We start from the raw sequence: 121,896 nt of genomic DNA on the forward strand, positions 1-121,896 counted from the left end.
TTGAATTCTAACTAGATGCCTAAAGCATAGGGTTCATTCAGCCTCAGCCCCAAAAGCAAGAGGACATATAACCATCTACAGATTAGTTTTTAAGTGTCCTAAATCCCTTAAAAAGAGTGCCATTTAAACTTCCAACCAGGACTTGAGCTATGATCTCCACCAGCCACATTACCAGTGGAGATCTCTTATCTCAAAACAAGCAGATGTGTTTATCAGGAGATCTCTCCCACTCCTCAATCAGTTGCTTCTTCAATCCCACCAGAGGAAGAAGGTAAGATGTGGAAGAACATCCAGCAAGCTCAGTCTTCCCTGTCCAAGAAGAGGGAGTCAGCCTGTCAAACTTTTTGCCCTGCAAACCCCATGTGAACAGGTCTTGGGAAGAGGCTTTTGCAGCTCACAATGCTGCCCCACCTTGCCCAAAAGACAGTGGTGGTCCCAAGCATCATCTTCCAGGCTGCTGAGAACATCTAGGGTGTTTTTTTCATATATTGATTATAGTATGTTTATGTAAGCAGTGTCAACACCTTGGCTGAGCAATGCATTAATTATTGATTGCTGGAATACTAACGCCTTTTTGTAGTCAATAAAGCCATGCACAGAGGCATGATGTACTTGTTGTGCTTTCAATGACTTGCTGAACAACCTGGATATGATCCATTGTGCTGTAGACACTTCTGAACCCTGCTTGCTCCTTTGGCTGTGCATCATTTAATGTTCTCAATATTGGTTTTTGCTATTATCTTGATGAAAACCTAGGTGACTGAAAGAAGGCTTATTGGACTTTAAATCATCTTGGGCCCCTTGTGTGTAAGTATCACTTCAGATTTTTCCATGCATCGGGTATTTTTCCTTCTCTGAGGCATCTTGAGTATAGTTTTGCTACTATCTTGTGTAAACTGTGGCCACCAGTTTACAGCATTTCAACCGTAACCCAGTCATTTCCTAAAGCTTCGCCATTTTGAATTTATTTTATGGCACTTGATATTTCCTCCACTAGAATATCTGGCATTTCCTCTTTCGTGGATGTTGTTACTTTTGAATGATCTTGATCTTTGTATAGCTCTGAATAGAATTTTCCAATTATTTCTAAAATTTCCTATCTTGTTCTACACACAGATCCATCTTCACGTTTTAATGCAAAAACCTTTCTTGCTCTATTAATCCCTTTGTTTTCTTCAATTGCCTTTTTCACAAGTTTCATGTTAAACTGAGTTAAACTGAGTTTCATGTTAAACTCTTCTTCTTGAAGTCGCCAATCTAGTCAGGAGAGGTTTCCTCCCCACTCCCATCCAGACTTGAGGCATGTCCTCCCATGTTGAAAAACTTTCCTTACTTTGAGGTAGAAGAGCTGATTCCATTGTGAAAGTAAGAGAGAAAGGGAAGGGAACCTTTTGCCACTATGTGCACACTGAAGAACCAAGGCAGGAAGGAAGGTGTTCAGATCAGCAGCTCTGTAAACCCCTTTCCATATTGGTCCTTTTTATCTAGTTCTTGGTTAATTTTAATTTTATAATTATTAACGTTGACTCTTTTATAGTCCATATTATCCAAGTATGTTTGATTGGGCCATTTGATCTTCTCTCTACTTGTGACCTCAAGCTAACCTGATTCTTTGTTGTGAGAGGACAAAAAAAGCTTCCCGGCTCCCGAGAGCATGTTGATAACTTCCTTTTCTTTCTCAGTGCCCTAATTTCGACTTCTCTCCTACTGGCATTCATTAGCTAGTTTTATAATTAAAATAAAACTGAGAATTTTTGTCTTGCTGATGTTTTTTAAGTGACAATATAGGAATGCAAAATACAAAAAAGAGAGTAAATAAGCATTTGCTACTCTTGGTTGTATTTTAAATTATTTCATTATGTTAACTCTATAGCTTTATTTTAAACATTTTTATTTTTTAATTTAAAATATATTTTCAAAACAGTGAAGTATTGTGCGGTCATTAAGCAAATCTGGCTTCCCCCATTGACTTTGCTTGTTGGAAACTGACTGGGAGGTTTACAAATGGTGATCATATGACCCTGGGACAGTGCAACTGTCATAAATACATGCCAGTGGTCAAGCTCCCTAATTTTTATCACTTGACCATGGGGATGCTGCAATGGTTATAAGTGTGAAAACCAACCATCGTTTTTTCAGTGCCATTGCAATTTTGAACGGTCACTAAATGAATGGTTGTAAGTTGAGGACTATCTGTAATACATTTGCCATAATATGTTTCTTATTACAAGAGAGAAGCATTTTTCTAAATGCTAGAATATTTAGTTATCAGTCACATCGTGATTGGAAAAATTGTTCTAAGTGTAAAGGGAAGCCTTTTTGCAGAGATGGAATTTCCTAAGTCTGTGGAGAAAAATCTGAAGGAAAACAACTTATTTTTTCTATTTAGTCTCTGCTGTCACCCAGTGGATTTTTCCTGTAACATCTATTTCTTTCCCTATGGACTGAGAAATATGTATCCATCCAGACATTGAATAAACTCTATAATTCTAACAATGTGATCCCAATCTTGGTTTCAGTAGAAACAACCAAATTATCACAAAACAGTTCATAACTTCAAATTTTGGCCCTTTTTTTAAAGTTGGCCATTGAAAATTTTGGTGGGAAAATTTTGGCTGTTGGATTGAATTTTGTTCCTGTCTGCATCTAAGCATTGCTTATATTAGAAGTCCAATGTAACATAGCAAAATATCTTAGGCTCTAGTCAAAACAGAAAAAAAATCTAGATACTATTCTGTAGTCATTTATTCAGTTTGAAACTGTCATAATTAGGTAAACCAGGTTAGATTTAACTGAGCCTTTGGGAGTCTTTCATATATATCTTCTTTGAAAATTTTAAAGAACAAATATCTATGGAGATCTCAGTCATCCAGGTCATGGATGTCCCAAAAGTGCTTTTTCAAAAAACAATTGGACTTTATTTTTCCTTGAAGACATTTTGCTTCTCACTCAATGAGCTTCTCCAGTTCTGAATGAATGGTGGAGGATGGAAGGATTTATATTCCTTGCAATCATCTAATCATTAGCACTCTTTCTGAGAATCATTGAGGCCACTTGAAGGTTTATATGTGCCCTCAGGGTCACCTGAACAGTGCAAATTGGTGTGGAACCTTCTTGAAACTGCTGAAAGGACTGTGTTGTAAACAGGATATAGATGGTATTATATCCCTCCCTCTCTGTTGAGAGAGGATGTTCAATCTTAATGTAGATGACTTCTTTGACCTTCTTTCAAACAAGTGGTCCTCTCTGTCCAGAATGTGGACTTTTCTGTCTTCAAAAGAGTGACCTTTGTCTTTCAAATGCAGATGGACTGCTGTTCTATTGTTCTTTTGAAGGAACAAAGAACAATATATATATTGTTCATATAAACAATTTTTTCTTTTATCGCCTGTTTTCAATTCCAAAGAGATTCTGAGTTAAGTCTGGTAAATTCAATATTTTGTTACAAATGAAGATAAATCCAGGCAATCAATTAACCGCACAAACAATATGAGCTGGCTTCTCTTATGAATGCTTTTTGTAGCTGTATCAGCAATCATGAAGAACTTCATCAATTATTTGCAAATCAATGGTACGAGCATAGTTTTTAGTGTCTAGAGTCTAGACAATCTTCATTATCGCTAAATTCATAATGAAATTATAGAGTTGGAAGAGACCATTTAAGCCAATAGGTCCAACCTTCTGCTCTATGCAAGGATCTAAATAAAAGTATCCCAACAACATATTTGCTTGACCTTTACTTGATCATGTTCCATTTCCTCTACTTCTTCCTTTAAGTCTTTAATAAAAAAATCTAATACTTATTGAATTCGTTAATGACATGTAGTTGGCTAATAGATAATATTCTAGAAGACAGAAATAAAATTCAAAACAAACCTGATAGGCTGGATCAACAAAAATATGCTTTCTAGATCAGTGGAAGTAATTGTTCCACATTATTCTGCTTTGGTCATTTTGAATAGCCTGTCCAACTCTGAGCACCATATTTTAAGAATGGTTCACAGAAATTAAAACTGGCCCAAGAAAAAAGGAATGAAGATCATTAAGAGACCAAAGTCCTATGAAAGGAAGAGTGAAAACACTTAAGGGATTTCAGGGACTAGAAATTAAGTTATATGAAAGAAGTTTTAAAAATTGGATATGTTTAAATCAGAGAAAATGGTACTGAAGGAGTAGATGACAGTACTCTTTGTGCTTTATGCCTAAAATGGGACTATAATTCCTGGATTCCCGGTTTCTAGCCTGGTCCACTATACCAAGCTGGCTCTCAGATGGTATACCATATTTGAAAGAATGTAGTTGTCGGGCTTCAAGCTAGACATAGCAGTAAATCTTGATTCTCCAGACACCTAGTCCTATATTCAGGAACTGTTTTTTCAGCAGAAGTTTCACAGACATAGCACCACAAGTTTAATTTCTTGATTTCAAACAAAAATGAAGGCATATATACACAGAAGACCTGCTTACTGAAGCACACACCACTCAGATCCTCTGTATAGGTTTGTACTCCAATATTTATGGCATTTTTTCCCCTGCCATTCTAAGTTACAGATATTGAGTTTTTTGTCTTCATGGCCTTGAGACTGGAAGGCAGATGATCAGAACTGACATAAAGTTCTATCTGTTGGAATGAATAAACTGATGCAATAATATGAATTAAATTGATATTCTCAAGACTGTTGTCACTTCTACTTCATTTCAGATTCTTCTTGATATCTAAGGATGCACCATGCCAACACTATCAGAATAAGTAACTAGACTTTCTATCACCTTGTTACTTCCTCAATTTTTTTTTTGTTTTCTTTCATGCAAGCATCATCTACCAGAATTCTTACTACAAACACTATACTTCTAACTTTATTGTCTCTTGCTGTGTACTTTTATTCCATTGTGTGACACTACCTATGCCAGTATTTTTCAGGTCTGAATATTTGAGGCTTGGTGCAACAAATGAATTAATAAGTAATCGCTCAGGCTCAATAGCTTTATTTATTTATTTTATTTAGCATATGGCAAGGTCTAACAGTTGGTGCTATTGGAGACACCCCAAAACTTATCTTTATCTTCAAACACATAATTTCATCTCCAAAAAATTGTTTCCAGTTGGTGAAAATTAATGATGCAGTTTCTGACCGTACTAAAGCAGAAATACATGAAAAGTGCAATGTAAGCTAACCTTGTTTTTAAATGACAGGGAGCAATTTTAGGAATTGCTGAAAGAGGGAGGCAAGGGAAGGGGAAGGAGGATCTGGAAAACTAGCTATAAATCAGCCAGTTGGATATCAATACCTAGAAAATTCTAGAGCAGATCCTAAAAAGATTCCACACTGAATATAACTCACGACTATGATGTGGCTGCATACAGCATATAGTTGCATACAGCATACAGTTTTGACAGCATTGACAGAAGCAGAGTTTCCAAATCCCATGAAACAATTACCCCACTTTGATCAGACTTCCTCCTCCTCCTCCTCAAAAACAATCTCCCATACTTAGTCAGGAAAAAAAATGAGAAAAACTGGGAAATTCAAAGAAGAGCCATATGGTTGATTAGGAAACTGGAAACCAAGACTCGTGAATGCAGCTGTGTTACATCAGTCTTGAGATAATAAGCACTTAGACTTATATACCACTTCATGATGCTTTACCACCCTCTCTAAGCGGTTTACAGAGTCAGCCTATTGCCCCCAACAATCTGGGTCCTCATTTTACCGATCTCAGAAGAATGGAAGGCTGAGTTAACCTTGAGCCTGGTGAGATTCGATCTGCCAAACTTCTGGCAGCTGGTGATCAGCAGAAGTAGCCTGCAGTACTGCATTATAGCCATTGCGCCACCTAGGCTCATTTGAGATGAGAAGCTTGAGGAAAGATGTGAAAGCACACCACCCAGGAAAGGATCAGGATCACCATATGACTGCACCCAATGTTATGTCTTTTTTTTTTTTTTTTTTTTGAGTGGTAATCCATTGTACTTAATGGCCATTTTTTGCTAGAAACCAAAAGTAAATGCTAGTTTCCAGCAAAAAAATAAATAAATCTTAAATTGTGGTCACATGACTGTGGGATGCTGCAAATGACCTTAAAAGCCCAAAATGTAATCATGTGACCATGGGGACAGGGTGAGATGGGCAGCCATCAGAATTTCCAAAGCAGGTCATGAGTAACTCTGAGGAAGCCTGTGGTAACTTCAAATAGTTTTTAAGCAACCAGTCATAAGTCGAAGACTACCTGTAGAACGGTACCAAGTTTGAAAAAAAGGGCCATACGTAAAGACATGAAATGAGAATAATGTCCTCTGATCTTTATTCAGAGACCACATTAGTATTTCAATATTTTCCATATTATTGGATATGATGACTAATTGTTAAATAGAAGGAAATATCCACAGGGATATGTTTCTCCAGAGGTTAGTGTTTGTATTAATGAACAGTGCAATTTCTCATCTCAGAAGCCACATTCTGAAGAAAAAAGAAGCCATTGTAATAATATTACAGATTATAGAAGTTTATTTTAATACATTTCATTACCCAAATGCATTAATCAAAGAAATGAAGATACAAATTATGCACAGGAGCAATATTTGTAAGGCTGTGATGCAAGGACACCATTTTACTGAATTTAATCTGAAAATGCCCAGAATTGCTCTGCAAACTACTACATTTTGGACGGTAAAACTATTACTTTCTATACATTTATTAAGTTACCTCTGTATCCATTATGTGAAGAAAAATCTTTCTTAGAAATTATTTTGTTTGGGGTGGGGGGAAATCCATTGCTCAGTTTATCATAAATCTTTTGTTCATTAAGTGTGCAGAGATTAATAAAAGCAAAAAAGCAAAGGGTGAAAATAACCTCTAATACTCGAGTATTATATAATTCAAGAGACAATTAGTAGTTCTCTGATTCTAAGCATTTTGTATGAAAGTTCTTTGAACTATATTAATTCTTCTGAATCAATACAATACGTCAGAAACTGCATAACTCATCTTGCTTGTCTGAAAGATCATAATGCAGAATGAGGAAAAAGAGCATTACATTCATTGAATTCCTGAAAAGCAATATCTTGAATTATGATTATGATGATGGGATACCGTGTGTATAAGAAGATACAGTGAGTATAAGAAGATATAATGCCTATGCTTATTGTATCTGGCAATTGTGTGTTTTATAAGACAGTTCAGTGATTATGATCAAAGGCAAATGTTGCTGATTATTTAGAACTTAAATAATATCCCCTCATTTACTAGGTCAGGTCTATTCAGATCATTTATATTAAAAATTTGTTCCAAAAAGATGACGTGAAGAGGAGGAAATATCTAGTATTTATTATGATGAAAAGATCTATAAAACTGTCCCCAATTTCAGTCTAAAAGACAAAAGAGAAGAGGAAAGAATAGAGAAGAAAAAAATAGACAAATCTGATGTACTTAACTCTTCAGGTTAAGGTAGGTAGGTAGTTTTAAAACAGGAAGGAAGACTTCAGGAATGATCCCAATGGGATCTTGTTCCTCTAGCCATGGCATTTGTGAGTGACAAAATGATTAAGGTCCAGATTTGCAATAATGGACAGTGTTCTCTACACTAGTTTCTCACAGTAGAGTCATCTGTGAGAGGAGAACAAGAGCAAAGGAAAATGGAATAGAGTTTCTTTATAAATAATTAACATCACTTATTTGTCCTTTTCAGTGAGTTACCTTGTAGTCCAATCTGGTTAGAATCATTTTTTTGCACTTCTGAATAGATAAAAATCACAAACTTAGTCCAAGTTATCTATTATATTTTAAAAATAAGTTGGTACATATTCCAAAAAAACAGCAAAGCAGCAGCAGATCATGAGAAGGTGGTTTCTAGTCCCGCTTTAGGCATGAAAGCCGTTTGGGTCCCCATGGGCCAGTCAGTCTCTCTCAGTCCAGTTCACCTCACAGGGTTATTGGTGTGGGGAAAATAGGAGAAAGAAGGAGTTATTAGACATGTTCACTGCCTTGAGTTATTTAAAAAATACAGATACAGTAAATAAAAGAAACAACCATTACCACAATTGATCCCGAAATTTCTGTTGCTAAGCAAGACAATTAGTTTTGCCTCATTTTAGGACCTTTCTTGCCACCGTTATTAAATAAATCACTGCAGTTGTTAAGTTAGTAACATGGTTGTTAAGTGAATCTGACTTCCCCATTGACTTTGCTTGTCAGAGAGTCACAAAAGATGAACACATGATCAAGGACACTGTAACTGTTATAAATACATGACAGTTGCCAAGCGTCCAAATTTTGATTATTTGACCAATGGGGATGCTGCAATGGTCGTAAGTGTGAAAATCGGCCATAGTTCACTTTTTTCAGTGTTGTTGTAACTTCTAAAAGTCACTAAACAAATGGTTGTAAGTCAAGACTACCTGTAATAAAGGTAAGGTATAAATAAAGAATAAATAAATATTTGATATACAAAAAAACAGCTGACTTTTATTTTTGCATTACTAAACCTCCAGATGATATGAAAATTCACTTAATTCTTTGACATTTCTAATATACAATAAATATGAAATGTTGTAGGTATAGACGTTTTTGTTGGTTGAGTTTCATCCATGGTCTGTATGTTCTATGTTCCATGCCATATTTCATTTCGCAAATATTTCCTTGAATAATATAGTTCACCCCAACTCTTTCTTTTTAGCATGTAGTTCTGAAAGACAATAGTGAGAGTGATGTTCTTTTCTTCCAGTTAATTGTGATTGTGATTGAATTTCTATCCTCTTGCAAACTCACTTTTTTCCATTTCTCCAGATGAAGCCCAGGATGGATGCAGTGACAAACAATAATAACCAGAGCCTTGGACAACTTGTGACGGAGTTCATTCTGTTAGGGTTTCCTCAGGTCCAGGTTTTAGAAATTTTCCTTTTTGCAATCATCTCTATTATTTTTACTCTCACTCTCTTGGGCAATCTGATTATCATCAGTGTTGTAATAATTGATGCTCATCTTCATACACCCATGTACTTTTTTCTGGGAAATCTTTCCCTTCTGGAAATATTCTTCACCTCAGCCATTGTGCCCAAGATGTTGACTAACTTGCTGGCTAAGAAGAAGACCATCTCATTTTCAGCTTGCATTGCTCAGTGTCACTTCTATTTCTTCCTGGGGTCCACTGAGTTGCTTCTTCTGAGTGTGATGTCCATTGACCGCTATGTCGCTATCTGTAACCCACTGCGTTATCCCATCATAATGAACAGTCATGTCTGCATCTCTCTGGTGGTTAGTTGTTGGGTGGGTGGCTTTTTGCATATCCTGTGGCCAACAGTAGTGATATCCCAGCTCCCTTTCTGTGGCCCAAATGTAATCAATCACTTCTTTTGTGACAGCACCCCACTCTTGAAGCTTTCCTGTTCTGACACACAGCTCATTGAACTTGTTGATGTGCTTCTTGCTTCCTTTATGCTTGTGGGCACTCTATTGCTCATCACAGTATCTTACATCTACATTATCTCCACTGTGCTTAGGATCCCATCAGCCACTGGGAGGCGCAAGGCTTTTTCTACCTGTGCCTCACATATCACGGTGGTGACAATCTATTATGGCAGTTCCATTTTTATGTATGCTCAGCCAGCCCAGAGCTCCTCTCTGGAGTTCAACAAAGTGGTGGCCATTCTGACAGCTGTGGTGACACCACTTCTAAATCCCCTTATTTACAGCCTGAGAAATGAAAAAGTGTTGGATGCCCTGAAAGGAATGATGAAGAGGAAGCATTCTTCCCAGAGAAGCAGATAATTTTTGATATGATTTCTTATCTTCCATGCAAATCTACCTTAATCAATACAAGGTTTGTCAGGGATCCTACGAATTAGCTGCTGTATGTGGAAGAGGCATGAACTCCATGATGAACCAGACACTGTGTTAATGCTTGGACTTTGTTTTAATCTCCTTTCTTTCTGATGAGATGAGATTCATTGATGAATCCAATGAATATCAAAGCTGAATTACTGTAATACTTGAAGCCTAAACTGAAAGTTCAAGAGAACTATTTTTGTTGAATCATAACAACAAACCTGTATTAAATATTAAAATAAATTCAGTTGCTGGAAAACAAACAGACAAACAGTTAAATTTAAATTAAACAATTAGCCTGCCCTTCTGATTTTTTTTTCATTTTTAACTTGTAAATTTTAATCTTGTTTGAATTTTGTTTTTACATGTGCTTTTAGATATGTTTTAAATGGTTTTATTATGTTGTTTGTAAACCTCCCAGAGTCACTTAGGTGAGTTGGGCAGTGTTGAAATGTAATAAATAAATAAATAAATAAAATCTTTTTATTTTTTAAAAAGTGGAGAAATTAAAAAATAAAGAAAAAGAAGAAGTTTGCTTTTCCCCCTTCTGTTGTAGGCTATTGTGTGGAAAGTAGTCTTTGCACCTTCCTTTCTTATAGATTTGCTTTTCATTTATTTGCATTGTTGATAAGTTTTAATAAAAGTCTAAATTGTTTTTAAAAACAATTTGAACAGCATCTGAGTAATTTGTATGGAGCAAAGCTCCATTTGGGAAGAATACTTATTTTGCACAACATATGGTAAATCTATACAAACAGATCAATGAAATTGGCTTCAAAACAAATTCTCTTCAGTATAAGTCAGAATGATGACTCTTTTTTCATTGCAAACACTAGTCCTGTCACGGCTCTAGTAAAGCCAGAGAAGGACCCTGAGGAAGTTTTCTTAACTTCCTCAGAGAAAGGTAGAAACCACATAAAATAAAGTTGGACTGGAAGACCTCTAAGTTCCCTTCCAACCAGAGGTGGGTTTCAACAGGTTCTGTCCAGTTCTGGAGAACCGGTAGCGGAAATTTTGAGTAGTTCGGAGAACCGGTAGTAAAAATTCTGCCTGGCCCTGCCCCCATCTATTCTCTGCCTCCTGAGTCCCAGCTGATCGGGAGGAAATGGGGATTTTGCAGTAACCTTCCCCTGGATTGAGGAGGGAATGGAGATTTTACAGTATCCTTCCCCTAGAGTGGGGTGGGAATGGAGATTTTACAGTATCCTTCCTCTGCCACGCCTACCAAGCCACGCCCACCAAGCCATGCTACGCCCACCAAACCACGGCCACAGAACCAGTAGTAAAAAATTTTGAAACCCACCATTGCTTTCAACCCTATTACTCTATGTTCTGTGTTCTAGATATGGTCCTATGTTTGTTTACTGCTTGGGTTCTATCTGACATATAACCTGGTAAAATGTATGAATTGAAGAGTGGAGAAAAGAACCATAACTTTTTCCAAAAGCCTTACCATTCTGGGGTGCCTAACATTTAGATCCAAACCATTTACAGTTTTTAAGCTTAAAATCAACATCTGGAATCATACTTAGAAAGCAGCTGATAATCAATACAGATCTTCAACACTGACCCAATCCTTTTTTTTAATCAAGAGAAACTGATAGAGTTCCATAAAGAGTACTTTTGATATTATCAAGTAACAACCAGGTGTCATGGACAGAGGGATGATGGGAATCTGAGCCATTTATGGGAAGGTTAGTCAGTATTTGGCAGGAAACACAGGCAGATAAGCTAGTTCTACTTTATTGTAAAACTATATTAATCTTGTAAATTATCCTGCCATCACTTTTGCAGCTGATAAGTTAGGGAAGATCTCTCTTTAGCCTCTTGCTTCATCCATTATGAAGCTGTGTGCTATCCTCCCTCTTATCTGATTATTCCTTACGCTGCATCTCTTCACCCAGTCTTCCAAAATCATTCCCACGTACCTTACACGGGATCACTGGATCCTTAATGCTCCAGTTTTCCTTAATTTCTCAGTGACTTTTGGTCAGTGGAGGAATTCAAAAATTTTCCCTACCGGTTCTGTGGGTGTGGCTTGGTGGGCGTGGCTTGGTGGTCATGTGACTGGGTGGGCGTGGCTGCACAACTGACTCACACACAATGTAAAAGCAGATGGACTTCACACAAAATGGCCCCTGCAACAAGCAGGAACCTCACAGAGTCACAGAGATCTCAAAAACCAACTATCACACTTTATACAAAAATAATACAAAAGCTACACAACTGACACACACAATGCAAAAGCAGCTGGACTTCACACAAAATGGCCCAGGAGTGAAATGTAAAATTTGTTACTACCAGTTCTGTGGGTGTGGCTTGGTGGGGGGGTTAATGTGACGGGTGGGCATGGCCAACTTTTTTTAAAAAAAAACTTTTCAAAGCATTTTTTCTAATGCTTTTGTTGTGGTTCCGTCCTCCGAGCCTATCTTATCGGAGGAAGAAGGCTCCAAACATGAAGGAGAGGAGCCGGCCAGGCCTCCCTCTCCAGGCCCCTCCTCTCTGGCAATGCCTCAGGTGTCTGCTGAGGGAGAGGAGATTGACCAGGAGCCAGGTGTCTCCGATGACAGCGATGGGGATGATAAGTCATTCCTGGATCCACGCCAATGAAGGTGAGATAAACGTTTGCAGCAGATGAGGAGGCGTGCCAAGGATTAAGCTGAGTCACTGGACCACACCCCACAGGCTATATAAGAGAGTGTGGTGGCCATTTAGACTCTGTGACGGACAAAGCTAACTTCTGGCTAGTCACTTTGTACAACGCCAAATCTGCTGAAGGTTTCATGTTTGAGTGGACTGTTTTGAAAACTGTGTGTATACGTTGGTGTTATCTGGTGGAGGAACACTCCCTCTTCTTGTAGTAAAGCACTTGGCAGACGGTTATCGTATTGCTGCCAAGTTCCTGATAACAAACCTTGTGTGAGTACTTCTTTAACCCCTGGCTGGCTGTTTGTGTGTGTGTGGGGACGGGGACAGAACAGCTTTGAAAAACCTCTGCTGATCAATACGTCTATTTTGTTTCTCTTTTTTAAGTCTTTATGTTAGCCATCTTCTTAATTTATTAGCTGATTCTAAGTGTTTTTGCTTTGCTACTTTTATCTTATCTCTCAGTTTATCCAGCTCTAGAATATTAAGCCGGTGGTTTAGCAATATTGTCTGTTCTTTCGCTTCCATAGATAGTGGATTATCTTGTAGCTGTTTCTCAGCTTTCGTTAATTTATTTAATATCTCATTCCTTTCTTGCTCTTCTTTTTTATGTTTGATGGCCATATGTTTTATAATAAGACCTCTTATGAAAGCCTTAGCAGTATCCCAAATTATTTGTAATGGCATTCCTGGTGTCTTATTTTCTTGAAAGAAGAGGGTTATTTCTATCTTCATTTTTTGTGTAAATTCACTTTCATTTAATATCTCTGTTCTCATCATCCATCTCGTTCTATTTTTCCCCTCTTCCTTTAGTACTGCCAAAACTGGATTATGATCCGCCCAGTCATTCGGCAAAATTCTAATTTCTACTATCTGGGAGTTAAGTTCCTGTGACATCCAGATCATGTCTAATCTGGACCACGATTTATGTCTAGAAGAGTAATAAGTAAATTGCTCCACATTTGAATTATGATCACGCCAAGTGTCTTTCAATCCTAATTTGTCTCTCATTTCCTTACAGATGGCTGGTAAAATCCTCTTGTCTTGTCCTTTATTTCCTTTTTTGGTGTTGTCTCCTGTTTTATGATCTTGTGTCCTGTTAATAATTGCATTAAAGTCACCCATGAGACATACTTGCTCGTATTCCATTTCTCTGATTTCTCTTCGTATTCTTTGGAAGAATAAGCTTTGTTTAGTATTGGGGGCATAGATTCCAATCAATAGTACCTTATTTTGTAATAGTTCCACTAACATTAGTATTCTTCCCTCTTCATCAGCAAATAGTTGTTTCGGCGAGAGATGTGCTTTTACAAATATAGCTACTCCTCTTTTCCTCTCCTCTGAGGCCGCTACAAACAGTTTCCCTGCCTTGGGACATTTCAATAAATTTGTTTGTGACAATTTGATATGGGTCTCTTGTAAACATGTTATATCCATTTTGGCTTTAACTATTTTGGATAAAATGCGTTTTCTTTTTGTCGCGGCATTAAGACCATTAACGTTTACTGTCAGTAATCTCACTCCTTGATTCATTTCTATCTATTTGCCCCTTTAATCTTGGCTGCTAAGCGAGTCTCTACTCCATATTCTTCCACACCCCCTTCTTCCCCCCTCCTCCCATTTCTTTTCCCCTTTCCGCAATCTGCTTGTGCTCCTCTCTCCTTTCTCCACTCCTCTTTCTGATCTCTCTGACTCTCTTTGACTACTTCTTTGTCTCTTTCACTTTCGCCATGTCCAAAATAAGTCTCACAAAAATCTTGTGCATCATATATACTCTCAATTTTAATTTTAATTTTAATTTTCCGCTCTTGCCATGTCACTAAGAGTCCTTCAGGCAGTAACCATCGATACGGAGCATTATGTTTTCTCAATTGTGAGGTTATAAATTGGTAATTATGCCTCTGCTCTCTCACTCTTCTAGGGATCTGTTTTAGAATTGTGATCTGCCGTCCTTTATATGTAACACTCTGATCCCTGGCCTTGTGGAGAGTTTCGTCTCTTAAAGTCTTTTTGGTTAGCCTCACATGTACTTCTCTAGGCAAGTTGTGACGTCTCGCATAGTTGGTATATACACGGTATGCTTCGTCTATATCGCCACGTACTTCTTCCTTTCTCCTCCCCACTACTTCTGCAATTACTTCTCCCACAATTTCACCCAGTTGTTCTTCTTTATCCTCAACCACGTATTGATCAGTTAGAAGATAAGGAGGGAAATTTAATAAGAGATAAAGGAGGAAAGGAAAAAATTACAGTGGACTTTTATAAAGAATTATATAAAAAAGAAGGGACTTTTGCAGGTGCGATAAAAAACTATATAGAGAAGTCGGATTTACCCAAAATACCTAATTTAACAAAAGAAATATTAGAAGAGGAAATTACTTTAACGGAGATTGAGAGAGCAGTGAAGAAACAAGGGAATTTAAAAACACCTGGCACAGATGGTCTCCCGGCGGAGTTATATAAAACAATGTTTGAGGTAATGGGAGAACATATGAAAGATCTATTCAATGACGTTTTGGAAAAAGCAGAAATTCCCCATTCATGGAGAGAGGCCAATATTAGCTTAATTTCAAAAGAAGACCCCCCCATCGACAGACATAAAAAACTACAGACCAATATCTCTTTTGAATTCCGATTATAAAATTTTCACAACAATTTTGGCAAATAGACTAAAAGGCTTCCTGAATGAATTTATACACACCGACCAAAATGGGTTCTTACCATCACGCCAAATACGAGATAACTTGAGAATTATGTTAAACATTTTGGAATATTATGAACAGCATCCAGGCAAACAAGCTGCACTAGTGTTTATAGATGCCCAGAAGGTTTTGACAGGGTCAACTGGGAGTTTATATTAGCGCAGCTAGAATATATGGGTTTTGGACAGAGATTTACAAATGCAATTAAAGCTATTTATTCTAAGCAAAAGGCCAGACTACTGATAAATGGGAACCTAACAGAAGAATTTTCTATTAATAAAGGCACAAGACAGGGTTGCCCCCTCTCCCCCTTACTTTTTATTTTAACATTAGAGACTTTACTATGAAAAATAAGGAACAAGGGGAAAATAAAATGACTTAGAATAGGGCAACAAGTATATAAGACCCAGGCCTTTGCCGATGATATGGTCTTCATCCTGGAAGAGCCGATAAAATCCTGCATACACCTATTAGAGATGATTGAGGAATTCGGGGCAGTAGCAGGATTATTGATCAACAAAAAGAAAACAAATTTATTAATAAAGAATATCTTAGAGGGAGATAAAAAAGAATTACAGGAAGTGACCGGGTTGAAAATAGTTAATAAAATTAAATACTTGGGAATTTGGTTATCCGGTAGATGTTCGAGTATACAAGAAGAGAACTACAATAAAGGAAAGACTTAGACAAATGGGGTAAAATACAACTCTCACGCCTAGGACGAGTAACAACAGTTAAGTCGTACATTTTACCAAAATTTAACTTTCTATTTCAAACTGCCCCAGCGAATCTATCCAAAAAAATTTTTAGGGAACTAAACCAAATAATAACTAAATTTATCTGGCAGGGGAAAAAACCAAGGATTAAGAAAAAGTTGATGCAGGAGACAAGAGAAAGAGGAGGCCTAGGACTACCATGCTGGGAGAATTATTATTCAGCAGCATTATTAACGTGGGTAAAAGAATGGATTACCTTGGGTAATAATAGTCTTCTTAAACTAGAAGGTTACGACCTACAACAGGGATGGCATATGGCACTCTGGTGAAATGGCTCTCCACAAAGTAAATGGTTTACTAGACATTACATAAGAAACATTCTAATTCGAAATTGGGAAAAGATCAGTAAAAATATTATATTAAAACACCATGTTGGATATCTCCTGTGGAAGCATTGACATATCCTAAACTTTATAACCCAACAAAGAAATTAACATACAAAGATTTATTGAATGTACAGGGAAAACTAAAATCTAAACAGGAATTGAACTCATTAGGAATACAAATAGATTGGTGGACCTACTTGCAGATCCAATCCAAATTTAAAAAAGACAGAGATGGAAAAGGCATACACATGGATTTACAAAAATTAGATAAAATCTTGATGGGCCAAGAAAAAGGCATGATTTCAAAAAGTTATAAATTATTAATGGAATTAGAGATAGGTGATGAGATAATCAAAGACACAATGATTGCCTGGGGGGAAAATTTTGGGTACCCAATTCACTTAGACAAATGGCAAGGGATATGGTGGGAAAAGAGCCTTGATAGTACAGTGGTTTAGTGCACCCTGTCATTAACACAGCTGCCTGCAATTTCTGCTGGTTCGAATCTCTCCAAGGCTCAAGGTTGACTCAGCCTTCCATCCTTTCTAACGTAGGTGAAATGAGGACCCAGTTTGTGGGGGCAATAAGCTGACTTTGTATAAAATATACAAAAGAATGAAGGCTATTGCTTAACGCATTGTAAGCCGCCCTGAGTCTCCGGAGAAGGGCGGCATATAAATCAAATTTTAAAAAAAAATGAAATCAGTAGTCTCCATGACCTATAAGGAAAACATTTATAAGATGATATATAGGTGGCATCTCTCCCCTGATAGACTGGCTAAAATGTTTGCTGGACAATCGGCGGTTTGTTGGAAATGCGGGCAAGAAAGAGGCACTTGCTATCATCAATGGTGGTTATGCCAGGAAGCAAAAAATTTTTTTGGGAAAATTAAAAAATGGCTGAATGAGATTTTAGAACAAAAAATTGAATGGTCACCAGAGACATGCTTGCTCGGCTCCAAACCGGATAAGATCAAGAAGGATTCATGGTATTTAGCTCTTCACATTATTACAGTGGCGAGATTGATATACACTCAATTTTGGAAAAACCAGAATATCCCATCAGAGGAAGCAATCATAAAAAAGATTCTGGATTGTGCAGAAGCTGATAAATTAACCAAAAAATTAAAAGATAAAGACCAAACACAAACATGTTTATCCTGGGAGAAACTATATATTTGGCTAGAGAAGAGAATATCATAACCCAAAGTAAATGTGGAAGGATTGTTAAGGAAGAAACTATATTAAGTGAGGTCGGTTAGACCTAATTGATATATTAAGAGAGATGAGTTGCTCTATCTCCCCTGGAATGTAATATTATATTGAATACTCAGATATGAAGGTACCATCTGTCTCTACCACTTGTGTGTTATTTGTAATGTTCTTTGTGTTGTACGTTATTTATATGGTGTATTGTTATTTTTTTTGTTTGTTTTTAATGGAAAATGTAAATAAAGACTATTTTTAAAAAAAAAGAAAAAGAAAAACCTCTGCTGATCAGGCAACTCAGCTGGGATCGTCAGAGAGGCTTTTAAAAAAATACCTCTCTGCCGATCAGGCAACTCAGCTGGGATCGTCAGAGACTTTTCAAAGCATTTTGTTTACCACCTCTTTGGCCAAGAGGTTGCAGGAAAAAATACTTTGAAAAGCCTCTGACAATCCCAGCTGAGCCACGCAATCATCAGAGGGTTTTTTTAAATTATTTTTAAAAGCATTTTTTCGTTGGAAGAGGTTGTAGAAAAAATGCTTTTAAAAGTTTTTTTAAAAAAAGCCTCTGATGATCAGGCAGCTCAGCTGGGCATGGTGGGGGGAGCGCAGGGATTTTTGCTACCGGTTCTCCGAACCACCTGCCGCCATCGCTATTGGATTGGCCGGTCCAGTCCGAACCGGGAGCATTTCACCCCTGAAATGGTCCCTGCAAGAAGCAGGAATCTGTTGTTGCCCGCCAGTGGCCTACGCAGATCATGGCTGATCCTGACGATGAGGAAGCTGGTGTGGTGTTGCGCCAGCAGCCTGCGCAGCCGGCACTCGCGTCGGACAGTGAGGAGGCTGAAGAGGATGTGGTGCCAGAGGCAGAGACTCAATCAGGACCTTCAGAACCTCCAGAGGCTCCTTCAAGTGGAGATAGCGAAGTGGAGGAGCCTCTCCTCAATGCTCGAGCATGCAGGGCTGCCAAAAGGCAGGAGTGGCTACTCAGGAGGAGGAGGTCTCCTCAAGAGTAAGGCTTGAGGATAATTGGCCACTCCCTTAGCCTATTTAAGTCACATGCCGTTAGTAAGTTTCTTGCTAAAAACAACTTGTAATTATCATCAGAGCATTTTTGGAAAAGTCTTATCTTGCTTTCTGGGCTGGTTGCCAACCTTTGCTGGACTTTATTCTTGCTACTTAATAAATTTGATAAGGACCATTGGTGTGTGTCTATATCCTCGGGAATCCAGAGCTGGGGCAGAACAGAACCACACAGACAATCAACCACAACTGATTGTCTCACAGCTGATCAGTAGTAAAAAAAATGCTAAAAAAAAGTTTTAAAAAAATTCCGATTGCCCGGCACAGCTGATTGTTGCACAGCTGATGGTCGGAACTTTTTAAAAACTTTTTTAAAGCATTTTTTTTTACTACCGGTTGGAATAGGTAGTAAAAAATGCTTTAAAAAAGTTTTTTAAAAGTTCCAATGATCACACAGCACAGCTGATTGTTGCACAGCTGATCATCGGACCTTTTTTTTTACTTTTTAAAGCATTTTTTTATTAAACGGTGGCGTTTTTTACTAATGGTTCAGGTGAACTGGCTCGAACTGGTAGCATTTCACCCCTGCTTTTCGTACCCTTAATCATAATACCTTTTGGAACCAGTGGTGGGATTAAGCCAGTTCGGGCGAACCAGTAGTTAAATTGCTGGCTGGCCCCTCCCCGCCCCTCCCCGCCTCTTCCAGGAGTCCTCCCATGGCCCATTTTTGCTCCTAGGGGGCATGCAGGAGGCCAAGTGTTGCCTGTCACATCCCCTGGCCATGTCCACCCAGCCTGTCATTAGGGCGGAGAACCGGTTGTTAAATTATTTGAATCCCACCACTGTTCTGAGCCAACTGCTATATAGAAATTGGGAGCCACAGTGGGAGCCATAGTGTTGCAGTGGTTCTCTTGCTGGTGATAGAGAAGAAGCTTTATTACAAATTCTTGCCTCCTGTTTAACATTTACATGAAGATGTGGATGAAGTCATCTGTTGACATGGAGTCAAATATCATCAATATGTGGGTCATACTCAGTGGTCCTTTACAACCCCTGGTAGACCAAATGATACTGTCAAGATCTATTCAGAGCCTGAAAGCTAGCAGGGTTTGGATGGAGAAGAGCAAGCTTAAACTATCAGTAATTTCAGACAAAACTGAGTGACTTCATGGTCCTTCCAGTGTTGAAGATTTTCCATTTTTAGTTCTGAATGAGGTTAACTTCCCCACATAGAATTTGTGCACAGTTTGGAGGTCTTCCTGAGTCACAGCTTCTATTTAAAAATAGATGGCAGCTGTGGCCAGGAAACCTTTGCACAGATTCATCTGGTGTGCTAATCTGACTCTTTTCTGAATGGATCTGTGATTCCCTTCTCATGGCCACCCATATCTTAGTCGCCTCACACGTGGTTGATTGCAGTGTGCTCTCCATGGCGATGGCCTTGAAGACCATTTGAAAGCCACAGCTGGTCCAGAATGCAGTGCTGCAAGCAGTTGTAGGAATGGTTTGGAACACCCATGAAACACTTCTGCTACACAAGCTGCACTGATTGTCAAAGGGCTATCCAAATTGTTGGTTGTGACCTATAACAATCCAGTCCCCAGCTTCACGGCAGCCATAATGGCTGCCTCTCCTTTTCGTCGTTGGAGGGAATCCCTGGGTCCAGTGGTGGGATTCAAATAATTTAACAACCACTCCTCTGCCCTACTGATTTCTTCCAACAACCAGTTCACCAAACTGCTCAGAAAGTTAACAACCGGTTCTCCCAAAGTGGTGCAAACTGGCTGAATCCCACCACTGCCTAGGTCCATCTGGAGAGCCGTCACTCTCCGCGACCTGCAGGGTTCCCCCCCTTTCTTCGTCACCTCTACAGGGTGACTTTAGCCCCTTGGAGGGCCCTCCAACGAGGAGGATTTGGCGTGAGTTAGCAAAGCCCCACTCCTCAAATCCAATCTCGCCGCAATGTCAAATCAGAACCCAGACATGGACTCTCAAATGTGCTACTATCTATTATTAAATAGCAGCAGAATAGTATTGCCCTGCCTACAGCATTATATTGATATATATGTACCATTGCCCATGCTGAGATGGAATATTCACAGTCACTTCCTAGAAGCCAGGTTTAACTTGCTAAGTAAGTCTACATTGCTATAATTCTGCTATAATGAATAAACATTGCTATAATTCATTGGAGAGCACAGATGGAATTATTGGTTAAATATAACTCTTGTGTAGTTCAACATTAATTACTTTAAACAAGACCCTAGAGTTTTTCATTCTGGAAAAAGTTTAGTTCAGTTGTTAGAAATTCAAAGAGGACTACAGGGCTCAACACTGGGCTAGATCAAGTACTTAATCTGCAATTACAATTTTACTTTAATAGAAAAACTTTTTAATTAGGCCCAAAGGATTTTTATGGTACTTTCTTAATTGGCCTCTAATGTCCCATTTTAAAATAATTTTAGATGACACAACTAAGAGGATTAACTTTTGAAATATTGGCCAATAGAGAGGGTTGTCACCATTTTGATTCATAATTTAGATGTCACAAATCTAGACTTTAATTTGGCTTGTCCTACTATTAGATTATTGATATTTTACATGATTTGACTCAAAGCATGTGCAAATTTGACACCGTGGTCAAACCAAGAGGTCAAAAATACTGTTTACAGCAAACAGTTTCCTTTTGCAGCCAAAATAGATACCCTCATGTACTAGAAGGAATCTGCCAGGGGTATCTTGTTGTAAAAAGGACCCCAGTTTGAAGAAAAGTGGGGTACCTTCAATATTTCGTTTAATTATTCCATGTGTATAGCAATGCTGCGAGCTATAGGTAGTAAAAATTATAATTAAAATGACCCATGGATGATCTTTCCAAGCTAAGATTACCAGATATAGGTATACAATAAAACCATGGTAGAGGTGATAGTGTCTTAGTCATGTACTCTGTTAATCACAGGAATGGAATTAGTGAATCAGTGATTCATTTATTTCCTGAATGTTTTTTTCCTAACCAATAGTTATCTGGAAGTAGTTTTGATCATCTTCTGGTGTCAAGATTGAACCACTTTGCTTCTTTGAAACCTAATTCTTTTCAATTTGCCAATGAACCTGGGGGAGAGGAATGTAATGTGGAGAATGTATGCAGAGATTGTGAGAGCATGGACCCAGCAAGGTCACTGCTGCAGGTGCTTCAGAAAAAATGGACCATTCTCATAACAAAAGACCATCTCATAATTGGACAATGTGATCAACCCGGGATGGGTAAAGGAGAAACGGCAAGCATTAGCGTGGGAAACCAGAACTGGTTTTGTTTCTTCGGTACCAACATTACTTTTGGGAATTCAATTCTCCCAAGATTGTTTCCTTGTTTTGGGTTTGCTAATTGGACAGTTGACATCTGGCTTGATTGTTTATTCCCCAGTTTTTTTCCAAAATGGGATTATCTGGACTAATAATACATTTGCTCAGGGCAGAAACTTCCATAGAATAACTTCACCTTTTGAAGCTACTTTGAACTGATTTGAGTTTGAGCTTGCTCTGCTTTTGTTTTCATCTCTACTCATGGCTGAAATTGCTCAGAAGAAATGCAGAAGGGGACAGGATATCCTGAGCTCTCCCACTCATTTGCCAGCCTTTTGGTTCATGCCAGGCAGAAACCTTATTAAGCTTTCAGATGCTGACACCTTCATCACTTAACCAGCATGACTCTCAAAAGATCAGTGTAGTCCATTGAGCTGGATTTACAGTGCAACCAAAAAATAACCAACAGCTGGACCAAAGCACTCCAATACATAGCTCTCCTAGACTTTAGAAGTATTATCTGTTGGGTATCTGAAGCAGTTGAGTGGGCTTGATCCCAGATTCATCTTTCAGTTGCATCCAGAATCAAACAAAGGACAGGCAAAATTCATCTTTTTAACTAGTGGGAGTCCCAAGCTCCATGGTTTCAAAAATACACTGAACAGGGCAATTAAAGAATATGGGCAAAGACATTATTGAAAGAGACTTATTAGTTTCCTTCCTTTCCATTTAGAGTACAATCTCTGGTCACAAAGCCTTCTGACCACGACCAAATTGGATTCTGACCAAAAAATTCACTTTTTTTTTTCTTTGCGGCCAATTTCCCCTTCCACACCATTTTTTTTGTAAGCACCAAATTTCCAAAATTAAGTTTGGGTCACGACCAAATCGGTTTGCGACCAAAGTTATAGAACGAATTATGGTTGTAACCAGAGGTTCTACTATATTGGAGTGTACTTCAGAGACCAGAACTTTCTTTACAGGTTGCAAAGGAGAGATGATTATTTCCATCCTGTCCTCTGCCCCACTTTGATCCTGAAGCATTTTCTCTATTTCTCCATTCTCAAGTGAAGTGGTACCTATGCAAAAGTGCCTCTCCTTAACACAGAGATGTGAATGTCATATCTTGTAAATTTCTCCCACTTTTACTATACTATAATAAGAAGCCTCAAAACTGTTGGCCTTTGTTGCAGTAAGAGTCTTGATATTTCTCTTTTTATTTACTCCTTTTGCTGAACACAGAATGAAGTTAAGCATTTCTTAATGCTTGATATTCATTTCTCCTGATGTTCTTGGAATTCCATGCCTCTATTTCTTTTTGAATTCAGTGTTGAACTGAATTGAATTGAATTCTGTGAACAGCTTGCCTTTCTCTTATTGAATTGAATGATATGCTAAATTCTCATGGGTTAATACTGCTTCATATTTGATTTATTTGTTTTAAGCTTTAAGTATAATTTGCATTATTTTCCCTCCCAATAGACAGCTATTATTATTTTATTGCCTTATATCATTATTTTCAAGCATTACTTAAAGTTATTTATTATGGCTTAAATTTTGGACTTCTGGACTGCAAAGATCACAACATACAAGCTCAAGCATAAATTGGCACAGACAGGAAACAAGCTATTTAATTGTTCAGATACGAAAACATGCATTAAACTAACTATGATTGTCAACCAGCCACTAATTCAGGAGGAATTCAGAATTGTATTGTGTTATATAATTATATAAGTTACAACTAAAAGTGTATTGCATTAAAGCACCAACACCAGATTAAATTAATAATAGAGCCAATTACAAAATATTTTATGTTGATTCTATCACTGAACATTGAAACTGGCATTTTTTCCCTTTATCTATAAATTTACAGTATGTAATGATAATTAGTTACAATAATATGTAATTATTCTCAATGTAATATAATATAAAATGCTGGTAGAAGAGAAGTTGAGTAAATCAGAAATGACAAGAACTCATAGATAAGGTGACTGACAGACTATCCTTGTAAAATATGTCCATTGGATCATAATGAATTGGAACTGACTGAACAACTCAACATAATCAATAGCAATCAGATATATTATTATTATTGTTGTCCTATTCCTATATGTCTGCTAGAATTCAGGAACTATTGATCATTATTCCCTGTCCTCATGGAGTATTTTGGCATGTATCTTTGAGTACTTTTAGGGCAGGGGTGTCAAACTTGTGGCCTGCAGGCCGAATATGCCACACGCTGGCCACGCCCACCCCCATTTTAGTAAAGGGGGGGAAAGTTGCAATACGTCATGTGATGAGAATGTGACACCACAAGTTTGACACTCCTGTTTTAGGGGACTCCTACAGGTTGGAGGGATTTTTCTGTAAACTTCAAAGTCCTGTCAACAAACATTTTAGTGAGTACAGTGTGGTGCATACTATTTTGATTAAGTAAATATCAACTCTCAATTAGTTTGGTTCACTATTGATGAGCTAATGTTTGTGTTCAAATACTTACATTTTATTCAACAGTTTGAAATTTTTAAGATATCGTTCCTTTTGATGTCATGCTAATCAATCCAAGTCCACAGAGATCATAAGAATAAACTGTAGATGAAAGAAAGATTGCTAGTAACCTAACAATCTTACAATAATGTCTTCATCTGTAACAGAAACTTAGTTTACCATCTCTAACCAAATAATACAGTCACCTTTTTAACTACTCATTAATTTTCAAGCTTTAAGTGTCAATTTATCAAGCCCCATCACATAGTTTCGTAGCGAAGCATGGGTATCTAGCTAGTAATATAATATTATAATAAAATAGTATTTATCTAATATTGTATGTTGAGTAAGTAAACAGAAAAAAAATCAGCTATCCTTCACATCTTTAAATTTTGTCATTCCTTTCTATTGTACAAATTCAAGCATTGTGTGTAAAGTGAAAAGCACCCAAATTTAATGAAAAAGAAAGCAAAGAGTGTGAATTGCTTGAAAAAAATTATAATTGGCCAAAAAAAATATTAAACCTCTCTATATTTTTACAAATAAAATCAAAAAGCTTTTTAAATGCACTTTAAAAAATTTTCAACCCAAAGTACAACAGGGCGAATGGAATGTAAGATTCCCCCCAAATGTCAAACATTTATACTGTCTGATTTTTTTAAAAAAATTAATCCTTTGCCAAAATCTTCCTTGAAATTCCTCAAAAGTTTAACAGGTCTTCCAGTTTTCTAACTTGGTTTCAGGAAGTTTGAGAATTTCTTCTGGATTTCACTTGGTGCAGTTTAAGCTCATTCTATTGCTTGAGGAAGTGAAAAAAGGATCTCCAGGGATTGTTTGGTTTCACAGATAAATGAGAGGCATTTCCTCATGATGTCATCACTTGGGACTTAATGATTGAAGCATAGAAAGTCAGGTAGGTTGCAACTGATTGAAGAGCTTATTGTGCAGTGACAGTATACACACACACACACACACACACACACACACACACTCATCTCAAAACTAATAAAATCATTCCCCATCAATGGGAAAACAAATTCTCAAGAAGGGACAGGTAGGTAGTAAAACATAATGCGATAAATTTTTTATGCATGGCACTATTCCGAATTATTGGTAGCTATTATGCATTTGATATCTGAGAGTTGGGAAGCATACCAGTACCTTAAGATTTAAAAAGTCAAATGGAATGGAAATTTCTGGTTTTATAGTTGATTGACGAAGAAATCTGGAGCAAAGCTGTTATGTTATTGATTGTGGGCATTAAATGCTGCTTTACATGCTAGCAGTGTCAACCTGCCTGCCTTTCTGCTTAACTTGCAACAAATTGAAGGGTTTTTTTTTATATTCTATAGATTACCAGCCTTAATCCAAATGGCCATTCATTCTTTATTCTTCAGCCTGACCCAATGTGTCTCTTCTGGTGTGGTTTTATTCATTTATTATTCTTCATCAGAACACCTATCTCCTTTTATTACTACTTTACAAAATAACATTTATTTATTCATTTAAAAATATTTCTAAGAAGCACTACATACTATAAAATATTAACTAGCCATCTTTATCCTATAGTCTAATCCAGTAAAAGAAAGCAAAGTTCAGAGCGTTTAGATGACAATGCAACCATCTGTCTCTTGTCTAAGAAGTTTGGGTTGTCAATCACTTTTGATTCTTGTCCTTTGTTAGCTGAGAAAATGCTGTAAGGTCTTTTTCTTTGAAAGGGTCAAAGATGCTTAACGTTTCAGCATGTGGACTCTCAAGGGAAGGCTCCATAGGTAATGGAAACGAAGAAGGACACAGGATATAAGATAGTAAAAGAAAGAAGGAAAGAAGGACGCAGTTGGACACTGTGGAAAGACAATTTCCACAATTCCACAATTTTTAAAAAAGTAAGAAGAGGATGGATCCATGGTTTCTGGCAAGTGCTCTTGCTACAACTGGATATTAAACAGATTAAGGATATATCTTTCATTCTTCTGTTATGAAACAAGAAAAAGCTAAGTTTACAAAATAGACATCCAGAACCACGCTGGGGAGGCTTGCAGCAAGAAAGCAATACCAAATTGTTTTTCACAGGTGACCCAGAAAGCCTGAAAGGATTTATGGAGGGGAAGGAACCATAGCTAGGCCTAGGAGTTCCATGACACTGTAGTGTAGATGTGTTTAAATTAGCTTTGGGGGGAAGTAATGGGAAAAGGGCAGTGGTGGGATTCAGCCAGTTCGCACCACTTAGGGAGAACCGGTTGTTAACTTTCTGAGCAGTTTGGTGAACTGGTTGTTGGAAGAACCAGTAGGGCAGAAAACCGGTTGTTAAATTATTTGAATCCCATTACCGAAAAGGGGGATTATTTCATCTTTTCTGGACCAGCCCATTTTCTGATCTAGGCAATGTCTCTTTCCCCCATGAATTCCAAGGTGCAAACCTGCATCTTGCAATAGAAGAAACAATGAGCAGGGAGTTGAACTAGAAGTTTTCCAAGGGGTCCCTTCCACCTGTTATTCTGTTATTTTGTCATTAGCTACTTTTTAGGATATCAGTGTTGCAATGATTATTTGGCTTTTTCATTCAAAGGTAAGTAGGAAGAGATGAAGAAAGATCATATATCAAGGTATTTGTTGTGTGATAAAGGTTTCAGTCTGAAGCTAAATTACTTTATACTGAAATCTCCATTGTATTATTACTTGGTGTACATGTGGTGTGTGGGTGTGTTTATATATGTTAAAGAAGAAAAAATGGATCAACAAAACAAGTTTAACAAAATTAAAATATTGTAGAGGAAATAAAGTAAAAAAAAAATTTTTAAAGCTATTGTGTCTGACTTCACCCTTTTTATGTCTGCTAATTACAATATTTATAAACATTTAGCCCAATAAAAAGCAAAACTGCAGATTATTGTATTTGCCATTGCTGTATATTACTGTATGTGTGAGAACCATTTTTGCTTAAATTCAGTTAAATTTCTATTGTGTGTGTGTGTGTATCTGTATGTATATATACATGCATGTGTGTGTTAGTTTTGCTATAGTTGTGTGTTCTGCAAGTTCCCTGTCAGATGTTGCTGGAATTGTGTTTTCCTTTTTATATTCTACAAATTTTATCCGAACTACACATATTTCATTAAATTATGATGTTTCTAGATGATTTTTTTCTGAAATTATTCCTAGTAAGGAAAGTTATGCTTTCATTTTGAATTTAAAATACAAAATTTTCTGCATTGTGCTGTGTATGTCTTTCACCAGTATTTTTGGGTTTTTTATCCATTTACCACATACGACAAAATATTCCTTCTGTTTCACGGCATTTCCAACATCTGTGATTTATCTGTCATAGATATTACGGATGGGTTTGTATACCATCTGTAAAACATTGTATGCCAATTTTCCTTTAGGTTATAACATGGTATAAATCTTAAAGGTTACGCTGTTGAAACTGTTTCTTTTGTATTTTGTAACAATGAATAACATAAAATAATGTGTGAAAAAGCCATGCCATCTGAATCAAACTCTGGACTGAAAAGTAATCCATCACAAACTGAGCAATCACTTTCCTTTGTTATATTTCCTTGGGCAGAAATTGTTTTAGCTCTCTTCACACTAAAATTTCTTCTGCTTTAATCTTCCTGCTTTAACAGCCCACTATTGTAGACAAAGAATCCAGACTAGGTGGACACAAAACAAAATTGCATCACATTAACCAATAAGTGTTTTTGCTGTCCTTATATGTTTATTTACTCCAATTTTTCCTGTTGCTTACTGTAAACTGCCCTGCACGTGAATCAGAAGCAGCAGAAGTTATATTCTTTGTTTGAATAAGAAAAGAGAAAAACACAACTTTTTTGCCTGACCTTACTATTTATATGCTGATTTAAGGCTTTCTGTGTTTCCTATTCAACCTGGATTCTTTGAGAACATTAGTGAAAACGACCCTCCCCAGCACTGAGTCTAGATTCCTGAATTTCCAATCATGAGAGGGAATGGCTACAGGTGAAATTAGACAAGGGTTTCAACAGAAAGCTTCCTATTATGCAGTATTTTGATATTGTTGTTATTCATGCCATGATCTTTCAGCAACAATTACTGTACTCATGAATAAATTCAGCAAACTTCATTCTAATGTTACTCTAAAGTCTCCTGTTTGCTGGCTGCATCCATTTTATGGCTTTCTGCAATTGACACCGAATGATTACTGATAAATAGCCTCCCAGCTGCTGTTCCTATAGTGATTCTTGTGCACCATAGCATTAGTTACTCTGGAAAGAGGTAGGTTTAATGATTATATTCCATACCTATATTTTACTCATGACCCCCCAATCAAAGAAATATTTATTTTGTTTTATTTTATTTTGCCATATAAATAAAATAAACATTCCTTGGTTTGGGAGCTTATGTATAAAATGTAGGTATCAGAAAACAGATCACATTGGAAACCTTTTCATAAGAAAGGAAATAGGGTTGTTAGGATGCTGGGATATCAAGCTATTTCATTAGAAAACTTTTAAGTCATGTTCTTGTTAGGGTATAATATTGAATGCTCCTAGTATTTTTTTAATGCCAATCAAACAATACTTTCAACAGAGCTAAACTGTATCACGGAATGCACAAGATAATCATCAACATTACCACCAATGCATAATGTATTATAGTGATGTTACAAGTCACTGTTACGTATAAAATGGATAATGTGGCTTTGTCAGAAGTAGGACCAAATTCTATTATTTTGGATACTCTACTGTTCTCCAGATTCTGGAAACATAGCAACTAGGCTCCCTAAAGGCATACCTCATGCATTTCAGTACCACGATCTAGTCAGTTGGGTGCAGTCTGAGGAACATGTTACCTGCCTTTCCTTCTTGCAAGATTTCTGAAGAAGTAGAAGAAAGGAAATGCAAGAAGATCTTGTTTTTCTAGAATATACTGCAGGAATAAAAATATGTTTTACACAAAATACATGGAAGCCATGCATGCCTCCCAATTTACTATCATTCCTCACAAAAACTAGAACTGGGGACCATTGGTGGATTTTAGTTTGCCATTCCTTTTCTACTGCTAGTTTTCCATGGGTACTTGGACTACAAAAGTAAACTGCTGGGAATAGGTAGGTGGTTACTTTTATCTTTCCATCTAGGTTTATATTCTCTCGTCTCATTCTTTTTTCCTCTTGCAGGTCTAATGTCTGTGGTCAATTGCATGGAGAGCAATAACCAGACATCCTCAAGCATGGAATTCCTGCTGCTTGGGTTTTCTGATCTGTTCCGCTTGCGGGTTTTCTTTTTCTTCATCCTCCTTGGGTTGCACTTGGCTACCCTTGCAGGAAACCTGCTGATTCTCTTGGCTGTATCAGCTGAGCCATCCCGTCCTCCAATGCTCTTTTTCCTCTGCCAGCTCTCAGCCATTGAGCTCTGTTATACCCTCATCATTGCTCCCAAAGCGCTGGCTGACCTATTGAGCAAGGGGGAAAGCACAATTTCATTTGTGGGCTGTGCTACCCAGATGCATTTCTTTGTAGCTCTGGGGGGAGCTGAATGTTTCCTCCTTGCAGCCATGTCTTATGACCGCTATGTAGCCATCTGCCAGCCCCTTCGCTACACGGCAGTGATGAACCAAGCGTTTTGTCTTCAGCTTTTGGTCATCTGCTGCCTTGGGGGATTTGTGGTCTCTCTGGGGCTGACTGTGGCTATCTTCCACCTGCCCTTCTGCAGTTCCCATCATATTGATCACTTTTTTTGTGACGTCCCTGCTCTTCTCCACTTGGCCTGCACCAAGAGCTATATCAATGAGCTTCCCCTTCTTGTAGCTTGCACCCTCATCCTACTCCTCCCTTTCCTCCTCATTCTTATCTCTTACACCTGCATCGGCCTTGCCGTGATGAGGATCCATGATTCCTCTGGCCGAGGTAAGGCTTTCTCCACTTGCATCTCACACCTTGTGGTCACAGTCTTGCACTATGGTTGTGCCACTTTCATATATGTCCGACCCAAGTCTAGTTACTCACCCCATCGAGATAAGATGATAGCCCTCATCTATACCAACATTACCCCCCTGCTGTATCCTTTAATTTATAGTGTTAGGAACAAAGAAATCAAAGGAGCTGTGAGGAAGTTATTGCAAAAAAGATTAGCTCATCTAAACTGGAGCATCTTTAAAAGCAGACATGCTCATTTCTGAGGAAGTCCAGCCCAGAATCCATGAAATCAATATTTCTTGTGTATCGGGAAATCTTGTACATTTCTTGTATAATGGAGAGAAAGCAAATAAAAAACAGAGGCACCCACTGTGATTCATCAATTAATCTTTTCTCTTTGCCCTCTGCCTGGGATAGTCAAACATTAATTGTTAATTCATCTTAGTGGGTGGGTCACAAATTATGCAATGCATACACAGACGTTAAATGATAATGTACATGCTTAACTGTGCACACTCAGACTTTATTTATTTATGTTTCACATTTCTGAACTGTCTGTCTCCCTCTAAGAGGGACTCTGAGAAGTGTACAATAAAATGTTAAAATATAAGCGAGTGTGTGTGTGTGTGTGTGTGTATATATATATATATATATATATATATATATATATATATATATATGTTTGTTTTCTCAGGTTTTCGCGGGTGTTTGTATGTAGGTCTTTGGTTATTCGGGTCTTCTCCCACGTAAAATTGGAAGCAATGCTCCTGGAAGCATGAAGCCGAGAACACCAGCCTGAAGATGACGAATGAGACTTCGTCGAAACGTCGCCAAGACACTTCCAATTTTACGTGGGAGAAGACCCGAATAACCAAAGACCTACATATATATATATATATATATATATATGTGTGTGTGTCTATGTAAGTTTTCACGGGTATATATGTGTGTACAGTTAATATTTCGGGTTTCTTCCCGTGTAATTTATTTTTATTTTTATTTTTTTTATTTTTTTATTTTTTTCCTATTTCTATACCGCCCTTCTCCAAATAGGACTCAGGGCGGTGAACAGCCAAAGTAAAAAACAGTACATACAAAATTTAAAAACAGTTTAAAATAATTAAATATTTTGGCCGTAAATTAAAACAACCCAATTTAAAATCAATTGTGAACATATCCCTAAAAGGGTAGAAGCGACGTTTCGACAGAATCTCATCTGCCATCATTAGGCTTATGTGAAGGGTCTTTTGCTGTAACTGCCGTTACTATTTCAAATCTGGTGCTGGTAGTCTGGGATGGTCCACCTTTTCATTCTGATTGGTTGGGAGTCCCAGTTTGTGTTTATTGGCTTGGCTTCGGGTGTATGGTCGGTTTTTCTCCACCAGGTGGCAGGGCTTCATCTTTGTGGCTGGTTTGAATATGATTTGGCTGGGTTAGTATATATATATATATATATATATATATATATATATATATATATATATATATATAATACCAACTTGCTTTAAATTGAAATTCCATACCCACACAACATCTATCCAACGTATTCTGAAAAGAACTGAAATGGCATTACTTAGAAATGAAATCCATAGCAAAAGATTCCTATTGGATCAAGTAAACAAGGATCTATTAGCTTTATACTTAAAGATAAGCAATATTATTCACCCCATATTATGGGACAAAATAAAACAGCTTGCCATGTGGAGATCTGAAATAGAAACCACACATAAAACCTACAGACATCTAAAGAAAATTAAGAAATTAGAACACCACAAACCTCCAACCACAACACAACATCATTTAAAACAAGTAGTATACAATGCTTCCGATAGAGAGCTAACAACAGCAGAAACAAATGTCTTAACAAAAGGCTTTAACTTTGCAGTGGCACCCAATAAAATTCCAATAGAAACCATCATATGCGAAGTTGAAACCAGCTTAAAGAAACTCAGTGCTGACAATGCTGATAAAGTCAGACATGATATCACCAACATTCTATGCACTAGTAAACCACCTAAAAGCAACTTATCAAAAGAAGAACAAAAAGCACTGCAAGTTTTAAAAAACGACAATAGCATAATGATATTACCAGCAGAGAAAGGCAATGCAACAGTAGTAATGAACACAGCGGACTATGAAAAGCAACTGTCTGACTTACTTCAAGACGCCACATATAAACCCATAAACACAGACCCAACAACATATCTAGAAAAAACCACGAGGATAAAGATAAAATCAAGTACTATAAGTAAAGAAATCCAACAAACAATTATTCCCAGAGAAAAATTATCAAAATGTCCAAAACTGTATGGCCTCCCAAAAATACACAAAGATGGAATACCTCTTAGACCCATAGTAAGTTCCATAGGCTCACTGTTACAAAATCTAGCCAGATATTTAGCAAAACATCTACAACCTTATGCAGAATCTGCTGCTTCATATGTACAGAACTCATACCATTTCATACAAATAATAAAAAAGCAACACATAAAAGAAAATGACCTTCTTGTAAGCTTCGATGTTGTATCACTATTCACACAAATACCTGTCAAAGAAGCCCTGTCATCAATTAAAAACAAATATTAACTACCGAAACATATCGCAGATTTAACAGAACATTGTTTATCCAACACATACTTCATACACAAAGGATAGAGATATAAACAAATAGAAGGCGCACCAATGGGATCACCATTATCACCGGTCATCGCTAATCTTTTCATGGAAGATTTCGAATCCAATGCTTTAGAAAAAACTGTTAACAAACCAAAATTATGGCTCAGATATGTTGATGACACTTTTGTGATCTGGCCACATGGAAGAGATAAACTAGAAAACTTCTTAGTATATTTGAACAGCCTCCATCCCAAAATAAAGTTCACCATGGAGATAGAATCAGAAAACCAGTTACCTTTCCTCGATGTATTAATTTATAAAAAATCTGATGGCACCTTAGGACATACCATCTATCAAAAGAAGACACATACGAACCGCTATCTCAACGCCAAATCACACCACCATCCAGCACAAATAAACTCTGTTGCCAAAACATTAACCACAAGAACTAAACGTCTGGCTGATGAAGCACATTTACAAACAGAATTATATACACTAACTAATGTACTGACATCAAATGGGTTCTGTAGAAATAAAATCATCAGTATGATCCAACATGCATCACCTAGACAAAAGAAAAAACAACAAGAGGAACAAAACAATGGGAAAGCCATCTTGCCCTATATAAGAGGAACAACAGATAAAATTAGCAAAGTACTGCATAGACACAACATCAAAACCATATTTTGCACAGATAGAAAGATATCGTCCATTCTGAGAAATCCTAAGGACAAAATAGAATTAGAAGATCAAGGCATATACGAAATCCCGTGTGCTTCCTGCCCATCAACATACATTGGACAGACCAACAGAAGAATGAGTGTGCACATCGAGGAACACAAAAACTCAATACAAAAGCAAGAACACACATCATCATTAGTTCAACACATAAACACAACAGGACATAATATTAATTTTAATAACACAAAAACAGTTGCAAAAATAGAACATCTCAATGGCAGAATAATCAGAGAGGCAATAGAAATAGAGAAAAGACCATATTGCATGAATAAACGGGATGACACTTCACGTCTGCCTACTATTTGGAAACCTGCTCTCATAGATAGACGAATCTTAACACCAAATATAAAACATAGATCAAGCGTTAATCAAAAGACATGTAATGACACAAGTCCCAGCCAAATCATATTCAAACCAGCCACAAAGATGAAGCCCTGCCACCTGGTGGAGAAAAACCGACCATACACCCGAAGCCAAGCCAATAAACACAAACTGGGACTCCCAACCAATCAGAATGAAAAGATGGAGCCATCCCAGACTACCAGCACCAGATTTGAAATAGTAACGGCAGTTACAGCAAAAGACCCTTCACATAAGGCTGATGATGGCAGATGAGATTCTGTCGAAACGTCGCTTCTACCCTTTTAGGGATATGTTCACAATTACACGGGAAGAAACCCGAAATATTAACTGTATACACACACACACACACACACACACACACACACACACACACACACACACTGGGCTCCCCATGCAAGGCTGCAGAACCATGTCTTAACTCCTTTTTGGAAGACCAAGGGAGTTGCAGTTTAATTCTAGGTGTAATTCATAATGCTGTTTTTACCCATAAAGCCCTATATTTAACTTGTGGAATCGCCTATTTCCTGTGGTATCTGCCTATCTGCCTATCTGACAGGGTTGCAATGCCACTCTGCCTTCCTCTGAAATGAGTTACTCCATGAAATTGTGATGACCCACATCCTTATGGTATACCAAAGGGCCGTAAAGTAATGGTATGCCGTGATGACCTTGGGGGACAAAGCAAAGAGATTCTACCTAGGAAATTTCAGACTTGCAAGATTCTGTTAATATAGTTTTACAATAAAATAGAATTAGCTTATCTAGTTGTGTTTCCTGACTGGTCTGTAGCTGAGTAGGGAGAATATGGTAGTGTGTACTTACTATGTCCCTGTCCCTATGAATTCATTGAGAGGACATTGAGAAGAAAATGGCCTGAAGCACCAGGCACACTTGAGCTGAGGACTTGGCCTATAAACAGAACAATGGGGCAAAAGCATGCCCTGTTGTTTTCATCTCTGCCCCTGAAGGCTCTGATCTGGAGTCATGACTGGCCAAGCAGGGAGAATACCACTGTATCACTTCAAAAGTCAGAGAGTAGAGAGTGAGGAAGTGGGATGTTGCATACAAAAGTATCTTGGCAGGATCTCAATACCAGTAGTAAACTCTTGCTCCTGAATGGACCAGCTGCTAACATCAGAGCTGAGTGACAGCACCAGTTGTACTCAAGTGATAGCTGGGTCCCTACAGCACAGAAGGCTTCATGTGAGGGTCATTGCAAGCAGCATCAATGGCAGCCCAATCTGAAGCATTTTCATGCCTTCTTCTAACTTGTAGCCACCTCCCTGGGAACTTTGACACCTGGCCTGGATCTGACAAGACTTTGAGCCTTGCCTGCTGAAACTTGAGTCCTGGCAAAGAACTTCTCAGGCCAAATTCAGACTGGACTAAGTCTAAGAGTTCACTTAGCATGACAACTGTGAGGACCTCTGTTATATGAAAACTATTAACAACTTTATTTCACTTTTGCAGTCCAGGCACCAATATATAAACTGATCTGTGGAGAATTTAGAGAAATCTCTGTATCTTTCATCATCATTCAAAGTAGGGGAAACACCATTAAAATAAGCCATTGCAGACAGTCCATATTCTGAAAGTGTTTCCATAAAAGCTAGAAGAATTCATTAGGGAAGCAAAATGACACAGAAGTGGTGTTGGTCATAGTAGTGGCTTTACCTTGTTGCCCTATCAGTGTGTGGACTTCCTTCACACACAAGACATGAGAGGATAACTGTTGTCCAACTTTGTGCATCAAAACACAGGTTCTAAATAACCACCCTAGAACTGCTACTTCATTTCATTAATAAAATTCATACTGTTCTACTCAGGAAGCCTGGGGTAAGTAATTTTTGGTGGGTGTTATGGAAGTTATAATGCAATCCATGCACATACACAGCTAAAACTTTCTGCCACCAATTTACACAAGAGGAGAGAAAAATCCAGCAAATGGGCACAAGGGGGCTCTCTGGAGTCATTTTGCTTCACAGAAGACTTTCCTATCACTACTGTATCAGATTTTTGCAAGGAGATGCTTATCATAAGAATCTTTGGACTGAGGCGGCAATCTGCAGTCCTTGTGACAGGGGTGAAAGCCAGCTGGTTCTGACGGGTTCTGGAGAACCGGTAGCGGAAATTTTGAGTAGTTTGGAGAACTCGTAGTGGAAATTTTGAGTAGTTCAGAGAACCGGCAAATACCACCTCTGGTTGACCCCAGAGTGGGGTGGGAATGGAGATTTTGCAGTATCCTTCCCCTGGAGTGGGGTGGGAAAGGAGTAGCTATTTCAAGCTCAGTGCCTGGTGTTAGGGAGACTGATGTGTTCTTCATCATTGTTTTTAAAATATTGTCACTGTTCAACTTTTAAAAGAGTTTCATATTTATAAATACTTTCCCATTGAGATTAATCTGCTTGTCCAATGAAGTCTCTGTTTTGTTTTCTGTTTCCTCTCTAAAACATAGAGTTCTACCCCTGTACATTTTTCAATTTCCTTCAGGTTCATTAAGCCTTGTGTCCTTCAAGGAAGAATTGAATAAGCTTGATGAATAAAACTGTTTTATTTATTTGTAAAATTTATTAGCCACCCATCTTTCCACACAGTAACCCTGAGCAGCTTACAATATTAAAAAATAAAACTGTCCAAAACCTAATGAAATAAATATTGTACTATAACAACCTATCTATAAAGAGGGGGGGGTATAGGATGGGGGGAGTGGGATCGATTATTGACCTATCAACCAGTGGTGAAATGTAAAATTAGTTACTACTAGTTCTGTGGGCGTGGCTTGGTGGGGGGTAATGTGACTGGGTGGGCGTGGCCAACTTTTTTTTTTTTTACTTTTAAAAGCATTTTTTCTACAACCTCTTCGGCCAAAGAGGTTGTAAAAAAAATGCTTTTAAAAGGCTCTGACGATCCCAGCTGAGTTGCCTGATCGTCCGAGGCTTTTGTTTTCTTTTAAAAGCATTTTTTTTTCTTTTAAAAGAAAAAAAGCCTCTGATGATCAGGCAACTCAGCTGGGATCGCCAGAGCCTTTTAAAAGCATTTTTTCGGCCGAAGAGGTTTTAGAAAAAATGCTTTTAAAAGTAAAAAAAAAAAGCCTCTGATGATTCTCTCAGCTGGGCATGGGGTGGGGGGGCAGGGATTTTTGCTACCGGTTCTCCGAATGACCTGCCACTAACGCTACCAGTTCGGGCGACCTGGTCTGAACCAGGAGCATTTCACCCCTGCTATCAACCATCCCCAGTTGGAAACCCCTCCATTGGAGCCCCAAGGTCCAATGTCTTTAGGCTCTTATGGAAGGGTTGGGGCTGACCTCACTCCAGGCTGCTCCAAAGGGCAGACGAACAGTAGAGAAAGCTTTATCCTGGACCTCACCAGACAGAATACCCTGGCCAATGCAACCTGCAGCATGCCTCCTCTGCCAGCATGGTGCAATCCTGATGAGCCTTCAAGTAGCCTGAATTCAGGCCATGAAGTGCTTTAAAGGTAATTACCATCATATTGAATTGCACCCAGAAACAAACTCAGCCAGTGCAGCTTGTGGAGGAATGATGTTACCTGGGCCACCCTTGGGGGCCCCAAAACTGCCTGCACCATTGTACTCTGCACTAGCTGTAGCTTCCAAATACTCTTCAAGGATAGCCTAAAAGTGAAGAACAACAGTTTGTGTTTTGAACCCTAACATTTAGTAAAGTTTTGTTTGCTATACTGCTGGAGGCAGCATTATATTATATTCATTGTAATACAATCTAAGAAGGATAATAAGGATTATATAATAAAGATAATAATAAGGATTTTATATTGTATCTCTTCTACAGTATTTTTCCCAAGATCCAGCAAAACTTGCTGGGCAAGGCAGAAAATATGGTAGAGATAATTCAATTACCTCTATACAGGTAGTCCTCAACTTACAACCGCAACTGAGCCCAAAATTTCTGCTGCTAAGTGAGACAGCTGTTAAGTGAGCTTTGCCCCATCTTATGACCTTTCCTGTCACAATTGTTAAGTGAATCATTGGAGTTGTTAAGTTAGGAACATGGTTGTTAAGTGAATATGGTTTCCCCATTGACTTTGCTTGTCAGAAGGTCACAAAAGGACCCCAGGATACTGCAGCCATTGTAAAGAGGAGCCATTTGCTGAGCATTCAAATTTTGATGATATGACCAAGGGGATGCTGCAATGGTTGTATAGACATAAGTCACTTTTCAGTACCGTTGTAACTCTGAACGGTCACTAAACGAATGGTTGTAAGTCAAGGACTACCTGTAGTAAACTTCAACAAAGCAGTCTGTATGACACAGACACTGATATTGCTAATCTTTGCCCAGAAACTGTAAACGTTACCTCTCCTGTTTTACAAATCCCATTGAAAATTATGAAAGTAGCATGGTTCATACCAATCAGGCTTCCCAAATCTTTTCATTGTATTTGTACCTAAAGGGTTAAATTAGACCACATTGATCTTAGATACATTTTTATGGAATCAGCAGAGTAGTTTATGCAAAATCTTCTGAGCCTACAGATAGTCCTCGGATTATCACCATAATTGAGCCCAGAATTACGGTCATAAATCATGCTGGTCGTCACATGACAACTCTGATTTTACGACTTTTTTCTGTGGAAGTTGTTAAATGAAGGCGGCAGTCAAAAAGCAAGCATGGCAGTTCTTAAAGTGAACATGGCAGTTGTAAAGTGAACCTATTGTCCACAATGGTTTGTTTGTTTGTTTTTGGCCGAAAACCAGAAGTAAATGCTGATTTCTAATCAAAAACATTATAAATTGTGGTCATATGAGGCACTGCAAATGACTATAAATATAATCACATAACCATGGGGAAGGACAGCCATCACAACTTCACATCTGAGTCATATAAGTACCTTTTGGGGGGGTCCATCATAACTCTGAACAGTCATTAAGCAACCAGTCGCTAAATGAGGATTACTTGTACATCCTATTAAAGATCAAAGAATCCAATGTAGCATCTGCTAAAGTCTGAGAGCAATGAAATAAGTTGAGTAGGAGTTTCTACCAATAGGATAACAGATCATCTCAAAGTCTGCAGAATATCATTATTTCAAAATAACATAACTTATTTTTTTCTCCAGCCAATCAGCGTAATACTGTAACTGGACCAGTAATAAATCAAGTAACATTGTCAGAACAGAGAAATACATCCTGATTGATGCAAATAAACTATACTGAAATGTTTTACTTTGGCCTTTGGAGAGATGTGGTTTATAGACTAAATAAGAGATCCTATGAACAGTATTAACCAATTTGTTTGAATTTATTGTATCATTTTGTACTTTGTCCCGCTTTGATATCGTCTCATTGTGATTGATCATACTGCAAACAGAGATAATCTGCCCATCATAAAAAAGGCATTGCACCCACAATGTTATCTGATATCCATGTTGCTATGAGGATCTGCCCTTATTCTTGCTCATTTGCATCTGTGTTGACAGTTCAAAAGGAACATATCCTAAAGGGAAAGAAAATAAAGGCAATGAAAAATTCTTGAGATTTGAATGACTTCAGTATTATTTTAGATTTTTAGATTTTTTTTTATCTCACCTTTATTATTTGTATAAATACCTCAAGGCAATGAATATAAGCCTTCATACTTTTGTATATACCTGCTTAGTAGGGCTTTCAGCCCCCGCTTAGCGGTGTTCTTTTTTGTACATAGTCATCTTATTGCCCCCACAATCCAGGTTCTCATTTTACCTACCTTGAAAGGATGGAAGGCTGAATCAACCTTGAGCCTGGTGAGATTTGAACTTGCAGTAATTGCAGGCAGCTGGTGTTACTTAACAGCACTTTAGTCTGCTGTGACACCAAGGCTAACCAAATATGTCCTTTGGTTAGCCTTGAAGGGAGGTGTAGCCCAGCCTCTGAGGGCATTAGTTTAGGAAAACTGAACCTAATGGGGGGAAATAGCATTATCAAATATGTAAGATATAATTCTTTTTAACTCTAATGCAGCTCTAATGCACTGTTAATAAGGATATGAGGGTTAACTGTAAATAAAAATATGTATTCTATCAAAAAACAATACAACAAATTTATGAAACAACTGATGTGTGAAAGTGCACTCCCCATGCCCAGACCATTGTTAATCAAGAAGCAATAAGCATTAATTGTAGCTTTATCTTTCTATTCAGTCATTTTTCCACCAGCATTTCAAGAGATGACTTTATTCTTGCTTCTGCATATTCATGTTTGCTCCCTCTGGGGTTTCAAGGACCTTGCCATACAAATTAATTTAGAATGAAGAAATATCAACTAATTTAATTTGTTTGGTTTAATATCCCGCCTTTATCATTTTTTTTATAAACAACTCAAGGCAGCAAGCATATCTAACACTTCTTGTTCCTCCTTCCCACCCCCGCATAACCATGTGCAGTGAATTGGACTGAGAGAGAAAAGTCACCCAGCTGGTTTTCATGGCTAAGGCAGGACTAGAACTCACAGTCTCCTGGTTCCTAGCCTGTTCATATGCCTGAATCTGGCCTGACAACATGAGTAAAAAGCATGACTGTGCATCCTACTACCATCCCAAAAGAGAGGGTCTGTAAGTGGTCCCCACCATAGTTTGTCTATGAACATAGGAAAGCTGGAAACATTGGGGACAGTCCTATCATTCAGGCAATACTCTTTCAGAGATCTTACTATATTTTCCACACCTACAGAATGTAAAGATCCTCAGGAATGAATTCCTCTACTTTAAATCAAGGTTAAAAAGAATTCAAATAAGCAACTATTTACTGTAGCTGTGGAAAATATCTGTTGTGGTCCGCCAGCAGCCTGCGGAGCTGGCAGCAGAGTCAGATAGTGAGGAGGCTGGGGAGGAACATGGGCCAGTCCTGGAGTCTGGGGAAGGCTCAGACAAGGGCTCTGCATTGGAAGCACAGAAAGGGCCATCTGGGAGGTACGTGCTGCCTCCGCAGCCTCCAGAGTCGGACCTCAGTGAGGCAGAGGAACAGGGGGAGCCTGTTCCCAGTGCACGCATGCACAGAGCTGCCAGAAGGCAAGAACAATTAAAACAAAAGGGACGACTCGGGAGTTGGGCTTGGAGATGATTGGCCCCTCCCATAAGACTTAAAAGAGGAGCAAAGGCACATGGGCCTTTGCAGGAAGCAACGTTATTAATTCTGTGCAGTTTTAAGTCTGAAGCTCTGTTTGATTCTGGACTCCATGTGGCTTTGCCAATTAGGTCTTTGGCAGCATGTCAAAGGAGATAAAGGTGGGTGATTATCAGTCTTATCCCGAAAGACACTTTACAACTATTTGGGACTCATCTGTGAATGAACAGAATTCACAGCTGTTAAAATAAAAGCGATTTTTGGGACAACTTGTGTGTTTTACTGACTCAGAAAGCCTAGGTCAGAACAATATCATTCAGACAAAGGGCATGTCAGAAAAAGAAAGCAGTTATCAATAATTGAGTGTTGCTACCAACCTCTGGCTATAATTCAGTCACTTGTTGCTTTAATCTCCGTTCATCATGCAATCTCTTTCATAAAGCCAATGAGGGGATGTAGAACACAAAACAATTCTTCAACAATTCTTCATCCCCAATATAACAGAATAACAGAATTGGGAAGGACCTTGGAGGTCTTCTAGTCCAGCCCCCTGCTCCAAGCAGGAGACCGTATACCATTTCAGACAAGTGACTGTCCAGTTTCTTCTTAAAATCCTCCAGTGATGAAGCAACCACAACCTCTGAAGGCAAGCCATTCCACTGGTTGATTGTTTTCTCTATCAGGAAATTTCTCCTTAGTTCTAGCTGGCTTCTCTCCTTGATAAGTTTCTATTCATTGCTTCAATCTATATTTGAAACCTTAGCAAGGAAATGGGAATAATAAAACTTCACAGAAGAGCTTGGAAAGTTCTCAGAATCAAGTTGAATGAGCATCAGATTTGGAAATGAATCAGCTCATCCACAAGGCACCCAATAATAGTCAGTAGCTGGTTGTTTAGAGGATGATCCAGAAGAGTTCCAGCTGGTTTTCATATATGGACTCCTTTAGCCATAATAAAAGTAATAAAGGATATCTAATGAAAACCAATAAAAAGCCAAGTCTAAGCTCAGCGTCTGATGACCTTAGATCTTGTTTAACTCATTTGACATAAACCAAGGTCACTGACACACTTCCTGGAAACTTGATGTCTTGACTGAAATGCAAAAATCTTCAGATCCTCCACTTTTAGAAAGGCTCAAACCTATCAAGAATTAGTCTATTATTGTTTTTGTGCAATAAGAAGTTTTCAAAACATATGATTTTTGGGAACAATGATTATGAAAGGAACACACAACCCAGAAAAGACTTTCCTCCTCCTTCTCCTCCTCCTCCTCCTCCATGATTTATAATCTGCGTCAGGGGCGGGTTTCAAAACCCGTTGCTACCGGTTTGCTCGTGGGCATGTGCTTGCTTGCGCGTGCGCACAACACTTCTGTGCATGCACAGAAGTGTCCGGGAGGGTGGGCGGAGCCTCCCGCTGCTGCCACTACCGGTTCGCCCGATCTGGGGCGAACCGGTAGCAACCCACCACTGATCTGTGTTATATTTTACTCTGCAACTCATATTTTATTTTTACTTCAAAGGTTTTATAATGTTACATTAGTATTAACCAAAACCTGGTATTTAGAATTTCAAAAGCGAAAGTCCATGGGAAAGAATAAAAGCAGATGGTAAGAGTACACTAAAAGGTGAGAGAGGCAAAAAGACTTGATTAACTAGTATTTTTCTAGTGCAAAAGAATATACTACAGACTTCATCAAAAGTTTTATGTAACTTCTCAAGAGCTCTTAACCTATTTCAGGTTATTGTGAACATGTCCTCATTTGGATGGGTTAGCTTTTCTGATGAACTTTGGTACTTTTGCTGGAGGCAGATATCCCTGAGTTGTTAACAAATTGCAGAAGCTCATGTGGGGCACCCAAAGAGAGAATCAAAAATGGGGAAGATGGTGGGTATAACCATGCAATTGAAGGCCCACACCTTTAATGTACACATGATGCATGTTAAAATTGGTTGTGTTCACTATCTTGACTTCTCTGATGAACATCCCTGTCTTCTCTCCATGTCATCTGACATGATAGATCAATCCAGATTTAAATCTTGAGTTCTGGTGGCTTCCTGGACTAATCCCTCCAGTTTTCTTGGCAACATTTTCACAAGTGGCTTTCTACTTCCTCCTTCCTGGGGCTGAGAGAAAATGACTGGCCCAAAGTTATTCAGTTGGCTTTGTGTTTAAGGCAGGACTAGAACACAGTTTCTTTTGTTCTGATGCTTAACTACTACTCCAAACCATCCTTCTTTATTACACTGTTTGGAATATTTGAACTTCTTAAAAAATGAGCAGGCCTTTTGAATAATTTCCCAGCCATATGAATGCAGGTAAGTATGTTTCCATGCACAAAGACCAAGATTTTGTGTATTCTATCGTGCTATGTCCCAATGATGCTTTTCAAAAGCCAACTGGATTTTCTTGGGATTTTTCCTTGAAAAATTTCCACTTCTCATCCAAGAAGCTTCTGAACTGAATTATGAAATTTCTTGGATGAGAAGTAAAATTATTTCCGGGAAATAGCTAAGAAAGCCTAGTCAGTTTTGAAAAGCATCCTCCTTAGGACAACAATGACCTGGATGATTGAGAATCTCCATAGTTGTACCCTGCTATGTTTCACATTCCCCTCTTGTGAGAAGGAAAGCCCATTGGGCATAGGTCTGAAAAATGTCACCATGAGCCCACCAGGTGGCCCTGTGGAGCCATCCACAGAGCCTGCCAGAGCGGGGGAACTTCCCAGGAAAAGTGGCAACTACCTTTAAGGTGAGCCTATCTGCTTGTAGCTGGCCCAACCCCTTTAAAGCTAGTAGCAAGCAGTTGATTGGGAGAGAACTGGTTTCACCACTTCTCTGCCGTACTCTTTCATCATAAGTCAGGGCCAGGCAGGTAGCTTTTGCAATGCAGGAATCTCCGTCAGTCCTTTGGTTCTGGTGAAAGTCTCACATCAAGGGCACCCGGCGAGCGCCTCAATGTCTCAGGCCTGTGGCCATCAAGCTGAGAGACTTGCCGAGTGACGGAACTGAGTTTCAGAGCCAGGGTCTGGGAGCAGGATTGCCTCCACGGGGAAATGGAGCTGAGATTCCTTGGCAGAAAAGCTGCTCTATCTTTGGAGCTGCTGTTTCTGTTCTCTGTTTCCTTTCTGCAAGAGATATCTGCTAAAGAAGGTAAGGGCATCTGGGGAGAAGGGAAAGATACTTAGGGTTCAAAATTTGGGGGAGCCGCATAACTTCTTGGAATGTTGCAAGAGGGAAGTTTTAGACTCCAAAACTGAAAATGCCAAACAAAAGGAGAACATACTTCGCAAGGACATGTTACCTTGAAAAACCATACAAAGTTGCATTATGCACAAGTGCTGAAGTTTGGGAAGGAGAGCTGGGGAATTAGGAAATGTTGTCCTCATATATTTTTGTCCCACAAAGACAAAGCCTGAATCTGCCAAACTGTACTTACTTAAGGTTTGCTTGTCAGCAGGTGGGAATCAATTGCAGCATCCAGTGATCAGCCTGGATTTGCTGCTGTCTCAATGTATGAAACAGCCCTAGCTCTGGAAGACAATGAGGAACCTGACAAGAAAGTTGAATTAGTCACGCTCCATTTTTGCCCATTGTGGGGTTAACTACCCTGCTGAAAAGCAGGATGAAGTGGGCCCTGGTACTTCCAATAGCTTGGAAATCTTTGCAGATGACACATGGTAGCCCTGGAGCTCTAGATTTCAGGAAAGCTTTGGTTGGCTTCCGTATTATAGGGTTGCTTTTCAAAGGATCTTTTTTTTAATGAGATTATTGGGTAACAAATCTCTTGGTAAGCAAGCAACAATGTTATGAGTCAAATGAGCTTTATAAGTTTATTACATTAAAATCCTAATGGAAACAGGAATCAAATATCTTCCCTTGTCTGTAGCAGGCAGGGTTTGGCTGTAACTCGTAATTTCTGTGTTGGGGTTGGTTCCCAATTACACAGCTTCACTCCCCCTCCTGATACAGAACAACATGCATGTGATTTTTTAATGACTCTCTAAGACTCACTGAACACATTGTTTATAATTAATAAAGTAAAATTAGGCTCCTCTGAATTAGCTCCTGTAAAAAAATTACTAATGCATTCTGTTAGCAGAGCTGACAAATATTTTTGTTGTTGTAGAACATTAGTAAATTAAACAGTTCCTTCTTTGCAATGGATATACACTCCAATACACAAACTTTAAATATTTCTGGTTGCCAAACCCAAACCTCAATTAGTGTTACTTAATGGCTGAGGGTGCTTCAAACTCAGAGGTGTCAAACCTTGGTAATTTTAAGACATGTGGATTTCAACTCCTAAAATTCCCCAGCCAGCTATGGCTGGCTGAGAATTCTGGGAGTTGATGTCTGCAAATCTTAGAATTGCCAAGGTAGGACAACCCTGTTCTAAATTATTGCAGAGTCCCTGAAAAGTTCCTTTCTGCTTAGCTTCTTACCCTTACTTATGAGCATCTGACTTTTCATTTTCAGTGTTAAAAACAGAGCTAATGGCTCCAAACTGGAATGGAAAATGTGTATGTCTTGCAAATGGTCTACAAACGATTTGTGATGCTTTCTGCCTTTGTGTAATGATAGGACACGGATGACTTTAGATGCTGAAAAATTCTTAAGAAAGTCCTATTTGTTTGTTTCCTTGATTCTCCTAGCATAAGCCAGCTCAGACCTATTGTAGTGGCTTCCATAATGAAGTTAAATATTCTATTGGTTCAGAGATTTCGCACATGATAATTGGAAAAGGAGAAAAGAAAAAGGCTGCAACATCTTAATAATAACCAATTCCACTAATCTCCATGGCTGATTAGAATAATTTTACTTAGAATGCTTTGGTTTAACTAGTTTTTGTGATTGGTTGAACTTGACGCTGTAGCTATAGGTAAACAGCAGAATGGACAGGAATGGCCTTTAACCTCCAATTATTGAAAGACTGACAATGACCTGGGGTAGAATCCTAGGTTTAAATACAGCAGCCAGTTATGAATGAATGAAATGAATGAATGAAAACATGCCACCATCAGATTCATAAGGTTCATAAGTTACATTTAAAAAATAAAACAGAGCTTAAAGTTCTGCTGCTTTCAATAATGTCTCATATTCCAGGAAAACCTTTTCTGCTATAATACCTTTCTGTGTAGCCTCTGTTTCTAATTAGATGACACTTTCTCCTTGCAGAACCTAGTCATATTGATGCTGGCAAATCATGAGTTTGCAATATGACCTTTTATTTCTCCCAAATTTAAGGGCAATTGTCCTGAAACTCCTCATCTGCCCATAATTAAGAAAATTGTATAATTTGAGCTGAGGTTCTATCTTGGCACCTGCATACCAGCCTATCTGCAGCCACTTTGGCAAGGGTGTTACCTGCTCAGGACTTAAGGAATTTAATTCCCTTGCTCACACCTAAAGGGGCATCATGTGAGCAAAGGGACATAGAGCCAGAGCCCCAATTCTCCTTTCTCGACTTGCATGCTTCCCTCTCTCTAGTATCTATTCTTTGGTTTTAAATTTCATAGCACAAAAATGGAAGGAACTAGATATTCTATTTTTAAGAAAATAACTTGAAATCTATTAATCATTTCAAAACAGATTTGCTACAGTCCTCTTCCCCCACCTCCATCTGTCCAGAGCAGTCTTTATCCAATCAGTGTGTATTCAGTCATTCATCTCTACTGCCAAAGTTTTACTCATTGTACAATTAGGAAAACGCTCTTAAAAAGTATTCTTGTATCTAACTTTCCCTAATGGATCACATTTGTAAGCATTTTTTAATGCAGCTTTCTGTAAGATAGACGTTTTTATCTATAACTTTTAAGCCAAGAAATATAGGCATTAGCAAACTCTGAATTATGTGCCTACTTGTGCCAAGATATATTCTTTATTTCACAGAATGCATTGTTTCTCTTGGAGGGAATCCAGGATGAATTTCTTTCACATTCTTAGCATATGTATTGCATAATTTAAGTTTTAGTTTCATTCCTAGCACTCATATCCAGTTACAAGAATTCTTATAGTAGGGCTGTGATCCAAACTTGTATCCACATGAATTGCTATAGTTAAAAGGCTGAATTTAAATATTGTATTCCAACATAAGATTTCTTTTTCAGATTTGGAGTTTATAACTAACATCTTAATCATTTTTTATTCTTTAGAAATGTTGTTTGAAAATGTTGTTAGCATTATTTTAGCACAGTTATTGACTTCCTGTGTATATTTTTTATTAAATTTGTATGCCACCTAACATAAGAAGGTCACATGCAATGAAAAGATTTTCACACTCCTGTTGATGCTGTCTGAATTACTTAGGAAAATAAAGTTTCCTAAGATAATTAAGTTTTTCTAATATATCTTTAACTAGAATGATCTATATCAGGGGTGTCAAACTGGCAGTATGTGGGCTGGATGTGTCACGTGCAGGCCACACCTACCCTGGCTCTGCAAAAGAAAAAAAAAATGTCACGATATGTCATGATACGTCATGTGACACGATCGAGTTTGGCACTTGTGATCTATATTGTCATCTTAACAATCAAGCATAGGTCAGACTATTGTATAGTTGCAAAGAAGGAGTCATGGTAACGTGTAACATCGAGAGATCTGTCAGAGATCCTTAATGAGATAATGTGGGCTAGGATGCCTCTTTATTATCTATGACATGTCATTGATGTACAGATGTTCCAACCTTTTAAAAAATATATACTGTATTATTACCTTTGGCTTTCACAATAGGAAGATAAGATACTCTTCACAGAGACATGACAGCTTCTAAGAGACTGGACTGGAGGGAATTAATACTTCTGTCATGCCTTTACAGCATGTTCTCATTTTAAAGCCTTCACTCACTTGTGGAAATATTTCCCGACTGAAATTCCTGATGGAAAAGTGGGTCTTAGAGAGGAATGAGGAAGCCGGGAAGTAGTAGCAAAAACAAGAGCATGTGTAAATAATATAATGATGCCTTTATCCTGTTAATATTAATTTTTGAAGCTGATTTTAAAATGATTTTTAAAAGGCTACACAAGGGCATAAAGGTAGCACCATTAAAGCAGCAGCATTTTTTCCTGGGATGGGCACTGATTCAACTGCTTTAAAGAGTTCCCTGATGCCTCACAGTCCCAGGAAAAGAGGCAGCTGCTTTAAAAGTTACAGACAGTACTACGTATGTAACCTCATGCATTCCAAAGCACTTTTTTAAAGGCTGAGTACAAAGCACTACGCAGTTCTAATGCTTAGTATGAGATTGATTTTAAGAGTTTTTAGAATGTATAAAGATACTACAAATTTATGTTGGAAATGTGGAAAACAATAATGGGTCATTTTATCATCCTTGGTAGACTTGTAAAAAAAGCTAGAAAATTTGGGGTTCAAATACATGCAGTACATAAAGCATTTTAAAAGTTAATTGAAACTTACCACGAACCATTGAGTCTTTCCTTCACCTTGCCATGTTCTCATTCCAACTCCTGATCTGTCCCATTCCTTCCTTAATTTCCTTAATACTTGGACTGTGTCAGCAGCTCAAAGGTGATATTGTTTCCGTGGAGTAAAGGGGAGGGGTGATGTCTCTCCTACCCCCTTTTGGTACCAGGAAGAGAGGAGAGGAGACTGCTGGGTGTAGAAGAAAGAATCTAGATCAGAGTTGACTTAAAGAGGAAAAGAGAAGATGGAGTAAGAACTAAGAAGTAAGGCCAACAGTATGGGCTTCTCTTTCCCCACGGCCAATGCAGCATGGAATATAAAGACGAGCCCTAAGAAAAGTCAACTGAAGTTGCAAAGACCTATTTGCGTGATTTTTTAGATACAGCTATTCCATGGAATAGAAGGGTATAGAAGGCTGTAGAAGGGTGGTTCCTATTGCAATGTTTAAAATATGTTTTATATGCATCCTAAATTCAAGCTTACAAGCTCACCGCTGTTTATAGATGGATTGATTTGATTTAGGGTATGCTGAGCATGCAGAGCCCCGAAATTCCATCACTAAAGGTCAAAAGGGAGCAGAAGGGAAGCAGGGACTATGTTCCAACCCTTAAACTCTCTTAAACACCAGGAAGCTTCTTAGATTTAAGATTGATTCACACTCAGTCTTTTTACCCATGTAGCAGAACAAACAATTCAGTTATTTGTTGTCTGGATTTAAGACAAAAGTGTCTACGACTGTACACACTTTCTTTGACTTATAGAGGCTTTTTTTTTTCTTACAGTCTGCTAGCCGATCAAGTCTGCTTTTAGTGTACTGTAGATCCCTGAACCTGTAATAATTAATTGGGTAGTTTCCTCTTGTCCCTTTTCATGCTTTTGCTAGCTTAAAATGAAATAGTAGCAACATAGCGTTCATTTTTAGAATGCAGAAGCTAAATGTTTGGTTGTTGATTTTTTTTTTAATTACTAAGATTTATTATGCATGAATCCCTGGAACTGCCTTGATTTTGAAAGTTGTTAGATTATGAAATCTAATAAATCAACTGTAACCTAATAGCCCCAAGGAAATAGTTCTCTGCAAGCAAGGGAAGATGAGCTACCTAAGATTCATGGTTGTTATTCTTGGTTTGAATTTTAACCAAAGAAGAAGCTAAGAAGGGGAAAGGAAGAGATGAACCTCTATGATCCGAACTTCTTTTTCTTTGTTCCTTGGAATGGAGTAAAACAAAACTAGCCCTTGCCCCTGCATCCTTCACTGGAACAATGGGAGGAAACCTCCAAAAATAAAGTGAAACTACAGCAAGAAAAGTATCGAAGTTCTTTTCTTTCCTTCCTTCCTTCCTTCCTTCCTTCCTTCCTTCCTTCCTCCCTCCCTCCCTCCCTCCCTTCCTTCCTCCTCCTCTATAACTCCATAGTTAAACAGGGGTGGGCAAATGTGGCCCTTTTACAACCTGTGGTCTTCAGCTCCCAGAATTCCTGAGACAGCTTGGCTGTCTCAGGAATTCTGGGAGTTGAAGTCCACAGGTTGTAAAAGGGCCACATTTGCCCACCCTGACATTGAATATTCTGCAAATATTGATTTCATCAGCTGTAAAATGCCATCAAGTATTAGTTATAGTATTACAGTGTGGGAGATGCAGACTCATCAGATGTCAAATAGTGTGAAGAATGGCTTTCTTTAACAGCTTAATTTTCTCAAATTAACAAAGAAGATTATGGTCTCAAGCAACCTTTAGATCAATAATATTTGATTAGATCCTTTCAATTACAGATCTATCTGTGGTTGGTAATTTATACGTTAGTTAGCTTGATGGAAATTTGGTTTCTTGGCTGGATATCAAAAATGTGCTAGGCCCAAGCAAGCTGGATTCATAAACAGATCAACAGTTGACTACTGTTAGATCTCTGGCAGAAAAAGACATAGCATCTCCTGGCCAAAATTCTTTTATTCTCTCTCAAGAGAATTTGGGCTTAAATTTAGCATTACTTTCATTACTTCCAAGACTTCTCTATTTAATTATCTCTCTTTATCTAGAGCCTACTAAGAGTGAGAAGACAATTTGTTTCAGCCTATATTTGTCACAAAAGGGCTTCATTAGGCCAATAATTTTTTGCCCCAGATTTCCTTTCTCCAAAATTGGAGAACACAAAACTCCAACACTTAGACTTCCATTGTTTTACTGTTCAAATGTCGCTTCCCTTCTTTCTCCAACAAATATATACCTGAAGAGATATATTATGTGCATCTATGGGTTAAGCATTTCAGAATTTGTTTTACTGATAATTTCAGTAAATCTAAAATAAAGAAGAATATTTATAGCTCAGGGCTGAAATGAGGCATTACATTACTCTCAGAGAGCACCAAGTACCCCTCAGTAAATTTTAAATAATGGTTTTTCCTTTAAAAAATAAGCATATGTTTGTATAAACGGTTCATTACAGGACAGACCATGGAACAAAACCAACCATCCAAAGATTTGGGAATCATGTGAGAATAATTTCAATTCAATATATTTGATAATGTTCTTTTTCTTGGGTTGCCTATAGAATTTATGCAGTTCTCCATTTGTTCCTACTAGTGTTAAGGCCATCACTCTCTTTTTCTTATCAAGATTGGAGAATTTCTTTCAGTTTCTTCACAGATATTTAAAGCTAAAGACTAACTCCAATTGTTAGGTAGCCTTGGATTGGGGGTTTAATTCAAATTTGGAATAAGATATCTCTATATTTTTCCTCCATTACATTCTTGAGATGTCTAAATTTATCCTTTCATTGCCTTCATGTTAGTGGCTGGTTTTCTTTCTCTCAAATGTAGATCCATAGGGCTTGACAGGCATATTTCTCGTGTGATGCACTGTATTATATTAGAGAAGAGAGCTACCATTGCCCTGCCTTGAACTCAGAATTGCCATGTTTAGGCCTTTGGCTTTGTTTCTTCTCTCTGCAGGAGTATTGCCAAACATGAGCCATTCGCGATCTGTTTATCACAAATATTGACTTCCAATATTCTTAGTGGCTCACAGACCTGTCCCAGTTTCCATTGTACAGGTAGTCCTCGAGTTACAACCCTAACTGAGCCGGGCAATGACAGTCATAAATCATGTTAACTATAAAGCAGGTCACCACATGACCACCGATTTTAAAAACTTTTTCACAATAGTCTTTAAGCGAATGTGATGATTGTTAGGAGAACATGACAGTCATTAAGTGAACCTGAAGGTTATTAAACAAATAATAATCATTTGTGGTGGTCATTAAGTGAATGCAAAAGTTGTTAAGCAAACCCATTGCTCGCTATGAGGCAGTTTTGGGTAGAAACTTAAAATAAACACTGGTTTCCAGAAAAAAACATAGTGAATCATAGTCATGTTACCGTAGGATACTGCAAACAGGCATAAACTCGGACCAATATTTGAGCGCCCAAAATGCAATTATATGACCACAGCAACATCAGAACTGCAAAGTCAAATCATAAGTATTTTTGGGGGGGGGGGTTCTGTTGTAATTTTGAACAGTCACTAAGCATCCAGTCGTCGTAAATTGAGGATTACCTCTAGCCCTTAATAATCGGTACCAAGGACAAGATAATTACTTGAACAACCTAAGCATAATCTGCTATGCTTTTTGAAGCACCAGGTTTAGTTTTGTCCTCCTTGCCTTACTAATTAATCACTATCAGAGAATATTACATGATAGCTGTCTTTGCCATTGCAACTATTTTAGTTTATTTGCAGGTCTTTGAATATATAATTACATTTTACATAATACATAATAAATACATACATAATACATAATAATACATAATACATAATAAAATCACATTTTATTAACATAGTCTGCACTATCTAAAATTGAGAATGTTACAGGAACAAACAGAACATAGAATCATAGGGCTGTAAGGGACCTTAGAGGTCTTCTAGTCCAACCCTTTGCTCAAGGTAGGAGACTTTATCCCAGACAAATGGCTGTCCAGTCTATTTTTGAAAACCTCCAGTGATGAAACACCCACAACTCCAGGAGACAAGCTATTCCATTGATTACTTGTTCTCCCTGACAGAAAATTTCTCTTTATCTCTAGATTGGATCTCCCTTTAACAAGCTTCCACCCATTTCTTCTTGTCCAGCCCTCTGGTGCTTAAGAGACATGTCATCTCTTTAAAAATCCTAAGGATCATGCTGACCGAACTCCTAGAACTACCTTTTGTTTCCAGGATTGCCTCTGAATAGCAATCGATGGAGAACTCGAGCAGTAGGGATACTTTGCCCTCATGGCTCAGTGGCTAAGACGCTGAGCTTGTCTATCTAAAGGTTGGCAGTTCAGCGGTTCGAATCCCTAGTGCCGCATAACTGGATGAGCTCCCGTTACTTGTCTCAGCTTCTGCCAACCTAGCAGTTCAAAAGCATGTAAAAAATGCAAGTAGAAAAATAGGGACCACCTTTGGTGGGAAGGGAACAGCGTTCCATGCGCCTTTGGCGTTTAGTCATGCCGGCCACATGACCACAGAGATGTCTTCAGACAATGCTGGATCTTTGGCTTTGAAACGGAGATGAGCACTGCCCCCTAGAATTGGAAACAACTAGCACATGTGCTAAGGGAACCTTTCATGCTTATGGACTTCCTTGAAAGCATCTGTTTGATCTCTGGTGGGAAGAGAACTCTGGCCCATGTAGGCCTTTGGAGTGATTCTTCATTATTTGTTTCAGGCAAGGTTGGTATGAATTTCAAGTTTTTGATGGCTGATTCAATTTTTTTTCCTTATTCTTCTTTTTAGTTAATCTTCTGGACACAAGCACTTCTCAGAATGAGCTAGGCTGGTTGCCAGATCCTCCAGATTCGGGGGTAAGTAGAAATCACAAAAACTAGAATGCAAACCATCTGTACTGCATTGCAGCATGGAGCTGAATTTTCAGTGGCAGCTAGGAAATCTCTGCTAGAGATTAGTTGGTTTACTTAATGTCAAAGAGAGAGATCTAGCTGCCTATGTTGCTCTGTTGCTTGGATCCTAGAAAGGGCAAAGTAGCTAGAGAAATCTGACAAATGAGGGTCAATAGAAGCTAATAAAGGCCTTAGAAAAGTTGAATAGGGATTGAAAAGACAGTAAAGGATGTGATGTGGGGCTAGCCTGAAATTTTAAATGATTTTAAAAGGGGATACTCCAGAAGAAAAACAAGGCCAAGATTTAGAAGGGAAGAGGCATGGGCAGAAGGATCTATCTGTCACCAAGAATCTCCTGTTTTTTAACACTTCCTTTCGAGAGGCAAACATTTTTTTTTTTGCTGAACATCTTATTGATTTCAGTGTAATTTTGTTAATGCACATTACTTTCTGTGCGATGTACTAATATGTGAGATAATCCATAGATTGTTTCTTGGAGAGATTTTGCTGATTTTTTGATAGTCATTTCTTGTTCTTTTCCTTCTTATGTTGTTTTTCTTTTTTTCTTTTTTCTTTTGGTCCCTTCCTATCTAGCTTTGCTTGCTGATTTATTTTTTATCCAATTTCAACAACAGGAGTAGGATATAAAGGCACAAGGCCGTTTATGTACTATGTATTAACTGATCAAGCTTTACTGCTTAGTGCAAAATCTCTGATGAGATTTCCTAATTCTGCAGTATTTAAGACGTTTTCCCAAATAAAACTCTTGATCAGATCATAGTCACTCTCTCTGTCTCTGTCTTTGTCTCTGTCTGTCTGTCTGTCTCTCTGTCTCTCTCTGTCTCTCCCTCCCTCCCTTCCCCTCATCTTTCTCTCTCTTCCTTTATGGCTTTGTAGAAGACTACCTTGCTGTACTTTGGAATTCATTGGAATGCACTGTACATTTCAGTTGCCTCTGGGGAACTGTCACACATGTCAGCTTTTTTGATCTTCCTGTGGTGCTTTAAATATTCGGAATTTCTACCATTTGCTGCCTCCAGTTAATGTGAGAATTTCTCCCTTCCCCCATCCATACAAAAGAATGCTTTTTTTTTCCATCTTAGGGAAATGAATACTGCTTTACTGTTTTTGTGTTTTTATGTATTTAATAGTTGTATTGTTTTTTCATTTTTAAATTATTTTTGCTGTTCATTTTTTGTTGATTTGGTATCATTTTCTGCACCTTTAATTTTGTAAACAGGTCAGAGGAATGGTAGTGAGATGGGTGGCTATATAAAGTGAATGAATGAATGAATGAATGAATGAATGAGAAAAGGTCTACAGAATTTCCTGAAATCATAATTCCAGAATTTTTAATTGATCAATTTAAGATCTTTTACATTATCCATTTTCATTTTGTGATTATGTACCATTAAACCATATCTAAAATACAGCCAAATGAAAAATAATTAAAAACACGAAACAAGAAGACTAAAATATATTTCAATCCCCTTTCTAACTGTAGTCAGAAGAAGGCTGGTCTTTTCAACAAGAAATTGTTCCATAGTAGAAGGCATGCCATGGAAATGGTGGGATTAACTATTGATGCTAAATGCATCTATAGAATATTTGTTCCTCCCCCATAAAAGGTCTCCTGCTGAATTCTAAGAGGGAGGCATTGGTGCAACTCATTACTAATGGTCCTGCAAGCAATTTGAGATTTCTTTGTATCATCTATAGGCCACAAACAGAACTTTTCACTAATGTGTAAGAGGAAGCCTCTGTTCTTATCCTGCTTGTTTCCATCCCCTCTGATCTTTCTCGGCTCTTGCTCCATTTTTCTTTTTTCCATTTAATCATGTCTGAACCTGGGGCCAGATTTGGCTTTCGCTGGACAAGTCCCTGCAGTTTTCTTGCCAAAGTTTTTCAGAAGTGGTTTGCCATTGTCTGCTTCCCAGCGCTGAGACAAGCTGAGTGACCAGACTGGGCATGCAGATGACTTTGTGCCCAAGGTGGAACCTGAACTCGCAACCTCCCGGTTTCCAGTCTGATACCTTGGTTCCTATACCAAACTGGCTCCCTTGCAGTCTCCTTCTATTTGGATGAAAATTGCACCTTGATCCAAATCCTTTTTGCCCACTAATTCAGCTCCTATTTTCTTTTTTTTAAAAAACCAGTCAGTCGCATTAGTGTTAAGGATGTAATTAAGTTAACTTCTAAGTTACTCCTGTTCCCCATCCAAAATAGGCAGCCGTTATGGTGCAATGACTAAGAGGTTAGACTTGGAGCAAGAAAACTCAACTTCTAGTCCACTCTTAACTATGGAAACTGGATGTCCTTCACCCTTTGCTGTTCTTTCTCAGCCCAACCAAGCTCACAGGCTTGTTATTCTGGAGAGAAAAAAACAGGACTTCCCCTGTGCTTAGATATAAAGTATATTGGATAAAACTTATTTGTAAATTCCTAAGTAAAAATACTTGTAGTTGAGGTTTTTGCAATACTGACTAGGGATGTCTACTAATATTCAATGTTTATTCTATATAGAGAGGCTATGTGATCTTTCTTTGCTTTTTGTGGCTAAATAAGATTGTGATAGTCACCTTTTTTCTTAAGTTGTACTACCACAATGCAAGGACACAAGATGAGTTGAGGCCAAGATAAGGAGGACAAGGGATATGAACTTTGAGAAGGGGGAGAGCAATTTATGGCAGTTATGGCATTCATCCCACAAGGGATTATGTTTAGCATTGCTTTGCTTAGATATAATTTAACACATTTTTCTCCCACTTTGGGGTCCCTTTTGACTAACTAACACAATACAATTGCAAGTTAAGGCCAATGAACAGCAGAAAATGAACATAATACTCAAAAATTATTTACTCATTTATTTACAAATGCTTGTAAGCTGCTCCAATTGAAGCTGAGCCAGAACAGCATACAGTTTCCACCTTCGTAAATTCAGATTAAAAACAAAACATTAAATTTAGAAATATAGGCAATCCATAGTAAAAAAAACAACAACATAGAAAATGGAAACATACAATCAACATGCTGTTCATTAGACTTTCTTCATCAGAAGGAGTAGTCATACTATTCTGGGCCCATGGTCAGATGGTCATGATTTTATGGACTTTCTTAAAACCAAAAGAGTTGTGCCATTCTGATGTCTGGGAGAAAAACTTCCAAATGAGGGTACAACTGAAAATTTATACTTCCATGAACTTTGTAGATAACAATCTCTAAAAAACTGGGAACCCTTGATATAGGGAAAGGAAAAACCATCCCATCTTTGGGATGCCATGAAGAGCTAAGAAGAAATTTCCATATGACTATTTCAGAAAAGATTGTGTTTCTTTTAAGTACCCATTTTATTTCTGATTTAAAGGTGTCCTGAAAAAGGCATTTGCTGAGTGATCTTGTCCCAGGACAAATGAGGGTTGAAATATAATAACATTATATTATATAACAATAACAATAACATTTTAAATGTGAAACAAATAGGCTGTCAAAACTACACCTATGCTTTCAGGTTGGGTTATATTGCTGGTTAGTTAAAGCCATTTTCAAATGAAATTTAATTCCCTGCAATTTTGTGGACATATCTATGTAAAAAAATTTGGCAGCAACATAGAAGTGATTTACTAATGTTCTCTTCTGGCATGACTTTTCAACTTTCTAACATTACAGAACTTGCTGGAGTTTCCTATCCAAGTATTAACCAGGCCTGGCCCTGCTTAGCTTTTGGGTCCAGAGAAGATTGACCACATAGTGTCACCTATTAATAATAATACACCACCTGAATCCATCAAGGTTCCAAAATGTTGTTAAAATGAGCTGTATGCAGAGCATAATATAGTAGCCTCTTGGATTTACAGCAGCTTCTATAATAATGGCAAGACACATGTCTTGTGAATAGGATATCTCATCGCATTGTGGTTAATGAACACTGAACATTCTTTTGTGTCAGGGTACGACTGACAGCTGAACAGGGTCAGAATCCTGAGATTCTTATAATTGCTGGATAGTGCTGCTAGGCAACGGCCCCAACAAATATTGTGCAATGTTCGTCTTTGCCTGTTTCTCTAGTTGAGCCCAAGGCATGTCTCGGTCACAAAGGTTGTCAATTATTTCCTTGAAGTCAAAGATCTACCATCTGTGTCCTGACACCAGTATTTGATACTGCTAGACCTGCATGCTTATTTATATTTCTTCTGACCTTGGCATGTGTAAAGAATAAAAGCCATAACTGTTGGGTAATTCAATGCTGTCCTTTCAAAGTGGAGCCAAGAAGTAATTGCAACATGCTGGCTACCCTGAAGGAAACAGGTTTGGTAGTCTCTGTAGTCTTCCTCCCAGCTTTTAACTGGACTGGAACAGAAGACTGGGAAAGAGAATTTCATTTCTTCCTCTTTTTCCTGCCATGATTCATGTTCCTTTCTCACCCTCTTCATAAAATGGAGGCATTTAAAAGAACTGTGAGGTTTTGCCCTTATTTCTCATGAATGTTAAATGTTTCATAGGACTGAAAAGAGAGTAATTGCTAGAAACTGGGCTATCTTTAGCCATTTCAACAGATGGCATTTGTCCTTATGAACCGTCCTAGCATTATGAGCTTAAGAAGATGTTCACCTGTTCTCCTTCTCCCATCAGAAGGTATGTTTTGCTAGGAACTCAAGGAAACCTTCTGTGCGGTTGCGCCCCAGTTTTGGAATTCTTTCTGAAGGGGACCAAGCTCATCTCCTGTTTGTTATCTTTTGGTTGCAAGCAAAACCCATTTTTATTCAGTATTTAGGCATAACAGTAGCATAACTCCTGAGTCTGTTGGATGCAGTTTACCGGTGCATTTTTGATGGTATTGTTATCATGCTTCATTATTCTACTTTTAAAAATTGGGTCGTTTCCATTTTTTTTTTTTGGTGAAAAGGTGAAGTATACAATGTACAATCATAAAGTGATCTGTCTGTCTTTTTCAGAATACCTTTTCAGCAGTAAACAAAGCATTTAAATGATAAAGAGGGGAGGAAGCACCAAATAATTTTGTGCTGATGCAAGTTTACAAGAAGTCTGCCACAGGTGCAAAGCTGTTAGGAGGTGAAGCTCAGCCACTATATTCCAGTTTCCTAAATTTGTGTTCCTGACAATTGCAGACAAGCTTCGCAGATTAATTAAGAGATGCATTGGGGTTTTTTTTTTTCACTCTACTTACATCCTCATAGGAAACTAATGCATACTTTCTTCCTAATCTGCCCACCATCTTTTTAAGAAGAAAGTTGGAAAGGACCTTGGAGGTCTCCAAGTCCAACCCCCTTCTCAAGCAGGAAACCATTTCAGACAAATGGTTGTCCAAACTCTTCTTAAACATCATCAGTGTTGCATGGCAATTCTGTGCTGTTTTCCACACAATGTGCAGATCTTTGCTTTTCTACAAAAGTGGATGAGAGAAAGAATATGCAGAGAATTTATTTTATTTATTTATTAGTTCGATTTATATGCCGCCCTTCTCCAGAGACTCAGGGCGGCTTACAATGCATTAAGCAATAGCCTTCATACTTTTGTATATACTTGCTTAATAGGGCTTATTGGCTCCCCCTAAGCGGTGTTCTATTTTATACAAAGTCAGCTTATTGCCCCTACAAACCGGGTCCTCATTTTACCTACCTCGAAAGGATGGAAGGCTGAGTCAACCTTGAGCCTGGTGAGAATTGAACTCACAGTAATTGCAGGCAGCTGGCAGCTAAGTGCTACTTTAACAGCAGCAGTTTAGTCTGCTGCGCCACCAGGCTCCTAAATACATACAGTTTCTTTAAACACTCCACAGGATTCCTTGCAGTATCAAAGCCTTTTTTTCCCATGTCACAATGCAGTGGAACACATTTAAATAAATTGAGTGTTGAAACAAGCTTGTGTAGCATTCCCTTAATTCAACCTCAGGCAATCGCCTAGTGCTGGGCTTCCCACATTTTGGCTGCCACATGGTTAATTGCATTTTCCTCCCTTTCTACATTGGTAAATCTCTTCTTCCAGTGGATGGCTTGGCTAATGCTGACATTGTAGATATTGTATATGAGAACAGCGCCATAATTTCTGATTCAATTCAGCTTTTGTAGTCTAAACCTTTGTGGGTCAAAGTGCTGTTAATCATTATAAATAGTCATCTCCGGATGGGAGGACACCTATCAATATATATTTATCCAGAAACATACACTACAATGATCCTTTCATTCATGCCATTCCTTTTCTGAATGCAGAAAGAGAGGAAAAAATCTTCCCTAGAAGCTGAGACCAAGAGAACAAAAAACCCAAGAGGTAGATTTGTGCATGTCAACCTTATGCTGAATATATATTAAAATAGAATGTAATAAAAGGACAAGGTCTAATTGGTGTGGTTGTGACTCATTTCCGGTCCTTAACTACTGTTGATAAGAAGTGTAATGAGATCGGTACACTCATAAAAGTTCTGAGTAACTTTCGGTTGAATTAAAAAAAAATCCAGCCACTATTGTTGAAACCAAAAGCTACCATTTCAAATTTGCCAATGAGTTCCAATTTTTTGAGTGGTTTGATATTATAGTATTTAGATCTCCCTGTTTGGTTCAACTAAATGATGACCATAATGCCTGCAACATAATGTCTTTGAATTCTGTGTGGAAGTTCTCTTTCTCAGTGGTACCCTGGTCAACACTTACACATGTGGTTCACATCACTTTAGAACTGCCTGTCCCCATTAGACGAAGCTGAAATACAGAGCGTTCAGATCTGTCTATTTAGTTCTATATGACAATATGCAGCTCATCTGGATTATTTTCCACTGGAGCATGTGTGTCTCAACACTTCGTTGGTATTAGCTCAGCCCCAGAATCTAACAGGAAATCCAAGGTCCATTCATGGAAGATAGCAGGTTCTTCTGAGCAAATGGAAATTGCATTGTTCCTAGCACTGGACTGCTACTGCTGACTACTCTGAATTTAGGGGTGAGATCCCAGATATGCCGGGAGATATTTTCCTTTGCCCCCATTCATTGCTTAGCAAGCCAAAGATGATCCTGGGAAGCAACCCAGGGAAGAACAAACACCTGTCTATGGAGATTCTCAGCCATCTAGGTCATGGTTCTTCCAAAGATGCTTTTTCAAGAGGCAACTGGACTTTCTGGTTTTTCTTTGAAGACATTCTTCAGCTGAAGAGCTGAAGAAGCTTCTTGGATGAGAAGCAAAACATCTTCAAAGAAAAACAAGAAAGTCCAGTTACCTCTTGAAAAAGCATATTTGGGACTAACAAGCACCTCTCCCTGATTTTTCATTGGCAGAGATTTTGAGGAATGTACATGGAACTGAGCTTCTTATAATTTTTCAGGTGAAATAGAAAGGGGAAGATGTACAAAGCAGCTTTTGGGTCAGGAAAAATGTTTATAGTATATCTTTCTGGGTGTGCATTTCTGAGCTTTGTCTCTTGTAATCAACAATTCCTCTGTCTTATCCAGAGCCTTTAACTTTGACTAAGACACCAAGCAAGATTGCTAGATCATACACTAGAAATCTTGTCTTTAAGAATTTCACACCAATTCTTTTTAACCCTCTGACTGCCCATTGTTTTACAATGTATTACTTTCCTCCTACAACTGCTGTGGATTAAGCATTAAGTCCTTAGTGCTATATTAGGTACTATAAAGGAGGTACTACATGTAGGAGCTCCAGAGAAATAAGCATTCTATCTTCTGTATAATATAGACATGTCCAGCTGGCTCTTTAATCAAGCAGATCAAGACCATAGACCAATCATCAAACCAGATCATCTACTGTATAAGTAAAAAATGTATTCTGTGATTAAGCAGTGATCCCTGATAATGTAAATTGGGAAAATGGGGTTTTCATTTCATGTATCATTGTTTGTCTTGCAGTTAGCAATCCACAGAGAAATATTTGACTTCTGCCCTTCCAACAATGTTGTCTTTTAAACATTGGTGCTTAATATTGCTGTTTTACAAGCTAGTTTACAGGTAGTCCTCAACTTACGACTGTAATTGAGCTTGTAATTACAGTTGTAAATCATGACAGTCATTAAGCAGGTCATCATGTGACTGTGCCTGATTTTACTTTATGTGGTGGTCATTGAGTAAACACTTTGATTAAGTAGAAGTAAACACCTATTTCTCACACACACAAAAAGGTCAGAAATTACAGTCACATGACTGAGGGATACTACAAATGACTGTAAATACGGGCTAGTTACCAGATGTCCATAGTGTGGCCAGATGACTGCAGGAAGAAGGTGTAGCTGTTAGAACTTCGTATGGGGTAAAGTATCTTGGGGGGGGAGAGTCTATTGTAACTTCAACCAATTGTAGGTTGAGGATTACCTGAACTTTAATATCTGTTCTATGTAAACGGCAAAAAGCATTGTCAAAGATACGATGCTTAACTTCCCTCTATTTTCCAAGCTAGTATATGTGCTGTCAAAGCAAGTACAAGATGGTGATGATTATTAAAGATAAAATGTTAAGCATGTAGAAGGGTAAGTCTTCTAAAGAAGAATTAGCCTGGCTTCTGCAAAGGAAGGTCCTAGTCCATTAATCACCTAGAGTTTTTGAGATTATCAGGAAGCTTCAGGCACCAGGAAGAACGCAAGAAAGAATGATTTGGATGGGTATTAAAACAGAAAATGGTTCAGTGCAAGAAAATATATAATTATGCATATTGGGGCAAACGTATTTGTGTGTGTGTGAGAGAGAGAGAGAGAGAGAGAGCGGGAGGGAGGAAAGGAAGGAGAGAGAAGTGTCACAATTGTGTGATCACAGCCTCACTAATATACATAACTAGAAACAATGTTGATAAATTCAGGTTTTTTACTTCTCTTTTTATATTCTCGCCGAGTTGTTCTTGAGGGGAAAATAGGAGGACAGTCTGTTGGATATGTTCGCTGCCTTGCATTATTTATAAAAATAAGAAAAATGGGATATAAATAAATGAAAATGAAAAAAAAATGAAAAGGTCTATTTATGTATGTATTTATTTATACCCTGTCTTTATTATTGTGATGGAAGGAAGTTTTAGATTTGAAAAGGGCTAATTTGTCAAATTCAATGTTACTCATCTTTCTGGTTCTTTTCTCCAGTCAATTTATTCTATCTACCTATTAGTTTGCTGTTTTGTCTAGGTAAAAATTTATATGAATTTTCTTTTTATTTTGAACATAGATTTTATTTTGAACATAGATTTTCTGTTTATTTTGAACATAGATAACTTTGCAAGTGATTGTTCCTGGTGTATTTTGTTTTCACTTCTCTATATGATATATAGATTTGGGGAAATCTGCTACTGTAGTATGTATTTTTGTACAAACTTTTGACTCATCCCAACCCACCTCACATGGTGGTGGTTGTGGAGAAAATAGGAGGCAGGAGTACAGAATTAGATATATTCATTACTTTGAGTTGACCAAATATGCTTTTAAAAGGCAGGATAAATATTGAATAATAACAATAACAACTGCAAAGTTGATCACAGGTTTTGGAAAACTGAAGGTAGCTGCACATATATGCAAGTTGGTTTACATACTGTACAGGAAGTGCAAATTAGCTAAATCTGCATTAAGCTAAACAAATTATTCTCACATCCCCTGTTAGGTCTGGGGAGATTTCAACTTCTTGAGATAGGAAAAAACAGAGAGCCTTTGTTATACTCTAATGTATTTACTGGGGGAGGGGACCCTAACACGATTGTTCCTTTGCATTGAGTTTTCCGACATTGCTTGTGTCCCCCTGCTGGTTAAACATATATTTCCAATTACTGTTTTGCAAAGACTGTGAGGGAAAACTGTGGGTAGGGGGTCCACACATATACACTTTTACAATGGATTTGCCAGCCAGTGAATACTGGAATACATTCCTGCATCCCACAGGTCTTAATTCTATATGAAGTGTAATGTGATTAGAGATCTATATAGTGAAAACAAGATCCACAGAGGAGAAGCATAATGCACAGCTTTATTCCAATTAATTATCAGTGAAGTCTGCATATATTTTGCTGAAATCTTCCATATTCTTCTGTGGATGAAGTTGAATTATATGTTGTGACCGAAGCCACAGTACAGTAAAATATGTAAAAAATATATATATGTAGGAGTGTTCAAGAATCTAATATCTAGTTTGGTGAGCAAGTGGCTACATGATGTCCGAGTCTTGATCACAACTTGTGGCCCTGTCACAGAGGGTGACAACATGGAACAAGAGGAATGACATCTGGGAGGTATATACCATCATGATGGTATATACATTATGTATATACCATCCATATACCTTAGATGGTATATACCATCTAAGGTGATCCAATATAGTCACCTTTGCATAGCAAAGATCATGGACTAAGATCCAGTCTCCTTAAGTAACTCCCCTAATAACATTCCTGTTATGCATGCAGGTTTAATCACTACTTCCTCTTCTGTTTCTTTCCTTCATCTTATTCAGCCATTAACTATTAACAGTTTTTCAGAGCAATTGTGTTGGGCAGGCCACCAAACATCTCAGCAAGCCTTTAATTTAGGACCCTCCTGGTGTGAACTGATCATACAAAAGTAATTGGCTGATTGGCAGTTTCAAAGGGGGGGGCACATGCATGCCTGCATGAGAAAACTTGCTCCCAGCTTGTCACATTTAAATGCAAATATTTGGTCCCCTGGTTCATTTTTCCAAGGAACAATTGCCTGGACAAGCTTTGGGAGATGTTGATGTGGAACACAGGGCTTACTGCAGCTGGCAGTTAGTATAGAATGACTTATTAGTTATTCCAACCATACCATGCTGTTGTAGGCATTGCTGAAATGTAAGGAATTGTATAAAAATAGTAAGATGAAGAGGGACTTCATCCAAGGAACTTACAATCAAAAAAGAATATAGGCAGACAGAACTGCATTTTTTAATAATGTGCCACAGTGAGTATCTTGATGCATTAGTGAGAAACTGCACATATGATCTTCTATCCTAAATTAAGGAAGAAGGATCCTAGAAGACAGACCAGCTTCCTTCAGCCTACATAAATTCACTTACACATGGGGTGGTGGTGGATGTAATTCCTAGAATCACACATTCACCAATGACTATTTCAGATGCCCTTCACAAAAACATATTTTCCAAATTTCTGTCTTTTCTGACTATCCATACAGCTTGTTATACTAGCAACCCATTCCTTTCCTTTTCCTTGAAAAATTTGTTCAAAGTTCCTTGAGGTTTATGGATTAGTTGGCAAACAAAGATTTCCAAATCCATATTCGCTAAGAGAACATTATGGGGCAAGGAGTGGTTCATAGGAAAGTCATTGTAAATGGGACAGAGAATATGACTCTAGCACTTCTGCCTAGATAGCTTCCCTCTCTTTTCACTTCTGCAAAACTTACAGTCTCTGAACTCAGCGGGGGGATGGGGGGGTGGGGGGTTAAAAGGGGTTTTTTATGTTTAAAAGTGCAAGGGGGCAATTGTAGGGGAGAATCAGGAGGCAATGAATGAGGGGATGAAAGACTTCCTGCCCATTGATTCTCAGTTTCCTCAGACCATTAGCATTTCAAGGAAAGCAAGGCATTGTGGAGCCTTGTTCCCCCCCTAGGACATTATTAGCAAATTTTCTGCAAAGGGTTTTTGTCAAAGAAACAGAAAAGAAAGTTGACAGCTACTTGTCTCTGATCAAATGCAGGAGTACTTTAATTTGTGTGGCCTCTGACTCTAGGCGGAATATATGTATGTGAAGTTGGAAAAGGGTATCTTCAAGGTTCTGCATATAGGGCCAACATTACTATGGAAAGAGTTAGAACATGTCAGAACATAGTCTCCTCAGGCCTTCAGTAGAAAAATGTTACTATTTCAATCTGGCCCATTTTCTGCCAAATAAAACATTATCATCAATACCACCACCACCATCATCACTATCATCATTCATATTTTCTTAACTAGTACCTGGAACTGGGCACCAAAGCTTTTTCCTATAAGAAATTTCATTCTTCCAAGAGGCGATCAGACATCCTTTGCAATAAGAAATGTATACATAATGTCCTCGCAGTAGTTAGCATGTATAAAACTAATTCAATATACTCAGAATATCTGATTCAGTAAAATTGAGTGTGAATATTGCAGGTTGAAATAACTCAACTTTTAAAATCAATTTCCTTCTAATAGGAATCATTTTCCAGAATTTTAGAGCATTGCTACCAAATGTAAAAAATGATACAACCTGCTCATTGTATTTCCAACTATTTTTTAAAAAGACTTTTCTATTTTAATTATCAAAACTGGAGTAATATATCTATGCTATGATAAAACATGTATCTCAATTTTCTCTAAGTATAATATTCAGAGTCAGTTGAACATTCTTCTTCCATTGAGATTCCCATTGTTATGTCTCTGTTACTGCATTCAAATTCTGCATCCATTTAATTGTGCAAATTTTGACTTGTTTGGATTCTAAGTTAAACTTTACCATAAAATTATAAATGAAGCCTTAAAATGTTCCATATTGTCTGTTGCAAGATTTTTAAATGTAGTCAGGTTCCACAATATTCTTCCTTGTTTCTATAATTCTTGTAGTGCGGTACTACTAATTTAAAGATATTGAAATCAAGCAGGTAAACTGGACCATTGTGAAATAAATGTTCCAAAACAGTTTTTATCTTCATCTTTAAAATTATTAATGTCATCCAAAGTCACTATTGAGAGATGGGTGGCTATATACAGTAAATCAATATAAATCAAATAAATATTATTGCTAATTAAACATTGCAATCAAAACCAATTATTAACTTTCCACTGAACTAATTTCAATATTGTTTTCCTCATAAAGTATATATTTAATAATGAAGCAGTGGAAGAAGGGAATTTGGACTTAATATTTTGCTGTATTTATTCTAGACATCCCAATAGAAGTCTTCTTATTATGCAAACTTTTATTATATTATTTATTTCTTTTTTTATCAACCCAAAGATATTTGGGCAGACTGTCTGAAAGTCCTGCCCCTTCCCTTGAAGCAGATGGGCCAAAAGAAATACAGTTTATTCTGAGATATACAGTATGTTAAGCAACTAAGTATGGTAATACAATTTAAAAGTTTCAAGCTTTTTGGACCATAAGTAGTTCTGTATTTATTTATGCCAATTGCTTAATATTTTATTTTCAACACAAAGTTAGACTCATTTGAAAAAGAAAATCAAGTCCTGGTGGCATCTTCATTTTAACTGCTGCAGTCCTTCCTAATCATATAGAAATATACCTCCTGCTCTTATGCTTTCCAGCTCAATAAATGTTAGTAAATAAATATTATTTTCATCAGGTCCTTTCTTATATATTTAGTCTCTTTTCAGGGGTGAAATCCAGCAGGTTCTGACAGGTTCTGGAGAACCAGTAGCAGAAATTTTAAGTAGTTCAGAGAACCGGCAAATACCACCTCTGGCTGGCCCAGAGTGGGGAGGGAATGGGGATTTTGCAGTATCCTTCCCCTGCCATGCCTACCAAGCCACACCATGCCCACCAGGCCACAGAACTGGTAGTAAACAAATTTGGATTTCACAACTGCCTCTTTTCCAGTGATGTTAAATTCCACTGAGACATGTAGGTACTGCTTTTCTTCCGCTACCAAATTCCATGTCAGCATTTGAAACTTTTCTTTATTAATCCAATAACCTGACACAAAGGTTCCATATACAATGTTGCTATATACGTTGATTTGGTTCCTTAAGGTAGCTCCCAGTATTTTTACATAATGTGTTGTTGTAAGTATTAATGGGAGTATTTCATTTTCATCCTGTGAAGCAATTTTGAATGAGTCAGATCATTTGTACAACTGACCCAGTCCCAACTACTGTAACTGATGACGGCTCTTTAAGCACTTTGGAAAATATCTTTCCTTATGCTTTTGCTTAAGATCTGTTTTAGGCTGGAGCCTGATCATTGTTTATTTATTACATGTGCATTCATGCTATACAATACTTCCAGTTTACTTCATTGTTTCAACAACTAACTATGGGCCTTTCTTTACTACCACCTAGCTAACATCAGCAGAATACTGTTGGCATGAAGTTTGAAGCCCCTAGTGCTGATTCCTATCTGGTCTTTGATGTCATCTGGCACCCTTCTGAGATAATGGGTGACAGATTCTTTTGAATAATATCAAAAGAAGGGGGAAGCCACTGCTTGAACATCTTTAGTACAGTTAAGGATCACTTAAGGCTGTCTCATTCATGAGTTGGTGATGACATGAAGGCAACATCATAGGATAGGAAAGAAAAGTTGCAGGGCATGTTTGTACTTTGGTTAACTGCAAATCTAGAAGATGCAAGTTTGGACACGGTTTATATAAGGATGAGAGAAAAGGATTGGTCCAAGATGATTTAGCAAACTTTATAGCTAATTGCTTCACAAATTCTTAGCAGTATCGAAATAATGTGCACTTGGAATCCATCCATCCATCCATCCATCCATCCAACCATCCCTATCTCCAGAAAGTGCAGCTGTTCCTTTCTATCTGGTAGGGAAATCCCACCAAAGGAGATGTGAACCAACTGAAGCAGAAAACCTGGCTCCACCAGATGAGCAGAAACCACATCAGCACTATAGACAGGATGTGTCCAGAGAATAGGCTAAGAGCTATGGTCTGAATTGAGTAGTGAGACTGATTAGTTTGTCATCACATTAAGATGCAAGTTTAATAACCTAGTATGTTTTCAGACCATATAATTGTTATTCAGTTTAACTGCTCTAAACATTGACAGCACAGCAGGATTGGCTGCTATGATTCTTTGTACTCTTGGAAAGCTGGAAAGGCTGGTCCTTCAAATAAACAAAACAAACCTCACCCATAGTATTAAAGTTAGGAGACCAAATCAGCAAGTTCTGCAATGCAATTCAGCAGGCTTCTTACTCTAACATCTTACCCAAGTTTCATAGCAAACTCAGAGAACTAATTAATATTTGGAGAGGTGGCTACTTCAACATTCCTCCTCTAAGGTGGTTTCATGCCATATCATCCACTTCCCCAGCCAAGTTAGGAGTTGCCACCTCATGAATTCATGTAATTGATGTGATCCAACAGTAGTTTTGGTTGGACTTGTGCCATTTACAAGGTGGAATTTTTAAACTCTAATGAGAAGTACCAGCTGCAGCCAATTAATTTGAGACTTGCAATGAACATCTATAAACAAGTCTAAAATCATTTGATTCATCCATCATCATCCTTCCTTTGTTAGATTTATACCCCATTTTTTCTTCACCAGCTCAATAACAGCAAATATAGCACTTGTACAATTCTTCACGAGATGATAATCCTGTGCTGTAACTATATACCTCTTACATTACTGAAATTGACTGAAACTGAAGATTTTAAAGTGCTTAGTTTCTTCAAGTTGATTATACATTTTAAAAATGGTGAAAATAAGACAATTTGTACATTTTAAGTAGCACCTAATTGCTTCAAAACAGAAATAAAGCAAACGAAGACTATACCTGTTAACTATTCCCATGCCAATTAATAGAGGACTGTATTTGCCACCTTGCGTTGTGTAATAAATATGTATAAATAAAGGTAGGATCTAAATCAAATGAATACATAAATTGCCACTTCGGTGCATGAATGCCTAGTAGTTTTGAATACTAGTTAATGCTGCTAATGATATTTCCATTTCATGTTTCCATTTATATTTCTGCTTTCTTCCAGGGCCTCATGATAGTATTTTAACACTTCTTCAGTTTTATCCACCAAAACAAAATAGGGTGGGCCACAAGATCTTGACTGGCACACTTAGCCAGTGTGCCTCAGCTTTTGTGGCTGAGAGTAAACTTGAATCTGGGCCTTCTCTTCTAATCCAAAACCCTAATTGCTACACAAATCTGCCTCTCACATCATAGGGCAATATTTTCTGTGTGGTTGTATTTTTGACTTCCTAGTGCCATTGATAGACCTGGGTATTATGCTGACTTTAAGTATAAGTATATGTTTTAATACATACCCATAATGTGCCATTAAAAAAAAAATCCTATGTGGACTGTGAAAAAGGTGAACCTACTTTGAGTCAATTCAAACTTCTGGTGACTACATAAAGGTAAAGGTTCCCCTCGCATATATGTGCTAGTCATTCCTGACTCTAGGGGGCAGTGCTCATCTCCGTTTCAAAGCCGAAGAGCCAGCGCTGTCTGAAGATGTCTCTGTGGTCATGTGGCCGGCATGACTAAATGCTAAAGGTGCACGGAACGCTGTTACCTTCCCTCCGAAGGTGGTCCCTATTTTTCTACTTGCATTTTTATGTGCTTTCAAACTGCTAGGTCAGCAGAAGCTGGGACAAGTAACAGGAGTTCACTCCATTATGCGACGCTAGAGGTTCGAACCACCAAACTGCTGATTTTTTTGATTGACAAGCTCAGCGTCTTAACCACTGAGCCACCACATCCCTTGGTGACTACATAACTACATGCAATTTCTTGGCCATGGTATAGAAATGGTTTGGCCTTGCATTTTGAAGGGTTTTTTTTTACTTTCAGTCCTGCTCAGTGCCCCGCTATTCCTAATGGTTCCTATCCAATTACTCATCCGACCCAACCCAATCTAGCTTCTAAGCCTTAGAAGGTTGACAGGGACTGCCACCTGCTGCTAACCTCCACTGCAAATAATCAGAGCATTTTAAAATACTCATTTAGCAACATCTCAATATCTTTCAAGATACCAAAATAAATGTAAGTGAGACAAGACAGTTGAATGATCAAGGGTTAATTATGAAAACTAAAGGCTACCTTAATATTTGAAATGCTAAGACTCTAGCAGATTCTAGATCAGGATTACATCCTGAGTTTCCAAAACTTGCCAAACTACACATCCCAGAGATCTTACTCAGTAAGTAACATTCAGAGGGCCATCTTAATACTTTCAAAAAAATACATGCCAAATGTGAAGGGCCACTAATTAATGTGTCCTCCCCCGACATAAATGAGTTCTCACTCACTAACCAAGTATTCAGTTGATTAATCTGCCAATTAAACTGATTAAATCTTGTAACCCAATTATCCCTGCACCTAAAATAGCAGCTCTGTTTTTTAATTATGTAAAAGTATTATAATGTTTATACAGCATTTAGCATGTTTAAAGCCTTTCACATCCTAATCTGCATCTCGGAAATGCTTGCCAGAGTTCTATAAGCGGGTTTCATTATTCTTTTATTGCAGATAAAGGGATGAAGGAGATTTAGACCAGAAATTAGAAGAAAACCACCCATAGCTCACACTCTGAACCACTCCTCCACGCTAAAACTTTCATGTCTCTGATACATGAAGTTAAAAGTACATTTTTTGCAGTCTGCCTAGGTTCAGAGGTTTTTCAGACATCTGAGAGTCAGCATGGAGACTGAATCCATGTTTCCCAAAATTCTTCCATTTATGAACAGCTAATTCCAGAATAAATTGCCCCCTTTGACTTTGTCTTGCTTAAATCATTAGTTTATCACCCCACCCCAAAATAAGTGGGTAGGTCACATTTAGTGGGTAAGTCACCATTTAGGGAAAGAGAAAGAAACATGGATCAAAATTGGCCATCTACAATCTTGAAAAGAGAAAGAGCCAAAGACAAATCTAGAATGATGTAGTATGTACTTATCTACGGATGTGTATAGTTGTGCTTGTTGTAGCAGAAGCTGCTACAAAACATATTTTGTCCAGCGTTTTCTATTTATATCACCAGAGACCTTTTAGATTATTTGCTACTAAATTTTACTTCCAGTGGATATTTGCATCTTCTGGAACTTTCTACATCTGGAGAATAGAGATCTTAGTTTTCTTATCATTTACTTAGTAATTAAGACATGGGGCTGTCAATTGAAAGGTGGGCAGTTTGAGACTCAAGCACCGCAGGATGGGGTGAGTTTCCTTTCCTGCCACAGCTCTTGCCAACAGTTCGAAAGCATGCAAATGTGAGTAGATAAATAGGTACCACTTTGGTAGAAAGGTAATAACATTCCATGCAATTTGATGTGTAGTCATGCTGACTATACATGACCATGGAAGCATCATCAGACAATGTTGGCTCCTTTGGCTAAGAAACAGAGATGGACACCATGTCCTAGATTCAGATTCGACTGGGCAGGAGAAACCTTTACCTCTTTTTCTAGCAAGAAACTTAAGTGAATTGCAGAGAATTTGGGTTACTTGTTACTGAGGTTTGTTTCCCTCTCCCTCTCCCTCTCCCTCTCTCTCTCCCCTGACTCTGACTTTCTTAACCTCATGAAAATAATGACTTTTCTAGGATGTTTCCAATGTTCTTTCGCACTACAGATAAAGAATGATCATGGAAAACTATCATTAGGGGAATTTCGAAGCACTTCGTTTTGCTGTAAACTCCAGTTTTCCTGGTTTGCAGAATAGTTGAATGAAAACTAAAGCCTCCCACTCCTCTATAAGTATCATAAAAACAATTGGGAAAAAACAGGGAACTTCTTTCATCTTTCAACATGAGCACTACATGATCCCATATTGTGGGATCATGAAGACCAGATTCTTCATGATCCCACAATATCAGCAGCGACCACTCAGGGAGTGGATTTCTTTCTGGCTTTGCAGTTATAAAGTTCAAACCTCAGTAAAACCTACTTTCTTTGGCCTCTTGCAGTCCTATGAAGCTTGTGGGAGGTTTAGCACTTTTTTGACTAAAGGAATATTTGCCTCACCCAACTTTCGGCTTTGGGGTTTCAGCTGCCCTAGCAGGTCTTTCAAGGGGGAAGGTAGCTTGATGGATTTGAACCCAGGAAGTGCTTAAAGGTTTTGCCTAGAACCAGGCTGGTGCACACAACTTAAAATAAGGACATGGAGAATGACATCTTCCCCTTTTTGTGAAGAATGGCTGGGTGAGGGGATTTGGGTTTCTCCAGGACCTGTGATAACTCAGTAAAGGTAATCCTTGATTTATGACCGCAACTAAGCTCAAAATTTATTGCTGAGACAGTTGTTAAGTTAATTTTGCCCCTTTTTATGACCTGTCTTACACAGTTGTTAAGTGAATCATTGCAGTTGTTAAATTAGTAACACAGTTCTTAATGGAATCTGGTTCCTCTATTGATTTTACTTGTTCGAAGGTCACAAAAACATGATCACATGACCCCAAGACACTGCAGCCATCATAAATATGACCCAGTTGCCAGTCAGTGCTGTTGTAATTTTGAACAGTCACTAAACGAATGACTGTACGTTGAGGACTACCTGTATGGAACAGTCTATTTCTCAGGGCCATTTATACTAGCATCGTCTTAGGAACTACTCAGGGCAGCGCCCAATTAAAGCAAAAACACAATGAAATGTACACATCCGAAAAGATAATGGAACATAAAACCAATTCCGCCAAAGGCAATTCAATAATCAAAACAATAATCTGGAATGCTGCTGACCCGATGCCTGAGGGGACAGACAGGCCTTCAAAGTTTTTTTATGAAAGGCAGAAAAGGTCCAAGACCAGCCAGATCTCAGAGGGAATGCTACTCTGTAAGGCGGGTGAACATCAAAAAAGGCACGTCTTCTGTTTCCCAGAAGATGGCCTTATTAAAGAGATGGAACCCAGAACATGACAATCTTGTCTGATCTTATAGGAGGGAAGAGATTATCAATGACAAATGATCCTACAAATAACCAGGTCCTATACCATGAAGGGTTTTAAAGGTCAGAATCAGTACGCAGAAGCCCACTGGCAATTAGCGTGACTTGAAACTACCAATGTTACCTAGCTGTAACCAAGCTGGACCCCTAAATACCTGTGTTGCTGCATTCTAGATCAGCTGTAGTTGCAGGTATTGTGTAGGTTTGTAGGAAGATAGAAGAGAAGATGATTGCAGAGCTGTCTTCCAAGAGCTTTGGAGTGTATTGTTGTAATAGAAACAGCAATGTGGAAGTGTTCACACAGTGCTCCTTGCTAAAGTAATTTTAAAAAAGAATATGATCAACTGCCAGTTATAATATTCTAAATATTTCATATGTAGTACAAAAAGTGAGAATTATGCTAAAGTGATTTCTATAGTGTGTTAGGCTGATAAAGGCGATGGCATACCTAGGTTGTTTGATGACATTGAATCACTTGTGGACCAGCATTGGATAATGCTAGTGCTAAATCAGATCACAAATATCTGAGACCTTTAATAAATAGTGTACTCATTTCAACACCTAGATTTCAACTGACGTCATCAGTTTTCTGAAATTCCGGTTCAAATTGGCTAAATTCAAATCAATAACTTGGACATTTCAGATAGATAATGCTGCCCAAGGAAATTGTACTCATCTTGTAAGGTTGCTCTTGATCCATATTTATCAATAGCTCTCGAGAAAGATTTCGTAGCACAGGAAGTTTTTTTAGCAGCATGCGCCAACATACCAGCTGAAATAACTAGACCTCAAGTTATTCCTATTCACTATTAATCTACAGTTTGGCTTGCCATATACAGTAGGGCTGTTTTTGTTCAGAAACAGTATAGAATGTGACATTATAATATGATCATATATTAAATTGATAAGATCAATAAAGTGTTGGATTGGCATCAGCAATGCACAGATTCAAGACCACACTAAACCACAGATGCTCTTTGGGTGACTTTGGGTCACCCTGTTAGTCATTTAAAGTAGACCAAACTTGGAAACCAAAGACATGCAAGCTAATACTACTTTTATTGTACGGTTACAATAGAATCTTTTAAATATGAATACACCTCCTCCCTCCTCTCTTTAACTTAATGAAAATTATGGAGGGTCATGTCTGAGATGCTTTTTCATGTTACATTTCAGCCTCAAACTCAGATTTCTTTTATTTTATTTTATTTTTTATTTGATCAAATTTGTATACCGCCCTACTCCCGAAGGACTCAGGGCGGTGAACGGGCACAAAATAAAACACATAGATACAAAAGTTAAGAGCAGAATTAAAACCAAATTAAATATTTGAGCCCAAGACAATTTAAAACATCCCAAAAATTTAAAACAAATTTAAAATTTCAATTTAAATTTTAAAATTAAATTTTATCTCACTGCTGTCTCGGTTGCAGCTCTTCCTTCTGTTTCTGAAGGTTATTCCCTCTTCCCATTTCACACTCACTCTCTGCTCAGCACAAACTATACCACACAGTTGTTGCTGGTGGGGGAAGGGAGAGAATGTGTGCAGGATAGGAGGAAGGGCCTCTGTCTAAAGTACCTTGAGTTCATTAATTAAAGACAGGATACAAATGTATTTATTTATTTATTGTATTTATTGGTTCGATTTATATGCCGCCCTTCTCCGGAGACTCAGGGCGGCTTACAATGTGTTAAGCAATAGCCTTCATACTTTTGTATATACCTGCTTAGTAAGGCTTTCGGCCCCTCCTAAACAGGCCCCCCCTAAACAGGCCCCCCCTCTGTTCTTTTTTGTACAAAGTCAGCTTATTGCCCCCACAATCCGGGTCCTCATTTTACCTACCTCGAAAGGATGGAAGGCTGAGTCAACCGTGAGCCTGGTGAGATTTGAACTTGCAGTAATTGCAGGCAGCTGGTGCTACTTAACAGCACTTTAATCTGCTGTGCCACCAAGGCTCATAACAAATAATAAATAAATTTGTCTCTAAGGCTGGTCCAATTCCAATTTAGAATGCTGCGTGTGAAGTTTATATGGCTGCCCCTTTGCCATCATTTAAGACCAGACAGTACCAGACAAAGGGCTTGAGGTGGGAGGGTGAGGGTCAAAATGTCAAGTTGACAGAAGCAGTTGCACAATCAAATCCCCACTTTTCTTTTACATGTATCACCTTCTTTGTGGAATTATGCTATTTAGTACCTATCCAATGTCTGTTGTATTTTAATTCCCAGAAAATACATATTACATATTCCTAATATTTTTGACATAATTTTAATTTTCTTGACTGTTTTGTGTTCCGTGACCTTTGAATAGATTCTGCTGATTGGTATTCAATAATAAAGAGTACTTTAAATAAATTGGACTTTACATTTTTCTTTTCTACAAACATTGCTTACTTAACCTTGCACTTTGTAAAGGCAGGACGTCTAGCGAAAATATTTACCTGCCTCCTTGCTAAAATATTCTACTTGGAAATGTCAGGAATTTAATCTGGCACCATCTACATGGAAAAGGTGTGTTCTGCTGCCAGATTATCGACCCTCCCTTGTTGGGCACCCTGGCATTAATCAATCTGATGGTATTTCCCTAAGTTATGGAAGCATGAAAGGTTTTTCTCTAGGATAAAGTTTAGATTCAGAGGAAAGTTTGGATTCAGAGGAATAACAAACCTTCCAGTTGCTGTGCTTGTTATGTCTCCAGTCAAACCTCTTCCCTTGATCTGCTGGCTATAACTTTGCAGCCATATTAGTTATCACTGTATTTACGTATTTATTTGTTCCATTTATACTGCATAGCCTCTCATCTCACATTTGTGATACTGAGTGGCTCACTCAGTGAAAAAATAACAAAAAAACCTAAAACACACACAAGTAAATAGCCAAACAACAGAAACCATTTAAACCAAAGTTAAAAAGTTAAAAAAAAAAAAAACAAGCCATAAAACATAAATGAAAACAACGAACTATGAAACCTAAAATTTGTTTTTGGGTCCTCCAGAGAAAACAGTATCTTCTCTCTCCAAGATCCATTTGAGGGTCAATGAAGAAGGAAAGCCACAGATTGTAATGCCTGAAACTAGCTGAGACCAATCCACACAATTTATTTCTTATTTTTCATAGCAAGTAGGACCACAGTGCATGCACACAAAGACACGGACATGCGCACACACAAACACACCGACCAGAATAAAGTAATTTCTGTCCCTGCATGTAGATGACCTTTTAAAACTACCCAGTTTTTTTAAAACATTATATTTTTTTAAAAAAAAATTAGTTGAAACCCAAATCAAAATGACAAACTTTTTGATAGGCAATGTACACGTGGGGATGGGAAGGGGAGGACCATTCTGAGGGAGACAAAATTCTAAGTCATTGGGGAGGGAAGAGACAAGGAAGATTTGAGAGTCTTTCAAAGAATACAAGCTTTTAAGATGGCAGGTTGCTTTGTATGGAGGCATTATTACAATAAAATATATATCAGACATATTTTTCTATTTTATTTATTTGAAAGTGTCCAGTGGTGTTTAACAGAAATATCTTTACCTACAATTACTAAGATGCCTTGAAGATACCATGATTGTTTTATAACATCCAATATAATTTTACAATGTCAATAAGCCCCAGAATCCTCTTTCCTCATTCTGTCAAGGATAATGGCCTAGGAATTCTAATTTGATTTAAAAGAAGAGGAAAAAAAACACCCTTGTCTGTCTCTAATGAAAGCCAATTTTCATAAGTTAGTACCCAGGAAATAAATCTGTTGTAATATTATTACAGTGCCTTTTCCTCCTACTGTGGCATTTAAAGAACATTTTTCTCCCACATGGGCGGCTGCCACTAGCAATAACAACCAGTCTATGCCATCCCTCCCCAAGAAAGAATTACAGGACTAAATTAACCTTAATCCATTTATTTAATAACTGTACTTTAAATACTAATCAGTATGTACCTTTAATACCCAGATACACTAACAAGTAATAAGATAAAGACAGTTATTTGTGTGTGTATTTATTTGCTTTGTTTTATTCATTTAACAATGCTATTGGTCTCAGCAGGGCAAAGGCCTCTAAAAAACTTCTTTGTATATTTAACAGTAAATTGCATTTTTTTTTTGTATTTGTACATTGTACTTACTTCATACAATGTATATTTAATATTTAAGAATGATTTCTTTTTACTGCGTCTCACTCATATACATGCTGTATATCCACACATTTGCAGACACACAGACATAGCACATACTCTTTTGCATATCCTGATATGAACTTACATTTTCTGAACTTTGTTCAGGAAATTGAACAATAGTTGTGATTGATTAGGTTAAGGGAAAACTGATTATTTTGAGCTTACTGATTCCCACAGGACAGGCTAGATGATTAGCAATCCTGTGTATCAAAAGGGGAAGATACATTATTTTGTATGCTGTTGACAAGAGCTTAGCTTAGCTCAAATGGTCACAGATCATATAGAGCAGGGGTGTCAAACTCACAGCGTCACAGCAGTGTCATGTGACGTATCAGGACTTTTTTTCCCCCATCGCTAAACTGGGTGTGGGCGTGGCCAGCACATGATGCATCTGACCCACGGGCCATGAGTTTGACAGCCCTGATATAGAGTATGGCTACTTCCCCTTTGAAACTGATTTGGAGGGCTCATGGAAATGCCTGTTAAATGGTGGTCCACTTTAATGAGTAGCAGGGAGCAATCACACTCTTCCCAGGTCCAAAGCAATATTTTCAAATAACTTTTGAAGCCTGCCCAAACTAACATGTGAGGTATAGCAAAAAAAGATTTTGCTCCTGTACATTCTCCCAGGGTCATATTTCCAGGTTGTACAGAAGCACTTCAGGTGACATAATTTTGTTTGATGCTATCCATAGAATAATTCTTTAGAATTCCTGTGGTGATAGATGTTCCACATAATATTTTTTTCTCTTATAATCATAACATCCAACTGCATTATAAACATATAATTCATATCTAAATCTGAAAGGGGGCTCAGTGTAATACAGTAAAACCATCTCCATAAAACTGGGTATGCTAGAAAGTAAGGTTTAAGCCTATTTCTCCCTGACATGCATTTATATAAAGACTACAGAGTGTCATGTAAAGAGGTGTAGTCTCAATACAGGGCTAAATTGACTTGTTTGATTGTGTGGAGGGGGTGGGGGACTACTTTTATAGAAGACTGGAAACTTTTTATGGACTTTTTGCTTTATGAACAGTGATGTCTATGGAATATTCTTCCAAAAGTCAGTGTTATATCTGGGACTATAGAAGAGCTGTTAAAGGTAGATATGTGTGCATACGTATACAGTATCTGCTGTGCATGTGCATGCAATGTCCTCAAATTAAAAGCACTTTAACACTGAGGGAGCATTTTTGACTGCAGTTGTCGCTATCACTTCATTTTATGCAACTCCGACTTGCCTAGGTATGGCTAGAGAACCAGCAAAAATCAGTTTAAGCAGGATCCTGAAAGTCAAAAATATAGAATTCCTGCATTGCCGACAGGCATCAGAGAAATCAAAAAGAAGAGGACTGAAGAAGGAGAGATGAAAAAAGGCTAGGATTTGTAGTCTGTTTGGAGATCCATTAAAAGTTGAATAATTATAACAACATTTTATTTTGAGACACTGCTTCAGCCCCAGGTCACTGTCCTTATTAGGACAAATTTCTAATGAGCAAACCCAATGAGCAAACCTGGTCCCTAAAGGAAAGTGTTGCTTCTGTTTCTCTTCTAAAATTTGGCCTATCCAAGACTGCAGGAATTCACTTAAGCCACATCTAGGAGCAAAATACTGTAAATAAATTTGTCGATGAGTTTAGCTTTCTTTGGAAGAAAATTCTAGAGCCTACAGCATGAGATAAAAATTACAAGTATGTTTTTCCTCCCCCTATCTCATGCAGCACCAGAAACTGCTGCACAGATACAGAAACAATCTGTGCTGTCAAATTCTGCTTATGTATTGTTTAATTATACTGAAGAAGGCTGCAAAATGATTATTCTCTGGGATCCCTGAGAATAAGCCTCACTAAAAACTCATTTGGACTGTCATCTAAATAAGTTGATATCTAATTGCATGGGGCAGATAACAATTTGAGGAATCCTTGGTGCTCTCTGAGCTTGGTTGTTTTCTTGCAGATGTGTCATTACCCAAACTAGGTGACATCCTCAGTGCTAATAAGGAATGGGGTTTGCTGAGAGACTGGATAACAATTTATTCACACTTCTGAGGAAGGGGGAGGAATTGTACCATAAATGATTTTGCATAAAGTTGGAGGCTGGAGGAACGTGCTGAGTTACTCAAGGGGCAAGTTCATGCTTTAATTCTCTGTAAGGTGACTGCAATCTTATCCCTGAGACGAAATTGTCCTGAAACTGGTGAAACTACCTTCGGAATAGGCATGCAGAGTAGCTGCTTTTTCAACTCTGCCCTTGCTAACTTTTGAGTAGGCATGCACTGGAGAGGTATTTGCAATGGATGGATGCTCCTCCGTGCTTTGCAATTGACTTTTGAGAAGTGATTCAGATTAATTTCAACCCTACTAAATTGCCAGATGGCCCTTTGAGAGCCAGAGTGATGTGGTGGATTTGAATGACAAATGGGGCCTGAGATGGAGTCTATCCTAAGCAATGGAAATTGACTAGGGGACATCAACCAGTCACTTACTCTCTCTCTCTCAGCCTAACCTATTTGACAGGGTTCATATGGGGAAAGAGGGAGAACGGAACACTCCATATGCCACCTTGAAAATGGAATATAAATTGAATAAACAATAGCATTAAGAACTGAAAATTTTTTTTAGTGGTACCTCTGCGAAGATTGGAGACAGGATTAGTCCTTCATGAGATAGGAAGGAGCAAAAGCACAGCATGCACTGTACAGGACACATTGAAATAACCACGTCCCTGTTGCAGTCACTTCAGAAGGACATTTTAGGTCAAGAAAATAGCATAACAAGGTTGAATAGGCCCACCCCAGAGTCATTTGCTGATCAAAGAGATAGGTGCCCTTCATTGCAGCTGCTTTAAAGAAAAGCAAACAAAAGAGAAATCTGATCTGCTGTGTAATGTGTCATTGAAATAAAAGATAATATGAACATGAGCAAAAAGTCATGTGACAACCAGATTTACGGCCTAAGTTTTGATGAGACAGAGAAAAATAAAGCAAGAGAAGGTAGGCGGATCCAGATAACATGCAGGTGAGAACAAACACTGGAAGAGGTTTTTTTCATGAGTTGCAGCATATGCATATTTGGTTTTTGGTTTTTTTGGTTTTTTTTTTTAAATCTACAGATATCCACCCATCCATCTGCCCTGTGGGCAAAGGATGGGATACCAATTTATTATTAAGGTTGGTCACACAGTGAGCCAGATGTTTAGACTGTATTTGGCATTTTTATCCCCTTATTTATCCCCCTGGGATAGTTTTCATTATTATTCTCATTACCATGCCAACAACAACATTGCAATCCTTCTTTGATAACTTGTCGAGAACCTCAGTTCAATATCTTCAATCTTCTCTCCCTCTCATATGCAGTGGAGTGAGGTGCAGCAGATGATCAATGGGACTCCTGTATATATGTACCAGGATTGCAGCGTCCTCTCTGAAGGAGACACTGACCACTGGCTCCGCACAAACTGGATCTTCCGAGGGGAGGCCTCTTCTCGCATCTTTGTGGAACTGAAATTCACCATTCGAGATTGCAAGAGTTTTAGAGGAGAAATGGTGAGCTGCAAGGAGACATTCAACCTCTACTACATGGAATCAGAGCAAGATGTTGGGATCCAGTTCCGCCGCCCTCTCTTCACTAAAGTAAGCTTTGTTTGTTTGTTTGTTTGTTTGTTTGTTTGTTTGTTTGTTTAATGTGTATGTTGACTGACTCCCAGTGACTAGGGACAGTTTACAAAGATAATCCATATAACAGTAAAGATAAAGGAGGAAAAAGATGGCAAAAACAGACAACAATGAAAAACATCCAGGTACTAGTCAGAAAGGGCTTCAAGCACTCTTGCCAAAGGCCTGGGTGAATGGTCAGGTTTTGAAGACCCTTTGAAACACCAGAAGGGTGGAAGCCACCAGATATCAGGGTGAACTTTATTCCAGAGGGAAGATGCCGCAATAAAGAAAATGTGTTCCCAGGGTTCCAAAAGATAGGTCCACTTAATTGAAGGAACCTGCAGCATGCCAACTCATTAGATCAAATCAGCCAGGCAGATACTATGAAAAATAGATGGTCCCTCAAGTAATTAGGCCATATGCCATGTAGGGCTTTATAAATAACAACCAGTATCTTGAATTGCACCCAGAAGCAAACTGGCAATCAGTGCAGTTTGTGAAGCAGGGGTGTTACATGGGCATACTGAAGCACACCCATCACTGCCTGTGCTGCTGGATTCTGGAGCAAGTCACCAGATCCAAGTACAGCACATTACAGTACTCAAGCCACAAAGAGACCAGAAGTGAGTGACTATCTGAAGGGCTTTCCTCTTTAGGAAAGGGCACATATGGTTGTGCAAAGGCCTTCCTGGTCATAGTTGCCACCTGCTCATCAAGAAGGACCTGTGAGCCCAGGAAGACCCCCCATTGAAAGGCAAGTACTGCAGAGAGGTTTACAAGATGGTAATTTTTCTTTTATATAGAATCTTCTGTGTATAATTTCATAAGCAGGAGAAGAAAGATCCAGAATGTCCACACTGGGGAAGAAGAAATAACAATAGCACAAACAAGGCGAATGCAGTAAATGGTAACAACCAGGCTTAAGAGGTGGAAGAAAATGTCAGGGCCTGAATGAGGAACTAGAGGGGATGTGGAAAGTCAAGGTCAAAGTATTCCCATGGTGGTAGGAGCACTTGGGGCTATGACCCCCCCTACGCTGGGAGAGTGGTTCCAACAGGTCCAAGGAACGACGTAAGTGCTCTCTGTCCAGAAAACTGCAGTGCTGGGAACAGCTAAGACTCTGCACAGAACCCTCAAACTCCTAGCCTCTGGTATAGGCCCTGAGATTGAGAAAAACACATATAATCCATAAAAGTGAGAAGGGAATAAACTAATGCTATACACATACCCTAGGTTATACATATGAGGCTGTGCAATTTTTTTTAAAGTACAATGTACATGATCCTTAGCAAAATTCTCATCACTGATCAAATGCCTCAATTTCAGACTGACTTGGAGATTAGCCACATTTCTTATATTCATTCAGAATACAGAAGTATTCAAAAATTTTAAAAAATGACAGAATGATCAGAAACTTGTAACAATCTGTTTGCAATCATAGATACAGACACTGGTTTGTTCTTCATATATAGTGAGTTAGATGCAGATAATTTTAAGTCAGGAAGAATATAGTTGACGTGAACAATAACTTAGTTTAGAAGCTAAGGTGCTATGCATTTGGTTGATGGCCTGTAATTTTGCCATGGTCGAAGATTTTCAGAGATTTTTACAAAGCCAAAAATGCCTTTTATAGAATAGTATCATGAGGTAATTCTAATCAATCTATCTTTGTAGATAAGGGAAGTTTTGTAGATAAGGGAAGGGAACACTAAATAATAGTGTTCTGCTCTAGAAGTTACATTAAGTACAAGTAGTCTTTACTACCTTGTTTAGCAACCGTTAGAAGTTACAACAGTTAAAAAAAATCAGCTTTGTGACCAGTTTTCACATTTCTGACTGCTACAGTGTCCTGTGGTCATATAATTGCCATTTAGGCAGTTTGCAACTGGCTTCCAACAAGCAGAATTAATGGGAAACATGGAAAATTGCTAGTCACAGTCATGTGACATCTTGCTTAATGACTACAATAAAATCGGCAAAAGTGGATGTGACATCATAAATCCAGAAATACTCATAGTTAGCTTCATTTTTATATGTAGCTCTGCTTCCCATAGAGAACAAAATTAAGGACTAACTCCCTAATTATTGCAGAGGGAAAGCTAATGGTTCAAACAAATATGTCAACATAAAAATGTATTTTGTTTATTGAAAATGGTTTATAGATAATTTAGGCTTAACCTTACCTTATAAAATCTTATTAGTATTAGAATTTAATTTCTCTTGGGTTTTATTGAGAATCCCGTAAATGGCAATAACACTGAAGTTACATAAAATGAATGCAAAATCAATACTATGGCAAATAAATGGCTGTAATTAAGAGGACTTCCTTTCAATTGATTGCTCAGTCTCAAAATCATATTGCAAGAGATGGCCTGTGTGTTTCTATTGGCTACCATTAACTGCCTTATAGAGGATGTTTGTTTTTCAACATCTTATATGATTGAAAGTAATTTTAGTTCAGTAAATAATATATTAACAAAGGAAAGAAAAAGTACTGATATATCATCGGGGGGAAATTAGTATTAAACTTACGAGCATCACACCAATGATTGAAAGTTTAATGAAAAAAAACCCATCAGATTCAGGAAACCCACGGAATCATTCTTGGATAGGTAACTTTCCTTTGTAAACTTAATTGTAAGTTAAATTAAAAATTAGATTCACTAAAAATATTTTTTAAGAATTCAATTTATTTTTTTCTGTTGTTTTATTTTTGCTGGAAATGATTTAAAATGCTTATACCTGTATGTATTTCTATAAATTGCTAATTTGCTTCTGTAGTTTAATACATTACAATTTATATAAATGAATTACCTTCAAAGTAACTCCACAAATACAATTAGAATTTAAGTTAAATTTAATTGCTTTTTAATTTTTAATTGAACTTTTAACTTAAAAAATTATTTAGTCATTCTTAACCCTGCATTAAAAATTGTTTTATCTACATACAGTACTGATATACAATATATATGTGATATTAAAATTTTCTGGGGGTGATTAGGGAAAAACTGTCTAAAAAGGCTCCTTTGGGGGGACCATAATAAAAAAAAATGGTTGAGAAATATTAGGTTACATGGAGGAAAAAAGGAAACATAACTCAATTTCCTGCACTCTGGTACAGACTTCTAAATCTTGTCAATTTTTAAATGGGTGGACTTCAACTCCCAGAATTCCCCAGCAGCTTGGGGAATTGTGGGTGTTAAAATCCACCCATCTTGAAGTTGACAAGATTGAGAAATACTGCCTTAGTGGGTGGGATCTTGCCTTTGCTTTATATCCTGAAAATCAAAGCTTGAGCTGGTGAATCATCCACAAAAGTGATATTCACTTAAATATGTCCTGAGCAGAGAATGGATTTATATATATATATACAATTTGCATCCCTTCATCAAGGGTAAGATCTCTTCGACATAAAAAATACACACAAGGATTTCTCTCTATGTAATTGTGATCACTGATTCTTTAGCATTTCATACACTGAAGAAACTCTATGAGACTCTTTCAGACTTCAGATGTGATCATCGAGAGCCAGGGACACCTTCCACCTCCACTGACCCATTCAAACACCAAAGAGAGATGAAAGCAGTTATTTAAAAATATTCATGTGACCATTTCTCTCTGCATTAGAAGCAGCAGATGTCCTTGATGTATCCCTTCTGTCTTAACTCTGCCATATAGTAATCATATCCATTTGAAAACAATTTTAATATTTTGGCTTCTATGTTTGCATATGATGTCATTTTGAGTGACCCCTGGCATAATGTTCAGTCTTTTAAATATAGTTCATGCATCTTTGTATTTGGTTATAATATGATTAGCTTAAATGAATAGGGGGTCACTCTACTGCACACATGATTGGCAGAGTGTCAGCATGTGATGAATTCTTGAACTGAACAGAGCACGCAGGAATCCAAATTTGGCAGCAGCCTTTCATAGAATTGTTTAGCATTTTAATTTAATGTTTCAAAATAATGTACTAACTCAGAGTTCAAACCTACTCAGACGTTCTCCCCCATACGCCCCATTGAACACATTGTGCAACTTTCTGCATCACTGAAGCAATGAATTTTAGTTTCATTGTATTAATGTTTTTATTAATCTAATGAATTAGATACACAGCCTGAGGCCACACCCCACCCCAGGGCCTATAAAACCCAGCTCTTAAATTTTATGTTTTAATGGGGCAGGCATTCTGAGCAGAGAATAATCGTTTATTCTCCTTCCCTGCCATCTTTGTTCATTTTTAAGTCAATTTGAGTGTTAATATGTATTAGTTTAATGTTCTAATGTTTTATCTTGTTTTTATTGGTTGTAAGATGCCTAGAATCATCTCTAGGCAAGATGGGCAGTGTAGTTTAATAAACGAACAAATAAAAATCATCTAAACAACATTTAGTTTTAATTCAAGTGAGTAGAATTAATAATTCATATTTTTGTCTTGACCTACTGCTTTTGAAAGCGTGGCTCAGAAATATCAGTAGAAGCTGGAAGAGAGCTTGGAGGTCTTCAGCCCTCTGCTCAAGCAGGAGATCCTATATCCTTTCAGACAAGTGACTCTCCAGTTTCTTCTTTAAAAAGTCCTTAAGTCCTGGAAGCGGAGCTCTGGCTTCAGGAGAAGGAGTGCTCTGCTCAGCCTCAAGTGAAGCAGAAGTCTCCAAAGGTATTGCCAGAGCAGAAAGGACATGCTGGATGTGTGAACAAATTGTCCTGCTCAGCTCATTAAGAAATAGCAGGCTTGTGGCACTTCAAAAGTATACAAAGATGTCAAAATTGTACTAGAGGGTAGGAGATTATTTTTTCTAAGGATACTAGTGATAATTTGATTTATTGTCATAAAAAGATTACACCTTGAAAAAAAAAAAAAATAAAATAAAAAAGAAATATCAGTAGAAGCCACTTTCAAGGGGCTATTGATATTGATACTATGTTGTTATTATTTTTATAATATTATTTTTATTTTTTATCTCATAAAAAAACAATAACATCTCAAAAGCATCACTAGATATGGACTTGAATACTGAATTACTTTCAGATGGGAAAAGTACTAGAAGCTCCCTGCACTTTTGCTTACTTGTCTGTTCCGCTGGGTTTTTTCCAAACCAGCCAACTAAAAAAGGAACCAAGAGCACAAGAGCTCCCACAGCTGTCTTTCACTTTCCTATTCTTCATCAGCTTTTCAGAAATGAGTTTGCTCACACCCTCTGCCCAGCTAATGGGTATTAGTACATTGTCAGAGCATTAGGCTCCTGCCCAGACAAACCCCTTGTCAAAACAGTAGCCCTATGTTTAATTTTACTTGTTTTCATGGGATTAAATGTTAAGCATTCTCAAGAGCTATTAGTCAGCTCCTCAAAAGGGAGTGTCTATGTTTATAACCAGAGTTTTTCTGAACACTCGTTCTTGAGGTACAGTATTGCACATCTGAATTCTAGCCCTTGATGCAGGTAAATGCTGGGCAGCGTGGCCTCTGGATTTTGACCAATAAAGCCCAGGTATATAACAAGTATGGTAAAATAACTAACTCCTCTGGACGTATCTTACTGATATTTTCTTCTAAATCTTTCCATCATTTAAATAAGAGTACTTGTCAGAACCTGCCAGCTAAGGCTGACAAGCAGTTTTCGCTTATGTCCTTTCTTTATTTCTTCACATGACACAGTATCATGTGGCCCATATCTATTCTCTGCTTATTAGTGACATTCTACATTGGTCTCTTTATTCAGTTCAATCCATTTTATTTTCTGATGTATATTTTTCAAATCAATTTTCTTTTATATATATATTTCTGATTAATAAAGAGCTCTGTGACATAATCAAAACAGAAAGAGAATGGCTGAATGATTTTTTTTTTAATTTCTAGTATCTTTTGGCATTGCAAGAAAGAGTTCCTATAACTAATGCAAACTGCTCGGATTATATGTAACCTAAATTGGTTCTGAGCTTTCTCTTATTATGTCTGCTCTCTGTGTCAAGTGACTAATTCTATTTCAATACTGTTGTGCAACCTTTTAACATGCTGTAGTTTTAAGGGATTAATTTTACATTTTTTCTATTAGTCAGAGCTTTATTATTGAATACACTATACTTGGTTTTATACCCTAGCTCAGGCTAGGCTATCATGATGGATATGTTATGCCAAATTCTTTGTTTTCCAAATAGCTAAGAAAATGTTGATTTAGCTATTTTTGAATGTCTCTTTTACTGCTGAATATTTTGTTCCAACAATCAATTTATATCTGATTTCTGCTAAACTATTTAGCAAATTCAAATTATGTCCTGAATTGATCTAAAAGGTGGGTAGGGATAGGTTGCATACATGAATTAGGACTTATAAAGAAAGAAAATATCTATGTATTTTTAAAAAACAATCTGAATTTTAGAGACAAAGCTAAATTAGACTCCTCTCCCCACATGCTTACTTTCCCTGGATATTTTCTATATGCAGGGAGTTCTGAATATTGGTGAAGATTCAAATATACTTAATTTACTTTTGATGGAACTGCTACATTTCAGAAAGGAATTGTGTTTAAACAAGTTGCTCAACTGACTTAAATCCTTTTGTTTTCCAGATCAACACTGTGGCAGGTGACAACATTTTCACAGCTCGAGATGTTGAGGTCGGCTCGCTGAAGTTGAACATGAAAGTATGCTCCATTGGGAAACTACAGCAGCGTGGTTTTTATCTGGCTTTCCAGAACTCAGGAGCTTGCGTGGCCTTGGTTTCAGTGAGAGTTTATTACAAGACCTGTTCAGATACCATTAGTGGATTGGCCCATTTTCCAGAGACACTTGCAGGTGCTGAGGGTCTAACTGTAGTGCCTGGTGTCTGTCTGAAGAATGCAACAGAGGAGACAGGTGTTCCACCCAAGATGCACTGCAGTCCCAGTGGGGACTGGTTGGTGCCAGTGGGCAGGTGCATATGCGTCATTGGTTTTGAAGAGGTCAAAGGAAGATGTGTGGGTAAGTACCCAAAGGGCCAAACCCTGAGGTGGACTTGGAGGATTTTCCTATTTCTAGGTTGGAAAATATGTCATTTTACAAATAGAAGATATGGGAAATTGCTCATGACATGACTAGGGTAAATTATCTGGCTCCCCTGGCTCTTAATGCATCAGATTACCTTATCCTTTTTTGTTCCATTCTACTTCTGACAGTAAATGTATTTGACATTTTGCCCTTCCACTGCTTCTTAATTTCCTGCAAGGCTTGGGAGCAGTTTCCAGGGTATCAGAGCACATAACTACTTGTCCAACAAATGTATTCCACAAGGATTATGCCCATAATTAAATGTTATTCAATTGGAAGATATTTTATGAATATATATGAATAAGATACAATGAATTTCAATACACTGGAGGAGACATCTTAGCTAGAAGAGTCATCCTGTTTGGTCTCATCAGTTCCTGATGAATTTGGGAATATAAATCCCAGGATTCTCAGTAACTAAGGACTATCCTGGCTTAAATTCTGAGAATTACACTCTCTCTGCATTGCAATCATGTCAGTTGAATTTCATTAGTTCCAAAATGCATGACCTTCCACCACAAAACCTCTTTCTTAAAAAAAAAAAAAAAAAAAAAAAGTCATTCCAGCAGATAGTACATTAAAAAGAAACCTGATTTCTTTAAAAAGTCATACAAAGTTGTCTTCAGGTTTCAAGCTCTTAAAAGAAAGTCATTATTATTTCAGTTCAGGTAGACCTTAACTTATAACCATCCGTTTAATGACTGTTCAAAGTTACAACGGCACTGAAAAAAGTGACTTATGACTGTTTTTCACACTTATGACCATTGCAGCATGGGCACATGATCAAAATTCAGATGGTTGGCAACTGACTCATATTTATGACGTTTGCAGTGTCCCAGGATCATGTGATCACCTTTTGTGATCTTCTGACAAGCAAAGTCACTGGGGAAGCCAGACTCACTTAACAAATGTGTTCTTAACTTAACGACTGCAGTCATTCACTTAACAACTGTGGCAAGCAAGGTCATAACATGGGGCAAAATTCACTTAATAATGGTCTCATTTAGCAAGAGAAACATTGGGCTCATTTGTGGTTGTAAGTCGAGGACTTCCTGTACTGCTTTGCTAATAAATATTAAAATTCAGGAGAACACTTCTGAAAGGTAGTTTAAAGTAGTTTCTGCTTCTCCCTCACTTTCATCGCCTGTTACAAGACAAGTGCATTAAAAAGAAAACCTTGGGACTCTGGATAGCTACTGGACTGGAGAAACAGGTTGTTTGTTTTTGTCTCAGGGAGTTCCCTCTGGTGATAGAAAAATATTCCTATTCAAACTTTCCAAAAATGTCATCTGTAAATGAGAAAGGTGGAAAAAAGAATAACCCAGGGGTGAAATGCTCCGGGATCGCCCGGTCCAATAGCAATCTTGGCCATTGGTTCGGCAATCTGGTAGTGATGGCGGAGCAAAGCTCCACCCATGTGCCCAGGTGTCATTACTTCCTGGTTTTAACCAGGTTTTAACCAGGAAGTAATGTGTTTTTACCTTCTGCGCATGCACAGAAGTTTTTGTGCATGCGCAGAAGGTCTGTGTACGCATGTGACACACACACGGCACATGCGCTTCCAAACCGGTATGGAAGATAAGTAGATTTCACCCCTGGAATAACCTATGAAAAAAGGGTACAGAGGGGGCTTTGGAACATATATTTTTTTAAAAAACAAGTAAGGAGGACATGACAGAAATAAGGAAGGAAACTAATCTGATGAAAAGGCATATGTCTGTGTTACAATACTAGAATTAGGATCCTCATGTAAAGGTGAATTACGTTGCATTCAAGGCAGATGAAAAAAGTACTTCTAAAGCACACAAGAACTTATGGAATTTCACCAGATGTAGCAATGACCACAAAAAGAAGCTTAAACAAAATTCTAGAGAATAAGATTTCCAATCACTACTAGCCAGGATAGCAACAGCAATAGACTGATATACCACTCTATAATGCTTTACAGCACTCTCTGAGCAGTTTACAGTGTCAGCGTATTGCCCCCAACAATCTGGGTTCTCATTTTACTGACCTAAGAAGGATGGAAGGCTGAGTCATCCTTGAGCTGGTCAGGATTGAACTCCTGGCTATGGACAAAGTTAGCCTGCAATATTGCATTCTAACCACTGCGCCATCAGGATGGCCCTCTATTCTCTGTAAAATCAAAGGAAGTGTGCCTCTGAAACTGCAAAATTGGAGTGGAGAGAGAGACTTCTCTTGGTGAGCTGCTCACAGGACTATGTTGCATAGTCAAAATGCTAGACTAGAAAAGTTTTATCTGATATACAGTAGTTGCTCTACTGATAGTATTCTCATGCAACGAAGAGATGTATGGATGATACACCCTTAATGGCAACTTCCCAAGATGCTTCCTTTTAGATCAGTGGTTCTCAACCTTCCTAATGCTGCGACCCTTTAATACAGTTCCTCCTGTTGTGGTGACCCCCAACCATAAAATTATTCCTAAAACCATTGAAAATACGTGTTTTCCGATGGTCTTAGGCGACCCCTGTGAACGGGTCATTCGACCCCCAAAGGGGTCCCGACCCACAGGTTGAGAACCACTGTTTTAGATTGTTTTACAGGATTGCCGCCCTCTAGAGGCTACCTTACAACTCTTGGAAGTTCCTGGGCAACTACTAAAGCTGCAGGTTCCTTGGTCTAATTGGCCTCCCTGCCCTTGGGACCAGAAGAAGAGCTGAGAATTTTTTCCAGCCTAGGATTTTCCCCTCCCCGTCCTCTTCCACAGCTCAGCCAGTTTTTCCACTTAGCTGCTATTACGACTGCTTTCTCCCCCGCCTTCCTGGGTTGCGAACAGTCTGCTGGAATGGGATAGAGAATCCATCCTGCCCAGGCAGGTCCTCTCTGACTGCACTTATCAAAGTTGTAGCTGGCATGCTGTTGCTCCTTAGCAATGTTACATATAAGTAATGAAAAATGTGTCTTCCAACCACAGAGTCGAAAGAATTAATGCTGCTTCTCAGATTGATGAGGAGGCAAGTTTAGGGTGGGAGAGTGAACATTTTTTAAGAGAAAACGTAACTGGAATAATAGCCATTGCTAGCTCAAGACAGAGTCAATGTGATGATGAGAAACATTTGATTTATATCTACTGTACAAACATAAAACTGGAATTCATCAAATGAATTGGTTGTCTATGTTTTATGAGAGAAGAGGTAACACTTCCATTGTGTTTGGGCACTAAGTAGCAGGGTGATGGGGACAGGGGAGATATTTAAGCTTCGTACATTGTTCCCCTTTATTTTTTCCTAGTCAAAGGATATAGTTGCTGTTTGTTCAAGACAGTGCTGCCATGGGTACAAATCAAAGTTACATCTTCTGGGCACTTTGGTTTTAGTGGCAAGGTGCAAAATACCTCAGTCTATTTTGCTAAATAATTTTTGTGTGGTTTACTGATAGCTGGACAACTACACACGCAGTCTTCCATCAGAATCACAACTATGTTGCTTGGGTGCAGCATTGGAATTTTCAAAAATCTGTCCATGTCCAACATGGAAGGAAATTACTCTCTTTTTTTCAGAAAGCATTCTTGGTTTTAACCAAGCCCTTCTAAGGACTAGATAGACAGACAAACAGTATCTATATATCTTTGGATGCATTTGTAGTCCAAAGTAGTTTTAAATATTACCAGATGTTGATTATGGATGAAAATAAAATAAATTTGAAGTAAGTTCTTCTCAAAGTCAGGGCTTAAATCAAACTTTAATGGACTCACCCAGTGTTGGGAACATGCCAGGTATATATGTTTTTTGGCCTTTGTTCAAAGATCAGGGTGGGGTTGTCTTCAAATAGGATAAAGAAAAGGCTAAAGGGGACAGCCGTACAGCTCTGGTCTTTGTTCGATCTACATGAAAAATGGAAATGGGAAGGGAAGATACATGCTTGAACTTTAAAATGCATTGCAGTTGAGGGAGGACAACTTATCCTTCATCTTGCTAGGAGTGAGAAGTTGTAAGGGTTAGTCAGACGTGATACGTGAGTAAAATAAATCATTATTCTTTTAAATATTTGCAAGCAAATTTTGAGCAGACTTTTGTGGCCTTCATTATCCAGATTCTGCCCTACATTTACTTCATTATCTCTGTGGGCAAAGGTCAAGAGAGAGACTGAAATACGCAGGATATTTTATGGAGTAGTCTGACTAGAAAGATGGCTGATGGTACTGAGAGGGACTGAAACCACAAAGAATCAGCCTGGTAGCATCTTTTCTGACTAATCAATTGAATAAAAACTTGCATGAATTGTGGTCATCAGGCTTGTGTCACAAGTCTTCTCCTGCAGTGTAGCTACAAAGGTGATCTTATAAACTATTTCTTATCTTTTCAAGAGTATTTGGGGCCTCTTCAGTCTTTAAAAATACTGGCAAAATTCCTTATAGAGTGAACAATGAATTGATTTTACTTCCAGAGGTACAGTTAGTCCTCGATTTACAACCATTCATTTAGTGACCATTTGAAGTTACAGCACTGAAAAAAAGTGTTTTATGGGTGTTTTTCACACTTACAACCATTTCAGCATCCCTGTGGTCACATGATTAAAATTTGGACGGTTGGTAATTGGCATGTATTTATGATAGTTGCAAGGGGTCATGTGATCACCTTTTGATAAGGAAAGTCAATGGGGAATCCAGATTCACTTAGCTGTGTTAGTAACTTAACAACTGATGGCTCAGCAGACTAAAAGCATTGTGATTAACACCAGCTATCTGCAATTACTGTAAGTTCGAATCTCACCAGGCTCAAGGTTGACTCAGCCTTCCATCCTTTCTAAGGTAGGTAAATTGAAGACCCAGATTGTGGGGGCAATAAGCTGATTTTGTATAAATATACAAAAGTATGAAGGCTATTGCTTAACGCATTGTAAGCCGCCCTGAGTCTCCGGAGAAGGGCCACATATAAATCAAATTAAAAAAAAACAACCTACAGTTATTCACTTAACAAATGTGGCAAGAAAGGTCATAATATGGAACAAAACTCACTTAAGAATTATCTTGCTCAGCAACAGAAATTTTGGGCTCAATTGTCATCATAAATCGAGGCCCACATGTATTAATTGGGAGGATAAACATCCTTTGATAAAGTACATGTATTTCCAGCTTTTGAAAAAACCCTGGAGAATACTGTAAAAGTTCAGCAATTATACTTATTGATTATGTATTTGTTGGACTTTCTTTTGTTTCAGGGTGGTTTTGGGCATTCTCCATTTCCCTGGTTTGTATGCTTTGTCTCTTTCACTGTCAAAGCTAAGAGAATATGCTTCCTCATGCCACTGAAACTTCCTCTGTCTTTGGAAATTTCATATCATGGTCACACCTGTCAATATTGTCCTGTTTCTTTTCACACTCTTCTGATAAATAGAAATGAAAGCTGGGGTTCTCAGAGAACTTTATTCAGCCCTGCCATTAGGACTGGAGATCAGTTTGTTTCTGGAATTTGCCAGTTGGCTCATACATACATCTGCTCCATCCATTTTCTGCATTTGTTTGCTTTCCACCCACAGGGAAAAAAATCAGTACAACTTTTCTTTTTGTACAAAAAACCTTTCTGCACCCATTTTCCCTCAGATAGGCACTTTTGTAAACACGGTGTACTAAAATTCACATTTTTGTACTTTTCTTTTGAGCCAAGACCTATATCATGCAATCCAAATATTTGTTTATACTGAAAAAGCTTGACCTATGATCCCAAGAAGGGCAAATCAACCTTTTTTACTTAAAGTCAAACAAGCTTCTTGAGCTGACCTAACTATTAGCACGTTGTAGAACTTTGGCACAGAATATTTACAACTTCAGCTGGGACATTTCCTGTGGTATAGATAGCAAGGGCCTGAGTCAGAGTCATCTGTGGTATTTCACCTGAAAGAAAGATGATTGCCTCAAAGTTTTGTACCTTCCCTGGCATGACATTAAATGAATGAGAAGTTCTTCTGGGGGTTCTAGAAGATCAAGGGAGCAGGTCATTTGCTATGAACGTTGCTTAGACCAGTCCATGAACCGAGGAAAGAGAGGAATGATCTTCCATGCCATTTCTTCTTGATCTTTCATTCCATTTCTTCTTGACCTTCTGTAGGGAAGCTCATAAAACTTCAACTGAAGAATCTCCCATATAAAATATAGATCAGGTTGAGATATAGACAAGGTTGTAGGGATTGACACCTTTCAGGTGACTGCATAGGTCAGGGATTGGTTTCTGTCATATTGTACATGTTTTCTTCCCCCAAAAATACCTGAGCTGGGCATAGCCTGCTGTGAGGGGACCACATGATTATTTCACAGGGACAATTCTGACTGGCTGTTTGGCCTTCTCTCACTAATAGTGAAACTTTTTTGGCTCTGGCTGAACTGGGGTGGCAGCACCTTTCTCTCCCTTCAATTTAATGAGCCCATACAAGCTCGTTAAGATAATTGCTGGGTGGTGGTAGCAGTTGAGCTGGTGTCACTGTCTGCCTCCCCCACAAAGGGGAGGGGTGTCTCACGACCTGTTATTTTCCCTCACTAAATTGCAACCAAATTCCCCTCTGTCTGCCTACTTCCTGCTGTCTGTCTCAGAACAGAGGAAATTGATTTTTCTGCAACTCACAGAATAAGGTATTTATCTACCACTCCAAAGTCAAAAAGAAATGTAGTGACTATCATAGTGTGAATCCAGAAAAGTCCTAAGATAACTCACACTGTATCACGAGGAGGTTTTTGCAGTTAGATTTCCAATTTCTGCTAAAGGAGCCTCCCTTCAAACGTTCATTTATGGATTTATTTGATGTACTTTTCAAAATACGAAAGCATGACTGTGACAAAAGTATTTGGAAAACATGCATCAAGCAAGATTCTTCATTGGCTGTCAGCTCACTGAATGTATAGTGTGGGAAACCCATGGCTACTATGATATTATGTGCAACCAAACCAGTGAGGAGTATTTATAAAGAAGCATTACTCATCTTAGAGCAAAGTGGCTCAGCATCAGCACAACACCCATCAATTTATGCCTTCCTTCAAGGAAATCAGACTGTCTGCTCTGATTAAGTCCTTGCCTATTCTTATTAGAAATAATTAATCCTAGTTGACAAGAGCCCCGATCCATGAAAATGGAGGATAATTAGAGGAGGGGCTGAAAGACAAGTGTTTTCTTGCATCTGATTCATTTCAGTTTCTGCAACAGGCCCAAAGTGTGATGTAATCACCTGAACCCATTGCATATTAGAAATGAATAACTTCTCTAATAAAGGAGAATATTTATAGTTCAGGGTTGATCTGAGGGGTCCTTGGCACTCTCTGAGCTTGCTTACATATAGATAGATTTAACCATAGCCTCAATTGGGAAAATGTGACCATCCTAGCCCAAGTCAAGTCCAAAAACACCAGGGAATTTCTAGAAAACCTGGCACTGTGATAAATCAGACATCAATAGACACATAGACATTAACAACATCTATAGACTATGTAAATGAGACTACCACCCAGCCCAAAAAAGAACAATAAGAGCCAAGCACCTCTCCACCAACAATCAGCACCCAGATCAACATATATTAACTCCAAAGTTAACATCAGACCAACAATCAAGTAAAGAATACTCCAATTAAGAAACTGCCGGTCTCTGTTTCCAGGGCAGCCCCACGGGCCAGATCTAAGTACCTCATAGGCCTGATCCGGCCCCCAGGCCTTGAGTTCGACACCCCTGTTGTAGTGTATAGGTTTCCCTTTATAAAATCATTGACTTACAACAGTTTGTTTAGTGGCCGTTCAAATTTACAACGGCACTGAAAAAAGTGACTTATGAACATTTTGCACACTTACGACCTTTCCAGCATCCCCATGATCATGTGATCAAAATTTAGATGCTTGGCAACTGTTCATATTTATGGTGGTTGCGATCATCTTTTGCCACCTGATAAACAAAGTCAATGGGGAAGCCAGATTCACTTAACAACTGGGTTGCTAACTTATCAACTACAAGGATTCGCTTAAGAACTGAGGCAGGAAAGGTCATAAAATGAGCCAAAATTCACTTAACAAACGTCTCACTTAAAAGAAATGTTGGGCTCAATTGTGGTTGTAAGTCGACGATTGCCTATGCTATTGTCAAGATTATTATCTGGACATTTTGAACATATCTATGTGATCATCATAGATCACATCAAACAAGGCCATCTGCAACAGTAGTCACTGGCTTCAAATTGGCAGCTCTGATCAAGCAAACAAATCCCTTTTTATGTTTGTGTAATGCATCCAACACACATTAAAAGGATACAGGCCTTGTCAGCCTATTGTCAGCCCACCAATTTTAAGCCAATGACTTTTTCTGTGGAACAAATGACTGAGAGCTTGAGGGAGACTTTTAATATAAGAAAGGAAATTTCATTTCATTTAAAATGAACCAATTTGCTGTGTTTCTTGAAGAAAACATAATTCAATTCTTTGGAGTCACATTTGTGTTTAAAGGCCCAGTTTCCCCCTTCGGTGATAGTAAGAAGAGAGCCAAGTTAGACTATAATATAGTAACCAAAAATTGGAAGGAATCTCATACAGCTCCATAATATGATGAAGTGAGGTGAGCTATAGCTCACAAAAGCTTGCACCTGTTAATAAGATTACTTAGGCTGAAATCTGAATCAGATTCCTTTAGGCCCTTTCAGTGAGAACACTTGGCTTCATTATTTACAGTTTTATTTGGACCACACTGTGTGTCAGTTCTAAATGCCATTCAATATAGTGTTGGAAAGTATTTTTAATAACCATTAAAAAAAAACTTCAAAAAGTTAATGGACTTAGTTTGAAAAAAAAAATCCAATATATTTATATTGGACTATCTCTATAAAGGAAAATCTACCTTCCTATGGCAGGTGCTGCCACCTGCTGTTTTTAATCTATTTATCGTGCAAGGGCATGTGTGGTGCAACCTTCCCTAACTTCATTCCTTTCTCTCCCTCTGGTGACTTAATCCAGATGGAACCTGTTACTGATTTTCCTTTTTCACCTTTGCTGCCTCCTTCCCCAGGTCTCCAGCACTCCCTTTAATGCCACCCACGTAACAATCCTCCTCTATTTTGTGTCTGCAGAAATAATATAGCCAAATCTGTCATGGCAACTCTTGCATAATAGGTAACAAAGTACATCAAGGCACTTAGGAAGGGATGAGGGGAAAGGCTCATTTCTCAGACATTGATGCCATGATGCCTTTTGACACGGGTGGGTCTGGGAAAACCACTGGAAAAGTTTTGGGTGGGGACAAAAGAATTGGCAGCTATCTTCATTTTTCTGCTTCTTTCTCTCTCCATGGAGCCATTAGTAGCAGTTGATCTTTTTTTAAGGTGGGGCATAGAGATGTGAAACTCAGCTCAAGGGAGAAAGAAGAATACTAAAACAATATTCACGGATTACTGGCGCTTTTGCATAAAGCGATTCCAACTGTCAGCCAATTTCTACGTTAACCACTCTGAAGCTGGTTTTCAGTGGAAATCACCAGATCTGTTGATTCCTCGTTGAAGGAAACTCTTGCCTTACCCTTCTTCTCAGCTCCTGAGCTTCAGCAGCTTCAACAGATTAGATAAGGGTGATTCTGGTTTGACAGCTCAGTAGCTCTCTCCCACCCACCCCCGCCCACCCCAATAGCTCAGGCAAAAAGAGCAAGTGTGAAAATTGACAAAAGTCTGTCAGTTTCCCATTCTCTTAGACAGTGGCCAAACTATTACAAGGGTCCAGGCTGCTTAAGGATCTTTTATTTCATTTCCTTCCTCCCTCACCTTTTGGGTAGAGTGGCAATAAGGGTGTTTTTGTTACTGCAGGATCAAGAGCAATGCTTTTTTCAATTTATTCTCAGAGTCTCTGAGTTAGCAAAACTCCACATCATTGCAGGTCACTTGTAATTTGCTTTTCAGTTAATGGGAAGGGGTCTAGGACTTTTCGGCTCCTACCCTTGGCCATGTCTGCTTCTCCGCTAGGGTTCTGCCTCTGGGCATTCACTGCTAACGTTTCTCCTTGGCTGAAATGCCCCTAGCTGTTTGCCCTGGCCAATGGGCCATGGCCCCTCCATCCCATGCACTTTGGCACAGTCCATTTGATGCCACACTGTTTGTCCTGGGCTTTTGGCCACCTGGGTCAGTTAGCTGCCAGCCAGTCGGCTAGCTGCCAATGCTGGCAGCCAGAAGCCACAGTGTGATTGATCGCAGGGGGTGGGGGTGGGAGTTGGGGGAGGTGCTTCAGCCAAACTGTCTCAGGTGCTTGTTAGGAGAAGGACAGGGAGGAGGTGGACGCTCCCCTGTACTTGATCATGCCTCCCTATAATGAACGAATGGAAGGAAAGAGGGATGGAAGGGCCATGGCCCATTGGCCAGGGCAAACAGCTAGGGGTGTGTCAGCTGAGGAGAAAAGTTAGTGGTGAATGCCCGGAGGCGGAACCCTGGAGGAGAAGCAGGCACGGCCAGGGTAAGAGCTGAAAAGTCCCATTCCGATGGGAAGGGATGGTAGTATAAAAATGGCAGAGAATAATACAATAACTGGTTTGACCATCGCCTGGATGGGGCTTCAAACTGAATTCCTTCACACCACTACAAATGACTCCCAAGTGTTCTGAGGCTTTAGCAGGGCTGTTGCCTGCAGAGTTTGAAGAATCTGTTTGCATTCATGAGAATTAGACATTTTCTCTTGGGAAAAGATGAACCAGTTTCTGACTTAGAATGCAGCAGAAACAAATGATTAAACCCTCCCTCTCCTCATGCACAAGTTCTGATCCAGACAAAATGCCAATTCTACCCTCGTGACAAAATTTATATCTAATTTAGTCCTCAGCTGAACCCAATAAGTAGTCTAGGCTTCTTCTGAGCATTGGTAGAAATTTAGATGTAAATATATTCCTCATCCAAATTGGACCCCATGATTATCATCCAATGTATATGTACTATTTAAATGAATAGATAAATCTTTATTACAGTTCCATACCAAAATACAAAGAAGCAATTCAATGTCACCCATAACTTATAACAGTTTACAGTAACATCAGGAGCAAGGAACTTTAGTATTGGTATAAATACAACCATATTCTACTTAGCTTAAGTTGGTGCCTAGCTTCCAGATAGAAACAGTAAAGTTTAGCATCTTGGATTACGGTTTTGTGTTCTAGGCATTCAGAAAATAGATATCATCGTAACATAAAATCCACCAGGAATATTCTTTGATTGGGCACTTTTAAGCTCCTATCTTTATCCTTAGAAATACTATAATAAAACTGGAAGTGTGGCAGTATCAGAAAGGTAATCTGAAGATCTAAGGAATAGGGATAGTCGGGAAATGATGGTACAAATATTAATTTGAATTATATTAAAATAATTTGGTTCTCAATTTCATAATATTCTTTGATGAAAAAGAATCTGTATTTTTTGTGTTAGAATTTTGCTATCTCCCAAAAAAGCAATATAACTAAAATTAAAATTAACCTAATACAAACATGAAAATAAATATTAAATTGTGGTCCTGCCATTCATTTTGGGTACTGAAGCCATCGATTTTTCAACCATAATGCTTGATATACTGTTCGAATCCTAGTGTGATTCTTGAGCCAACAGAAATTGTACAACCTGTCTAAGGAACGTGTAGAAGATAAATTATTGTTTATCATACCTAATCAGTTCAATAACAAGAACTTTCTAAGTGAAATTCACTGTGACTTAAAATATAAAAATAGCTAATTGTTTACCTGCTTTCCAGTTCTAAGATAAAATTCTGCAAGTTTGGGTAAGAGATTGTTTCTATCATGTCTATGACTGTGCACTTTGAAAGTTAATTTGGGTATAGCTATTTCCTTGCAAGTGTTCATAAGGTGCTTGTCTTTTGCACAGCCTGCCAGCCTGGATTATATCGTCACTCTCTAGAAACGGAGCAGTGCCTGAAATGTCCTCCCAAGAGCTTCTCCCATTCTCCTGCCTCTACAAGCTGTTCTTGCATCCAAGGCTTCTTTAGAACATCCACTGAGGATCAAACTGTGGCCTGCACAAGTAAGTCCTCCAAGAAGGGAGAACATGCCTCCAGGCAGGGAAGATGGTCCTTGGGAGAGTGAAGCCCTCACATCTCTTGTAAAATGCAGATGAAAATGTGGTGGAGCTCCACCATTGTATTGATATCTGTCTGTTTTATCTACTCCCATTTCTCTCCCAATGGAGACCCAGTCTCAATGGTTTAGGGATATATTGTAAGATGAAGATGTATGTCCAAGGCACAGAGATGTAATACAGGCTCCCTTCTCCTTGGTATTTTAGGCTAAGGATCCCATCTCCCTTATTTATGTTAAAATCCACTGAACATATTCTGTCCAGTGCTTGCGGGTAAACTGTGCCCAGTAGAAAAAACTCATAGTATAAAGATGAATGGACACGACTGCAGAATCTCATTATGTATTGAATATATAAAGTAAGAAAAGTTTAAAAACTGTGAAACAGAATTTTGCAGGATGGAATGATTAATACGCTTTCTTCTCTTTGCCTTTCCAGGCCCTCCTTCTGCTCCGCGCAATCTCAACTTCTCCCTTGTGGGGACACAGATTTCCCTTTGGTGGCAACCTCCCCTTGATTGGGGTGGGCGCCAGGATCTTACTTACAATGTTTCCTGCCAACGTTGCCATTTTCTGTGCGAGCCTTGTGAAAGTAGTGTGACTTTTTCCCCCAGTGCTTTAGGTCTCCCCAAACCAAGTGCGATCGTGGATGGTTTGGAAGCTTACACCAATTATAGTTTCACTGTACAGGCTCATAATGGAGTATCAGGACTCAGCCCTGCTTCTCATAACAGCACCAGTTTCCCCATCTGGGTATCTGTGGGCCATGCAGGTGAGTTACTACAATGAATATGGAGGAAAGATGTTGCATTCTAGGAAGTGAGCAACCAAAACTCTGGAGTAGAGTTGAATTATAGTTCCTGTTGTGTTCCTTTTGCTAGCTAAAACAGCCAGCTATGTGTATGGAGATTCTCAATCATTCAGGTCATGGTTGAAGAAGCTTCTTGGATGAGAAACAAAACATTTTCAAAGAAAAGAAAAGAAAAAAAACCAAGGAAGTCCAGTTGCCTTTTGGAAAAAGCACCTTTGATAGTACCAAAGGTACTTTTTCAAGAGGCAACTGGACTTTCTGATTTTTCTTTGAAGATGTTTTGCTTCTCATCCAAGAAGTTTCTTCAGCTCTCCATAGACACCTTTGGTAATACGTAAGATGAGGGCATGCTGTAATAGTTAAAAGTGATTCTCTGACTCAGTACTAATGTCAACCATAAATTATAGGAGTGGAGGAGTGGAGAGCCTAGTTTTGGATGCAAACTTTCATCAGTCCCAGACAGCATGGCAAATTCTCACGGACAATTAGAACTAGGACAAATGATGATATGGAGATCTGCCTAGAGGAAGCCATTTACTATCAGGCTTACGTCTTCAGGTCTACTAGAAGTCATCATCCCAACCTGCTGTACAGGTGGATGGAAATATTATGGAGAACTTTATAATATATATTATATTAAACTTTATATTATGGAGAACTTTATAAAAGGATTGAAAACACAGAAGAAGTTATATAAATGATAAGATGAATGGTATCATTCTTGAAAGGAGCATTTCCTTTGAGGAATGTAATCTAACCTTAAACCACAACCATTTATGTGTAAGGGGTGGGGGGAAGCAATTTTCCATTGAAAAGTTAGCCAGCATAGTAAAATTTATGCTAACACAGACCACTATGAACTTGATCAGATTAATTTGGCAAATTAAAGGTGTTGATGATACAGATGCCCTTTTATTTCTCTTATACCTGATTATTCCAGTTAGCAGCTCTGTGTTTCTGTTTGATTTTTGAAACTCAGAATTCTGGAAAATAAAACCTGAAGTTTATTTTAGCTCAAATTAATTCTCCAGAAAACAATTTGTAAATTGCTGCTATGAGTTCAAAGCTCCACCAGAGGCCACTAACATGAATATATTTGATTTTTAAAGTTCTCATTCCTGATGAAGTGGTATCAGAAGAAAATTCTACTTCTTTAATCTAGGATTATGCTGCTGCTAAAACTACTTTGAGCAACATATTTCCATGATTAACACTTAGATAATTCCCAGTCTGACTTTGAGAATTTGTTTTGTTATGCTACAGAAATGACTTATTTGATCATCCACGGAGAACAGACAAGCCAGGACATATCTAACTAGGCAGTGACACAAGGATTTATGCAAGTCATTTCCTTAGCAGAAACATCCATTGTGACCGCATTAGAAACACATATGAATCAAGAACTTTGAACTCTTTTAAAGGCCAAAAGACTCTAATTTGGTAACCTACCTATCCCTCCTCTGCCTCCTTGGTCCAAGTTGCAGGCCATATCAATAAGAGCCACTTCCAAGCACAGCTGGCTCTCTCATCACCTTTCTAATTATTTGGATTTCAGTTCCTCTCTACTTTCCTCATTATGAAAATGAGTTATCTTGCATACCATTTGCTTCTGGAAACAAGATTTTCCAGTCTTTATCACATCTTTTTTTCCTAGATCTTAGGCTGATTTTTAAGAGTCTATCCTACAGTATAATACTTCTGAGTGGTAGGTTACTGTTGACATATTTATCAGTTTAGGTTAATAATTGCAATTAACAATAAGAAGAATATTTTAAAATAAACAGTTTTAATAATAGCAGACTTGAAAAATAGACTATGAGCAAATAATGATTTAAATAAGTCAAAAACACTGCTTTAATTCATAGTATTCCAATATTTAATAGGGAGCATATTTTTATGTCTTCTTTTTAAATTTAATTTGGATGTGGTTGTTTTATTTTTACTTATTGGTATCCTGCTTTTATTGACAATATCTGAGGATGGATGGCAGTAATGTTACATAAGCACCAATAGAACCTTGATAATGAACAACTTTTGGAAAAAAATCGATAAAACCATAGCAAAGTAAACAGAGCTAGAGATTCTATCACATTGTTGTATAATGAGTTTATCCTAAGCATATTTCATTGTAGAAGCTTCCACCAAGTTCAACAGGATTCCCAAATAAGTGTGGCTTTCAACTATTCTGTTCTATACTTTGCATATAAAATCTTTTCAAAAGTAATAGCATAAATTATGTCTTTTACATTGTGTCCAAATGTTCATACCGCTAAGGAGAAAGAAAAGACTGGTGCTAATGGTTGATACCAGGGGTGGGTTCTACTTATCTTTACCACCAGTTCGCAACGGGATCGCTCTCTCTTGCGCGTGCCTTGCTTCTGCACGCAGATCGCTGATGACGACATCCGGGGCAGTGGGTGGGGCCTCCCGCTGGTTTTATTATCAGTTCTTGCGAACCGGTCTGAACCAGGGGCAACCCACCACTGGTTGATACGGGTTGCTGCCAGCATCCTAGGTATCAACCAAGTACCTTCTTAAGATGTACGATCTTCCAAGTAGCACAGTTTTTTGCAGTTTCACTGATGTTATTGCAGGCAGCTGCAATTTGTTGATGTATCTTATAAAATTCTTGGACATGGTACCAAGTGCCCCGATGACAATGGGTATCACTGTTACATATTTCATCCATACTCATGTAGATTCAATGGCCAGGTCGCGATATTTCATGATTTTTTTCCAGTTCTTTTTCTTTGACCCTGGCATCTTATTATTATTATTGTTGTTGTTGTTTCTGCTGCTGCTGCTGCTGCTGCTGCTGTTGTTGTTGTTGTTGTTGTTGTTGTTGTTATTATTATTATTATTATTATTATTATTATTTGAGAATTGGAATCAGATCTCTTTGATCTACTCCTTCATACCAATATTCTAGTAACTCCCTTCCCTTCCCCATTTGAACTTTAAAACCCACAATTCCTTCCTCTTAATTTAATTCAATTTTAACCAAATTATGCTCTCCTTTTAAAAACAACAGCCCAGCAAACAGAACTGCTCTGATCTTTCCTTCCTCCAAGTAATTCAACCTAGTAATTCAGCTGCACTGGCTCCCGGTGGTCTTCCGGGTGCGCTTCAAAGTTTTGGTTACCACCTTTAAAGCGCTCCATGGCTTAGGACCTGGGTACTTGCGGGACCGCCTACTACCACCAATAGCCTCCCACCGGCCGGTACGCTCCCATAGAGAGGGGCTCCTACGGGTGCCGTCAGCCAAACAATGCCGACTGGCGGCCCCCAGGGGGAGAGCCTTCTGTGTGGGGGCACCTACTATCTGGAACGAGCTCCCCCCAGAGATACGGAGGATCCCGGATCTGCGCACCTTCCGCCGCGCCTTAAAGACCTTACTATTTCACCAGGCCGGCCTGGCCTAATTTTTCCCCCTCTTTTATAAAAGATTTTTAAAATTTTAAACATCTTTTAGTATTTATATATTCAATTTTAAATTGGTTTTAAAAGTTTGGGGTTTTAAATTTGTCGGGGCCAAAATTATTTAATTGATTTTATTCTATTTTTTAAATTTTGTATTGTATGTGTTTTTATTGTTTGGCTGTGCACCGCCCTGAGTCCTTCGGGAGTAGGGCGGTATAGAAATCTAATAAATGAAATGAAATGAAATGAAATGAACCAGATGTACTCATTTTCTGTAGGGACGGAATCCTCCAGCTAAATAAAACTTCCAGTTGCTCAGAATAGGTTTATGGTTTTGGAATATTAGCCATGGTGCTTGTTTATAAATAGTCTTGAAGTCTAAAAGAAAAGTTGTCTTCCTATCAGATTGGTATCAGTGTACTTATTTATGGTTAGCTTAGGAAAGAGAAACATACAGTCCTCTTCGTGTATCCAAATGACTTTTGCATAGACGAGAGAAACTCTTGTTCACTAACACTCCAGAAGATAGAAATTACAGGTAGTCCCCAACTTATGACCACAACTGGGCCCAAAGTTTCTCTTGCTAAGCAAGATAGTCGTTAACTGAATTATGCTCCATTTTACAACCTTTCTTGCCACAGTTGTTAAGTGAATCGCTGCAGTTGTTAATTAGTAACACGAGTAATTAGCTCAGTGAATCTGCCTTCCCATTGACTTTGCTTGTCAGAAGTTCTCAAAAGGTGAGCATCCGACCCCAGAACACTGCAAATACGTGCCAGTTGCCAAGCCTCCGAATTTTGATCACGTGACCATGGGGATGCTGCAATGTTCATAAGTGTGAAAAATGGTCATAAATCACTTTTTTCAGCATCATTGGAACCTTCACTAAATGAATGGTTATAAGCCAAAGACTACCTACAGTATACTTCTAATGGGTTGAATTACAGGTGTCTGAATAGATGGGAGACTTTGCAGTCTTCATACGGAGGTCATGTGTTAATGTTAGGGAATTTTCAACACTGAACATTTCAGCATTGAGCAGAAAACTTTGAGCAGGAGGAAAGTCCTGCTATAAAGCCTATAAAGCAATCTCCAAGAAAATAGTTTTTAGAACCAAGATCAGCCCAGGTATTTTGAAGTTGGGACAGAAAATCCAAACAACATGCACAATCACAAACAAATTTAACATTGTGGAATGGGAAATTCCACAAGGTGGAAGGTGGAAGAGGTGCACTATATAGCACCTCTTTCTTTTAAAGAGATTTAAACAGGCAATGATACCCTATAGTAAAAAAAAACTTGTGTCCTGTTGTTGATACGTGGATGTGTGTAAGAACAGGAGAGTCCTTGGGATCTTCCGTCTCCAGCACAGAAATGTCTTGGACCATCCTATATGAAAGGTACATTCTGGGAGCCAGAATCACTAATCAAAATGTATTTTGGAGCCAGATGCTGATCTAACTACTTGTAGAGGAACTGGCTCCAAAAGTCAAAGAGATTGAAAAGGATTTGCAAAGAATGCTGGCAAATTGGATTTGATAGGTGAGATTGGCTTCTTGTGCACGGTTCCCTTTCTTAGCAGGCCCCTTATTTGCGGAATTCATCCCAGCTGTTGTTACTTCCATAGAACAAGGTAAACCAATACTGAGAAGTATAAACTTTGACATTTGCCTTTGGCATTGCCTTCAGCTGTAAAAGTACGAGTTAAGCTTGAGCATCTTGTTTCTCCTTCCATGCAGCTCCAGTTGTGGTGACCAATGTCATTTTGGATAAGCGGAATGACAGCAGCCTCTCTGTGACTTGGCTTCCTTCCCGTCTTCGCAGCCAGAGTTCTGTGAACTATGAGGTTTTGTACTTCGAGAAGGTAAAATGTGCTCTTCTATTGTCCCTATAAAATCTATAAGACCGTCCCTTTGATGTGTAGCTCTTTGCATCTTATTTTGACTCTTAGAAAGCAATTCTGGTTGTTTAATTCCACAGGGAGAGGAAAAACACTACACCGTTCATCATCTTCAAAAACCTCAAGTAACCCTGGCCAACCTTCAGCCTAACACAGCCTACCTGCTACGAGTGCGCTCCATCACACCGTTAGGACCTGGACCATATTCCCAGGAGCAGGAATTCCGCACTCTGCCACAAGGTTGTCTTTTCGTATCCCACTTCTGTGTTGAGGGAAGTTTGTAGCTCAGTGGTTTAGAAGCCAGTTCTGAGGCAAGAGACAATCCAAACTGGAACTGTATTTGGGGCTGGGGGAGAGGAAGGAGGGCATGCTGTTTTTTTTATTATTATTATAAACTATTTATTTCTCAAAATTAACATTTGTAACAAAAGAATTTTGTTGTATATTTTAATTAATTTTTTTTATTATAACATTTTATAATTACAATTTTATTAAGTTTTATAGCTAGATCAAAAAAAAATAACAGTTGTTGATGGAAACAGTTTTTCTATGGGGAGAGGATAAATTTCCCTTCTTCCCATGTACCTCCTTATTTCCCCTACAGTAAAAACTGTCTCAGTATTAATAAGATTACTGGAGCAAATCTATTTATGTGGCTGCTAAGAATAACTCCAACTAAAGGGTTAATCTAGTTGTTCAATTAATAAGCATTTCAAAAGCTTCAGTACTGACTTTAACAGTAGCGGACTTACTGAAGTTGATTAGATTGTCTGTAGTCTTATGCAATCAAATATATATCCATAAAGCCTCTGATTTATTGCACTAAAGAAATGTTGCACTAAAGAATTAAATATGTGAGGCTGCTCTTGCCACTGAAGTGAATTGTATTTCAATTGCCTGGATTTGTCCCTGCAGTTGTCTTGGGAAGATTTCAGAAATGACTTGTTCTTGCTTTCTTCCCAGGACAGAGAGAGAGGGACTTGTTACCCAGTTTTATATCTAAGGCAAGACTAGAACTCAGTCTCCCAGCTTCTATTCTGGTGCCTTAACTCAGGGGTGGGCTGCTGGGGGTTCACAGGGGTTTGGGAGAACCTCTAGCTAAGATTCTGTACAGTTAGGGAGAACCCCCAAATCACACTCGCGGCTCGTTTTGGATGCAGGTAAGTGCAGGGCACGTGTGGAGGCTCAGGGAGGGCGAAAAATGGGCCTACTGGAAGTTCGGGAAGTTTCTGGCCTCCAGAGCCTGGGGAGGCCATTTTCACCCTCCCGGAGGCTCGAGGAAAGCCTGAGGAGGGCAAAAATGCACCACCACCCCGCTGTGGTGCAGGAGGCTGACTAGGCCACGCCCACCATGGCCATGCCCACCCAGCAACCTGGCAGAGAATCCCTTGCTAAAATTTTTGAAGCCCACCGCTGCCTTAACCACTATACCCCACTAAGTCTCCATAAAATGAATTGGAGAAAGCCCATTCATAAGTTAGCTTAAGGTACTCATTAAGAACTCTGGATTTACTGCAAATGTATTCAGATGTGCATGCTAGCTCCGTATCATATATAACCAATGGCCATTACTGGCTTCTTTCGAGTTTATTTGGTCATTTTCATGGCACTGGACAGCAATTTCTGCGTGCCATAAAAAGGGAAATGATCTCAAAACAAGCCTCAGATATTTTTATGGGTTTGTTTCTCTCTTAGCACAAGCAGCTGTCCCTGCCAAATCATTGAAATAAATAAGCCAGCTAGTGACAACTTATGAGCCATGCATTGCTGCAGAGGGCTCTGGAGAGAAACCGATATAGCTGCTCAGCACATTCTGTATTTTTTTCTAAACATCATATTAATTCAATTCTGTATTTTATTTCTACAACAACATTCTTTCTAGATTTAACAGGCTACAAGGTAAAAATAGCTACTTGATTACTAGTATAAGAAATATTCACTCTTGCAGAAATTAATCATCCAAAACTGTGACCCAGCCTTTTTTTGTTCTCCATAAAGCGTCAATATAAAACATAGTGTTTAATATTCTCCACTTTACCCTGACTAAAGGAGCAAAGGCCTTGTTTCACTGGAGATTTAGGGAATTTTCCCCTGAAGGAGTGCCGAAGGCAGGGTTTGCAAACATGGATGGGTAAATACCCTCCTTGGGTATATACTCATAAGAACAGATAAATATCGAGAAAAGGCCCCATCTTTCTTTTAACAAGGTGAAAGAAAGCGGTAAACTTGGATGATTGAAATGAATTCCATCACCATCATTCATCTTACAAGGCATCCTGTTGAAAGAATCAGTTACCAATCTTTCCCTTGTCCCAAAGCTTAAGGTTCTGCAATGAAGTCAGAGAATACAGCCACAAAATGTACAAAAAAGTGTATTTTGTTATTGGCATTACCCATGGACACTCTCATGGTTATGCCTAATGCAAGATTTAATCCAATAGTCATCCAGGAATTATCAAATTTCTTGAAATGTTTTAGCTTTTTTAAGTGAACTCTAGTGGAGATTGAGGGCTATCCTGTTTCTGTTTTATATGGTCAGTAAGAATATCCCAAGGAAGGCTCAGAGTATCCCTCAGAAAATTATCCTGGATTGCCTGTAATTTAGCATTTTGCATTCTCTGCCCAATATAACAGCTGAGGAAGTCCCTGTTCCTGAAATCCTGTAAGAATGGGAGCTATTAATTGTCCTCTTTAGAAAGGAGGTCCAAAGGGCAAGACATACACCTAGCAAGCCTGGCAAAGTTTCAAAGATCCAGACCAGAATCTTTCCATGTTATGTTTCCATCTTACAAAGAAGATGGGCATGTTGCCATAATTTCCACCCTTTCTTCTATAAGAATTTCCAAAAAGAAGAAATACGGATAGTCCTTGATTTACGACCAGAATTTCCATTGCTAAGCAAGGTGGTTGCTAAGTGAGATATACCCAATTTCATTACCTTTTTTGTAGTGGTTGTTAAGTAAATTACCATGTTCAGTGAAACTAATGGTCAATAAATGAATCCAGCTCCCCCCATTGACTTTGCTGGTTGGAAGCTAGCTGGGAAGGTTGCGAATGACAATCACATGACCCGAGGATGCTGCAGTTGTAAATATATGCTGGTTACCAGGCACCCAAATTCTGACCATGTGAACATGGGAAGGCACAATAATCATAAATGGAAAGACTGGTTTTAAGTCACTCTTTTCTGTGCTGTTATAATTTGGAACGCTCACCAAATGAATGGTTGTAAGTCACGTACTACCTTTAGTGGGTCTGAATAAGATATACCAGTGTTTAGTGTGCCAGATTAATTTCTAATAAGGAAATGCATGAACTAAAACTTTGCTTCATATTATGGATTTAATACCAGTTTTAAAAGCAAAGAACCAACCAACCAAAGTCTGTTGTCCTTGTATATTAAAAGAAAGGGGCAAATGCAATTGCATCTCATTTTCCAGTGTCCCTCTCTGTTGCACCCTCCTATATCCAGATGGAACAGCGTACTGTTATTACTGAAGTGTTATTTAAAGACGCTGCCTGCAGTGTTGTCATCATGAGGAAAGAGACATTAACCTCATGACAGCTGCCTTTTGAAGGATGTGATCAAAATACAGAGTTTCCAAATGTAAAGTGACTTTGTCCCAGATGATGTTCTTTAAAATGCCATGAAATAAATAAGTAGCACAGAGCAAAATAAATAACAGCTCAGCAACAAGACTGAAAGAATTCCTGTGCTAGATACTTTCAGCTCAGCTCCATGCTTTTGTGATCCTTTGTTATTGTTTCTTTTCGGGCAGCTGAACCAATTTTCGATGCAAAAGAAATGCTGTGAAGCTGGCTGCAACTGGAAACTTGGAGCTCTGTAAAATTTAGGGACAAGCCATTTTGCCACTGGAGAAAATTCTTCTTTTCCCCCTCCTCTTGATCTCTGACCTAACGGGTCTTCTAAGTGGAATGTTGGCTTTGCAGCTCTCCTCAGTAGCCCAGGCCAGTGAAAGGGATAAGAGCAGGGGTGAAATGCTACTGGTTTGCTCCGGTTTGGGCAAACCGGTAGTGATAAAAACTACCGGTTCAGTTGAACCAGTAGTTTAAAAAGCTACCAGTTCCTCTGAACCAGTATTTCTGACTATCAGCTGTGTAGCAGGATTTAGCTTTACTAGAAAGCAGGAAATCCTGCTTTCTAGCAAAGCTAAATTGCGCACCACAGCTGATTCCTCCCCCTCACTGTTCTACTTACCTTCCCAAGCTTCCTTTTGGTGCATACTGCGCATGCGCCCACACAGCACACACCAAAAGGAGCAGGGGTGGGTTCTACTTACCTTTACTACCAGTTCGCAACGGGGCCAGCGAACCTGTAGCAAACCAGTTCGGATTTCACCACTGGATAAGAGATTATGGCTGTTTTGCTCTTTTTATATCAGCTGCGAAACAGCATGCAAATTGCCAGACTTTTTGGAGATGAGGAGATTTTTGTTCCAGCAGGCTCCATGGCACTCAAGTTAGAAGAGTAATTTTTTTATCATTTTCTGAGTCAGCAGAAGTTAAGGCAATCACAGATGGCTTCAAAGCACTTTGGAAAGATTGGAGAGAAGGAAGTAATGGCAGCTTAAAAGTCTCTTAATGAAAATACTTTTCTTTTGGCAACAGATCTGCTGCATAATTTACACAGCAGCTATGTTTGTCATCGACAGGGAATCGTGCCAGTTTCTACAATAAAATATGAAGAGCAAATAAAAACCTATGAGCCCTGATTATATGGCTTCCTGATGCCAATTGACTGCATACTTGTTCCATTGTTTTTCACACATATTCATTTCCCTGGGGTCCATCACTGTAGCTGCCTATGCTGAATACAGTTGCAGTATGAAATTCCTCTAACATCCATATGGTTCCCTTTACGACAATTTAAGCAAGGTCAGAGGAACAAACATGGCGAAAACCACCAACTATTGTTTCTGTAAATGGAATTAGGAGAACAACTTTCAGGAAGAATTACCCATAAGGCAGTCATTGCTAAGAGCATTATTTGAGATCTGGTCAAACTACCAATTTACAAAAGCTTCAATATCCCTCTTGAATATAGAGTATTTGGATAAATTTAGCATTTCTATTTTGGGTATAGACATCATCACTGTTTATTTCCATCAATTCTTCTAATAACCTGATGCATCAGGAATTTATAAATAAACCAGAACTGATTGCTAAATAGTGCAACTAATTTGATGTATTGTGCTATAAAACTATTTATGTAAGCGTATTAAAGCACAAAGTGTATCATGCAAAAATATATGTAACATCAAATGAAATGGAAATATGGATTAACATTAAAATTAAAAATTAAAAATAAATGTATACATAATCCAGACTTTATAAAACAGGTGGTAAGGCCATTATTGAACCGTACGGAGCAATTTGCAGTTTTAACGATGTGCTGACAACTTTCTGGTTGACATCCAGTACATAATCCTAATTCTTATTTGAATAAAAGTGTTCTAATATCTATTTATAAATAAATTTTCTTGTTCTAGTGAAGGAAGGTCTGTAATTCATCCTTTGATCTTGCAGACACCGGTTTGCTTCCTGGAGGTGTGATTGTGTCAATCATCTTTGGAATCCTGTTGTTCCTTGGGCTGATCACAGGGCTCATAATCTTCCGTCGAAGGTAAAGACAGCTGCTGCCAAAGGAAAGAGGGCATGTGTGTAAAGGTTGTCACCAAAGACAGGAATTTGCTCTGTTCTATTCTCTGCTTGCTTACAGCCTCTATTTATGTTTATTCTTATTCTTCAGACGATCTCAACATCAACGAGCACGGCCATGCCTCAATGGCTACAACCGAGGTGAGGCTTCAGTTTTATTTATTTTTTTTAAAGGCAGATGGCAAAGATCTGCATTCTAGAATTCAAGCAAAGTGGCCTTCTCTGGTCTTTAGGATCTTCAGAAGTTTTCATGACATGGGTGGAGGGGCGAATGATATTGCAAAAAAACATATTTATGGAGTGCCAGTTAGCAAAAGACTGTTATATGCAAAGTAATCAGGGGGCATTTGAGTAACCAGATAGAGATAATCAGGAATAAATAAGTTTTAGTAGGCTGTTGGCCAAACTTTTCTGACCACTTTTTCCCCAAATGCATCCTCCCAAAGCATATTTTTTTAGCAACGGGGGAGGAAAAAACTAGAGGAGATTTAATATGGAGAAATGGTTTATGGGAATTGTAAAAGTCATCTTCCTTCAATGCTGTTTCTTCATTCACACTCAGCTCCCAGGGAATCACTGTTTATGCATCTCAAAGAAATGCCATGATGAAACATACTGTTGGGAGATTTTTCTGAATGAGGAAGCTTTCATCAACCTGGTGTTTATTCATGAAAGTGGTATTCATGTAGCCCAGCATGATTTACCTCTTATCCAATATGTTTAGGACTGCGGTGTGGGAGGACCTTATTTTTTATCAAGTCAATGGAATTGATTTTTCCCCTACTGTCTGAAACTTTTGGGAGAAATTAGTTTATATTGTCAGCTTTTATTACAGATGAGATGTGGTTGAAACCTTATGTAGATCTCCAACCATATGAGGATCCCCGAAGGGGTGTCTTAGAATTCACAAAGGAACTGGACCCATCTATTGTCTCCATTGACACAGTTATTGGAGAAGGTAAGTTTCATTAGGTGACTGTCTCTACTTCTCCTGATGCATTTCGCCATTTCCTTTATCCTATGCCTTGTCTTTGGATGTTCCATAGGGGAATTTGGGGAGGTCTATTGTGGTGCCCTACGCTTCCCAGGGAAGGACCGTATTGTTGTGGCCATCAAGACCTTAAAGTCAACTTACTCAGATTCAACCTGGTGGAATTTCCTCCGTGAGGCAACTATCATGGGCCAATTCAACCATCCCAACATTGTCCGGCTCGAGGGAGTTGTCACAAAACGTAAGAATTCAGAGTTATAATGGCAGTGGGACATACATACACGGTGATGGTTGTGAGACAAAGTAGATTTGTATAACTGGGATTCCAGAGAAGGGGTGAATTCATTGGATGTGAAGAACTTTATATATCAAGGAACTTTGATATATAAAATGCTCTTGAAAGGCTGTGTTCTGATCTGGGGTGGCTGTTGCTACTTTGAATAGGTGATAGTGAGCTAGATAGGGAAAAGGATTGATTACGTGAAAAGTAGCTTTATCTCCTCCAAAAGTATATTTGTCAGACAACTTGGACTGAAATAAAATCTATGTTCGTGGCCAAAGAGATGAGAAGGAAGGTGAAGATATGGAGATAATAAGAAAATAACATTAGTATTTTTTCTTCTTTTCCCCCCACAGGGAATCCAATGATGATTATTACAGAATATATGGAAAATGGGGCCCTAGACACCTTTTTAAGGGTAAGAAACTAGAGAATGGTTTAATCAAAGAGTTTGGTGACTACTTGAATTGATGAATGTAACATTTCACACTGATAGTAAGATTGAACTGCTAAATTACATTAATCAATCTCTCAGTCAGTATGAAATATCTTCCCACATAAATGAGAGAGAACAGTAGATTAATAGGTTTTTCAGGCACGTTTTTGTGTGTGTTTGTAATCAGCAATATCAGTCTGATTTAAAGGTGATTCAGCTTGGCTATGGGTTTTCTACCAAACTTGTTTAGAAAATAGAAGGAAATAGAAGCTCCTTGGGCTAGTCTTAGTCTACCCAGCATACTGTCAGACACAAAAAATCAGAGCTAGGGTTAGGTCCAAAATGAATACAAGTTTATTTCATGGTTCCTCTAAAGAAGAATCTGAACTACTATGGTCAAGGTGAATTGGCTAGAGATAAGCATCAACAGAATTCAAGGAGGGCCGGACTTAGATCTCAAAGGAACTGCAAAGAGACTCTAAACTGAAGTGCTTAACCCCATCCCTCAAGCTCAGCCTGGTCATCTTCTACACATACTACGACATTTTTACAGTTTGGCAGCAGGAACTATAGCCAGCTCTTAACTTGGTATTCTCACTCTTAGACATTGTTCTTTCAGTGTGATAATACCACAGTTGCTGTACACATAATCCAGTGGTCATTTAGCTCAGTGTTTCTCAACTTTAGCAAGGTAAAATAGGTGGATTTCTGGGCGTTGAAGTCCGCACATCTTACGGTGGCTGTGGTTGAGAAATACTGATATAGATGATGCCAGTTTTGTTAAATCTTTCCCATCCATTTAAAGCTTTGGAACTCTTGTCCACCTAAGTTACGTTCACTCTCCCAGACTGCATATGTATAGAGTGGTACTCAGTGGTTCTGGAAACCTCCAACCTCTGCTTACTTTTTAGGAGTATAAGTAAATATTACCTAGCAAAATCCATAGCTTGTTTTGATTGAGTGAATCCTACGTTGTAGAAGCAACCTGATGGTCTGATGGACTATTTGAATATATCCCTAAAGGGAAGGTTTTCAGCCGTGAATGAAGACTTAGTTCCTCTTACCTAGGACAAATGTAACCCCCTTTCCTTGCTGTGAAGCAAACAGATGAACAGAATACAAGCATTCATCCGTGTCCTTGTGTGCACTGCAGGAGAATATCGACAAGTTCAGCTCGGTGCAGTTAGTGACAATGCTGCAGGGCATTGCCTCAGGTATGACCTATCTCTCTGACCGCAACTATGTACATCGTGATCTAGCTGCCCGCAACATCTTGGTATCACACACCCTTCAGTGCAAAGTCTCCGATTTTGGTCTTTCTCGAATCCTGGAAAATGATGTGGAAGGAACATATGAAACAAAGGTAACACACAACAGAAGCTATTAGAGGGTACGCCTCATTGAGGGGAGGAAGTACTGTCATGTATTTATGCCTCACAGTATTAAAAAAAAAAACTCTGATTTTTAAAAATTTCTGCAAAGAATATATTCCCATTCAAGCTTTGCTGCCAAAGAGCTGTCAAAGCCATACTGTTTTTCTGTGTTACATTACAGAATATAAATGCATCTGTGCCCAAAGCAACAATTGTGCTTTACTATTTATTAGTAAGCATAAGACAAACACATGTTGAACTTCACAGAGAATATCAGTCCTTAGTGCTTGCAAAAGCTAAGCATCAAATTCCTTTGCAATCTCATTGAACAGGGTGGAAAAATCCCTATTCGCTGGACAGCTCCAGAGGCCATTGCCAATCGAATCTTCACCTCTGCCAGCGATGTCTGGAGTTTTGGCATTGTCATGTGGGAGGTGTTTTCATATGGAGACAAGCCCTATGGAGATATGTCCAATCAGGAGGTAAGAGGGAAAGGAGAAACAGGGATTGTCAGTCAAACCATCCTCTGAACAAGCAAATACCCTGGAAGGGAAAAATGGTTTGGTTAGGTCTCCATTTTTTTTGTTCAGTCATAAATAGGCTGTTCTGTTTAATGAATTGTTGTTAATGAATCATGAAATTTATGCCAAAATATATACTCCTGGGTCAGAAATGTTTATCCTGCCAATGTGAGAACCCCCTAACCCGAATTTCACATTAAAAATTTCCATTGGCAAAAAGCAGAAGATAAGATACTTTTGTTTCTTCACCATCAATTGCCTCAGAGGTTCCTTACTTCATAGAGATCTAGGGTGGGGGTAGGAGGCAAATTTTGTTTACTGTAATAGAGAAGCAATCAACTAATGATTTTCTTTCCTGTATTTTAAGTGGAAAAAAATTACTAGAAGAAATTCTATGGCTGTTGCTGAATTCAGCACAATTCTTTGAAAAACAAAAAAGTATACTGCTTTTCATTTGAAATGACTCATTCACTTCATAATCACATAATCTTCAGAGGGGCCTCGCCCTGATGGTGCTTTGCACTTTTTTAAATAAATATTTTAATGCTTTTAAAATATGTGATCTATCATGATTTAATCTGGCATCCGTGGTTCAAAAAATAATCTAAGTGACTCTCCGAAAACTCATGGTTCTAATTCCAAATGATTCCAGTGCTTAGATTTGGGATCAAGTAATGCCCAGAACTCTTCATATTTCTGCTACATTGTCCAAGGAATTTTGCACAGGCCACCTGATTGATTGCCTGTTTTTCTGGGTAGGTGATGAAAAGCATAGAGGATGGGTACCGACTCCCCCCACCAGTGGACTGTCCCTCTATCCTTTATGATCTGATGAAGGTGTGTTGGTCATATGATCGGACACGGAGGCCACGTTTTCGGGAGATCCATGCTCAACTAGACCACTTCCTTTCCAGCCCACATTTGCTTCGAACTGTGGCTGATTTTGACCCTCGGTAAGAGAAAAGCTCTCCTTTAGAACAGTTTGAGAGATTCTATCTATAAATAATTCTTCACCAACAAAAGCTGAATTTTACCACCAGGATTAATTATACTTTCTTTATGAGGTGATACAATCTGTATACAAAGATCTGTTTGGTGCACCTGCACATTTATATCCTACATGTATTTGTTTAGGGTGCTCTTTCTAGATGATGTGTGAAATCATCTTTCCTATTATGGAAAAAAGCGCTGATTATGCAAGACTAATTTCCATGGGAGACAAATAATGAAAAGCGAAATTCTCCACACAAATTTAGGAACTTCTCAGCCATTTAGAATGGTTTCCAGTTTCATTAAAGTAGGATCCTGTCCTTCTCCCATGTTACAGTTTAAATTTCATAATTGGTCTGAAAATACCTATCAATTTATAGGGTGACACTTCGACTTCCAAGCTGCAGTGGGTCTGATGGGATTCCTTATCGGTCTATCGCCGAATGGCTAGAATCCATCCGCATGAAACGCTATATCCTCAACTTCCATACTGCTGGCCTGAACACCATGGAATCTGTCCTGGATCTGTCTGCTGAGTAAGCCTTGGGTATATGGGCTATGGGCTTTGACCTAAGGTAGAAGAAGGCTGTAAGCATGAATTACAGTTAAATGCCAGAGTATCTATTGAAATTTCTACTAGAGCAGCGGTCCCCAACCTTTGTGACTTGGCAGCCCAGCCAGGGGGGAGGGATAGGGGAAGTGGGCCACATGAGCAGCATGCCAGCACACACGCAGCCCTTGTGCAAGTGGTGGGTTGGCACACACATACACACACAAGTGCTTGCTGGCCCACTACTCACGCAAGTTGAACTGTGCATGCAATCTCTGGCCAGCAACTCACATGGCCCAGTTCCGAATAGGCCACAGCCCGGTAGTGGGCCACGACCCGGGAGGGTTGGGGGTCCCTGTACTAGAGTACAAAAAACTTTATATCTTTTGCAGGTCACTAAATTCATAATACAACAAAGATTTTGTAACATCCTCTTGCTTCCACACCCTTGCATCATCCTCCCTCTGTTTGAAAAAACTTGGGTGAAAAATACATCAGCTAAAGTTCAGCCCCTTAAATATTTGATCCCTCTTTTGACAGTGATCCTTAGGAAGTACCATTGTAGATGTTGTTAGTATTGCCATCACTGTTAGGATTGCTATCAGTGTTCCTCCACTCAACTAGCATAGCCAGTACTTTTCCTGATACAAAGGAAGATACCAATTCCACATATTAACATTCAAGGTATGTCTCAAGAAGAGAATCAGTAAAACAGCTAAAATCCAAGTAGTTGCTTAGATCCATATAGCAACAAACACATAGCCATAGCAATGCTGTTCCTTTGAGGAACTGGAAATGGGTAAAAAGCTACAGCAAGCCTATTTTGGCTTCATTTTGCAAATGAGCAGTTAGTGAGGGTAAAGAAAAGAGTTACTTTGGAGTTTCAAAGAGTGAAAAGCGGCATGGCAAGGACAGAAGAATCCATTTGCCAATTTCCTCCAGCACTGTAATGTTTCTGGCCCAAATAGCTTTCTAGGCTTTTTTATGTCACTTCAAAAATTTGCAAGAACTCTTTAACCAATGATAGAAATAGGGTATAGAATGTCAAATGAAAGCTTTTATAACACTAAAAGAAACCTCTGCCACCCAAAAGAGGATACTATGAATATGAATATGAAAAAGCCACAGGACAAAATAAATATCTGTAAACAATAAATTTATCCCTTTTGTTATAACAGAGTATACATTTGCAACGCTTCCTGAATATATCAGACATATGCAAGTAATCAACATTATCAACAGCAAAATTCACATGAGCCTGAAAGAAATATTTTTGGCAGATAGCACTTTTAATAAATTATTGCCCAAGAATTATTTTTGCAAATACCTAATTTGTAGGATACAGACCTTATAGATATGGTACATTTATGTACAGGCCTTATAAAATATTGCTATATACCGGTATAGATTTAAATTAGAACCATGCTGTAATACAATGACACACACTGGTCTATTCTTTGTAAGACGAGAAATAAAATTAGCTGTTTAAAGCTTTGCACCCCCTTCCCCTTTTCAGTAGCATTACGCATTTTGGGTTCATTATAAAATCTTCAGCCACTGCAAAATATGGTGTCTGTCTTCCCCTCTTAGCGTTTGCCACCTCCCATTGCTAGACCCAGCAATTGGGATTAATTTAATTAAATTAAGTTCCGTTTTTCATGTCATTTTCTGAAAAATGGATCTTGAGAAATAATTTTCTATTTATTTTATGGAACTGGAGAAGTGGGGTGGAGGGCTGCCTTTCATGGATACCAACACTCTAGGAAATGGTCCATTTCTCCAACTTGCTCCTCTTCTCTAACAAATGCAGTGGCTAATCTTTTTCCTTATCTGTGTGATTTGAAGGGACTTGAAGCAAATGGGCGTGGTTCTTCCTGGCCACCAGAAGCGTATTCTGTGCAGCATCCAGGGATTCAAAGAGTGAAACATGCCAGGTGCCAAACAAGAGTTGCTGCCGACTTTTGCAGAAGATTTTTAAAAAAGTGACCCTGTGGCGGCCCTCCTGCGAATCGGAAGCCAGAGGCGAACAGCTGCACCTTGAAACGTAATGCACAGGCTGGGGCTGAGTAGCCTAGAACAGGAAACAACTTCCTGCACAGGAAACCAAAAAGCAGCACATGCTTCAAAAGCAGATGTTGCTCTTCTCTCACTCTTCCACTCTTGCAGAGGCTTTTGGCTTGACATACTTTATAGCTACTGAGGACATAACATGCCACTGTTAAGGAAACACTGAAGTGAAACCATACCTACCTGGAAAGGACTTTTTCTGCTGCAGACTCTAGGCCTCCAGATGTTTGTGGCCAGATGTTTATTACAGTATTGTTTGCAGAGAGCATGAACACCTATCCTTGTCATTTAGTGCAGGGGCCTCCAACTTGGCAACTTTTAAGATTTGTGGACTTCAACTCCCAGAGTTCCTCACCCAGTTTTCCTGAGGAACTCTGGGAGTTGAAGTCCACAAGTCTTAAAGTTGACAAGGTTGGGGACCCCTGATTTAGTGGATTAGTTCTCATTGTTCTGTCAAAGTTCATGTTCCTTTGTATATAAGGTTTTTTTCTCTCTCTCTGCAATCTACTCCTTAGAGCAGAAAAGGCTTGTTTAAAGCAAACCAGCACTTGCTCTTGGGAGGTTTTTTTCCTCAAGTTGAGGACCTGCTTATATATTTAAAATAACAGGAAGGGGTGGTATAAGGGAGAAAACCCAGACCTGGATCGATCATATGTTGTAGATATGATTTTCTAAATAAACTCATAACGCAGATCAGAGTTTTTGTCCCATGACCATTTCTATTTTTCAAAGTTGGCTATTAAAAACATCACAGAAGGGGAAAGTAGGTTTTTGCACGTTAGAACAAAGGAAATGCTTAAAAACTTAAGAAATGTTTTGTAAATGTTTTATGCAGTGTATAGCAGCATTACAGAGATCTGGAAGAATAGGAATACCTAATGAATATTGGAGTCACATAAAGGGATTGCTTGGAACCATAAATACAAGACAGAAAGATTCTATGTAGCTTAGGTGCACATGATTTTAGATTTCAGATTAACAGAGTTGGTAGGTCAACTAGTCCAACCCCTTGTCCAAGCAGACCCTACACCATTTCTGACAGATGGCAGTCCAGTCTCTTCTTGAAAACTTCCAGTGATGAAGCTCCCAAAACATCTGAAGGCAAGCTGTTCCACTAGTTGATTGCTCGGTCAGAAAATTTCTCCTTATTTCCAGGTTGAATCTCTCCTTGTTCAGTTTCCATCCATTATTCCTTATCCGGCCCTTCAGGTGCTTTGGAAAACAGCCTGCCCTCCTCCTGCCCTCCTCCTCTCTGTGGCAGCCCCTCAAATACTGGAACACTGCTATCATGTCTCCCCTGTCCTTCTCTTCATAGACTCGCCATGCCCAGTTCCTGCAACCATTCATATGTTTTAGCCTCCAGTCCCCTAGAAAACCCTAAACAACAGCACAGCTAGCAGGTGGAGAACATTTGAAGGATACATAAAGTATCTTTTGGCAGGAAATGAAAATCAACCAAGATATGAAGCAAAGGAAAAATGATGAGATCTGGTTGCATTTACTGAGGTGCCTTCTGTAACTGCCTTGATATTTAGGGAAGTGGTGTCCTATCACTTTCTTCAGTTTTCGTTGTAATCACTGTTGCTCTTTAGTGCAAAATCAAATTCAGTATGAGCTCAAACTATGAACCCTTTACAATACCTTATATTTGACCTCTTAGCTCAGGGGTCCCCAAACTTTTGGAGTCAAATGACACTTTGTGTGTATGTGTATACTATGTATGAATGTTCAGTGAAAAAGGCTGATATTGGGAAGATATGTTCATGCATCCTTCAATGGGAATAGCTAATCTCAAAACTTTGCCTTTAAAAGAAGCGAAACTAATGAGATAGTACTCATATCACCCTTTACAACCCTCCAAAGTAGCAATTATCCATGTAAGTTTACCATTGTGTTTTTCTGGCAAGATGCAAATTTTACAAAGCAAGCTCTGTAGCATAGGCACTTGACATTTTAATTTTCCAAGTAAGTCTCTATAGAACCCAAGATGATCATGAAAGCTGGTGATTTGCTTCATAACACACCAGCTTTTTTATTGTGTAAGTTCAAAACCATGGAGATATCCACACATGCACTTGTGAGTGGCACAGTGAAGATTCTGGTATTTGCTTCTACACCAGGGTATATCAAGGCCTTTTCCACCTATTCTATTAAAAGAAAGTCCAAGCATGCAGCATCGAAACAATGGCCCTAGATAAGGTTCTACGCCAAAGTCCTAGTGAAAGAAGAGTTGTTGGAGAAAACACCATCAGATATGCCATTTATACACAGGACAACAGTAACTCTACAAGGTGTTTTCATAACATCAAGTGCTTTAATACAGCCATCTTCTTCAAGGACGTCTCAAGTTTTTTTTAAAAAAAGATTGTAAATCTAAGTGGGTTGTGCCAGTTAAAATACATGTCAGATCAAAATGAAAGGAATGAATTTTAAGAATATTGGAGATTGGAGGCTGGAGGCTGGGGAGAAAATATACAGAAGCAAATGAACATGAAAATACTTCTATGGATTCATTGGTGTAATTTCCATTTCAGAAGTTCATTCTGTACTTACTGTAAAAGTGGCTCTTTTAAATAAGAAAAAAAGACATCCACATTTTTTTAACAGAGAGCTAAGGAAGATTATGTGAGCATGAAATGTAGGCAAGTATATTTGCCAAAACCAAATGTTCTTGCCTACATTTGTACAAAACAAATTTGTACAAAATCCAGCTTTAACCTAAGGCGCACCAATTATGCTTACTGGTACATTTGGCAGCTTCTCATTTGATTGCAAAACACTACCGAACGGTCTGTTTGTTGAAAAACTATTAGGGTGCACTGACCAACAATTTCAATTTTTCAACAAAATTGGTTGTGTGAATACCGCACAAGAGCAATATTCAATAAGCTAAGCCGGTGGCTCCTAATTATTTTTCACACAGGCTGCTGTACAACTAAAAAAAGGGTTTTGAGGACTACAAGCCAAGGCAAAGTAACAACACATCTGCCAGTCCCACGGTATACATAAACCTCACCTTTAAATGGTTATCTACAGAAATCTAAAATAATATTTTATATTTTGGGAAATTGCTAAGATTTGAGCCACTAAAAAAAAACAAGCAACTTTCAAG

At 38.4% G+C, this 121,896-nt stretch overlaps 3 protein-coding genes across 5 annotated transcripts; all 3 read left to right on the forward strand.

Annotated features, from left to right (window-relative positions):
• The first annotated feature begins 8,783 nt into the window (after positions 1–8,783).
• On the forward strand, positions 8,784–10,009 carry LOC117661934 (olfactory receptor 6M1-like). The gene has a single exon (XM_034411243.2). It carries the CDS (start codon positions 8,784–8,786, stop codon positions 9,762–9,764), a length of 981 nt encoding a protein of 326 aa, XP_034267134.2. The 3' UTR covers positions 9,765–10,009.
• A 15,619-nt stretch (positions 10,010–25,628) lies between these two features.
• On the forward strand, positions 25,629–30,452 carry LOC117661935 (olfactory receptor 10AC1-like). Its single transcript, XM_034411245.2, has one exon. The coding sequence runs from the start codon at positions 29,457–29,459 to the stop codon at positions 30,450–30,452; it is 996 nt and encodes a 331-aa protein (XP_034267136.1). The 5' UTR covers positions 25,629–29,456.
• A 13,325-nt stretch (positions 30,453–43,777) lies between these two features.
• Positions 43,778–118,659, forward strand: EPHA1 (EPH receptor A1). Of its 3 annotated transcripts, none has more exons than XM_034410904.3 (18): positions 43,778–44,142; positions 53,184–53,251; positions 80,403–80,678; positions 87,272–87,662; positions 99,558–99,713; positions 100,206–100,538; positions 105,737–105,861; positions 105,978–106,137; positions 111,445–111,541; positions 111,668–111,717; positions 112,400–112,534; positions 112,623–112,808; positions 113,204–113,265; positions 114,437–114,646; positions 114,989–115,138; positions 115,937–116,130; positions 116,548–116,703; positions 118,563–118,659. In XM_034410904.3, exons 1-18 carry the CDS (start codon positions 44,046–44,048, stop codon positions 118,639–118,641), a joined length of 2,925 nt encoding a protein of 974 aa, XP_034266795.2. In that variant the 5' UTR covers positions 43,778–44,045; the 3' UTR covers positions 118,642–118,659. The 3 variants fall into 3 exon arrangements, with proteins under 3 accessions (XP_034266795.2, XP_034266796.2, XP_087742586.1); XM_034410905.3 differs by having other exon boundaries at positions 112,412–112,534; XM_087886460.1 differs by having other exon boundaries at positions 112,439–112,534.
• The last annotated feature ends 3,237 nt before the right edge of the window (positions 118,660–121,896 follow it).

This window comes from Pantherophis guttatus, chromosome 2 (assembly GCF_059756535.1).
Source record: "Pantherophis guttatus breed Tessera chromosome 2, ASM5975653v1, whole genome shotgun sequence".
Classification (NCBI taxonomy): Eukaryota; Metazoa; Chordata; class Lepidosauria; order Squamata; family Colubridae; genus Pantherophis; species Pantherophis guttatus.

Coding starts and splice junctions, on each gene's coding strand:
- LOC117661934 (XM_034411243.2), top strand. CDS start 8,784: ATGAAGCCCAGGATGGATGCAGTGACAAACAATAATAACCAGAGCCTT.
- EPHA1 (XM_034410904.3), top strand. CDS start 44,046: ATGGAGCTGAGATTCCTTGGCAGAAAAGCTGCTCTATCTTTGGAGCTG. Junction 99,714..100,205: donor TCAAACTGTGGCCTGCACAA/GTAAGTCCTCCA, acceptor TTGCCTTTCCAG/GCCCTCCTTCTGCTCCGCGC. Junction 111,542..111,667: donor CTCATAATCTTCCGTCGAAG/GTAAAGACAGCT, acceptor CTTATTCTTCAG/ACGATCTCAACATCAACGAG.
- LOC117661935 (XM_034411245.2), top strand. CDS start 29,457: ATGTCTGTGGTCAATTGCATGGAGAGCAATAACCAGACATCCTCAAGC.